The sequence below is a fragment of the Odontesthes bonariensis genome, chromosome 14 (genome assembly GCF_027942865.1).
Source record: "Odontesthes bonariensis isolate fOdoBon6 chromosome 14, fOdoBon6.hap1, whole genome shotgun sequence".
In the NCBI taxonomy this organism is placed as follows: domain Eukaryota; kingdom Metazoa; phylum Chordata; class Actinopteri; order Atheriniformes; family Atherinopsidae; genus Odontesthes; species Odontesthes bonariensis.
In genome coordinates this window covers 29,258,157-29,402,335 of record NC_134519.1, presented here as the reverse complement: position 1 = coordinate 29,402,335, position 144,179 = coordinate 29,258,157, and the positions used below count along the sequence as shown (strand labels likewise).

At 41.9% G+C, this 144,179-nt stretch overlaps 4 protein-coding genes across 5 annotated transcripts; 3 read left to right on the top strand and 1 right to left on the bottom strand.

The window, feature by feature from the left end:
* The first annotated feature begins 33,267 nt into the window (after window positions 1–33,267).
* LOC142399541 (uncharacterized) lies at window positions 33,268–93,215 on the top strand. The gene is made up of 28 exons (XM_075484265.1): window positions 33,268–33,712; window positions 52,300–52,905; window positions 63,504–63,643; window positions 67,667–67,765; window positions 69,558–69,689; window positions 70,872–70,991; window positions 71,436–71,474; window positions 72,975–73,040; window positions 74,557–74,616; window positions 76,522–76,575; window positions 76,759–76,867; window positions 79,574–80,203; window positions 80,479–80,597; window positions 80,990–81,073; window positions 81,299–81,403; window positions 82,819–82,865; window positions 84,443–84,529; window positions 84,825–84,960; window positions 86,372–86,519; window positions 89,948–90,089; window positions 90,218–90,350; window positions 90,731–90,928; window positions 91,119–91,359; window positions 91,596–91,724; window positions 91,825–91,988; window positions 92,459–92,612; window positions 92,876–92,947; window positions 93,061–93,215. Exons 2-28 carry the CDS (start codon window positions 52,836–52,838, stop codon window positions 93,213–93,215), a joined length of 3,633 nt encoding a protein of 1,210 aa, XP_075340380.1. The 5' UTR covers window positions 33,268–33,712; window positions 52,300–52,835.
* A 1,078-nt stretch (window positions 93,216–94,293) lies between these two features.
* On the bottom strand, window positions 94,294–102,357 carry c8a (complement component 8, alpha polypeptide). Its single transcript, XM_075484264.1, has 11 exons — window positions 102,248–102,357; window positions 101,999–102,092; window positions 99,875–100,022; window positions 99,602–99,749; window positions 99,279–99,468; window positions 99,007–99,189; window positions 97,868–98,108; window positions 97,635–97,766; window positions 97,362–97,519; window positions 96,289–96,514; window positions 94,294–94,455 (listed from the first exon to the last, which is right to left on the bottom strand). The coding sequence occupies exons 1-11, from the start codon at window positions 102,355–102,357 to the stop codon at window positions 94,304–94,306; spliced, it is 1,782 nt and encodes a 593-aa protein (XP_075340379.1). The 3' UTR covers window positions 94,294–94,303.
* A 2,973-nt stretch (window positions 102,358–105,330) lies between these two features.
* On the top strand, window positions 105,331–114,092 carry LOC142399318 (uncharacterized). The gene is made up of 19 exons (XM_075483923.1): window positions 105,331–105,413; window positions 105,870–106,803; window positions 106,900–107,091; window positions 107,240–107,783; window positions 107,879–107,994; window positions 108,079–108,104; window positions 108,261–108,297; window positions 108,422–108,463; window positions 108,595–108,743; window positions 108,888–109,047; window positions 109,121–109,244; window positions 109,342–109,373; window positions 109,631–109,696; window positions 109,885–109,920; window positions 110,131–110,194; window positions 113,011–113,109; window positions 113,208–113,221; window positions 113,505–113,538; window positions 113,729–114,092. Exons 1-19 carry the CDS (start codon window positions 105,405–105,407, stop codon window positions 113,796–113,798), a joined length of 2,748 nt encoding a protein of 915 aa, XP_075340038.1. The 5' UTR covers window positions 105,331–105,404; the 3' UTR covers window positions 113,799–114,092.
* Window positions 114,093–114,377: 285 nt separating this feature from the next.
* On the top strand, window positions 114,378–128,833 carry LOC142399319 (phospholipid phosphatase 3-like). 2 transcript variants are annotated; one of them, XM_075483924.1, is made up of 6 exons: window positions 114,378–114,774; window positions 121,151–121,308; window positions 124,458–124,738; window positions 124,854–124,911; window positions 125,013–125,189; window positions 127,023–128,833. In XM_075483924.1, exons 1-6 carry the CDS (start codon window positions 114,627–114,629, stop codon window positions 127,149–127,151), a joined length of 951 nt encoding a protein of 316 aa, XP_075340039.1. In that variant the 5' UTR covers window positions 114,378–114,626; the 3' UTR covers window positions 127,152–128,833. The 2 variants fall into 2 exon arrangements, with proteins under 2 accessions (XP_075340039.1, XP_075340040.1); XM_075483925.1 differs by lacking the exon at window positions 121,151–121,308 and adding an exon at window positions 119,384–119,538 and having other exon boundaries at window positions 114,379–114,774.
* Window positions 128,834–144,179: the final 15,346 nt, after the last annotated feature.

Here is a 144,179-nt window from a genome sequence, read left to right as displayed (position 1 = left end):
AATTGCACGTGGGAGAGAAGCAGGAAGGTGGAAAACATTGTGCAGCATGAGTGTTAAACTAGTAATCTTTGAACAAAGGTGCATGGATTAGAACTCTTTCCTCTGCATAAGCATCTGCAACCAAGTGAACGCTAGAAGCGTTCAAAGGGATCACCATCAAGTTTAAACACGCTTGGAAACGTGGAACGCCGTCACGAATCAAAACTAACTATAGTTGCATCTGTGTGGGAAGTAAAGAAAACATGGTTACAGTGCAGATTTTTCAGACTTTAATCGACCAACATAGTTATTTAATGTTCCGTCATGACCTCAGCTTAAAGCAAGTCCTAAAATTCTCAGGACGGGAGATTGGACCGAAAACAAAGTTTCAGTGCAATCTGTTGGTTTCCTTAGCTAGGAAATTGTTTTTGAATTGGCTCTATATGAACGAATTGGATTATTTTATGAATAATTATGATTACAATTAATTGAATTCCAATTGGCTTGAATTGGACTTTATTATTTAAGTGCCTTGAGATGACATTTGTTGTATTTGGCGCTATATAAATAAAAATTAATTGAATTTAATTGAATTAAAATTGAAGGACCACAGTTGTGTCAGTGAGACCATAAGGGAAGGTGCCTGTAATTTTGCTCTGGACCTGCTGTTTACTGCTTGTTTTGCTGCTTCCCAAAAAAGGCATTTATGCAGGTTTAGCAAAGATTCCTGCAACTCAAATTCCAGCTCCAATTTGATTTTATTTTCTGTCATGTCAAAATCGAAAGGATTTTTCTTTTTTGAATGCGTATTTCTGGTTTGTTTATATTCCTCCTGTAATTATTGTGGAGCTATTGTGCTAGAAAACTTGGCCTTGAAGGAAAAAACGGAGCTCTCAGGCAACTTGAGTTTTCTATTGTTTGTTTCCCTCATATTATTACCTCAAGTGGGGAAAGGTTTTGAGTGTAGACTGAAATGCATCAAGATAAAGTGCATAATAAAGTGCCGGAACTACTTGATCCAGTCAAAGTAGAAACAAACAAACAAAACAAAACAAAAAAAGTTGGAGTGTGAGGGAGCGGTCAGTGGAGTAGTACGTGGGTGGTGGTAGCTCCTGCCAATTTCGGCTTAAAGTTATTATTGAACTGTGCTTATCCTTGTAAACCAAGTTTTAGTTATCTATTTGCTTGCTGTCCGATCCTGTGTATATATTTTTACACCTCCTGGCAATGTCAGGAAGGGGAAGATCTCGTACTATTCAGACGCAGCTAAAGTCATGCTCACAGACCGCGGCCTCTTCGTCTCCAGAACCATGTGTCGTAACTGCCCCGACTCAGATGAACCCGGACGCCGACACCCTAAAGCTCGAACTACTGTCGACTTTGAAGGAAGATATCGCCGGCATTATTAAGAAGGAGCTTCAAGAGGTTCAAGGAGATGCGTTGTCATCCATTAAAACTGAGATACAAGCCGTGAAGACGCAGCTAGCAAGTGACTATGCTGCTACCGATGCTAAGTTAACGGCTACGGTGGGGGATGTGGAGGAGGCGCTCACGGGGTGCACTGATGACATCGCCGGTATGAAAACTACTGTGGAGCGGCTTGAGGCTAAGGTCACCATGTTGGAAGACAAGTGTGAGGACTAAAGCCCGATTTATGCCCTACGGAACCGGACGAAATTCGTCTGTCCGGTCCATACGTTGCTCCCGGAGCTTCTGTTTATGCCTCCGTCCGTATTGCGCATGTCCGTAAGAAATCCTCTAGAGGGCGGTATTATATATTGAGTCATTGTCGGCCGCGGGTTTGAGAAACATGGCGTCAATTGAGGAAGTTGCAGTCATACAAATGTATATACCCCCTGACCATCTCACAAATCCTCTCCTCCATTACCTGGCATTTTTAAATCTTAAAATGTTTTAATCTTCTACTCTTCGTTCTTCTTCTTCCTCCATAACTTCCGGAGCCAACACGCTCCTGACTCTCTACTGCCCCCACGAATTCCTCTGGTATTGCTCCGTTTCGCCCGGAGCTCACCGGATTGCTAAACTCTTGACCTACGGACAAACTGACGGATGAAACGACCCCCGGAACCGGGTGAAAGCGTCCGTTTCCGTAGTTAACGTAGGGCATAAATGGGCCTTTAGAGTCAAGATCGCGCCGCAACAATATCAGGATCATCGGCGTGGAGGAGGGTGCTGGCTCCTGCTCACCTACTGCTGTGGCTGCGTTACTGAGGGAAGCGTTCGGGCTGGAAAAGGAACCGCTGGTGGACCGGTCTCATCGTTCTCCTCAACCCAAACCAGGCGAACGACCTCGAGTGATTGTGTGCAGGCTTCATTACTACAATGACTGTCTGGACATTTTACGTCATGCGAGGGAACGCCAGCGGATTAAAATCGGAGCCGGCCCGGGACTATATCAATCTTCCCGGATCACACTGCTAAGGTTGCCCGGGCTCGTGCAGCCTTCAATGAGGTAAAGCGGCTACTTCGTGGTATCGAAGCTAGGGATCAGGTATGGACTTTTCTACCCAGCGCAGCTGCGCATTACTTACAATGTTGTAAAAGAGTTTACGGCAGCCGAGGATGCAAAGCAATATGTTCAGACTTTGATCTCTGAGTGAACCCTGTGCTTGGGTGAATATAGCATTCTTAATATTCATCCAGACTTGATGTCTACTTACATCACGTAGATATTAAAGATATGTTTACATGCCGCTCAGTTTAGAAATTGGTAATGCTCCTGAGCATCTATACCTATTGATATTTATCGTTGTATAGTTTTTTTTTTCTCCATTACATGGGGACTTTGCGGTTCTCAATCTTGTTGCAATATAATAAAAATAATCTTAAAGTAGCATAATAATGCACATACTATTATTCTGATTTGGAGGTGGGGGGGGTTATTAGCCGTTTTTTTTAAATACACTTCTGTATCTGTTCGCTCTGCTTTATCTCCGAGTTCACATTTTATTGTGAATAACGGCTGTGTATAGCTCTGCTGTCTCCATTGTTTTGTTTGTATGGAGACTTTGGGTGTTGTTTCGTTATGGGTTTACTTTTGGGTATGGGTTGGGGGGAGGTCAATCTCGGCTCTTTATGGTTGTTCTTATTTTTATTTTCTTAAATGGTTAATACCACTGTAGACCCCACTATGACAGGTCCAGGCACCTCTCTTCGTTTCATTAGCTGGAATATCAGGGGCATGGGCCACCCTGTTAAAAGATCAAAAGTTTTTTCCCACCTCAAGCGGTTAAAACCCTCGGTGGCGTTTTTACAAGAGACTCATCTTCGCATCAACGATCACGATAGGTTACGTTGCTCTTGGATGAATCAAGTTTTCCATTCAGATTTTAATTCTAAATCAAGAGGGGTAGCTATTTTGATTAATAAAACAGTACAATTCACGCCCACTGATGTCATAGCTGATAAATATGGCAGATATGTAATAGTTGCTGGAATATTAATGCAGAAAAAGGTTCTTCTGGTGAATATATACGCTCCAAACTTTGATGATGCTGAGTCCGTAAATAGGTTATTGAGCAGCCTCCCATTCTTGGATTCTCATTTGCTAATTTTAGGGGGTGACTTAAATTGTGTCATAGATCCAGAGTTAGACCGATCGAATCCCTGGAATTCAACTAAATCTTTAATGGCCCAAGCATTATCTGACTTCATGAGGCAGAGTGGTCTTATTGATCCATGGAGATCCCGAAACCCAACCAGCAAAAAATTTTCTTTTTTTTTTAATGTGCATCACTCTTATTCCAGAATTGATTATTTTTTTATCGACCAGGCTCTCAATCCATGTGTAGTTCTCTCTGATTATTTGACTATAATGATATCAGACCATGCTCCGTTGTTGTTAGATATTCAGTTAACTTCTTACAAACGTAGCCGACCTTTGTGGCGGTTTAATTCTCTCTTACTGGCAGATGAGGAATTTTGTGACTTTATTTCTGATGCCATTGATGAGTTTCTGGTGTTTAATAAGAATGACTCCACTTCTCATTCGTTGTTATGGGAGACACTTAAGGCCTATCTCAGAGGACAAATAATTGACTATACATCTCGTTCTAATAAAATACATAACTCAAGGCTTACTGAATTGGCAACAACCTTTGCTAAGCTTGATCAAAAATATGCCATAAGTCCCTCACCAGAATTATTTAAAGAGCGTATAGGTATTCAATCAGAGATTGATTTAATTTCTACCAAAGAAGCTGAACGCTTACTTTTACATAGTAAAGGTTCATGTTATGAATACGGCGACAAAGCTGGTCGTTTATTGGCACATCAGTTACGGCGTCAGGTCAACTCCCGTATAATACCTTGTATTCAAAATACCCAACGGGTAGTTACGACGGACCCCACCGAAATTAATGACACTTTTAAATTATTTTATTCTTCTTTATATTCATCAGAATTTCCTACAGACAATGATAAAATGGAAGAATTTCATCAAAGTCTTTTCATTCCTATTATTGATATGGATACGATCAGAAGCATGGATTCTTCACTCAGTCTTGTGGAAGTGATAAATTCAATAAAAGCGCTGCAGTCTAACAAAGCTCCTGGCCCTGATGGGTTTCCCATCGAATTCTATAAAAAGTTTATAGTAAAATTGGCACCACTATTAATGGCCATGTTTAACGAATCTTTAGAATGTAAGACTTTACCTCCAACATTGACACAGGCTACTATAGTTTTACTTCACAAAAAGGACAAGGACCCGACTTCATGTGGTTCTTACAGACCGCTGTCCTTGTTAAATGCAGATGCAAAGGTGCTAGCCAAGTTGGTTGCTATTCGTTTGGAGAAAGCCCTCCCCTTGGTTATATCTGAGGAGCAAAATGGCTTTGTCAAGGGACGTCAGTTATTCTTTAATACGCGCACCCTCTTTAATATAATCTATTCAAACCATTCTTCTGATATACCCGAAATGGTCATTTCCCTTGACGCTGAAAAAGCATTTGATAGGGTGGAGTGGGATTACCTGTTTACCTCATTTACAGGGATTTCTCGGGAGTGGGACAGAGTATAAATTGTCCTTATATGCGGACGACCTGTTGTTATATGTATCCAAGCCCACTACTTCTGTCCCCACTGTCTTGCATATCTTAAACAACTTCAGCTCCTTTTCAGGCTACAAATTGAATTTGGAAAAGAGTGAATGCTTTCCTATAAACACTACTGCTTGCGGTCTTCAACATTCAGACTTTCCATTCAAACTCAGTCTCACAGGATTTAAATACCTTGGTATAAATGTGACGCGTTCTTTATCTGGCCTTGCTTCTGCTAACTTTTCGCCTCTTGTTACAAAAATTACATCTGATTTCCAGAGTTGGCGTAATCTTCCTCTCTCCCTTTTGGGTCGGATCAATGTTGTCAAGATGAATATCTTACCTAAATTCCTTTTTTTATTTCAGTCTATTCCTCTTTTTATGCCAAAAGTCTTTTTTGATTCCTTGGATAGGTTGATCAGTGGCTTTATTTGGAGAGGGAAACCTCCTCGGGTCCGCAAAACATTATTGCAAAGATGTAGACTCAGTGGTGGACTTGCTTTGCTTGATTTTCAAGCCTATTATTGGGCTGCTCACATACAAAAAATTAGTTATTGGTTTAAATCGTCCACTCCACCTTGGTGCAAGTTGGAGTTATCTTCGTGTACTGGGTCTTCATTATCTGCTCTAATTTTTTCTTCACTACCTGTAAGACCCTCTTTATATACCAAGAATCAAGTTCTTCTTAACACACTGAAAATCTGGTTTCAATTTAGAAGGCGCTTTGAGTTTTTTGATGCCTCATCTTCAAGCCCCTTGACGAATAATCATTTATTTCCTCCGTCTCTTTCTGACCCTACATTTTCAGTTTGGTATGATAGGGGTTTAAAACAAATAAAAAACCTATATACATCAGGAGTATTTGATAGCTTTGCAAGTTTATCTTCCAAATACAGTCTACCTAGTACGGATTTGTTTCGTTACTTACAAATTCGGAATTTTGCCTCTAAATGTTTTCCAAATTTTCCTTCTGTACCCCCTGAACAGCCCTGGGAAAAGATGATTGCATGTAATCCACCTCAGAAAGGTATGATTTCAAAGATTTATAGTCTTATTTTAGATCTAAGGGTCGATTCTAATGTCAAAATTAGAGATGCATGGGACAATGAGTTGGGAATCCAGCTGACCGAAGATCTTTGGGATGACGCTATGGACAGAATTCGATCTTCCTCGTCTTGTGCTCGTCTTAGTTTGATTCAATTCAAAGTTGTACATAGGATTCATTTCTCTAAATCTAGACTCTCTCAGATTTACCCTGATGTTTTGGATATATGTGATAAATGCAAAGGCTCCCCTTTTAATCTTGGCCACATGTTCTTTCTTTGTCCCAAATTATATAATTTTTGGTCTGACTACTTCTCAATTACATCTTCTGTTCTGAAAGTAAATTTGCAACCTTGTCCTCTTGTTGCTATATTTGGTATCCTCAGCCCTACTTTGGTGCTAAGTTTTGATCAAAGGGAAATTGTTGCTTTTACATCTTTATTGGCTAGGCGTATTTTACTGTTACACTGGAAGTCCGATAAATGTCCCTCGATATCCCTTTGGGTTAAAGACATGTTGTTCTTTTTGAAGCTTGAGAAAATCAAGTACACTCTCCGAGGGTCTACACAGAAGTTTTACCAAAAATGGCAATGTTTTCTTTCCTATTTTGCAAACTTGGAGGTTCTGCCCAACTGAAGGTGCCTGTTGCTGTATCTGGATTTGAGTATCAATATGGGTAGTCATATTTGAAGAATTATATATTTATGTATTTTCTTGTTCAACAGGTCGACTTTGAGCTGGGACGGGAGGGGGGTGGGGGGGTTATTTTGTATAGTTATATTGTTTAATTTTCCTTTTCTGTTGGGGGAAAATATAAAAAGAGGGCTGAAACTGTTGGATTGTAATTTTCATTTTTTGGGCAATGTTTTGTCACTATTGTACTCACTGTGTTGACTGAAATATGTCCATAGTGGGATGTGTCGTATATATGTATACATATTGGTTTTTCCTGTTCCCTTCTTCAGCTCTAATAAAAACAATTAAAAAAAAAATAAATAAAAAAAAGTTGAAATCTCCATTATGTTATGTAAATACTGCAAGACATCCATCTCTGTGCTGAAAAAAACGAGTTGACAATCAAGAACAAGCACCAAGTTGACTGTGATGATCAAGGTTTTTTAGCAGAAGAAGGTGAAGGCTGCATTTATGGGTCTTGGTGAGGTCTGCAGCCAATCTATTCTGCCTGCGATCCTTGATAAAGATTCATGGTGGCCATGGCTGCCGCGCGTCTGCCATGGATCTCGGAACGATATTTATGTTGACAGCGCTCCTTCTAGCTCCAAGCCCAGGAGGAGGATCACACAAGCTGTCATTCAGATTGATGTCTCCCCTGGCGGGGCAAGTTAAAAGAAAAAGGAGGAGAAGGTAATGAAGAGGGGATAGAGGATGGAGGATGCTCCCAGGGTTAGAGACGCATGGAGATGATCTCTTGCTTCTGCATCATCGGTATTCAATTCATGGCATTGACATTCACACAAACGCAAAACCATTCTGTATGTCCTGGGAGTTGTACCCAGAGCAAAGCTGCTCTATTTCACTGAGGATTTGTTGAACATGTCTTTGATGTGTTGTCTGCACACAAGAGGAGGGAGAAAAAAAGAAGAAAGAAAAGGATGCATAAGGAAGAGCTTGATACGAGATCAAATGAAAATAAAACAAAAAGATGAAATGAGAGGTTGTGAGTGGGACCTTATTGTGTACTGCTGCAACATTTATTATTTGATATATGATGAGATGGGCAGCTACATGAAATGGTATGACTATTATCTAGTTGCATCAACTTCAAAATGGGATTTTGTGTGTTTTTCTCAAGTGTGTTGTTGCAAGTGTGTGTGTTCATCCACAATCAAGAATGACTTTTCAGTGCCTGCGTGCTTTGACATCAGAGATTACTTGTTTTTCATATTGTAGCCCTGCTGTGTGTAACTGAGAATGTTCTTTTGCACGCAGTTTCTCACACACAATGATGAGTGGAAACGTAATCTAGTTTCTGCTTTCATTTACAGGACGGATTGTTCAAACAGGGTAATAACTACGTCCCCTGCCCCTCGCCGCCTCTCCCCCTCCCCTCCTTTCACATCCTCGCCCTTCTCCTTTTGCTCCCTGCTCCTTTCGGCCCTATTCATTCCTCGAAGAAAGCATTTCGAACCGTGCAAATGAGAACGAGTGAACAAATGAATGTTTCATGAATGTTTTCATGATGAGAAAATGCAAATGAGGATGAGTGAATGAATGAATGTTTAATGAATGCTTGTTTAATGAAAAGGACTTATTAAGTAGAGCGCTGACTTAGCACTGCAGCACAGCCCCGCCCGGTCATGCATGAAAGGATCGCATTATATGTTGGCAAAAGGTTTATACAGTACATGTAGAAGAATAGGTGCTGCTAATAGCTTGGACCTGACTGACAGAACAAACATACTGAATTAGCATGAACTTCATTTCAACCGCCCATTTGTTTTGGATTGCCCTGCACAAACTGAACAAGCGGAACTGGACGGGCAGAGCCAGCCACGTCACACTTTTGGCTTCTGTGGATGAGCTGGGGATAGATGCCCGCACCAGAGGGAGATACAGTAAATCATTCACCTGATTAGCTGTTCTTGTCATATTTCTCCACATCGCACGCAGAGAAGTAGAGAAAACCATTATTTAATTTCACCCTCATGTCCTCCAAAAGATGCTGGTGAGAGTGAGAAGTTGGGCTTGTATGTGCGTTTAAGTGTTTTTATGCCTCAGTGGTCTAGGCCAGTCTGTCTGTGTGAGTTTGTGCTCAGGCTGCTGACTTCTGCATGTGTGTTTGAGCTTGATTACAGCGTGCGCATGTCTTCAAATACGTACAACCATGTTAAGTGTGTTTGATTTGGGCGGCCGTGGCTCAGTGGTTAGAGTGGGTCGTCCAATAACCAGAAGGTCAGTGGTTCAATTTCCACTCTTGCCGTTCAAAAAAGATTGATTGACTGACAGCTGGAGGGGTGGCAGTCCACCTCCTTGCCACGGCTGAGATGCCCTTGAGCAAGGCACCCTTACCCCCATGCTCCCCCAGGGCGCTGTTATTGGCTGCCCACTGCTCCAGTGTATGGCATCCGACTCAGTGAGTGTGTGACTGCGTGCATGTGTGTTCAACAGGTGCCAACCTGGATGGGTCAAATGCGGAGGAGTAATTTCGTGTTAACATTCGTGTGTACATGACAATAAAGTAATCTTAATTCTGCTTAAAAGTGCATTGAATTGTCATTTCTAAAGCCAGTCTGTGTCAATGTACCTCTTTCTATCTTCATTCTGACTTCTTTATCTCTGCCTACAAGCAGCCCAGATCCTGATTGAGTGACACGTTGAAGTTAATAATATCAGTTATTGGATGAAGACTGTATAAATCATGGAGATAGCCACGAGGCATTAAAAAACTTCAAGCATCAACGTCTGTCATTAAAATAGTAGTAGTAAATGTATAAAGTAATTATAATATGACTAAACTGACTGCGCTAATCAGTGTGCTGCTAGGTTCATTAGCATCAGTGTAATTAGTCTGGTCTCAATTCTGAAGTTATCTTTTGAAAAGCTGTGAAAAAAAATAAAAAAGGGAATCAGACATGATTCCACTTACTGTTATTTTGCGAATAAACAAGACTGCATAGTGTTGCCAGAAGGTGGCAGGACAGACTGAGTTGGTTGTGGTTATGATTCAGTAGGATTAAGGAAGAAAGGAGGAAAAAACAACAACAACAACAATTGTGTTGGACATCCACGTGAAAGACCTTTTTTTTCACATCTTAATATGAATCAAAATCAGCAGTGAAAACCCATTGGCGCCTTTTGAAAAAAGACTGTTTTATCTACGCTGACAGAGAATAACATTATTTTATGTTTTATCTTAGACCAATTATATTTAGTACAAAATAATTTGTTGGTAGCCAATGTGGAACCAGCTGCCAGTATATGTCCAGGAAGCAGACACCCTCTCTACCTTTAAGATTAAGCTGAAAACTTTCCTTTTTGATAAAGCTTATAGTTAGGGATCGTTCAGGAGATCCTGAAACATCCCATAGTTAAGCTGCAATAGGCCCTGCTGGGGGACCTCATCTGTCACACCTTTCTTCACTTTACTCTCTTTTTCCCCTGTTTAATTTCTCTAATGATATTATGTACACGTGTCATTATTGTGGTCATTAACTTGTGTTTCCCTGTTCCAACAGGTACCCTTTGAATGGTGTTACGGTGTTTGTTGTCCCCTCTTTTCTGTCCTCTCAAACCCCAGCTGGTGGAGGCGGATGGCCACCCTTCCTGGTTCTGGTTCTGCCAGAGGTTTCTTCCTGTTAAAAGGGAGTCGTTCCTCTCCACAATTGCCTCAGCCACGCTCAGGACGGGAGATTGGACTGAAGACAAGTTTCGGTGCAATCTGTTGGTTTCCTTAGCTTGGAAATTGTTTTTGAATTGGTTCTGTATGTATGAATTGGACAAATTTTTTATTTAATTAATAGAATTTGATTGGATTATGATTACAATTAATTGAATTCCAATTGGCTTGAATTGGGCTGTATCATTGAAGCGCCTTGAGATGACGTTTGTTGTAATTTGGTGCTATATGAATAAAGCTGAATTTAATTTAACTGAATTATCAAACGAACCAGTTGTACATCACTTAAGAAAATGCCAATTGTGTGCGGCTTAAAAAAAGACCTAAAGCATAAACATGAAGAGTCTGACAGCACTGGGCCACATCAGATTGTCTCTGATAGATATTAACTATCTAAAAACTTGTTTAAAGATTTATTGTACTCAATGCTGATTTAAACTGACTGCTGTATCAACATCTAATCAACTGAAAGCATTTAGTGCATCATGAAATGCAAAATTTGACAAAGGCCCAGCTAGAGTCCTGTATCGAATGAGAATGGGACAACATTTCTCTCTCAAATGTACAGCAACTGATCTCATCAGTTCCCAAATATCAAAAGATTTTTCTTAAAAGAAGAGGCGACACCACTCAGAGGTAAAAACGACCCTGTCCCAACCTTTTTGAGACATGTTCCCAACCTCAAACTCAAGAAAAGCTTATTTTTCATGAACTAATAATGTGAAATAATGTCTCACTTTCAACAGTTCTATTGGGACTAAAATATTTATGAAATTTTTTTTCCCATTTTACACAGCATCCTAACTATTCTTGAATTAGAGTTGTATTAACACTGAGCAAGTGATTAGATCACTGGGAGTTCCATTGACAACGTGAATACTTTCCAGGAAGTTAGTGTCAGTTAAATTGAGTCATTGTGAAAATAACACACAGTGGCCCGCACCTCTCTGATGTCGAAGTAAGGGATGTCTTCTGGCAGCTTTTGTAACTTCTCAAACACTTTGGCCTCAAGACATACTGAGGTTCTAATCATTCTTCGACATTAACCAAACCTAATTAGTTTGTTTTTTTAGCTGGATCAGCCAAAGGATCCATGGTTACTTAAATATCTGCAGAAAGGAGTAGTAAGAGATGCTGCACCTCCAGAAGCTAAACATCTTGTCCTGTTCTGCAATGAAAAAAATGGGAGAATGTTGTTGTTTTTTTGTGCTGACTGGTTAGTATATCAGCCTGTCGGCCTGGTTTCCTATTTAAAAAAAAAAAAAAATGCAGATTGCTTAGCAGTGATGGTTGCGAAAATTGAACGTAAATCCAACCTCCAAAACATCACCTAGATCTGTATTTTTCCACATTCTCTTAAAGGTTTGACAGTACAGCAGTGCATCACATCCTTCAGGTCAGCCAGTGGATCTAGAAAAAGCTCATCATCTAGTGGCAGGGTGGCACTCTTATAATCCCTGAATAAATGTAAACCCTTTAGCTCTAAACGGAACCATATTATTCCAATAACTGTCATTATCCCTTAGATTAGCTTAGCGAAGAGAACACGCCAAATGGCAAGGGCCACTCTGTCTCCTATTTGACCTTCCGCACCCACTCTAACACTCACTGCATATGCTGTCTCTCTTTCTCCCTACCCACAGCCCTCTCCTCTATCTCAAAGCTCCTCTCTCTTCCTCGTTGCTACAGTGGCATTAGGGGGAAATGGGTCTTAACAAAAATATTGTCAAACTGCCTAGAAAGCCAAGGGGAGGAAGCTGGGCCAGAATTTCCCAATCACTGATATTTGAATTGCTAATTTGAGCTCCAAAATAGATTTAAAATGTCTTATTTTAAAGTGTTGACAGAGCTTAGAGTAGAGCATAGGAGAGTAGGTCCTTAATAAAACTACAGCGTTAACTCTTGGGTGAGTGTCTTCAGAGGGAGATCAAAGCATTTTAAAACAGGCCAGACATAAGCTTCTCCAGGGGACCTTTCTCACCCATACACACCTCAGCTTCTCTGTTTCCCCCCAGTTCTGTCCCCTCAGCTGCTGGCCTCTTTTTTTCACAGCCTAGGCTTTTGGATTAAAACCACCACTTCTTCAAAGAGCATGCAAATGTGTGAATGTATGTGCAACAGAGAGCGAGGCGTAGAGGAACGGGAGGAAGAGGGCAAGCTTTGTTAGAGATGTCTAAATTGGGCTGCCTCTGTGCAAATCCACTGCTCTCTTTCAAATGAGAGGAAAACACACACTCTTGTCCCTCTAATAGGCCGTCGAGGTACCATGAAAATGGATGCATCGTCTCTGCATGTACACGTCTGTGTGTTTTACACATGTGTTTACAACGTGCAGATCCCTTCTGTTCTAGTATGTAGATGCATGTAAGCCATGTAGGAGTGACCCACACATCAAAACTACTCATGTGGAATAGGTATCAGTCACCAGTGGCTATACACAAATCCATCTGGTGGGAGAGACATAGACTCCTACATATTTACAGGTATGCTCACATGTTCTCACTTTCATGCACAAACCATTAATACAGTCATTCAAAGAGCTGTTAAGTATAGGCAATAAAAACGTCTTAAGTGGAATAATGGACATAGCAGAGAGGATGACATTTCACCCACCTGGTCCATTCTTTAGGATTCTAGAATGCCGCAGAGTGTTTATGTGATTATACAGGGCCCATGTGATATAAACAAATAGAGGGGCTCTATTTGCACATTGTGCTTTTTTCATGTTAATTTCTTGTCAGTGTTTCAGTCTGTTTTGCCTGTAAGAGACAACTATTAACATGTAGTTATCTGTTGTGTACCTGTTACCGATCCTGTGTAACAGAACTCGCATCCTTTGTTAGCACAACTGTCAGCTGGATGTAACACCTGTGTTCAGTCAGTAACATCTGATATATCGGCCATTCCCCCTAGTGTTCAACGTAAGAAATGTTTTTCTTTTTAGACGAGTAAAAACTTCACTGCTGCAATGAGGAAAGGCTAAGTTTAGCCATTTACCATCAGTTTTATGGAATATCTCAAATGGAGGTTACATTACAGTGAATGAAATAAAAAATACAAAGAAAGCGGTATGTTAAAAGAGGATGGTCTGCCCAGTAGTTATTTACTGAAAACATAACCTATCATACCTAAAAACGACTGATGTTTTTCATTTAAATGTGTTTTAGTTGCCAGTTGGACTGTTGGGCTAGAAGTTTGTTAGCCCTTTGGCTACTTTGTTTATGGAGCTTCCTGGCACGCCTGGTCTCTCTGCTAAATCCACCTCAAAAGTTCACATGTTTCAATGTACTCGAGGCAAATTCTGAGGAGAAAATGAAAGAAACAAAACCAGAGCACTCGTACACTTGCCAGAGATTACAGCTGCTCAATGTACCTAAAGTGGTACAATAGTGAAAAGACTTTCACCTGACCTATATACGAACACATGTAGGTGGAAATGAGGCGTAAAGGCCTTTGAGCTCCCAAGTCTATATTTTTCATATGCTGCTTGCTTAAATCCCTCATATGACAAAAAATATTGCACTCAAAAAGCTGTCACTAAGTTTGATGCTTTTTAAATCCATCCATCTCTTTTTTGTTTTTAAGAGTCTCTGTGTATGTTACTGTTTACTCCTCCATATGCCACTCCTCTCCCTTAAAGAGTCCCATTTTACAGCTAAATTAAACATGTCCGCTGTGCGGTCAAACAGAAGATTGTGCTCAACTACAACATGACTTGAAACTGATCATTGCTTTATGAATAAACCAGTGCTCACGTCATTCTGTAGTAGCGCCAAATTCATCGCATTCAATCACACCTGTTATGAGAATGAGAATACTTTACATTTGCAGAGGAAATTAAAAAGAGGAAAGCTGCATCTGACGAATTTCATTTAAAAAAGATGATTTTCTTAACTCTAATCATATCAATAACCGTAGATAGTTACAGTTTGACAACCATTGGCCAGTGGCGAGGAGGGCAAAATTTAAAATTACATTGTTCGCAACATTCTTTTTCGACTTGTTGCAAACTCTGCAAGTTTCTACCCCCAAAAGGAGGTAAACTGAAGTAAATGAGATGTTAATTTTTTTGTGTGTGTTAAAAAAAAAAGAAAAAAAGAACCACATTAATTGCTAAACAGCAAACACTGGCAATATTACCTTCCTAAATCACAAAGAAATGACTTTGTGTTAAACATAGTTCATCAACGATGTCATCATCAGTGCTGCAGCTTATTGGATGTGCTTTTTAAAACTCCATTTGCAGACTTGGAGCGCAGATCATACAGGCAACATGGAGTGTAATGTAGGTCAGATGTGTGAGCTTCAGAGCCGCTTCACAGTGCTGACCCAGTAATGAGCCCTCTGCACTGCTTGCTGTCAGCTCACCTCACCTGGCACAGGAGGTTAGGTCAGTCCCTCTGTTGTTGTCACTCAGCAGCCAGGAGGAGCGACGAGGCAGGAACGTCCAGCTGTCAGATCATCCACAGGATCGTCAGATGAAGGCATGCAGGATGTCATTCTGTTGACAGTTGGAGCTCAGTGTTTGGTCCAGAGCCAACCAGCGGCCACAGAGGATTTTAATGAGTTTATCATTCATTAAAGACTTTAAAGATCTCTGTTTTAGGAATGAGGCGATAGCTGTGGTGATATTTTTTCCGTCAAACCATGGGAAATCTTCTTGCCAAGCTTTTAAACAGGCCTCTGTTCTGTACTGCAGTATGTTAACTCTTAATTCTTAAAATAAAACAGTAAAATGAATAACATTCATAGTGAGAATTAAAAGACAAACTTTTCTGTCTGACTAATTCTTGACACTGGAGTAGCCAGAATATTTACATAAAGCATCACATTGGTCTATTTTAGCGGAGGGAAGTGACTGCCTTATCATTTTTACTTCTTTTTACAAAACACCAGGATGCCACACCACTGTGTTTCAGTATAGATCTTCGAAAGAAAAAGAAAAGAGAAATGGTTGAGTTTGCTCTCTTCAAACTTATGCTACAGTAGTAAGATTACTGCTCAGTCAAGGTATTTAATGCCAACACTGGATGAATTCAAGCCACTCTATGGCAGATTCTAAAAGCTCCAAAGAGAAGGAACTAAATAGTTTTTTTTAAACACGTCTGCTTTTAACTGATTCTGTTGATTGCTCTGTGAATCTGTAATCAGACACATTGACGCTGTGCGTATTCGGACAGTGAGTGTATCACAAGACTAATACAAGAATAAGTTTTAGGATTTAGTACAACAGAAAAGGTCTAGAAATAAGTTGGCACAGGGGCAGTTTAGGGCTAGACATTCTAGTATAACCGGAAATCATGTTACATGTGTATTTGAATACTTTTCAGAAATGTAGCCATTTCACAATAGTGACAGATGGTAAAGTAGCCCGGGGCTATTGTTTTTTGTCGGGCAGCTTTCACATAAAATGACAGGAATGACAAAGCATGATAAATGTGCAAAAAAAATAACCATGTACACTTGTCTCCCCCTGTAGACTTAACTATGTGCCTGTAGTGCCTAAGCCTAAGCAACTGCAGATGGGAGCACAGTAGAAGAGCGCTGTTCAGACAGCACTGTTCCTTGTGCGGCACAAAACAGTACAAGAATCACATTTCTGGAGCAACACGTACTGTGCTCGGGCAGGTAGATAGTCCAGCAGCCAGGAAACAAGCTCTGACTTCATCTTCATCCTCTTCATCTTTTCACCCTGAAGCTCTGGCTTCTCAATAAGTCGAAGGACATTATCCATAGCACTGCATTAGAAGTGTTGAATAGACCCTCTGGAGCAGGTGGATGAAGGCATCATCCACATCGATGTGAGATCAAACATATGCTGCCTTTAAGACGAAGTCTGTTCCAGGGTCATCTATTGGTTTTCCAGCAAGGTAATGGAATTGTGCCGTATTGGCAAGACATCCTTATTTACCCACCATTGTTTCCCTTGTATGCCAGAGAGAGGGTGCCAAAAATCAGTGTGTGCAAAAACAAGAAAAATCTTGTTTGCTTGATTTTTAATATACACATTATTTTTCCATACCATCCGGACCTTTTCTGATTTAGAGCTGTATGTTTACCACTAACACTAAACTAAGCATATTAGTGTCACAACAGAAATAAATGTTATTCTTTTACACTGCACCCTGGGGCTTTTGTGATTTTATAGCATGAGATTAGGATTATAAAAACTTTCTCACTTTTTATTAAAAACACTGCCTCTGTCATGTGGAAAATAACTGAACAATTGGTCTCTATTGTACAGGATATGGAAATGACTGCAGATATGAGCAGAAGTGAAAGTCAAAGTGTTGGAAAAGGTCAGCCTCACCAAACATCACAATGGTCAAAGAAAAAAAGGTAGACATGAGGGTTTGTGTGTCCTTTTCAGCATACTTGTGTTTTCTCCTGAGAAAAATGGATTTAGCAGGTGGCACATTAAGCAGCTTACGTTCAATTTATGATGATCATCCCTCTTTTTTTAAAAATGTATCTCTGCTCCTCGCTCCTCCATTTTTTTGGCAAATGTTGAATCTCTCCCTGTGGTGCTCCACCTTACCCCTGTACCTGCCTGCGAGACTGCGCAGCGCCTCTGTGTGTTTGTCGACTTAATGCTAAAGCGAGGCTGTAATCTGCCATTAAGACTGGGGCAGAGAGAGGCTTACTGGTGTTTCTCTTACAAATCCACTTCGAGAAAACCCCGTCAGAAATGCTGCACTGCATCTCGATGGATTAGTGGTGGGGCTACCACTGAGGAGAGGAGAGGAGGGGAGACGGCGGCAAAGGTCAACCAGAAATGATGTGATGGAGGGAAAGGTGAGGTTAAAACAGGGTGGACAGATAGAGCACTACAAAGACTGCCAAAGAGAGACAGAGAACCCTGAAAATAGTTGAAAAATGAATGTGTTTGTGTGTTTATTTGTCTCCAGACACTGTATTTGGATATAGATACGTGGGAATACACAAGAGAGTATAGAAATGACACAGGTGTGTAAGAACAAAGAAAGCAGCAAAAAAAGGCAGAGCAGAGACAGATGATTATTCTGTGTGGGTGTGGAATGTGGAGTTGTGGGTTGTAACATTTCAGGTCTGTTATCCACACAGCTTTTCTTTAATGTCTTTTGCAAATATCAGTCCCTGACAGATCCCTGCACTCTGCCTTAACCCCTTTCAACCTGTTCAAACACACAGCAGATTTCCCCGTTCATTCTGACTCCATCCTCCCCTCTCTTTGGTTATACCCAGACTACACGATCCTTGCAGTGTCAGTGGCAACGTAAAGCTGACCAGGCATAACTAACACCTTTCTGAAGGCTGTCCATCTGTGGTGGGAACACCAGAGAGCCAGAGCAGGGGTCTGAAATGAAGCAGCCCTGACAGGCATATGGCTCAGGTCCTCTGTGCCAGGACTGTGCTCAGTCCCCTCTGCCCCAATAACTACCCCCCTCCTGACTAAGCCCATCTGTGGACTGGCCTTGAGGGAAATGAAAGTGACCCACCTTGGCTTACTGGAATACCCCTCACCTCCCCTTTCTCCACCAACAAGTCTGAAGAGGTCTGTCACATCTTAAATCACATTTAGCTAATGCAAAACCACCCACACTCTTCCCAGGAGCTGCCCCTCTAAAGGTAACTGTAAGGTCTTTTTTTCTTCTTCAGCTCTAACAAACACTCATGGCTTTCCGTGGGCAGTTGCCATGGCTACAGTAAAGGAAGCGACCACCTGTGGGCTCACTTCTGATGTAAAAGAAAAAAAAGCGACAAATCACCAGACTGCAAACCGACTGACCGAGAGTACCCTGGAATAAATCCAACATTTCAGCTCCTCTGATGTTATGAGACATTCCTGTTGGCAGACGAAAACATCTTGATTCAGCAAAGACAGCAAAGTCCTTGGATCAGTCAGAGAGGAGCTCAGACACAGCGAGCACGAGCAGCATTTTTTAGACTGGGTCAGAGGAGCTCGAACCCCCGAATAAAACTCTCCTCACAGATTCCTCTCCTGCTGGACATCAATCTTCAGAGCTGCTGTCTTGGCAAAGAGCAGATTTGATTTCTCCACTGAACAGTACTCAACCCTTGACCTTCCTCCCCTCAAAGCCCTGGTAGTCCCAAGTAGTTGCTATGGTTACTGTAAATCGGGTGGCTGTAGTGGTCACAGCCCTGCAGGATGCAGAGATGCTGTGAACATTATAGGAAGGGGTATAAATTTCTACAAGCCTCTCGCAAAGTGTAATTGAAAGTAGTCAGAGAACCCACCCATGTCAATAAATTACATATTTATTTCTGGCCTTGAACAAGGTGACTGCACACTATACGTGCCTGCCTGCTGTGCGGCAGGATGCTGTGAGGTTGTGCAGAGGTGGATTCTGTTTTAAAACAGACGTGCCTGAACTCTCTTCAGCCCCCTGCAGACGTCGCAGTGTTTGTGTGCTCACAAGCCTGTTAAGCGTGTGTATGTGCGCGTGAGTGGGCTTTGACTTGGTGCCAGTGGGTTCCCCGTGCCAGCGCCGCAGTCTGGTGAGGCAGAGCAGCATGGCGGCTGCACAGCTGCGTGCGGGAAGCTCCCATTGGATGAGGTTAACAAGGTAGAGCGCACATCTGCATCAGAGCAGCCCACGGATGAGTGAAGCTGCAGCAGAATCGGTTGTGCTGCCTCTCTCTTGCTGGCCTGCATGTCTTAGTGTGTGTGGGAAAAGTGCATGACTGTGGATTTATTTTTATGGTGTCAATATGTCAGCAGAGGCAAAATATAATGAATTCCATTAAAGTGTTATTTGTATTGGTATTCCTAAAACATTTATTGGAAGTGCAAACATGAATGTTTTGCAGCTGGTTTAATCTGTTATTTAACGGGTAGTGTTGATGTGACAAATATGCAATAGAAGAAATTGTGTTTGTTTAGCATGTGTGATTCCTGGACAGTAGCAAGGGCAGCACAGTTCACCAAGTTGTGTCCACCCTCAGCATTGATATCTAGTACAAAAAATCTCCTTCAAACAATAGTTAACCTGAATATTAGTAACCTTGGATACTTTTAGTCTGAAGCTTTTACTTTACAGGACATAATTAAAAAAATGATCTGGTCCTAACTGGGTCTTATGATCAGAAATATACAACCTCAGACCAAAACTAAGTGTGTCCCATGCTTCAGTTTATTGAGGGTTGTGGGCGTTTGTTCACGCACAGCTCTCTGAGGGGCCCACCACAGCATCTCAGTCAGGCTGAGGTCTGGACTCTGACTGGGTCACTGCGACACCTCGATTCTTTTCTCTTTCAGACATTCTGTTGTAGATCTGCTGCTGTGTTTGGGATCATTGTCCTGTTGATGACCCAGTTTCAGCCAAGCTTTAGCTGTCAGACAGATGGCCTCACGTTTGAATCTAGAATACTTTGGTATCCAGAGGAGTTCATGGTGGACTCCGGGTGCCCAGGTCCTGTGGCTGCAGAACAAGCCCAAATCATCAGCCCTCCACCACCGTGCTTGACAGTTGGTATGAGGTGTTTGTGCTGATATGCTGTGTTTGCTTTTCTCCAAACGAGCTGCTGTGCATTATGACCAAACATCTCCACTTTGGTCTTAACTTGTTATTGTCATAGAGAAGAGGCTTTTTCCTGTAACCCTTCCAAACAAGCCATACTTGTTCAGCCTTTTTCTAACTGTACCGTCATGAACTTTAACATTTTACATGCTAACTGAGGCTTGGAGAATCTGAGATGTAGCTCTTGTTTTTTTTTTTTTGCAGTTTCTCTGATCATTGCACAGTCTGACCTTGAGGTGAACTTCCTGGGATGTCCACTCCTGAGAAGATTGAAAACATATTGAATGTTTTCCACTTGTGAATAATCTCTCTCTCTGTGGAATAATGGACTCCAAATAGTTTGGAAATGGCCTTATAACTCTTCCCAGATTGATGGGCAGAACAATTGCTTCTCTCAGATCATTGCTGATGTCTTTCCTCCTTGGCATTGTGTTAACACACACCTGAATGCTCCAGACCAGCAAACTGACAAAACTTCTGCATTTATAAAGGTGCTCACACTGATGATGATCAATTAATCAAATACATTTGACACCAGCTGCTACCTACCCTCTTAATTGATATGGCTTTAAAAATTATGAGCTTTGGCTTAGTTTTGTAAATAAATAATGACACAGTGTAATATGTCAAGCTGTTGTTCATATGAGGTTGCAGTGTCCTCATTCTAAAACCTGGTAAGGAGCAGATTAACTATTTTATTGCATGTACTTTCTTTTTCACTTGTAAACAATGTAAATAAACACACCATGTCAGTTACAGTTCTCCAAAAAAAAAAGGAGAGAAAAAAACCTTTGAATAAATTTGACACCTTGTCGATAAGCTTGAAAGGCATCTGAAAATCCCCTTGCTGTTGGAATTTTTGACACAGTATGAACCAGCAAACACGGAGTCTCTCCTGGAGATGCAGGTGCATTGAATAGAAAAGCAAAAATCAGTAGATTTATCACAGCAAGGGGTGCAGTCATGCAAAGGCAATAAATTCTGTGAATAAACATGCCCAAACTACGATACGATTCCTTTCACTGCTCATTAAATCTGAGGGGTTTCATGAAGGATTTACTCCTGCATTTACTCCTGCAGCAGTTTTGCCAAGTTCCGGAAAACTTTTTTTTTTTTTCCTTTATTGGCCTGAAGTGCACTGCAAAGATAGTTTGTGATCACTTTTGTGACAAAAATGGTGTAAACTATAAAATGAGAGCCCTTGCTTATGCAAGCATGTGCCATCCCCACAACGCTCTGCTGCTGTTCGAACTATGAAAGTGAGTGTATTCAGTCGTGCATGAATATGTCTTTGTGCTTAATGGTGTTGCTCTGCACGGTAGTATCTATCTGGGACAGTAGCATGTAGTGATTGTTGTTTGCTCAGCCTATTTACATTAGAAAGCCCTGCAACAATAGTCAGCCTCACCATGTAGATCCGATAGCCAGGGGTTTTAACGTTGAAGCCCATCGTCCTTATTGTCTGTCTCACCCAGGGAATGTAGAATTAACAGATTAACTAAGTGGAGGGGGGAGCAACAGAAAGCTCAGGCATCTGCTGTTTGATTTAGAAAAGGAAAGACGGTGGTGATTGTTTGAGCAAGCTTGTATGAATTCGTATGTCTATTTGAGGATAATGACAGAAATCGTATGCACACAGGACCTGATGAATGTAAGGCGGCCTTGGTAATGTCCTTTCTCTCTTTTTTATTCTTCTATGTGTCTGTGTGCAGAGATTGACTGAGTATACTGACATGTGTGGAGAGCAAGTCAGACATAGAGAGATGAGATGGAGAGGAGAAGGAGAGAGGACAAACATATTCTTCTTTACCTTGGATTCATTGGCTGAGTCACTGCAGACAGAGGGTATTTTTCATGCTGCATTGCTACACACAGTTCTCTTCACTGCGATATTTTTATGACACTCCTCCCCAAGGATGTTGGAGTCTTGAGGAGGCCCCTGAGAGTGATTAATATAACAGGCTGCCGTTACCGGCCTGACATTTGAGTTCTTCTTCCTATATCATCGCACATCTGCCTCGTTCTTCATGGGGCGGGTTATGGCGACAGCCTGGTCTCACGCTGAGGAGCGTGGCGGGGATGGCAGTTAGTAGAACAGTCAAACCTTCACCTGGCTCTCTCATTTTCCCCTCACTGTCGTCTACCTTTGCCTCTCCTTCTGTCACTCACTGCCTCACTCAGAGTTCCTTCCTCCTCCAAATTTTCCTCATTGGCCAGCCTAAATATAAATTCAGCTATCAATCATCAAATGCAACTTGTTTGCCCTGGGAAAGTTTCTGGTGTAATTATCCAGTGGATTGACTGCTTGTCAGGGTTTGGAGTTGTGCTCTGAAGAAATGCATCGCGGTAACACCCCCTGTAGAACAAATCAAAACTGGGTCAGAGCTTCAAAATGTCAGAATAGGAGCCTTACGATCATGCTTGTGTATTGTCAAGCTTCACATTCTGCCAAACAGAAGCTCTCTAAACTATAGGTTGGCATATTTAGGAAGGGCATGAGGCTGCAGTGGGAGGAGAGGGATACCCAGACTCCACATGTCCGAGAAGATGTGCTGTGTGTTTGTCCAAAGCAGCCTCTAGCTTTTAAATAACCCATAGTCATCCCCCCACACACACCTCAAGGCTGCCCTGCACAGGTGGAATTGTGTGGAGAAAACCTGGCTGTGTCAGTGTGCCTTGATTTGCAACCTGTCTGTGTGTGTGTGTTTGTGTCTTGTTGAGCACATGTGAGTGGATAAGTATGTGTCAGTTAGATGCAGAGAGGTGTGCGGCAGCTGAACCCCTCTGACTGCATGGGAGTGTGATGGTGCGAACATGTAGGTGTGCCTATCACTGCTGTGAGGGGGAGGTCTGAAGGCATTTGGATGCTCTTGATGAAAAATCAAATGGTCACAGCCCCCACTGGCTTCAGTGCAGAGCTCCATTTCTCGATGCGTTCCTAAAAGACACGCTCCCTCTGGGTGCCACGCTGCAAAATGTGCTCATCTAAGCTCATTTCAGCTTTTACACATCTTTTTTTTGTCCTCTCAAAAAAGCAATTGAACACACATGACCAAAAAAAAAAAGAGAAAATTGACTCGTTCACAGGACTGTTTTAAAGATATGTTAACATACGCAGGAGAATTCTGCCGTGTGTTGTCATACGTAAAGCAGGTAGATTTGCATTTAAACAAGTGAAGTAATCTCCCCACAACTGACAGTTTGTTTCCACTTGTTTTGACAGAAGTCGTATTTAAAGTCATATTTTTCAAAAAGAAAAATGTAATAGGTGAATACTTTGAAGCCTTCTATGTTTTCTTTCATCTCCAATCAGTCAGTCGATGTCAGAGTTTTAATCAAAAAACCAAAGCTTCTGCTGCGCATCGACTTGTGATAATCCACATTACTTGAACTGGATCTGTCTGTTCGTTTGTATTAACCGATGAAATGAAACATACAAAAAAGTCAGCTAAAGCTAAACTAAAATGGATGTCACCCATCAGAGTTCTTTACCCTTTCTGTCGGTCCGTTTTTGGGGCTCTGTAGGTTAAAGTATCAGGGTGAAACAATTTGACATCAAGTGGTCAAGATGGAGATAGCAACCATCTTAAGTGGATTTTACCCCGAATTTAATAATAATTGCATTTATTTCAGTCGGTTAAATGACCTGCTGATGAGAAAACAGACAACTTCAGTGTCACCCCAAGACCTCTGCTCTTTATCAGCCATTTCCATCTTGGAAAATTCACAACAATGTGACCTCGACTCTTAATTTTCTCGCTTCATTGATGAGGTCTATTGAATTACTTTGGATGTTCTTGCGTAATATAACAAGGATACGCCTCCATTTCTAAAAGGTGTACCATCAAACTTCTCATAAAACAGCAGCTACAACCACCAATTCCTCTTCTTTTCCACTGCCCTCTAAACAGTCCTATTCTTCTATGTGACTTTTATGGTAATAATGTGGCTATTCTCTTTGTAGAAGGACCTGCTGCACAAATAGATATAAAAAGTTCATTTTCAGTTAATTAAAGCATATAATTAATTTAGCAAAGCAGTTAGACAATAATAGAAACCCAGTTTTTAATTACAAGAACAGCTTTTTTTCTTCATAGAGCTCAGTTGTTGTTACACACTTCGACTTTAAAGTTCTTGTCAAAGCGTGTGGGGTCACGAGAGACAAAGTGGGGGGTTTATTTTTAAAAGTAGAAAGGCATAACTTGAAGCCGTGGTTCCCTCCTGTCTTGTATTTCCTGTCTGCAGTTTGTCCTTCTCTGATACACTGCTTTAAAAAGCATCAGGGAAACCCGTTTTTCACTCTCTCTCTCTCTCTCTAGCTCTCTGTGTTTGATTCATTTGACACTTGAGTGTGTGCGTGTCTTGGGATTTTGCAAAGCACACCCACACAGACACTCTGAAAAACATAGTCACACATGCAGAGACGCACGGCATGAAGCACACAACCATGCACCAGCACACCCCCTCTATGCAGTGAAGTAAATACAATGATTGTATTTTGGCTCCATTTTCTCCAGGGTGGTGACAAGTCTTTCTTCCTCTCACATGGTTGAAATGAAATCCAATTATATTTGGAATGGTTCTTCTTCTGCTTTGAAGGAGTCAGCTTGCTTGAGTCACCACTGTTGGGCCGAGAACGAGCTCAGTAAATCAGTGATGCGCAATGGCACAAATGTGCAACAGAGACAGACGTAATATGTGTGTGTATATGTGTGTTCTCGAATGCCTCTATTTTAGGCAGCTAACAATCAGAATAACTCCGATCAAACTTTGCTACTCTGTTAAGTGTCACATGTTAAGAGAACAGCTTTCTATTTGCATATTTTAATTAAATAGTGAGAATTTAGAATTAATAAGTTCCTAAATTTATGGGGTAATTATATGGTGTGTGTCCTTGACTTGGCAGCATCACCCACCCATGAATAAATTCATCACAGTTCTATAATGGCAGACAAAGTTATGCTGACACCTGCAAACTTTGTTCCCTCTACTTACCCCTCAATTACCCTCTTTTGTCTTCTTCTCTGACACAATAAATGGCATCCTGTCACACCGTCTCTGTCATTGGGCCTATGTGATGAGTTGATCACAGATGTATGGGTGAAAAATTTATGAGTGTGTGTGTGTGTGTGTGTGTGCGCACGTGCAAATGTGCATGTGTGGAGGGATTTCTAAATACCCAGTGCGCTTGTTGAAATAAGAAGCCTCTTTGATAATCCGGACATGAACGAGGTCTTGTGTGTTTCCATGGCACCCTGAAGAAGCTGCTGTTTGATTCGAGTTGCTGAGTGAGCAAAAACAATGTCATCTCAGTTCTTCTCTTGAGTTCAGGCTTGCGTCATTGAGATCGAGTAGTTTGTCTAACAGATGCTGTACTTGTGTGGATGAGATTATGGATCATTTAACTAAAATTAATGGCCCACACTTACAGGTTCTACAAGTTGCTTTACAATCTGTATTTATCCATTCACACACCACAGCGCTTCTTATTGTGTATATATGCACTTTATAAATGGAGCACTTTTCTCTACAATCGCATGTGGGCGTGATGTGGCGGTACAGTGTCTTGCCCAAGGAAACTTTGACACACAAAGGCGCTGGGAATCACACTGGTGACCTTCCAGTTAGAGGGCGACCACTCTCCACACGGACGGCAACAACATCTCAAACTTCTGTGTTTAATTTAAATCACAAATTTATAAAATAACTATTGAAAGGGGAAATAATGAGAAAATAACTTTATCTGTGCTTGCCACCTCAAAAACTACAACAGGAACACGTCTCTGGCACTTTATTTTGGCCCTCCCTAGGTTTGAAGAAATCTAATTCAGCGGTTCATACTGTACAGGAATTCTTTGTCACACTCTGAGCTCAAAGTGGAATTATCCAGCCTCCCCATCTTTAGCTCCACCCAACTTCAAGTGCAAATCCTGCCTCTGTTGCTGCATCTCAAAATCGGGAAGTCAAACTGTTTTACTCTTAGTTTTTATTTTGTAGTTAACAGCAAATTTTCACCAGCAGTTATATAATTTATTTGTTTAAGAAAATAATTGGAGAATCACTCTCTACTGGAACTTTGTCTGTTTTAAATCTCAAATACTAAATCCAACTCCTTATATCCATTCTAATTTGTAATCTTTAATGATCTTTCATTTATTCTGAGCTGGAAGGTAAAAAAAATCTCATTGTGCTACTTGTCATTGAAGGCACCATAAGATAAAATTGTGGTAAACTCTGGTGAAAAGTAGCCCATATAATAAAAAGTTCACAAGGTTATCCTCATTACTAAACTGTACTAAACTGGTTCAAAACATACTTAGAGAACAGGAAGTACTTTGTGTCAATAGGTAACTTTACATCTGAGCAGACAAGAATCAAATGTGGAGTTCCCCAAGGTTCCATCCTGGAACCTCTTCTGTTTAACATCTACATGCTCCCATTGGCACAGATTATAAAAAACAACAAAATAAACTACCATAGCTATGCAGATGACACGCAGATATACATTACAATGTCACCAGGAGACCGAGGCCCTGTACAGGCTCTTGGTAAATGCATTGAGAAGATTAATGACCTGATGTGCCACAACTTTCTCCAGCTATACAAAAACAAAACTGAGGTAATTGTCTTTGGAGCCAAAGAGAAACAATTGCAGGTCACCACAGAACTTCCATCTATACACCTAAAAACTACCAACCAGGCCAGAAATCTGGGTGTAGTGATGGACTCAGACCTTAATTTGGAAAAACACATTAAGGCAATAACAAATTCAGCCTACAATCACCTTAAGAATATATCAAGGTTAAAAGATCTGATGTGACAGCAGGACCTGGAAAAACTAGTCCATGCATTCATCTTTAGTAGGCTTGATTACTGTAACAGCATCTTTACAGGTCTACCTAAAAAGTCAGTTAGACAACTGCAGCTCATTCAGAACTCTGCTGCTCGAGTCCTCACTAAGACCAAAAAAGTGGACCACATCAGTCCAGCTCTGAGGTCTTTACACTGGCTGCCTGTCCATCAGAGGATAGACTTTAAAGTTCTGATGCTGGTCTATAAAGCTCTGAATGGTCTAGGACCAAAATACATCAGTGACCTCCTGACCCAGTATGAACCTTCGAGACCCCTCAGGTCATCTGGATCCGGTCTTTTATCAGTTCCCAGAGTCAGAACCAGACATGGAAAAGCTGCATTCAGCTTCGATGCTCCACATGTCTGGAATAAACTCCCAGAAAGCCGCAGATCAGCTGAAACACTATGTATTTAAAGGTGTATTTAAGTCCAGGTTGAAGACACACCTATTTTCAGCTGCATTTGAATAAAGCTCCAAATCTGAATAAACTGGCCTTGCCTCATTCAAACAAAAAAGAGGAATGAACTGAAACCCAAGGTTTATGCAGCTGATATGTGATTAAATTATTACTGAATTTTGACTGGAATACAAACCTGTCAGTACATTCTACTGTGCGTTTTTGTTTTAAAACTTGCACCAGTTCAATGCATGACTCACAGGCAGACTGCCTAAAAGAGGGATAAGTCCCAAATGGCAATATCTGAGCATCAGATGAGGGAAATGTAAGTATTGGAGAATGATATTGTCAGGCAAATGTTTCTCTAAAAGTTTGATGGTTGGTTGTCTGAACTGGGTTTGCGGTGCGTGCTCGTTAGTTCTTAGGCTATCTACTGTGCGCTTTGTCATACAATAAGAATGTGCTTCAAGGGTTATTGACGACTACCTGCCTCAAAAGAGACAGAGCCACGGGAGAATAGGAGTGAAAGGGCCCCTCCACACCGTGAAATGGGCCAATGTGAACAGAGGTATAAGCTCATGGTGGGAAAAGAAGCTGTTGTACTATCTCTCTGTTATATTCTGACAAAAGCTTGTCACATGCATTTCATTAAGACCTCAGGAAATTGTGTCAGCTTGTGACAAATTGGCATAATATTTCTCCTTTGATGCATGTCCGATCATATTATGTCTTGATACAATAATTATATGGTAGGATGCATAAATATGGAAGACTGCTTAATTTAAACTATAATCACAATGTTCACCACAAACGAGCAATCTATTGGTAAGATATCTGTGAACCATTCTGTATCCAAGCAGTGCAGAAAAAGCAATGTATCCACATTTTATAATACCTTTAATTAAGAACGCAAACTCACCAGATGGATATAAAATCCCCTTTCCCCTCCCAAAATACAAACTGGCACCTGTCATGGTCCATCTGCTTTATTTCCTGTTCTTGTCATTTAATATCAGCTGCTAATAACCCCCCACCTTGAGCTTAAGTTCTGGCCATGCGTGTTTTTCATGCCGTAGCTCCGAGTGCCTCCATGCTGCACTTTGGGAAATGTCGTTCTGTTCGAAGAAACATTTGTGTGGCTTCGCCAGAGTCAAGTATTTACACTTGGCATATGTCCGACCCAGCATGATCAGATGTTGCTCACATGATCGGTAAAGCCAAAAAGCACAACACATACTTTTTTTAGATATCCCCTAAATTTATTGTTGATGGTTTACAAGTTAAAATCTAACATTCTTGCACACAAGATCTGTGTTAGTTGGAAAAATAGTTACTGAATAACTTACTGAAATAAAACCTCGGTACGTGGATCTTCTTTCTGGCTGATGAGAATGAAACAGTCGCTGCATTTCCCAAATGCATGCATGTGCATGATTTCCATGGCCTGATTTTAACAGGATTAATGAGCTTGATTTTCTCCAAACCTCTGTGACTTTGACATGTGGCTACATGTGGCTGCTGTTGGGGTTTTCACACTGAGACATGCTGCAAAAATGGCACAGAGAAAGCCAATGAGCCGGAAGGTCTGACACAATGCTGAGACAGTCAAAAAACCCAGCTGAGCATCAGCACTGCATCTGATCTGTGGTATTATTTTTTTGTGTTTATTTGCCAATTTTGTTTTGCTCAATTTTTGACTGCTGTGTAAAAGGTACTTTGGTTTTGTTACATTTTTTTTGGTGCAGCTGGAGGAAGTGGCTGTAGAGACGGAGGTTTGGGAATCTCTGCCCCGATAGTTGCCACAGCGACCCGGTTTCTGGATAAGATGCAGAAAATTCAAAATGAATGTTTGTTTTGGTTTTGGATATTCAGGGGATGTATGAATGAAGCAAGCTTTAAACATATGTCATGGACTGACATATGCTTGCATGACAGACTTTTTCAAAGCAAATACAGCAATTTTAAAAAGAAAATCACTTAAGTTTTTCTTTTATTTAGAAATGTCCCCAAATTTAGTGGAAAGGAGGTTTGTACTTATATGTTGCTCATTATTAGAACGATCCAAATTTGAAAGCACCAATGTTCCCAAGACAAAAGGTCACGCCTCATTATCTATGTATTTATGTGCAGTTCATAAAGCTGTGTAGTGACCATTTAATGGCACATCTGGCTGATTGATTGAAAGGATAGTTATGGTAGGCTGTAGCACACGTGGTGGAGCAGATTGTCCACCAATCGAAGGGCTGGCAGTTTGATCCCTGGTTTTCCTGATGCTGCAGTGTTCTTGGACACTGTGCCTAAATTTGTTCCTGATGGCAGGTCAGCCATCACGGCAGCTTTGCCTCCATTGGTGTATAAGAGAGTGTGTGTGAATAGGTGCATTACAAGCACACTGTAAAGCGCTTTGTAGAAACGTTTAGGTCAAAAAGGCACTTTGTAAAAGCGGGCCGTTTACCATTAAAAATAAATGCGTGTTCTACTTTACCACGGGTGCTCCTGGCTTCGTACAATGCCCTCCAGACCTGCTGCTGTGAGAGTACATTCTGATTAGCCGTACTACAGGAAATGAAGAGGCCCGGGGTGAGAGCGCTAAAAGGAGATGAACTTTTCAGCAGCTGGAGTACTCAGGGTCAGGGGGTCACATGTCATTTATCGACGACAGGCTTTTCCCTGCGTTCCTTCCCGAATGCTAATCACTCACACACTGTTTGGACAATACGATTAGACTCGATTAAAGCAGTCCATTAGCATAGAAATCAGTGTGAGCTAAGCACAACAGCCCTCTCTCCTCAATAACATGCTCATTCCGTGACTGCTTCCTTGTGTCAAAAGCTGAATGGATGGGGTATTAGTGGTCAAGTCTTTAGCGAACTTCACGCCCTGTTGAATAGCAGGAAACACTGCTGGATCAGCATTGTTTGTGTAAAAAAAATATGTTCTTTGCCCTTGAAATGCAAGTTGTGTCATGATCCCAAAGCTGCTAGTCTGTCTTGGGAATCAGGAGGTAGTTATTGATCAGTTCTGATTCCAAGGTTTTACAAGGTGGCGACCAGTTAACATCTCCCCAAAGGGAGATGACTGATCATTTGCTGGGGTGCAGCGATGAGAATTTGACTTCGCTAATCTCTGGATTGAATGGAGATTAACCGCCATGTGGGGTGATGACTCTCCTCTTTGAGCTTTTTTGTGTGTGTGTGTGTGTGGACGTGGATCTGCTCGCCTTATCTTATCGCTCTGTCTCATTTCTCCAGGGCATTTCCCTTCTGTTATCAACACAGCTCCATCTACATGGAAATCAAAGCTTTTGCAGAAGGGGAATACGATTAGGGAAGGAGGAGAAAAAGTCTAATCTTTGCTCTCTTGATTCGTGCTAATAAAACACCAAAGCAAACTCCAAAGAGCTGAGATGGAGCAGAAAACCATCCTTATTGTTGTGGAGGTAGATGGTTGAATGAACAAGGCAGAAAAAGTGTGATGCGTTCGTTTGCAACTTGTGAAACATTTCATCTGCAAGGCTTCTTTTTGTCTCTGGGCCTTGAAAATGGGGATTAACTCCCGCCTCACAGGACCCTGCTGCCTGATTCTGCTGCTGACACTGACCTCCTTTGTTTTTCTAATGGCCAAAGCATAGATGTCTGTGTGCACTTGTGCGTGTTTGTGTGTGTTTGTGTGTGTTTACGGGAGCTGGGGTGGCCGCTAAAGAGAGGGAGGGCTACAGAAGGGATTAGAACCCACACAGCAGCCTCCATCCCCTGTAAACAAATGTACATGGTGCTGTACAGTGTGTGTGTGTGTGTGTGTGTGTGTGTGTGTGTGTGTGTGTGTGTGTGTTTGTGTTTGTGTTTGCCTTTGCTGGTGACACCCAGACAGAAAGAGGAAGACTGAGTCCATCTGCGAAAGTAGTAGGATTAAGCTGTGCTGGAGCCAAGAGCTACATGTCAATCAACGGCTAAGTGTCGGTGCGCGTTCTTCTGGATGTGTGTGTATGTGTGTGTTAAAACTGTTTCCATTGGACGACGAGCACCCCGACACTGTTGTTTTAATTCGTAATCTATGGGATGTAGAGAAGCCATCCACAGTCATCTGAAAAAGAAAGTAAACCCTCTTTCCATTCTAGAAGTCAAGACATAATGATAAACCATCTGGTCCTTAACTGGTCTTAAAATGAGGAAAATACATCCTCAGATCATCACCATATGACATATTATACTGTGTCATCATTTATTTAACAAAAACTAAGCCAAATGAAGAAGCAGTTTCTAGAAAACTATGTACACCCTGTGATTTAGTAGTTTGTTGAACCACCTTTTTCTGTAATGTTATCAGTCTCTCACTGTATTGTGGAGGAATTTGTTTCTCTCTTCTTTACAATGTTGCATTGATTCATTGAGGTTTGGCGGTAGTAGGCACTATTCTTTAAGGTTCCATCACAGCATTTCAATCAGGGTAGAGGTCTGGACTTTGACAGGACCATTGTAACAACTTGATTATTTTCTTTTTCAACCCTTCTGTTATAGATTTGCCGCTGTGTTTGGGATCATTGTCCTGTTGCATTGACAAATTTCAACCCAATTTTTGGAGTTTATAGTTAAGATGTCCAGGTCTGCAAAGCAAGCCCAAATCATCAGCTCTCCTCTCCTCTTGGTTTTCACCAAGCTTGGTGCTGTGGATCATGACCAGAAATCTCCATTTGGGTCTTGTCGGTTCAAAGGACATTGTTCCAAGTTCCAAGTCTTGCCATGTTCTTTTTTGAGAGAAGAGGCTTTCTTCTGCAGAACAATTGCTTCTCTAAGATCATTGCTCTTGATATTCTGTTAACACACACCTGAATGCTCCAGACCAGCAACCTGGCAAAACTTTTTTCTAATACAGAGGTGCTCACACTTGCTGATGATCAATTTATTAAGTGTATCTGATAAGCAGCACATGGCAGCTACTTCCTGTCTTAATTCCTACGGAAGCGGTACGTTTCTTATTCACTGGTAAGGACCATGTGATTCTCTGTTATGTCTTGATATATCAAAAAGAAAAGAAACAAGTCAGAAAAGAGAGAAGAAAACTTTATTTCTTTTCATCGCGTGATTCATTTGTGCCTAAACATGAGTCATATGACTGAAACCATCTTATCATTGGAACGTAGACTATAGGAAATGCTTTAAAGAGTTAATTTAACAATAATACCCAAGAGGTTATAGAAAGTTTTTGTGTTAGTTTATCTGCTGGAATGTCCCTCACCATGAGTGTCTGATACCAACGCACAGATCACCCAAGCCACCTTGCTGCTATTGCTATAAGAAGCTTGTTGTTTTATTGTCTGGACCCCCAACTGTTATCTCATAATGCACCAGCCCTTCTGTGTGGCACCTTGTAGGGTCAGTCTGCAGCCAGCAGTGGAGCGGAAAGTCACAGACCTTCACAAATTGTTAGGTGTGTGTTGGAGGGCTTGACCTGGATGTTGAAGCCCCCTCCCTCAGAGGGCAGATCATGAAGGTGGGCGGTCATTAAGCTCCCACGTGCTGTGTAGTAGTGATTGAACCTGGCGTGCTCCCCTACACCTTTCACCCCATCTGAGAGGGGTGGGACTGAAATCAATACAGCATATGATGAGGTGACTGGAGTGGGACAGGGGCAAGGAAAGGGGTGTGTGTGTGTGTGTGTGTGGTAATAGTGATGGGAGGGGGTGCTTCTACGGGATGGATGGCGGGTTAAAAAGGGATGATCAATTATCTTGATGTATTGCTTTTTCAAGAAGGATTTCAGGAATGAGATGGATGTCTGCTCTTTACAGACAGATTGTCCAACTGAAGGAGTGGCTGTCCCACTGCAGTTTGCATAACAGCCTGTAAAGCTGCAATATTATTCACTTACTTCTTTGTTGTTGTGATAAGTGGCAACTGGTCCCTCCTCCCCTCCAGAATCCTTTATTTTTTTCGAAAATGTTTAATCCCCTACGTCCCCTCCCCCCTCAACACATTCTCCCTCCAACGGATCCCCCTCTTTCTCTCTACATTATTCTCTGTGCATTTTAATTTTTTTTTTTTCTGTCACCGGGGGCCCAATTTTCCCCGCCTACTCCCTCATTTTAGCCTGAAACGAGAATAGTGGAGCCAAGAAATAGTTAATCTCTTGGGCTGCCGCTATGATTGGCCGCTGTACGCTGCGCTTCAGCCTCCTTGAATGAGAAACAGGGGTAACCAGGCAACTTCAGTGCTGGAGAGAAGAAGATAAAAAAAAAAAGAGTGAAGAAGAAGAAGATAGAGCTCTGCGGGATTTTAGAAATATGGAAGAATTATGAACGTGTAAAAAGGCAAAGACAATGTGATTTCACCTTGTGTGTCCGGCAAATGGAATTAACAAATGGATTTTCTTAGACACGCGTTCCCCCTCTGTCTCTCTGTCACGTTGAGGGAAGAAAAAAATAGAGCGCACAAATGAAGGGGACACAGATGTGGATTAAAACGAATAAATGGGACACTTCGGAAAAGCATCTGCTCAGAAAAGGTAAGTGTGATCTCAGTTGTGAGCTTCTCTATGAAAATGAGTCTTTTTTTTAACTGAGAAACTAAAGAGCTGTTTAAGGATGCGAGGCAGCTGAGCGACATGTAAAGATTTATGGATAGGATCGGCCGCTGAATGGAAATGGCTTGCGGAACCGGTCCGTTGTGGATGACCGAGACAGGGACAGCATGTAGAGTAATATCAAACAAATATGAGGAGAAATGAAGCACGGATCCCGATCGTCGGTGGTGCTTGGGGGTGGATTGAATGTGGAGTCCCGTAAAGCGCAAACGCCGGTCGCCTGTCAAATAACCTGCTGTCCCATATTGAATGGCGCACGACTAAGATGCTGACATTTGATGTAATGATAAGATTTCGATGCTTGAGCTTAACATCAATCCTGTGTCGCTTCAGGCCACTCGATGTCACCTAAAGATACATTTTATAGAACAGGGGAAACGCTCTTTCCACCTCGCCAGTGAGCTACCCCCTCCCTCGCCAAATATTTAAATGAAGAGGTGTTCTGCTGCAACAGCAGTAAGTCATCTTCAAAGGACTGCGTGTTAACCCTCTCCAGTGCTAGTTGAATGGGTGAATGATGACGCATATGTTGCTAAATGTATTGATCGGAGGGTTAGAGGACGCTCAGCGGGCTGCACCGGGCGCAGAGTACCTGTGGATGGATGCCTGGATGGGAGCGCAGAGCGCAGCGCATCAGCGTAGAGCTGAAAATCTGCCTCAAACCAACGAGTAAGTCTTTTTGTGAGTCCACTGGTCAATACCCAAAGTTCGCAGGTCATTGTTTGGGCGGATGCAATCCAGTTATCTGCGGAAACCCTTTTGCGTGAGGGGGGGTGTGGGGGTGTGTGTGTTTGTGTGTGTGTGTGTGGGGGGGGGGGGGGGGGGGGCGTCTAAAATGCGTCATTTCTGACACTTGCGCCAATTTCTGGATTTTCCAGATGAGAGGTCCTTGGATGGCAAGAGCATTCAATCTCTTTTTGATTTATTTTTTGATTAAACTGGAAAAAACAAAGGTAAAGATTTAATAGACTGTCATCTTTATTTGATTCCTTGTTAACAACTCGATGTTCTTCTCTCAGTAATCTCCAGGATAGCATTATAGATAGTGTTTAAGAGGCTGGTTGTTCTTCTGTGCTTTTTCCAAGATATTTCACAAAAACCCAACCCCCCACTTGTGTAAAGCTGAATATGAGCCAATATTACCAGTTCAAATGCAAAGTTCATTACTGGGCCATATGTCTCCCATGATGCCTTGTGTTTTCTGCTCGAGTGCTCATCCAAGAGCAGGCCTACAAAAGAGACGGTGGGGCTGCTGCATTGGGAAAAGTGTAACAAAACAGCTGTAAAACAGGATGCTGATGAAATCATGTGGCTCACTTACTGTACTCTACATCTTGTTGGTTCCAATTAACTCAATCTCAGACTGTTGATTGGCGGAGCAAAGAGACAGTGTTAGCATAATCACTTTGGTGCCAAAGTTCATGGGCAACTTCAGATAGTTGGCCAAACTGCCTCTCGTAATCTCCTTACTGAGGATGTTCTTGCAACAGATCCTAAGCTGTGCTCGCTGGCTCGGTTGTAGGACATGCACACACACACACACACACACACACACACACACACACACACACACACACACACATACACATACACATCACCAAACACACATACTGTACAGAGTAATTTCCAGTTGTCATCCCAAGACAGTTCTTTACAGCCCAGTGTGAGAAGTGGGACTTAAGATGGAGCTGAACAAAACACTGGAGAGAATTAACTTCTTCTGTGAGGGCCTCTTTGTTGGGACTCCCAGTGGAATCAAGACACTTAATTTAGCCTGTGACAGCAAATGCAACACATGAAAGTTATGTCTTATCCAATTAAGACTAAATTGCTTTCCCCCTTTAGGAATACTCGTAAACTGCTGAAAATTGTTGGAAATTTTCTTTTCGTGTAATCTGAGCACAGTTGGAGCTATTCTAGATCAAACCTTTCGGGTTTTTCTCTTAGCTAACCTACCAAAGTCTAAATTTACACGAACATGGCCTCATTTCTTTTGTTTTGCCAGAAGCCTGGTGTACCGTCACATTTGTTGTTGCTCCTGATATTGCAGTACCGTTACCTCAGCTTGACCTAAGATATGCATCTAACGAACAGGAGTCGCAGTGACATGAACGTAGCTTTTCAGCATGAGGCACACAATTGCTGGAGTGGCCTAAATCTTTCATAAAAGCAGTTTTAATAAGCTTGCAAGATCTTGTCTTACTTGTCATTTTGCTAGAGGCCTTATCACATTTAGTCCATTCATTAATGAAGATGTGGCCCCCGGCAGAGGCAGGTCAGAGGTGATCCCAGCTGCCTCAGCTGAACAAAAGAGGGAGATTGCTCAGATAGCGGTGCATTGTCGGAAGCTGAATGATGCACATGCTCCACCAGGAGTGTAATCAGCATAACAGGTGCACCTAAAGTTTTGAAAAGGGAGAAGTTGTGGCAACCAAATGTGTCGGAAATGAGGATTCAAACTGTGACCTTTGACACAATAAAAGTGAAATCCATTGTTAAAAAAAGTTAGTTGCATGTGCCGGACTAGTTTTTAGCTCGGAGGAGTGACTTAAACACCACCAAAAACCCCAAGCCTTAAAATGGTATCTGAATAACCCAGCTTAAATAATAATATGTTGATATGGTAAAGGGTAAAATTATTAAATGGTGAGCTTTAAATGAATTGTATATTCACAATCAGTGCTCTGGAGACTGATGTTTCATCCAGTAAGTACCACGGTGGCATTACACTGTATAATGCAGGTTATGGTTATTATTAAGTCAGCCAGTCAGTTATGGTTGGTAAACACATGTTTCTGTAAGAAAAATGAACAAAAGCTCATTTTGCCCAGTGTTGTAGCCCCCTTTGCAAAAATTAATATGTGCAAACAGGTGTTGCGTTCTTATCAATGCTGATCAGAGCCAAGTCGATGAATACCCATGACTAGCCCACTGGCAGAGTCATTTGACATGAAACTGAATGCTGATTAAATCACTGGACATAAAGGCCAGATATTAGAAATTGCACAAGTTTTCAGTCTTTACACTAAGTTGAAATAACAAACTGCTCTGATTCAGATTCCTTCATTATCATTCCGACATTACATTAGAGCACGCACTGCAGAACTATAATTAAAAACAGGTAGATAAAACCACCTTAAAAAACAAATAAAATAGAATAACCAGGTTAGGAAAGAATCAGTAGAAAGATATAGAAATATTGCATTATTTCATACATGTAAAAGATATGTGGCAGTAAATCCGTAGTGTTTATGTCCACTAAGTCCATTATTAGTACTGTGTGCTTTAGCAGCAGGCTGTGACAATCATAAGTCTTTCTTTCCTTGCTACTCTGGTGAGGAATGACATGTTTATTGGTGTGTTTTTGTCGTGAGCTCATGCAGACGACATGGGCACCGCCCATGCTCCTGCTTTGTTATGGTATTCGCTTGGATAAACCTCTGGCATAGTAGTTACAGGGAAGCAAGATTAACTCATCTAACCTTTAATGTCCTGCTCTACTATTTGAGAGAGCACATTTTTCAGTGAATATACTGTATCTCATTCAAGATTTGCAGAAGTAAGCCTGAGAGAAGAGAACCCACTCGCACAGGGGGAAAACTCTGAAGTAGTGGTGCTCACTAGCCCAATACAATGCACCCCTCATAATTTTTTCAAATTTTGATCATTTTAAAATGGTCATCTCAACCAATTGGTAAAAAACATTGATTGTTATGATTCTTACAGGGAGGAAATGAAGAAATACAAAGAAACATTTTTCCAATGCTTTTTTTCTCAGTGACAACATTAGAGGGTAAACAGTCTCTCGGTGGCAACAGCAGGTAGTCATACAAAATATAAAACCTGAAAATGGAAAATGTTTAAATGAACCCCCCTGAAACATATTTGGACTGTATCTGTTTTAGAAATAAAATTGGGCAAAGGTCTGCACTTAGCATCCCCAACAGAACAGAGGATATTACCCTGGTTGTTTTTCTGTCTTTGTAATGAGGCCGCAAATTGCAGCTCTGTTTCTGCTCATGTCTTATTAAATATGAATTCATTCAATTTTCTCCAATATCCACTTATGAAAGTAATGCGGGCCCATTCTGTTTACAAGCATCAAACCTAATCATATTGCTCAATTGTTTTTACTGTTATTGTACAACACATCTAAATGAGAAAAACACAATGACAAAGTATAAGTTATTTGACTAATGAAACAAATATGGCAGTAATTGTTGCTAATCAAGGCTTATTCGTTCAGCTCTAATTTAGTCAGTATAGATATATGTTTAAATTATGCAAAAGCAGCACTCAAGCACCATTGAACTCGAGTGTTTCACACAGCCTATTGCAGTGACCCTGTTGAGCTGGCAATAATGAGGCGACCCCAACTGGAGTCAAATGGGGCAATGAATTGCCAGCCCATCACACAATTATTTCCATTGGGCAGAGCTGGGTGGTTGGTAATCCTTGTGTCTAGTTTTGTAACATCTGATGAGTGAGTGAAGTGTTCAGTGTGAAGCCAACAGTGTAAGCCTGCCTCCCATGTTCAACCAGAGTAGCTATCACTGCCCTCTTCACTTCCAGAGGACTGGGCATCTTCAATGCATCAATGACACCAGCCATCACAAGGGACATGTAGCATGCCAAACCAATGATTCATTAGGACTCAATGAGCTGGGAGGCATGTGGCGCCCTGCCATATGCCTCGAGGTTCGACAACAATCTGCACCCACTCCCCTACAACTGTACCCTCAACTGTCTTTGGTGCTCTGTATGTGTCTGTTGCATCGGTGCTTTACCAACACCAGGCTGCAGTCTGCTCCTTTTCACAAAGGTGTCTCTTTTGTACAAGACAAGTCGGTAGTAGAGATTTAGCAGCTTCTTTTTTCCAGCCACCCAGTTTCGGAGCTGGAAATGAGTCACAATGACCTTCAGCTCAACTCATGTTGCGCCAGTTGGCACCGTATGAAATACTCATTCATCTACTGAAGTATGAGACTGTGGAGCTGCAGATACTGTAAATCTTAAGAAGTGAGGCCCCGCTCAGTATCGACTTCTCTTCCCTTGCCAAGAGGTGGCGTGTGCTGCCGACAAGATCTATCCACCCTCAAATCTAGTTTGCCTTCTTATCTGTGCCAAGGTAAAGGACCCCTCCCCTCACCTAATTGTGCATGCGCCTACCATCAACTGAAGCATCCACATGCAGATATGAATGAAATTAGATCGGAGTGGAAAGCAGTCCCGAAGCCGACAGACACGCCAAGCTCCGACCAAGATATGTGATGTGATATGAGGTGATGTGGCATGTGCACATGCTGTCCTCACATTAATGTCTATAGACATGAGCTGGCATATGATATGAATATGTTGAGGATTAACAGTTTCAAGCTAACAGTGCTGCTTTGCTACATGTTTAAGATATATTTACTTCAGCTACCTTGAAAGGGAAAGCTCATGGTGTGTTTTTAACCTCAATCATTTTGAGCGAAAATATAAAGCACAGTAGCACAGTAGAGTTGCACAAGGCTGTTCATCTACTCCCCCCCCCACTCACACTGTTAAATGAGTTCAAGCATGAGGGTAATTAATAAATTAGACCACAGCCATGAACCACCCAGCCTAGTTTCCACCAGGTAGTGAAGTTTTATGTTGAATGAATGGATGGCAGAGCATGTCGTTTAGCCCTGTCTCACCAGAAAAAAAGGTAATAGGTACGGTTTTTTCCACATTTCCAAATTGCAGTAGTGTGGTTAGTGATTGTGAGATTGCGACGCAGGCAGTCGTTTTGTTTAGACTGTGTCTACCTGACGTGAGAGGATCCATGACCCACGAGTTGTAAAATGCGTACCCCCTAATCACATATATTTTTATACCCATAACTGTTACATCCACCTCTGGTAGGGATACAACATATTTACATAAATACAGGCATATGTGAAGATAGGTTCAGAGCAGTTATCCTTTTTTTTTTTTAAAGCACAAAGTCACAAAATCAAGCCATGCAAAAGAAGAACTTGTACAGGAGGTGGTAAAATGTAGAGAAGCACTAAAGGAACTAAAGGCTGGCCAAGCACGGTGCCGGTGGCTTTTTAAGTTACATAAAGCGTTATTATCTAGTTAGTCTGGGGCTCAAAGTTACAAATGGCCAACATAAGTTACATTACATTACATTACATTACATTACATTACGGTCATTTTGTAGACGCTTTTATCCAAAGCGACTTACGATAAGTGTGTTCCACGTCGGTACATTTCATATCGGTAAGTTCAAACCATAATGACAGGCAGAACCAAAGGATAATGAGAGTAAGCTGCTATTTCATCGCAGAAGATTCTGACCACCCCTTCTTCCATCTTCCAAGGATTTGAGGGAAAAAATGTTGAGGATGAACATCATCACAAAGCGAGACGTTGAACAATGACATCATGATGGATGAAGCTTGATTTCTACTTTGAGCGTCATTACGTAGCGAGCTATGAGCTGCGTATGTGTCGGGAAAATAGAAAGAAAAACAGCTCAGTGTAATTCTGAGCCTTTATTGTGAATTTGCAACATTTTGTGCTGTGAATCAGCATAGCTTTTACATGTTCTGTTGGGGGTCCGGGTTAAGTCATCCCAAATTTGACTGGTTAAAATTATGACAAGAACCTGATGGCAAGATGAATAATCAAAAATACAGATTTTGATTTAAAAGTCTTTTTTTGTCACATACATTTTATATCAAAATGGACCAAATTAAGACAGTGAACTTGGGTGAACTTAAATTAAACTAAAGCAACTAAAGATCAAATATGATGCAAATGTAAAACATAAAGAAATGGTATGCCCGAAAGTTATCTTTTTCATATTACATGTACAACTTGTGGTCAATTGTCAATTTTCAATGCAGATGAGCACCCCCGTTCAAAACTAACAATGACTAAGTTTAACAGGTAAAACCCACTCTTATTTTGAAACCCGAGTTTCAAAGTGGCATTTAATGAGGACGGGACTTCAGCGGGTGGAAAAAAAATCGTAATGCATGAAAAAAATGCGTAACTTTTCAATAACGGCAGGAGCTCCAGGACAGTCAGAAAAAAACGGATTCAAGTCAATTTAGAGCCACTCTGCCCCAGTTGTAGGCACGTGCAACCACCCAACTGCACTCCTCCAGCATTTTCACCGTATAACCCAGAAATGTTACGTTTGTGTGACCCAGTTTACGAGCCTCTCCTCCCCATTCATCTGCTCTCACAGATGCACTACAGGAGCCGTAAGCAGCAAAGCATCCATCACCTCTGAGTAGTGAGGTCCTTCATGTTCATCCTTTTGGCCTGTTCTACAAGCTTATTCCCCACAGAAGGACAGGAGCTCCAAATGTGGCTGAGGATTATAATAGTGAGGCAGGCTGGCAGCGGCAGTTGCTCAGATGCATTTGTGCCCCCATTTCGGGTTGCGTTTTATAGAAAATGCAATCAAATATAGGCTTAGCCGCATTTTCCTTCCACTGAAAGTCAATTTAAATATTGTTTCTGCTACATCTCCTTGTTGCAGTAGTTCTTTAGCCGGCTGAAGGTAATTGAGATGTTCAGTTCAGCCTGTGTAGCTATCAGACTCAATTCTCAGGGGGTTTCATATCCTCCTGATTCATGGTTTTCTAACTCAGCGCAATGCTTTTTCCTTGTTTTGATATTCACAGGTCTGAGTAGTCAGAATGAATAAATGACAGCAAAAGTTTATTTTACTTTTACCTCATAAAGAAACATTTCAAGCAATTGTCTGTGGTGAAATAATTTCAAGATTGAGGGAACAGGACTGATCACATTATTTGTTTTCTGATTGCTTGAATGGAAACAGAGCAAAGTAAATTAAAGAGTAAAGTATGCATCTGTTTCACACCACTTCCTTGCACAGATCATTAATCGAAATTGAAGAAAGACTAATCCCACTCATGAAGGAAAGTCAGTGTTAGAAAAGGGGCTTTTAGCAATTGCAGTTTGATTCCACATTTACGTTCTATGTGCAGGGCACCTGTGTTGGGTTTTGAGGTCAGGGCCGGTGAGGTTATTCCAGTCTGAAATCCATTTCTTGGGGATGTTCCAGTTGATATTTCATGCTGGAAGTTTGGAAATTCTGACTTCCAAGTTCAAACGGAATGTACCATAAGCTACAGAGTCAAATAACATGCAGCGTGTCACTCTGACGCCATTTTGCACAATTCACTTAAGTCCTGAGATGTTCTGGAGATGCGTGGCATGTGCAAATCTAAATTTCCACCGCATTCGCTTTAGACTGCTTGCAGAGATTTGATACCTTGCCCCCTCATAGAATATCCAAAAATCAGCAATTGAGACAATGTGCGAGCATAGCAGCATATCTCCCAGAACATTTACAGCCAGTGCGTTAACAAGTGGGTCTGCATAATGACACTTAATATGCCTGAATGTCAGCAGTTGTTCCGAATTGGAACTTTGGGAAATGTTTAATTAAACAGACAACTGTCGTGTTGCAGCATCGGCAGGGAAGAGCCTCTGTATTTTTGATGTGGTATACTGGAAACAGAAAGCAACTGGCGCAGCGGTCAGCATGACGTCTTCTGACGAGACCCTTTAGATCACTTCTCATCAGAGCATCGCAGCTGGAGACCTCGCTTATGCTTTGCTTCAATCAGCTATCAAGTGTCATGTGCAGAAAGCTTCACACAGGGTCTTATCCAGCCTCCGCTTTTGGTTTACACAAAACAACACTAAACAAAGAGGAGGCCGCTCCTCGGTGAGATGTACTGCTGTGGTGCTGCTGTCACGATCTGTGTGAGATTTTGACCTTGCGATGCCATTGTAATGAGAGCCAGGCAGATATATCACTTATCATTAGCAGCATGATTAGCTGCCAATGGGGTGTGCCTGCCGTAGTTTAATCCCCCCATTCTCCACAGTGTGGTAACATATGAGATGACAACAGTTTCACACCCAGTTTCACACCTCCCGTGGTTCCATACGTCAGAGCAGCCTAATCACTCATGTGAGATTAATGAGAGAACTTAAGGTGTGGTGGGAGAGTCACTAATTACAAGCATGCATTCTGTATTGTCATCAGGGGACGAGACAGTTTGTGTGTGTCCTTTTGCATGTGTCTGTGTGTGTGTGTTTTTTTAGCTTCTTAGTACAGTTTACCATGATGTCTGATACTTTGCAGTGGGAGAAAATAAGCAACATATTGCTTATTGCCCTAAAAAGAAAAAACACAGGAGGTGGTTAAAAGTCTTTTGTGGGAAAGGTGGTACTTGTATTGCAGCTGTAAAAACAATATCACATCACGGCATAATGCCTCTGAATGAAAAGTTAATGGGAGCTGAGGTTTCAATTGTTCAATTAACAAAGGAAAACAGAGTCATGAAAGAAAATAATAACTCCACAGGAAAATTTGTTGGAAAACTCACTTTTGCATGTCATGTTACTCAATCTACCAAATACTTTCAGGCGTGTTTGTGGCAGGCGCTGTGGAGGACACCCAAACTCAATGAGGAGTTTTTTGGACAGAAAGAAGCACTTTCTTCGAAACCAAATTCCACCAGCTTGCAGTTTGGCTGAAGCCGTGAATGATGAGAAATTTTAGAAGTACCTCCTTGATAATAAAGATGCGCATTGAAACAGGATTATCACTTTTGATCTGTGAATGATTTACAAAGCAAAAGCCTCTGAAACTATTTTAAATTCCATACACATTGAGAATGTACTAAATAACAAAGGTAAAAAAAAAAACTACAGACAATTTCATCAAAAGCTTTCCTTGGCTTTTTGCTCTTTTTAATATTAAGCTTTATTATTTGGGTTCCAGGCTCTTTTCTGCACCATGACCAGAAGACAGAATACCAAAAACTAAGCAAACACAGAGTAGACTAGACTCCAGTTCCTCGTGGCCATAAACAAAACACAAATAACAAGCAGCTGTGTGCTATTAAGTTCGTATATCAACATTGCACTCACAGCTGGATTCCACTGGCTCCAGGTTGCCAAATAAATCATTGAAATGAAAGTCTATCACACCATTTGGGTTAATGTAAAGAGCCTCAATCAAAGCCAAGTGTTCGAAAGAATTCATAATTCTGTAGAAACCTACTGTTCAAACATCAGTGCCCTTTTCTGCTAGGAGTGGACAATCTGATAATCTTGTATCCTGATCTGCTTTTCACAGAAATCCTACAAACTGTGTCATTAAATCAAAAATAACAGCGATTCTCTAACTTCACTGCCTCCATGATCGAAGCAAAAGCGTCTCTGGTTCTGTAACAGTGACGGCGATGCTCACTTGAGTCATTATTCATCTTGGAGCCTGCTCCCAGCTGGCTGATCCAAGATAGACTGACTCCGGTTACGCTTATCTGGTCTCTTTGGTTCTCAAATGTACTTAATAATTCGATTAGAATTGCTGGATTCCAAGATGATCAAACCATTATCCAAGACGATCGTGCCCTCCCATGGACATCGACAAGGGTATACATATCAAAGCTGGAAACCATGACCATTAACTTAATCAACGATTTCACAGCCATAATTGCCTTAATTTCTTAGAACTTCTGTTGGGAGCTCTGAGGAATGAATAAAGGCAAAAAGAGGTGATAACAGTTAATAGAAACTAATGGTTTTATGATGCACTGCAGCAAATAGTTAAAACAAGAAAGATAATTAAGGCCGTATTACAACCGCATTTAGGTAACATGGTATCCAAAGACCTGAAGAGACTCTCTGAGAATGAGAATCAGTTTAAGAAAACAGAGTAGAATTTAAATAAAATAGCAGGAAGCGATTAAATGTGTGTGTCCTTTGTAAGTCTATAGAGTAAATGATCCTATAATTTATTCAGTCCTATCCTTTACTCCTTAATATTAAGAGCATCACACCGAGGAGCTGGAAAAAGGAATACATTTTTTTTTAAATATGGATAAGAATACAACTGGGCAACTCTCAACCCCAGCTGGAGAACATGCTGTCCACCAAAGTAATCGCTGCCTGGTTCACAGAAAGCAAGACCTCTTCCTGTTAACCAGCAGTTGAACCACCTGAAAATAGGGAAGTTTTCCCTTATGTGGTTTTTCCACAAGACCTGGCTGTCGATTTACGTGCAGAGAGAGGGAATTGTAACTTCTTGAAAATAGCACAGCGGAAGTAAAGCACCGACAGAAACATCCGGAAGCTACGAAGCCGCAGAGATACAAACCAATTCTGATCAAAACTTTCATAATTTAAGCAAAAACAGGCTGTGAAAGATTTGTGGGTTTACTGTTTAGCTCTGATCATTTGTATTGGGTCCAAGCTAATTAGAAGCACCTCAAAAGGAAAGTGGGGGGTATGATTGATTGATAGATAAAAAAGAACTAATCATTAACTATTGATTCACCCATCTCTTTGTGGTACTTACTTTTGAGTTATTATGGAAATGTTTGCATTAACTGTCAGGTTGTTCAGTCTTTGTTCCTCGCACAAATAAGCACAAATACTGAATATTTAGTTCCATACTGTAGTATAAAGCATTGTAGTATTAAATATTATAGTATTATTGATATTTTGGCCTGGTCGGCCGCCCCATGTTTAAGTTATTAGTTCAGAAATTTGACAAGGATAAGGGCTAATCCAGGTTTCTCAAAATCTCTCAAAATGTTTGAGTGCGAAAACACTGAGATTTTATGCTTAAAAAAACCTTAGCAGTCCATGTTGACGTCCTCATTTCGCGAATCTCCTCTCAGACACTTTGTGTTTGGTGTGTGCAGTGTGATGGCAAGAAGATAAACACAAGGTTTCCATTTTAAGAAGGCTGTTCCGTGTGCTTCCCCTCAGCTTCATTAACGCGGCCTTGCCTTGACTTCAGGTAATGTTTTTGTGCTCAGCAGTTTTGATCATGGCGACTTTTATCTCAACCACACAGGGTCTCTGCGTGAGATAGTCGTATTCCCTGTTCGCAATGCTTCCAAATCAAATCTGTCTTTTATGCCATGAATAGTCAAAACAATACAAGATGAAACAGTTGTTCACCGTAGAGTTTTATGAGGAAGTGGCTTGTGTAACTTAATTACATCCATGACCCTCGTGTGATTAAAGAGGACACCTTTTGGCTATTTATTTAGTTCGAAGAGAGCACATAGGGAAGGAAAAACCTCTAATTGTCTCATTAATTATTCTCTGCATGAAATAATGACCAAACCTTCGTGTTCATAGTTCTTTGTTACTCACAAAAGAAGGCAGAGGTGGGATGGCAGCAAAGAAAACAGGCTTCAACCTTTTTTTTTAACAAACAGGCATTATGTTAGAAGAGAGGGAGATGAAGAAAAAGAGGGCAGATGAGAACAATTAAGGGTCGGAGGGGGAGGGAAAACACAGGTTAAAAAATGAAGTTGAAAAAATGAAAAAGGCTGCAGTGCTTGGAATGATTCATATGAAGCAAATCAAACAGAGAAAAAAAAAAGAGGAAGAGGAAGAAAAGATTGGCCGTGAAGTGTTTACCAGGCCTTCTGGAGCCCACCCCGTCCTCTCTCCCACCGTCCAAACGTGGTGAATAGCCTGCTTAACACACAGGTTAGACACTGACACAAAGCACAACAACAAACCAAATCAACAGTGAATTAAAGACTCCTCAGGGATCCACAGACTCTCATCAGAGGAGGTGCTTTGGAAAGCCAAGCTCGCCAATTAGCTGCTCTGAAAGAAGTCCAGGAGTCTGGCTTCCAGACCTGCTGTATGCAGCGGGTGTGATTAGATGAATAACAGAGGGAATGTACCCTATTTTATTTTCATGCTGTTGTTTACTGTTACCACAAGGAGCTACTGACACTTTATTAGCCTGAATGTGTCTTTTATAGCAGTATGAAATGCAAACTTCCAAAGTAAATCCTTATGCTATTTTTGTCTTGAGACCTCTACTGTGAGCGTATCTCTTCATTTCTGTCATGCATCTCACAAGCACATGCACTCAGGCCGTCTTTCCACTTCCTCAGTTTGAACTGGGCCTCGTTATCCTGCAGCTGTGCTGATAAAAAGGGTAACGGAGGAGCACTTCAGAGGGCAGCTCCTCGCTGCCCTCTTGCCTGCTGTGCCCTCACATGCTGCAGACACGCTTAACACACAGCTAAGAGGCCTTTTTAATCTGGCCATAAATCTGCACAGCAAAGCAACTGTGTTGCAATGCTTATTTTGGTTTACCAGCTGTGACCATCGAACCTGAAGCAATGAGGCCTTCCTTTGACTTTAAATTAGTGTGCGTCAAATGCCGGAAGTGACTTCTTTTTTTTTGCATGTATTTTCTTTTACCCACCTTCTCACTTGCACGCTTTACTGTTCCATCTTCAGAGGCCCTCCATCTTGTCAGAATGAGGTGAAGTAATGGGCCGTGGCTGAACAACCTGAGCGCAGAGGCTATCAGTTCCCCCTGGACGGCCACGGAGGCAGAGGAAAGGAGAAGAAGCCCTGCTCCTCTTTTCTACAAAATTTTAGGGCTGCAATCCATGCAGAAATCAAAGGGAATAGTTAGTGTTAACATTTAGCAGCCTCACTCACTTCCTCCCCTTTCATTTATGTTTCATGTTTTGTTCACTCTTTTTTTTTTTTTTTTTCATAATAGATTTCTTGTGATTTGCTCAACTTTGAAAAATTTTCACCAGTGTCCTCATTTTTAGTCTTGACACTCTGAACAATTTAAATGTGAGAAGCAAGATGTAGCTACTTTAAGTAATGGATTGCAACGTTACCACCACTGCCCACATGCCAGTCAGCTGTTCTCAAGTCAGGAATTTAATTAGTCCAACAAAAGCAAATTAACCTTATCGCAGATTTAATGGCTGTTAGACACTTGTAGGGTAACTCACAAATGACTTGAACTTACTGTAGATTACAAGGCCGATAAAAGCTGATGTAGAGTGGAATTAGATGTTTAAATCAAGAATTTTATGACGGCGTAGAACAAAAGCTTTAGGTGAATATAAATATAGCTCGTTCCATAGGTGACACAAGGTAACACAGTGGGGCTATTCAGAGAAGGACTGTGCTAGGCCAGGTTGTGACAGGTGTGTCCCACTCCATAAAGCTGCGAGGCATTTTGTAACAAAGATGACCAGCGCGAGGTGCCAGAACCGGTCTGTTGAACAAACGCTCCAGCTGCCCCGGGCCATGGCTGCCAGCCTGGAAGAAAGAGGGATGGTCCAAGGGACGATGCCTCCCCACTCATTCAAGCGGCATTCTGCGCCTTCCATTGGGACCAGACCGAATGGAGGTGTAATTGGCCATATCCAGTGATAGATGGCTGTTCAACCTTTGTAACTCATCAGTGGCAGGAATGCACCGAGCCTAGCTTGTTTCACAATATGAGGTTGATTGTGCCAGTCTATTAAACATCAGTCTCAGGAGGAAATCTCGCTCGTTGGAATGCTGGAGCTTCGAAGACTCTCGTGAAGGATCTGATTTAAAAATCAACACATGTTCAGTGATTGCCCATTATATCTCTGAGACAGTTAACGTGATTGAAAAACTGATCACACTTAATGAATCATTTTCATCCTCAGAGAAAGCCAGAAAGTAAGACTCAGTTTAATTGTGACGAATTATAACCTTTTGTGTCCTTGCAACATAAAAAAGATAGATGTCATAGTTTTTATTTAATTACAAGCAAATGATCATCTCAAGTAAATTCCTTTTGAAATGGTACATTCATTTATTCCATAATCACGGCATCACCTCGTGTTAATGCACCAATGTGACTTGACAAGATACGTACCTGCATGTCCCCCCAATTGTGTCTTCATGCTCGGAATGATTGATGTGCTCATTGTTAGGCAAAACAGAGCAGCCATACATCAGCTTTAAGTAACAGCTTGCCTGTTTTAGTTCAGCAAACAGTTTACTACAGGGTAAGGAACTCTTGACACGAGCAGCAGCCGAACAACTCCAAAGAAGGCTAGTTAAATTCAGGTAGCACGAGCAAGAGAGGGGAAGAAGGCTGACGGGAGAAAAGAAGGGATGCAAGCAGAAATGAATCGGCTTTGCTCAAGGAGCTTTTGCTTTGCATTTCAGAGAGCTAGTACTAAAATGAGCAAATTAATAAATAAATGGTGGCTTTTGTTGAGAGCTTTTGACATCGCCTAACAGTTGAGAGTCACTGAAAAAATGAGTGATGCTCGTTAACTCTGACCTAAATCCTAAGAGACACAGGGAGCTGTTAAAACACCGAGCAGATTGGGGAGTCTGGGTGACCTAGATAGCATCGGTTTTGAAAAGCAGCCATACATCACATTAAATCGCTCTTCCGTCTAATACAATGAGGCATATCTCTCTCGTTGCTAATGAAAATTACATTCTGATAAGGTTCTTTGTGACATGGAAAATACCTCTCGCACCACTGACACTCCGATGCCCTGTCTAGTAGTTACTCTTGGGTACAGTCTTCTTTCGCTGCTGGACTTGGGTGACAATATCTGGTTAAAAAGCACACATGAATGTGACACAGGGTCTAACATCCAAAGTAGAACTAGTGATGAAGAGACAGCCGCAATGACCAACTGTTGACTAACCAAATGAAATGTATCTTACCATTACAGCCCATTTTGGTGTAAAAGCAGGGCAAAATAACTGGTCTACAAGCAGAGTTATGCTTCATTAGTTAGTGCTTTGGGTTGTTTCGGTTAGTCATGCACCTCTCGATTTTTTGTAAATTGGTTGCACACCCAACAAGGGGCACATTTAAAAAATAGGAAGAGCTACAGGTAAGTGTGCCAACAGGTCCGTCTTTTCGGACATCCATACAAGCCATGAAAACCCAAGAAGGTAAAACTATTGTAAATGTTACAAAAACTTCATGACGGCTTAAAAGTGAAACAGACACGTTTGAAACTGTGCAGTTGCGTTTGTTTATGCACATTGTAGGCCTACTTGCTGTGAGACTTCTTCTGAAGGTATTCCTCTGGTGTCAATGTGTTCTCAGTTGCGAACACTACTGTTTTTAAAGACTGCAGTGAGCCCAGCGTGCTTAAACTGCTTGCATAAACTGCACTATGCAGCAGGCATAATTCTTACAGACAAACATGAAGTAGTATCAAAGACCTCATTTCTTGCGATGAGAAGCCCCGTGTTGCACGTACCAAATTGTGTCTGACCTGGCAGAGACTAAAATGCTAACAGCTGTTTCTGGTCTAAACCAGCAAATAATAAACTCAAGTGACAGATATGATGTAATATCCCAGATATTACTAGAGATTAAAGGAATTTCTGAAGCAGAGCCCTCTCCACTTTCTTCTTGTGGATGTCTACCACAGTTGTTTTTTCATCTTTGAGGTTTTTCATTCGGTTAGGACAACTAATACTTACAACCACTGGCAACTTAGCCTAGACTGTCACCCTCTCGCAACACTACCCAGCCTAGTCATTATTATTATCATCATTATTTTTGCTTTTAATCAGAGAGTGGAAATGTGTGTGACTCAGCTTTCTGTTTTTGTGGCCTTTCAAAAGATTGCTTTACAATTGCTTCAATAGTGAACTGGAACCGCGTTACTGTGTCCTTTCCTTTTCAGTCTTGTTTCATTGCGTAGAACTGCAATAAAATAGAGACTGAATGTGCTGTTTAACTATTTAAAAACTCTGGTCACTTAGACATCCCTTAGAGCTTTTTTATGTGTGTAGCCTCTTTTCCACAGGGGTCGTCCCACAATGATGTTAAGGCCCTTTGCTAGCCCACTGTCACTTACCTTTACGTGTTTACACTGATATAATAGACGTGACACATCTCTCACCATTGTGTTTTCATATAGCACTCTAGTGTTGCAGAAATAGAAACATGACATGACAATGCAACAGTGCTGAGGGTCCACTGCGGTATGGTCTGGCCTTCTTTCTCTCCCTTACAAACAAACTCATTGACTGTTGTCTCAAAAGTACAACAAGTTTGCTCCCCATTCTGTGTTCATATCATGCAAACAGAATGGCAAGGTACACGGAAGCTGTAAGAGTTCAACCTTTTGAACTTCTGACATTTCTGTTGTTACTTCAATACAGTTTAAGCACTGTAAGAAATTGAATTTCATCTGCCTAAATACATGTTGGGTTGAATGTCCGTGGAAGGAAGCAAATGGGCATAAAGTCTTTATCTGAGGTTCAAACTGAGGCTACAGCTGGACTTTTTACACTTCAATTCTCTCAGGGGGCCAATGATTATTCGGACCTTTCCAGTAAAACATCCCAGTTAAAATTTTCATACATGAAGATCCATGCCAGGTTTTTATGTTTTTGTTAAATCACATACATATAACATACATAAGTTAGGTTTGGCTTCACACCGCAGTTATGCAAGTAGACCAAAGAACATTACATGTCAATGTCCTTTTGATGCATTCTGTCAGTGACAATGAAAAGAACTATGTAATAATTAAGATCATTTATGTATTCTCCTAATGTTCCTCCAGCAACCGTAAAATAATTTATGAAAGAAAAAGAAAAAGCACAACTAATGTGGTGTCGGCAGGTGATAAGTTGAAATTATATTGGTATTTCTTATATTGAAAAAGGAACAACAGCAAGTCAATTAGCAGATTTGTCACAGTCGGCGCTTAGATCCCCTAGTCCAACTGAGGAAGTGTTAAGACCCAAAAAAAATCCACATTTTAGGGATTGAGGCAGCAGTGTGGAAGGAATTGCAATTTAGTGATGTGCCTGTTCCTGTTGATTTGGTTCCACTAACTGTTTGGTTTGGGTTAGCGGCGTTATGTAAGTTTATAAAGCCAATCAGAAAACACGAAGTCATGCCTGTGTTTCTCTGTGGTATCACGTTCAACTACACCCCCTCCCTGCACATCAAAGATAACACTTAAACTTGTATTGTTACTTACTCACCACACTCACAATGTCATACAATGTCACACAGATAATGTATCCCTGGTGCTCGTTGTGCGGCAGCTCTTTTCAGGCCAGTGCAGGCTGAAGGCCTCTTTCTCCAACAATGGCAGATCACCCTGCCAACAGAATCTGTGCCAGCCACGGTGCCAGCTTGGCATGGCCCCTGTGTTAGCAGTGAATGATTCAAGGGCATTGAAGCACAGTGTGGGGGGTTCCAGTTTACAGACGGCTGTGCCAGGGTTCCCATCGCAGTTTACTTTCAAACAGCCCGTCATTCATCGCTCTCTGCGACTTCTCCTCCTCTCATGCTGCTGGCCTGAGCTGGAAGCACTGACAATCTATCTTCTGAAAATTTGCTTTGCACAGAAGAAATTGTCAAGCTTTACTGATCTGTATTTACTCACAGGCAGTACATAAAACAAGAGAGTTAAATGTGTCACCAAAGGTCTTCTTCAAGGGTGGGCGCTGAACAGCGAGCCTTTGCTGCACTCTCATTAAGGATTGATGATGCAGAAGAGATAATAACATCTTTGTTGATTCATTAAATCGTTGCCTGCCATTTCATTCTTTAAATTAATGATGTAATGAGTGAATAAGAGACATGCATCTATTTTTTTTCTTTTAACCACCTCCAGGTTAACATTTATCATCCCTGTCTTTTTGCCTTGCAGTGCTCAGAGCAACAGAATGTGATGGGCTGTCAAACAGAATCTGAAGTACTCTACCAAAGAACAATATCCACTCCTGACCTACTCTGAAGAACAATATTTGATTTAATCAGTGTCCCAAGCCTCCCCCGCGGGGAATTGCTGCTGAGCAATAGGTGAACCTTCAGAAAAGAGCAACAGTGGACCATGTGATACTTGACCTTCACAGAGAGAACTCAGGTACACTCCAGAGGATGTCAAATCTGATCTGAAGCTGCTCTCGGGAGGATCGCGCAATTCATAATTCAATCACCTTTTCATGTTTTGTTTAGCGTTGCTCAAGCACCATGGGCCACCAGTGAAAGAAACATAGTTATCAATGCTGGGTCTTCATTTATTGAGGAGTACCGGACATCTCACCATGGAACTGAAAGAGCAACTGTGAAAAAACAGGAAAGTGGGGAGGTGAATTGGACACTGGGAGCTGGGAGGATTAGCTTGTGTGCTGCTAACCCATGGTGGATCTGCTGTGAGCAGGACAAGGGACTCAGCAGTGGAGGATGTCAGCAGAGGCCGAGCTCCAGCCGGGTGTCAAAACCAGCCAGCGAAAGGAGTCCAGGAGGATCAAAGGTATGTCAGATTCTAACCGATCCTGTTGTTGAACCAGCGATACATCAGAATCACTGTATTTCTATTTATTCCGTCATGTATAGCAAATGCATGTAATATATTAGGCTCAAGTGGTGTTTATAAGTTTGTGGGCTGAGTCTGATATACAATGTTTTTGGGGAGCATATACTCAAAAGACAATCAGAATCATGTCAGCAATAAACTGTCAGATTTCATACGTTAGGCATGAAGCGAACAGAATTTTGAGCCTTGTTCAGATAGAGCAAAATAACACAAGGCAACATGGAGAGAAGCTTCACTCAAGTTAAGCCTGCTGAGAGGCACCCTGTCTCATCTCAGGGATCCAGATGTAGTAGCAGCTATTCCATGTAGCCCCAGGGTTTGGTAGCACCATGATTTAGGTGTCATGGACAGGGTAATTCACACCCTGTCGCTTTGATGAACAGCATAAGGGATGTAAGAGGACGAGGCATTCTCTGGGAGATTGAATTGGGACTGAATTGGCTTGGAGTGGGAAAGAAGAGGACATAGAGGGGTGGAAAGAGAAGAATTCACTGGGAGGCTGACAAAATTGAGCAAGAGGTGGAAGCTTTCTTGTTTGTACTCCACCTCTTCATCTTGTCTTTTCTTTCTCCTCTCATCTTTCCATCTTTGAAAAAAGCCACTCCAGCTAGTCCAGTAAATCTGGCTTCTGCAAGCTCATTGTAACGAGGCCGTGGGGCCAGGTCCTCCGTGGCTGTTTCACTGGGCCTGTTGGATTGCTCTGATAAATGGCCCTGCTTGAAGAGGGCCCATCGATTTGAGTTAAGTGGGGGGGGGGGGGAGCAGGGTGAGGGGCAGTTACTGTGCCGCCAGACGTCTCATCAGAAAAGGGCAAACAGCACATACTCTCAGCCTCAGACTTTAACATGTTAATCAGGTGCTACAGGGATCATTGTCACAAACAGTGAAGATGTTATGTAGATCCATATAAATGGAAATTGGCCAACATAAATGCATGCAGACTGTCTTGTGCGATAGCAAGTGGTTTCAGCTATTTGGACTCTTTCAAGGATCAGGCCGATGACATATTCAGAAAAGCACTATTATAGTATAGTCTATTTCCATATTGGTTGGAAGCAGCATTAGAATGTGGTATGATTGAAATGTTAAGGACACTATTCTTAATATCTTCAACTAGTAACATGAAGAAAACCAGTGCCAACCAAAGGTAAATGCTTCTTAATACTGTCTGACTTCCTTAGAACATACACGTACAGGGCCGTTCATTCCCAATGAAGCCAGCAATCTTTTAAAGATTGTAAGTCGTTTTTTTTTAGGGGTAAAAGTCTATCCATTAAAGCAACAAAAGAAGCATGTGAACTTTAAAACTGTGTGCCTCTGACCCTTTTTTTTAAAAATACATAGATTTTTGTTATGTACATTCCCAGACCTGAAACTGTCCTGGGCTAAGATACTACAGTTCACAACCTTAGTTTCCAGCCCTGCACCACATCGCTTTACTTTGTGGACTCAGTACTTCAACATGGCAACAAATTCCTATGTATGGCTGTGCATGTGCAGGGCTCCCACAAAGATTTATTTTAACAACAGTGGTGTTACATCCCACAACTGTAGGGGGAGCCAAATAGCAAACAATTCGCCAATTTCTTTAGTGTTACTCTAAACAGCTAGCCTGGGAATTCCTGGGAATGCTGCTTTGCGCGCGTTAGGGAACCAATCACAGAACGGGGGGGGGGGGAGGGGGGGGGCAGCAAGACGATGACGACGTCTATGCGCGACACCGAAGCTTGTAGAGTGTTAATCCAACATGGCAGCGGACACAACGTTACCGTTCGATGCAGCCTTAGAAAGTGTTTTAAGTAGCTTAGAACGCAAGTTTACTTTTAAAAAAGAGTAACGTTTGGCGTTGAAAGATTTCATTGCCTTCTTCCTCGTCGAATTTCTGTCGCTCTACATACGTCATCTGGTATAACTGATACAATTGGCTATGAATCGCGCGCAAAGCAGCATGGGAAGAACCAGACGCCATTTGATAGACATTCGTAGCGCCCAATAAACGGCTAGGCATTCGTAAACCACACCTCAAATACGAGAAAATGCACACCTAGTTCCCAGACCACCATCTCATCGAGATGTGGACGCGTCAGCCAGGCTACTAAACAGCAGACCTGTTTAGCAAACATCCTATGGACTACTAACTTATTGAGAAATGGTTGCAAGTGATTTCATTGCAACATGAAACCAGCATCTTTGTTTTTACATATTATAGCACGGTTAGTCTGCAAGCCCACATAGGTTGCATTTGACTTTAATGTCATTCACAGAGGATGTTATCAGTGGACAAAAGCACAAAAGTCAACTTGTCGCGACCACGCTGTGTTGTCCGTGGGTTTCAGTTGTGTGACACACTGTGGCTCTTTCTGTAAGTGTTAGTTCACTGGGACAAAGCCATGTGAGTACAAAAATGGCAAAGATTAGCAAATAAAGATACCCCAAGTAAGCACTTCCACTAGGATAAAGTACAAATATATTATTAAGCCTGGCATCCTGAGTGTCAGTCCCAAAGCTTTAAGTTTCCCAGTAAACCACCTCCAGCTAAGATTTTAGTGCCGTTTTCTGGTTGACAGCTTGTCGCATCAGTCCTTTCTGCCCTTCAATGATTAATAATACTGCGCTGTGTAGATGCTTTGTAAATTGACTTTTTATCTCAAGAAGATACAGTGCAGAAAATATTTGATCACATGTACTGTACCCGTCTATTTTTTCCAGTACCCCTCATAGAAATACAGAAATAATCTTAAAGGGATAGTTCGCCTCTTTTGACATGAAGCTGTATGACATCCCATACAAGTAATATTGTTTATGAACATTGACTTACCCCCTGCTGCGTCCTGTGAGCGAGTTCCGACCTCGTTTTGGTGTTGACGAAAGTAGTCTGGCTAGTTGGCTGGGGTTTAAAAAATAAAGCGTTTTGCTTCTCAAAACAATATGCGTTCAATAGAGTAATACATTTGCATCACAAAATCGTTCTCCAGGAAACAGTCAAACCTCACAATCGCTTGGCGCTATTTTCTCTCCCTCGTATCACTGCGTGCTGTGTAAACCGTGCAGACCGAAGTGCAGACCGAGCAGTCCCCTGCTTCCGTGCAGTAAACACCGTAACAAGCGCGGCTGTCGACAGGTGGCAGCACGCAGTCAAAGGAGACGATATTTCTGCTGTTGTCGCCGCCGTCAGAAAGAAACAAACAACACGATGGGGAATGCGCCGTTGTGCATCGCGTTTGTGCGATAAGCATGCTCATCACAAACGAAATGTAGAGGGAAGTAGCTTCATCTTGCTCTTTGTTCGTCATCTTTCTCGAATGCCCGAGTTTGTTGTTGTTGGTGGTGGTGAAGCGCTCAACCGGAAGTGGCTCTATTAAGTCAATAGTTGAGACGGGTACAGCGCCACCTATCGTACCGGGGTGTGAAATGCTTTGTGCCTATGATTCATTCATTCACCGCCATATATCCAAGGATAATTATCCTTGCTTCAGATAAGGAGCATAACCCAACTATTGCTATAATCGAATTAATCTCATCATGTGGACCCACTGACTGACTCCAGACCCTTTTATTCAGATTCTAGCAGGGATGGCATTTTGTTGTCCTGCTCTGTCATTGTTCAGTGGAAGTTGTTTCTCAGATATTTGACACTTAACATTATTTTATTTATTTCATTTTATTTTAATTAATTTATTAAGTATGGTGTGTATTTTATAGGCCTCTAATTAGAAGTGTGCTACTGTTTATAATATACAAATATACTTTAAAGGTTTGCTTTTTAAGTGATATATAAATATTAGGCATCATGTTGATTATTTTAGAATATTGTGGCAGTGGATCATTTTTCTTAGTTTTATTACTTTAACTAGTACAATGTGTAAATCAATGCAAACTTCTTAAAAGTGACAGCTCTGTAATTGGGTACAAGCTTTAAAGTGACGCTGTGCATTACAATGTTTAATATTTTTTAAAAACACTCAACATTTTATTTAGTGATTGTTGTTTTCTTTGTATTATATATATATTTATCAGTTTACCTTGCCTGAGTGGTTCAACTTAAGATGTTTAATTTTAACTGCATCCTGTTTTGCTCATAAAGTGTAGTGTACCACCTAAAGGGTTAGGAATCTCTTCATTGTAGTTTGACAAACTATGGGCCCCCAAACAGCATCATGCTTAGGGCCCCCACAAAGCTAGAAACAGCCCTGATGGAAGGGGAATTTGTTTAATCTATATAATGCCCAATTCAGCTACTATAGGTGGCAGTATGCCCCTTTTCAGCTTGTTAGTAACCCATTTGGCTTTTTCCAGTTAACCTATGACAACATGGACCAAAACAATTTATAAACTATCTAACTGGCAGCTAATTTAGTGTCATGTTAAGCAGTGAATTGGAATGTTCTATGGCTCTGTCCCTTTTATGTGCTGTACACTTTAAAAAGATGCACGTATCAGTTGTGGTTATTCTCTGTTGTTACTGGCTTCTTCTTCTGTCTTACTTGCTTTTACTATTATCTCCTGGTTGAGGTTGATGCCCATGTCAGAATCTGTGAAGCATGTGCAGAGCGCCTCGGCCAGTTTGGGTTCATTTGATTTAGAGGAGTCCTTTGACACCCAACTTCATTACTTGGGTCTGACTTGAAAGACCTGAAGCACAGTTTTAGTCAGACTAACAGTTTCACATGTATTTTGGATATTGTAAAAGTCTGGTTTTAATCAAACAAATAGAATATTTGGATTGTTTTCAAACATCACGTACACACACTGAGTGTTATTGAGCTGTTAAACCAACAGGAAAGAGCTTTTTCATTTCTTTTTAGTGAACAGCAGCTGCCAGCAGCTCCTACTCCACAATTTGGGTTGAGATAAGCCAACATGTGCAATAGTTGAGACCATCTTGAAGCTGATGATGTACAGTACTCTATTTTTTGGACAAAGTTATCAGCACATGAGAACTGCAGCACTCAAGCCAATTTGTCATACACATACTGAAGACCCTAAAGTCAACAAGAATGGATGAAAACAAAGTATATGGCTGGATTGTATTGTGCCAATGTGCAGGTTTGGAATGTTTCAGTATTGCAAAACCTGTTATGGGGACTCCTGAACAGTGTTTATACTCTGTGTCTTTAATAGTATTTAATCTACCACTGAATTTAAGGCTACCCCTTGTATCGCTGAATCCAACCTTCTGAACAACAATAGTTTGATTAATTTGAACAATAGTTTAATTTGAACAATAGTTTTAGACAATACCCTGACCACTTAAGGCCTTTATGAATGCACCTGTTTGTATAATTGAGTTAAATCTATGTGTGTTATTAAAGCTGTTAGCATTTGATATATCAGGGACAGTGAGAGGAAAACTATACACTGTGTGATCAAGGCAGGATAGAGAACTGTGTATTTCTGGAGGTGTCCACTGATCACTCCTTTTCCAGCCACAGGCCTGTTTTCACATGTTGAAATGCACATTTTTTTTCTTTCCGTCATGGCTAAAAGATTCCAGCCTTATCCTTTAATGCATCATCCATCCATTTTCTATATCTTTATCCAATTCAGGGCTGTGGGGGGCTGGGTGCCCATCCCATCTGACATCGACTGAAAGGCAAGAAAAACACCCTTGTCTATCACAGGGCCAACACAAAAAAACAAAAAAACATGCATACACACTCTCACTCCAAGAGTCAATTAACCTAATATGCATGTTTTTGGATGGTGGGAGGAAGCCGGAGTACCTGGACCCACATATACACGGGGAGAACATGCAAACTCCACACAGAGAGGCCCCAGCTGAGAATCGAACCAGGAACAGTGCTAACCACTATACCCTAATTGTAGCTCCTTGTGCTGCTTGTTTTTTCCATACTCATTATTCTCAACAAGTTCTCATGTGCATGACATGAATACTGACTATTTAATGTGACTGTGTGGACACGCTCTCTTGAATATTCTTTCAGGGATGTCACAGCACTCTCTGCGTTTAGAAGTATGTGGAAAAGTCCAACCTCACTGCAGCATAGTCTGCCACGTAAAGCTAAAGCTCCCCTCTACCCATCCACAGAATTGCATTACTCTATCTCCATAGCAACTGTTGCTCTCCCACTGTAATCGGTGAACAAGAAATGAATCATTTAAAAAAGACAGACATGCAATGGAAGGCAGGGATGAGGCAGCATTTAAACTTTAGCTCTCATCACACTTCCTGTTCGAGGCGGGACTGTTACACCTGCGTTTCCATCTCGCACCTCTTTTGAGTCACAGAGGCAGAAGGTGATCATGAAGCTGAAATCAACACATGCTAACCCAACGCTGTTTTCAGATGTCTGATCCTGCAAGGCCGGGTTGCTATTTGAAAGTACTCTGATACGAAACCTCAATGAACAAGCAAAGGCAAGCAGCTTCTCGGAACCTGTGGAATCTTTTAAAGGAAATATAGCACTGACCTTGTATGAAAAGAGTGATAAAATAAAATAGAGATAATTCATTTATCATTTATCTCTCATACGGTAATACTGTGATTTTATTGGGTTTGAACTAACCTCCCAATATTAGAGTTTCACAACAGTTACTGCGGCCAAAAGCGTTCATGAAAACGATATGATAAAGAATACATTAGAAAACTTGGCAAAAAAAGACAATATTGCTGTCTACTATTTCAACTGTGTTGATTTTTTTGTTGATTTACACCCTAAATAGGAGATAAGTAGCTGTAAGAATTGTACAAAAAACTCGATTTGCATCAGCTCTGATCAAATCACAATATAAGTGTATTATCAACATCATATCAGTATTGCCTTCATATGATATGGATATCACGACAGCCCTAAATCAAACACATTTGACCAAATAAGCTGCTGCTGAAGTGTTTCTACACTGCTTCGCCGTCAGTTTATTATTTGTGTTGTGGAGCCCCTACCCTAACTCTGATATTACCAAACACAAAGCGGCACACCGCATTTATTTCCGATGGGAGTCACTGATTTTTCAAATGAATTGATCATATACACGATGACCTTCATTCAAGAAAAAACTGTGTTCACAATCTGACATTTAACCAAAGCCTTGATAGTTTGTTTCGTGGCAAAGTTTGGGTTAGGGTTAGGGTTACACACTGCGAGCTGTGTAGACCGTGCAGACCGAAGTGCAGACCGAGCGGTAAACACTGTAACAGGCGCGGCTGTCGGCAGGTGGCAGCACGCAGTCATACGAAGGGAGAGAAAATAGTGCTGAGCGATTGTGAGATCTGACTTGTTCCTGGAGAACGATTTTGTAATGCAAATGTATTACTCTTTTGAAGGCATATTGTTTTGAGACGCAAACCGCTTTATTTTTTAAACCCCAGCCAACTAGCCGGACTACTTTTGTCAACGCCAAAACAAGGCTGGAACTCACAACACGCAGCAGGGGGTAAGAAAATATTCATAAATGATATTACTCGTTTGGGATGTCATACAGCTTCATGTCAAAAGAGGCGAACTATCCCTTTAACATCATTGCGGTTTTATGCGCAAACATCAGCTGCTATTAATATTTGTAAATGTGTATCTGTGTGTTTGCCGAGGCTTATGAGAGTTATTTTGTGCACATGGGGGAGGCAGATGGTGGGGACAGATTTGCATTCCTCAGACGTCTTTCCCGCTTCTTTAAGTCTTCGCCCCTCCGCAGAACATACCATACGGAACATACCTAGTGTTTTTTCTTTTTTAGGGATGCGCTGTGTCGATATACAGAAAAATAATGGTTTCCATTCCATATTTCACGTATATAAAACAGGATGGTGAGTGTGTTGCGTACTGGTAGACGGGGGCTGGTGAAAGAAAGAGAAAGGCAGACACAGATATATTCACAGAAAGGTTCAAAGGTTAAGCTGCCTCGATGCCGGATCCCCAACAAAAAGTTTCTCGTTGCCAAGTCTTTATATCTGGAGGGGCACTTCTGACTCTCCATCTGTTGCCATCTGTGCCTTCTCTGTCCCCATTCTAGTGAGGCATGAGGATGGATTCACCACTTTGTATCAGAGACAAGCCCTGGAACAGTATGGAGCAAGACAAACAGTAATTGTTCTCTCCATGGTCCTGGTGCGTAGCCTGTGAGTCAGGTGGGAGGTTACGGTGTTTGACTTGAATCCCTCTGACATCCTGCCCCTTTTGTCAGTTCTTGAAGATGAATGGATTTTCTATTTTGTGAGACTCTGTGAGTTTAATGGTTTTTATTCTGGATATACCAAAAAATTTGGATGTACCTGATGTGCACATCAGACCAAGAAGACTCCCTAATGGCTGGCATGTTCTGTCATGAGTTGCATACACAGCAAACAATACTTTAGGCGACCCGCTGTCAGACAAATTCTTTTTGAGGCATATGGGCTAAAATCATTTGAGAGCAATTCAACATTGAGCAATTGCAGATCCACAAAGCCTGAAGAATATATGTCACATCCCTTTACAAACACACTCGCACGTGCACAAACGTGCACCTTTCCTTTCTTGCTTCTTCTATCCTGCAGTGTGTAACAACATGAAACAGCATGCCCCACAGCTCTTAAGTTTTCAAATACAGCACACTTGCTCATCTTGATCCGAACCCAGAGCACATAGCGTATGAGTTATGCCACCGAGTCACGGCTCTCATTCCGTATGCAAGGCCTACTTTTTTTTTTTTTTTTTTTTTAAAGATCCATGCATAAACCTCTAAATCTCTCCTGAAGTGTTATTTGAGATAAATGGCACGCTGTATGTAAAGAAACAAATGGCACAGAACATCTGGTTAGAGCTCATCTGAGAGAGTTACACTGAATCGGACCGATTGTGTTTAAAATGCAACTGGAGCAGCATGCATTTTACATTAGTGTATGAGTCAGTAAGATCAGGGTGGAATACATAATACTGTATGAATAGACTGTCGATGCTTCGTGAGGGTTGGATTAGACAATGATGATTAACAGTCCACGCTTTCTGCCCTACTTGGTTTTGGGAAACAGCACCCATGTGCCTACTGCTCATCTTTTTTGGGAGGTTTTCATTTCATTCTGAATGTCTGTGTCTCTACATGGCTGCTGTGTGCACACCAGCTTGCTTAATGTTTAGAAGTGCGCAGCGACTCTATAGAAGACTCATTATCCACTGGCAGAGAAACAAGTCTGAATAAGACCCAGATTTGATATGCACTTGCTTAGAGACTTTAATGATTTGAGCATCGTCAAGCCCTCCCCCCTTTAGAGAATTGTGCCCTCATGAATAAGTGAGAGGGTTGCATAGCTAAGACAAGCACTTTAATTTTTTTCCCCTCCATCTGTAGAAGCTTTTTAATTTGCTCTTTTCTAATTTTCTTATTTTTCTTTTTGATTTTCCCTTGGAAATTGCATGAAGGGAAGAAGAAATTCCATTTGGTTAGATGTAGCACGGCTATACTGCGCGCTTCTGTGTGGAATAAGCTCATTAGGATGTAATATGGTCTTGGAATAAAGCCTGACAGTGTCTGTTGGAGCTGGTATACATTCTCGTCTTCTTGTGCACAGCTTAGCCAGTCTCCTAAGTGTGTCACTAACTGATGTACTGGCTGGTCTCGTGACCTAGATTTGAGAGAGGAAGGGGCCTGAAAACTGTTAAAATTCTCCAAGGTGCCGGTAACCTTGATTTGTGTAAATGCCGTGGGAGCCTGTGATTCTTCGACAGACAAACCCCAAACAGATTTGAAGACACGCTATGCATTTTAGACATATGAGATGGCGCTTCAGGGTTGGCATCCACATAATCAAAACGGTACGTCGTCAGACAGCGCAGAGACAAAATGAGAAAGGTGTCAGTGTCAAGGAGATGTCAGGGCGACTGCACAGACAGAATTATCAGCAACAGGGAGGGGAGGGAGAGGGGAGAGGATGACAGCATAAAGCCTGAGGCCATCCAGACACACACTTGTGACACCCCTCCCTTCCCACCATCCTCCCCCACCTCCCTGCCACCACCCAGGATCCATCACGCAGGGAGGGCTCTGGTGGATTGTAGGTGAGCGCTGGACCGAGAGGATTCCTCTCAATAGTGGTTATTCAAGCTGGTTTGACACCACCAACAGCACCCATGGGAACTACAGGCATGGGTGCAGCAGAGGAGTAATCACCCCCCGTTCAGCCGCCCTGAAACCTTCAATCCCTTCTTTGTTTCCGAATGGCCCACATTGCTTTATAATAGGGACGGTGGCGCTCTCAATGTTCCAGTTGTTTTCTCATTTAGTCCACCAGCTTTTCCCAACTTCATTTCCAATTTCAAGTTCAATTTTCTTTCGGTCTGTCTTTGCTCGCTGCTGCTAATTTCCCATTCAATCAGCATTTCCCATTCTATAAATATTTATGCAGGCGTGCACAGACACAGTCGCTGGGACACACGCTCTCATCACACACTCAGAAGCCTCAAAACGTCAAGTAGGGGTTGACGGTAAAGTTTCAGTATCGTGTTGAGCTGGCACATCCTCATTACATGTAAGCCCTCTCTTTTCATTTTAATGTTCTTGTGTCTTGTCCTCACACTTTTTCTTTTACTCTTTCACTGCAGGTCAGGACCGCAGTGAGGCGGGGCTTATTAAGCGTTTCCGCGGAGATGGCGTACGCTACAAGGCCAAGCTGATCGGGATTGATGAGGTGACAGCCGCGCGCGGGGACAAGCTGTGCCAGGACTCCATGATGAAGCTGAAGGTGCAGACTTCCTCTGTGTGTGCGTGTGTGTGTGTGTGTGTGTGTGTGTGTGTGTGTGTGTGTGTGTGTGTGTGTGTGTGTCTGTGGGGACATCATTGAGCTCCCTCTCATCAGCTCAGTCTGATTTAGAAAAGGCATGCTCGGCCATGACTGCATTGTCTTTTGAGTGAATCATGGGAGCTGTCCTCTCCTGTGTGTGACTCACTGAGGCTCCATTTAAACTGACCAGATGGAACAAACGAAAGTCCAGACATATTATGCCATAGCTCTTCGTTATGTAAAAGCTACAGTCAGGTTAGTTTTACATGTTGTGCTAAATGGCGAGGCCTCATTATTCCAATTCTTCTCTAATTGGCTGCTTTATATTTAGCATGGTGTTACGCTCTTTGCATTTATTCATACAGATTTTTAACCTCTGAGGCAAACTGGCTCCCTGTTCCAAAGACTAAGCTTTATCTCACTTAAGTTGAAAATCACCCCCCCCCCCCCCCCCCCCCCCCCCCAACTTTGCCTCAATTAGTGTCTGTCTCCTTTCTGTTTTCTTGTGTCACTCACAGCGCTCTATTTTTACAAAAGTTCATGATGTTACACCTGTGGCACATATGCCAAACTGCGATAACACGACCCAGAAAAAATAACAGCCAGTGTTCTTTAAAAGAAAATTAGGTCAAATTCTGCCCCACAGTAAAGCACACAGTCAAAAATAGTCTGGATATGGGTGATTGTGGATGAAAGGTTTGAGTAGTCTTGAAAGTACACTAAGTGTGCCTTCTTTGATGGAGATAATTCACCTTTCTTCAAGCTCTCTCCTAAATCACTCAGGCTACATATAAGAATAGAAGTAGAGAAAATGTTTGCACTATTACAAATTATCCTTGAGATAAAGATAAACTAAGGATTTTAGTATGTAGATCAAACATAATTTCTCAGATTAATATTGTGTTACTTTCTTATCTACATGATATATAACAACGACCTTATTTCTGGTTTGGCTGCCACATTTATCACTCACAAATTTGGCATGATGGACAAAAAGGTGTAACTGTGTTTTCCATATGTGTACGCACGGTCGTTAAAGGAACTGGGGGAAAGAAAACGCTAAAAGCCATGGGAAAATGCCTGGCGCTTTATGTCCCAGCTAAAAAGTGGTGGATGTTTTTAATGTTTTAATTATTCTATTGACAATGGATCAAGTCTGTTTAACAGCTTTGTTTGAATCACTTTAATAGTGAAAGGAAAACTCCAATAATAAACAGGGCAGATCCATTGCTAGTTGAAAGCAAAGAATATTAGCACCAGGGATGCTAGCCATACAGCTGTACAGGGGCACAGGCCCCCAGCCAGAACACCACCACCAACACTGCCGCACTGTATACAGAAAATGTGCCTGTAGCCTACTGGATGCATAAGAACATTTATTCAAATTTGCATGAACCTCAACAGGTTTAACAGAGCTATAGGCTATCTAAGCAGACAGAAGCACTTTTGAGTTCAGCCATTTAGCTTTTCAATTCCTCTTTCAGTAGCACATCAAACATAATCAAGTAAGCCTTTTACAAGAGGTAACATTACTCAAAAACACAGTATGCACAGTATTACAATTTTCAACAGATACAAAATAATGAACAATATTTCATTCCAGGTACTGAACATTTTTTTAATCTTACTGCAGCACAGTCAATAAATACTTCTACAAGAGGGAATATTGCAAAATAAGAATTAAATTAAGAGTACCTGATATGGTATGATAAGTTATTCCACTGATTGAGTAGCCTTTTAAACTAGCCTACCCACTTTTTACCCATTTATAATGCTTAATATAGTTTAGTAAATAGGCTATAATAGGCAGAATAGGATATTGTCTGGCGTTAATTCATGGAACCAGACACTTTGGCATGAGAAATTACATTGGCCTAACAGGTAGGCATGAGCGACACAACAGAGAAAACAAATCTCTCACCTCCCTCCACTTCTTGCTCAGCTCTCCTTGTTGCTTCTCTGTCCCTGACTCCCCTCTGTAAGAATTTCCTTATGTCCATGACCACGGTGACAGCAATCCATCAATGTGTAGTGGTTCATATAGCCTACTACGCTTCGATTGGCAAAATGTGTGGGCTACTATTCGCTGATAAATATGACAAGTGGGCCGCAGTATCTTGCCTTCCAACTCTGATTTTGCATGCTACGCGTCACACATGGTCCATTCGCTGAACATGCACAGATGCACCCAATGCCTACGAATACAACCTCTTCACTTCACTCTTTGGTAGATCTATGCAGCATTGGCTAAAGTAGGTTACGTGGTTGAAATAGGGAAAATCGGGTCTGTGTTATTCTTCCTTGGCATATCAGTCGTAGCGTAGTCTGAAGGATGTATGTGGGAATTTTTACAGGGGCACAACGCATGTTTACCGGGGCACGTGCCACGGTAAACAGTGTCTGGTGACGTGCCTGATTAGCACCCAGGACCAGCGGCTATATATAAATAGTGAATACAGAAGTCAGAAATGGAGTTTTCTAGAACGCAATTCTCAGAGACGAGGTTGAAATAATGTAAAACGCTGGGTGCAAGGTAAACCTGTATGATTGTTACATTATCAGGGAGCCTGCAGCGTCTTTATTTTCAACAAGAATAAGGAAAAGCTGCCCGTGAGCGTCTTTGTAGGTGGCAGGTGGATAAATCCCACTCGAAAAGAAGACACATATGGAAGGCTTCTTAAGTATCTTCCCACAGACTTTGCTAGAGATTAAATGTGTGGGAAGCCCCACTGGAGGAGCGGTATAGCCAGAAGGCAAACCTTCTCATCACCCATATCCATTCCAAGTGATATGTCCTATAAAAAAACTTTTTCACTGCCTTGATCTGACATTTCATCAGTGTCCTCCATATGACTCCCAGCAGTAACAAGACACCAGCCAGTTGCAGTCAATGGAGCAGTCGATACAGTCCTGCTATTATCTGGACAGTGGCTAGAAGAAGGGATGGGTCTCTATTCAGCTTCCTCTTGCTGCTATCAGAACTAATCCACCAAATGGAGAAGCCAATGGCTGATCGACTCTTATGCCCACCTGCCTCTTTCTCACTTACTTCATCTCTTTCTTATTCCTTGTTCTTTTTTTATGTTTCCCCTGGAGATTTATACTCTCAGGTTCCCTATTTCCTGCAAGAAAATGCTCTATATTCATGTATGTAAAGTGTCATTTTTTTTCTTTACATAAACTCCAGCTTGATGATATTTAATGCAATCCACAATGGCCAGGTTCAAAAAATTAGAAAAGCTTTAAAGCAGAAATTCTAAGGAGACAGCATTCTGGTGCACAGAGGAGGTCAGCCACTTGTTATCAAAAACCAACCTGCAGTTTTGATTGGCAAATTCAGCAAAGAAGGCGAGACTTTCTTCTCTTATCTTCGCTCCTCTTTTCCTTTCTTCTTTCTTCTTTTTTTCTCCCAGGCGTTGTTCCATGAAAGACATGTCAAGCACACAGGTCGCATCAAATGGAACACGGTGGAAATTTTAATTGTTTTCTTTATCAGAGCCGAGCGAATAAGAAAAAGGAGCTGCTGAGAACCATGGGAAAGGAATACTTCAAAGGCTCGAATGGTTGTTCAGTCAGCACTATGTCAAGTTGCCGGAGCAAGCCGGTCAGTCAGCAAGTCTAACATCATTGTAGTGAGCTTGCACTTGTGTTATGTCACGTTGAAGCACAGTAGATCTTCTCAAAGAAAAAAATAAAAGTGCTTGGGAAAAAAGTCGTTAATACCAAAAAGGCTCACTGCACAAGTCGATGTGTGAATCCCTCTGAGGTCGAAGCTTTACGAAAAAATGGGAAATAACAGTCTGTCCTTTGAAACTTCATGTAACCTACCCCCAATCTTCCCCTTGAATCCTGTCCCAAAAATCCCCTCCCAACCCTCTCCTACTGTAACAATCACCTAAGCCGGAGGAGAACCAGACAAACTCTCTCTAATGCCGTGCTCATGCTCTTTCATCTGCTCATGTCGTCTCCTTTAATCTCCTGCAGGGAATGGCTTCCTCGGCGCGTTCCAAAGGGGAGCACAAGCAGAGAGTCTTCTTGACGGTGTCTTTTGGGGGGATCAAGATTTACTGTGAAAGATCAGGGGTGAGTAGCATGTCAGTGAGCAGGCCAGTGCCAGCTGTGAACCTACCGTATAGGACATCCAGAGGGCACGCGCTTGCACGGCTCACTTCACAACAGCTGCTGGGGCCGCCATCTTAGGAGCCTGACCGGCACACTTCACATAATAGTGTGGCTGCAACACCGAGACGTTTCCATCACTCTATTTACCAAAAGTTGGAATTTTTTCTTGCAATATTGATTTGAATCAAGCCATCATAGTTTCTCCTCAAAGCAGTTTGGCCTTCAGCTCATAAAAAATTAAATTAAACCTGATAGCATCAAATTAAGAGTCTTTAATTTAATAAATGACTGCGAGTAACATACATCCTAGTGTGCTTGGGTTATGCCGCAATACCTACTTTAGATCACTCAGACCTGTCTGTCTGCTAATGTGAGCAATGTAACGGTGATGTTATGAGAGTTGTGCCGTTTCTGCCTCCGTCCAGGCCTCTACGCCTCTGGCGGGCTCGGGGGCTTGCTGTTCTATTAAAGTATGATCGAGGGGCCCGGTTCTCCCCTGTCCTGCGGCGTAGCGTTGACTAGATAGGCCCACTCTGCTCATCAGCACTAACCACTAATTAGCTCTCAGTTCCACCCTTTAATGATCATTGCTGCTAATGCTAATTACACCGTGGCTCCACCTCAGCTGCCGTTAGTGCTAAAACGATAATTACACAACAGCGTTTGTCCAACAGCTGCCAACTCCCGTCCGACCACCAGCAGTCTACACTCCCTCACCGCCCAACTCAATCCCTACCTCTCCAAAAAAAAATGACACCCACCTTTGATAAATTCTCTTTTCAGCACAACTGTTATAGAGTGCTGTATCTTTCCCTGTAATGATAAAGCGGACTGAGCCTCCTGCCATGACCTACCAGCTCACAGACTTTTGACAAGCTCATTTGTTGTTTCAGAAATCATGCCCCCTAATGCTCTTCGTTCTTATTTACTGATTACAAGCACTAAATAACACCCCGTACTTAATATCTCTCTTGAGTTATTTCGGCGGAAATGGGGATCACTCCAGCACGGGCTTCGTCAGCAAGCATTTAGATGGAAATACTTTATGTAAAGCTGACATGATTTGCTGCTGAATCGAGTAGACTGGTCGCATTAGTTTTGTATTTTACATTAATCTGAAGCATTACCAGCGACAGTCCCCACTAAAAATCAGTAAATACTCAAAGAAAAGCTCCTCCCCGGTGCTTAAGCTTATCTCTGCTAATAGCAGGTGGGGGTGCCTAAATGGCAAGTGAATTATTCTCTTTTGTATGGATGGATGTATTTTCCATCAACAACACTTTGAACACAACATCAAGTGTATTTTGGAGACAGGAGCACATCATGCTCACTAATTCAGTCATTCTCCTTCTTATGCCATCACAAGCAAGCATTGTGCAACTGGATTACATCCTCAGTGACAGGCTCTGTGATCCTGTAGCAGCTATAGTATCAGTGACATATATTGCGTAATCAATATTAGAACACACTCAAATCCTCTCTTTCAGGCTCACTCTGTGTTAGCTGCTTGCATTTGGCTCAACAATATGCAAAGATGTTTAAAGTGGCTTTGACCTACTTTGTCTGCCAACACAGAGCACAGCGCTGTGTCTTATTTTAAAGTCGCGGAATATCAGATCAAACAAGATCAGGATTTGCATTTTGCATCTTAAAGAGGAAAAAGACACAGAGCAGATGTGACATCGCTCCATGTCACCTACCGGAGCCCACAGAGCCTTTGTTGATTCAGTACCTCTCATTTTCTGTGATGTAGGTGCTTCTCCATCATCACTCGGTCCATGAGATCAGCTACATCGCCAAGGACACCAGGGACCACCGGGCTTTCGGCTATGTTTGCGGGAAGGAGGGCCACCACAGGTTTGTGGCCATCAAGACTTCACAGTCTGTAAGTACTTCCTAACACGGCTGTTTAGGGACCGTTCCTAACTGCCGAAATTACAGTGCTTTGGATTAGATTTCCAAAAAATATTAATCAAGTCTTTCTGTTTACATATATTTGGCATGTGATTAAAAGTATGGATTTGAACTTCTTTGATACAATCATTCACACTTCATTTGGAAGTGGTGAGGGATGCATGTGGGCCCAGCAGAGTAAAAGCAAATGTTTCCTTGGTCCCACTGAAGAAGTACCGTGCCTCCACAGAAGTGGTTTGAGTTTCCACAAGGATTTCATCCTTGTTGATTAGTATCTGGAAAAACTAATCTTCCAAATAAATTGGCCTGATACATTGAATTTACATTATTTTGACTAGGAGCCATCCTGTAGGTCCTGTGAGTTGCTCTTTAATTCTTGCCACAAATTTTGTGACCCAAGACCAGCATTTCTTACCCTTAAAACTGTTGTTTAACTGTAACATCACAGAACTCAGCATGCATCAGAAAGACAGAAGAGTTGTTTCCACATAACCGGATGCACTCAACCCATGGATGTGTTACAGGCTGTAAAGTTACTTTCACTATGATCAAAGCAGTTTCCACTGTTTCAGACTTTTCTTCACAATCCTGCTCAGAATCTGCATATACAGAAAAGCATGCATTTTATTTGCCAGGACTACTCAAAGTTTCCCATTTGTGATCTGATCACAAAGGGTCAACAAGTGCGTGTTTATTTAAGCATTAACAGGCCTGAAATGATTCAGTGCATGGCCATAACAATTACATATCACATATTTTATACAAATACAAATTGAAAGGCTATCCAGGGCTGAAAAAAAGATCTACATTGCCTCTCGTTATTTTTATGAATGAATTCCCACATTTTCACAAGTAAAAAATGGAAAAAACCTTTGAAAGGCTTTTTTGTGTTAATTTAAAACATTTACTGTACAATGTGCCTAAGAACTGTAGAACCAACTGGGCTTAACTGTTGATGATGCATACTGTAGCTCACCAGACATTAAGTTATTTAAGATCTCCTTCATTTAACATCTTTCATTCAAATCCAGAGGAATACAGATAGCAAAAGTAGCAATCACTTGAATCTATCACTTTGTATCTGCTGCTCACTTCTTTCCCTATTTCATTGTTAGCTTATTTTCTCTCCTCTCTTTCCAATCCTCGCACCCAGGCGGAGCCTCTCATCCTTGACTTACGTGACCTCTTCACACTCATCTACGACATTAAACAGCGGGAGGAGATGGAGAAGAAAGCCCAAAAGGATAAACAGTGTGAGCAGGCAGTCTACCAGGTAGGACTCTGAGCCAATTTTTCTTTTTTTTCATTTTTCATTCGAAGGGTGAGATCACACGTTGTAACTCCGCCAGCAATTCATTCACACGTCGGTTATATTAACATTTTCAAACTTCCTCAAAAGGACTTGTCATGTTATGTCTGTTTGCACCACTGATTTGTGCACTGAACATCTATATATAAAGGAATTGAAATAGACTACACTTTTTTTTTTCACAACAGTCCAATACATGTGCCAGGAAATACAGTATGTGTTGGTATGCCTGCGATATACTAAACACAATTCATGAAAAGGGAACACACTATCTGTCTGTATTGTGTTTCATTAAACAAAAATGTAGAGATTAAAGTATTATTCTGTTTTTCATCCTCTTACCATTTTTTTTTTCTAATGAGACTGAAAACCAAAATGTGTCATCTGCCCTCTGTTCCACAAACACAGACCATCCTTGAAGATGAAGTGGATGACCCAGTCTACCAGGTAGGTTGTTTGTCACTCAGAGCAGGAACGAAACACAACTCACTTTGATACTTTGCTAGCTTCAGTGGTTTTCACACTTAAAGCTATGAATTTCTAAATAAGGGGGGGGGGGGGGGGGAGACCATTTAATCCCTAATCTATGTTTCTTTTCCAGCCACTGATCTGCTTGAATTAATGATTCATAATATTGCACCATTCCAGTAATACAAAGTAGACCATCCTAGTGGGCAGTTTTGTTCAACCATTCAACCCCCATTTTGCCAGTGCAGTGTTGTAAAACCATATTTTTGAGTGAGTCTGTGTCTGTTCTGATTTGACTGGATGCTATCCACCCCACGCACCTTTTTGCCCGGCATTTATTTGGCTGAACATTTTTTTCTGTGTTGCTCACACTGAATACAGACAACACTAACTCTTACTCTGAATGCTATGTTCAGTGATACGTCCAACTGCCTCCCAGATCACCTGTTCTTTGCTCTTGTAGTGTGTTTTACATAAAGTCATTCCATCTGCAGCTTTCGATTTATGTTGGTGTTGGTTGACAAAACTCCAGACTGGGGCCAGAAATTTAAATGGACAGTTTGACTTTTTGGGAAAAAAAAAGTTCATTCTTGATAAGTTTGATGAGAGGATCAACACCACCCTTGTGTGTGTTTGTTAAAGCTACAGCTGGAGCCAGGAACCAGAGTTTAGCTTAGCATAGCTTAGCTTAGTTTAGCTTAGCAGAAAGAACCAGCCTAGCTCTCCCTTAGTATCTGCTGTAGTTGACCAGTAACTTTCTAAACTCATTCACAGAAACGAAAATTTTCAACTCATCTCGAAAAATCAGGAATTGTCACTTTTTTTCACAGCAGAATTTCTACAGATAAGACAAAAACAAGAATAATAATATTCCTGGCTAGCTTTATTCTCCTGATTGTTTCTGGTCTGAGCAAATATTTCTTGTCAGCTAAACAGCTGCTATCTAAATATTTATTATGCAGATATGACAAAGGTAGCTTCACATCCACCAGCTTAACGTCTCCCGAAATGTCAAACTTATTTATTCTGTTTTATTTGAGATGCATAAATTACTCTTTTTACATCAACGTAAAAGGAAATAATGACATTTTTGAAATCTCAAGCAAATTCTGACCTTTCTGTGGAGTAGCATATAGTGAGGTTGATGGGTAACCTCTAGCTAAAACCTCCACGTTGCCTTGAACTATTGCCTGACCTGTTATACTTGTGCTCTTTCCTCTTCCCACCTCACTCTTTTTTTCTTTCTCTTTTCATCTCCCCATTTCTCTTTCCCATGACCTCCTTTTTTTTACACCCTCCTTTTTCCTGATCTCATTTCACTTCCCACTCGACGCCCCGCTCACTCCCTCGTGCTTTCATTTATTCCCGTCATGTCTCACCACCTCTATCTCTCTGTTTTTTATGCCATCCTCCCTCTCTGTCCTTCCATCTCATTATTTTCTGCACCTCTATGCCTTGCCCACGACTCCTGTTCTGTAGTACATAGTGTTTGAGGCTGGACACGAACCCCTCCGTGGCCCCCAGTCAGAGGAGAGCGTTTATCAGGTACAAAGACAAGCATTGCCCCCTTTTTGTCCCTCTTCCTACCCTGTAATAGATGATGATAGCATCAATACTAACAGTATTTATAATATGAAGTTACAATGTGCAGATTACTTTTGGAGTTTGAGAAGGTGTAGCTCAAAATAATCAGAAAACAATAGTGAAATAATTAAATTAAACAGTCAGCTGGTTTTAAAATTGAACTTTTAGATTTAACTTTATTTATTTAGCAACACCAGTGGTTACCCTGGTGAGGGCAAGAAAATGTTAATGCAACCGTAAACATCTACTTTGTCAGAAAAGTATCAACTTGTTTTCAAACTCATAGTTTTAAATTCTTGATTTCAAACCTCCTTTAAGTGTCTACAATATTTTCAATAATTCATTGTCAAAATATGAAAAATGTACACATTTCTGCATGTGGTTAGTGCTTACTCTTGTAAAATATACACTGCATTTGCTCTCGCTGCCTCACAATAAAAGCCACCCCGTGTTTTGGCTGTTGAATGCTTTTAAAACCGCAGCATTTCCTTTGAGCGTTAGCAGTGAGTTATTACTGATCTAATACCGTGTAAGAGAGTGACCGGTAAGCAATGAAAATGAGGGGAAAAGGATGCTGAATTACATGCATATGTCTTTCTTTGTGGATACCTAGTGTATAATCTAGGACAGGACTGGAGGACTCAGACTGCAGTTTGCAAAATACAATTATTAGTCTGCTAAAAATCTAACTTCATAAAACTCTTGATCATTTAAATGAAAGCTTTATATATATTTCATGCTTTAACTGATGTCAGACAGTGTCTTAACCAGTGTTATAGTTGTGAAACCAAGTTCCTTTTATACATTCAACACTATGACCTTTTGGCTTTAGACCATTTGAAGGATCATCGAGAACTCTAGGGACCTATCGTATGCTTTAATCCTAACATCCCCCCTTTTTTGCCTTTCTATATCTTGCCTCCCTCTGAAGATGAAAGATGTAGAGAGGGAGAGAGAGAGATTAATCACTTGCCATGCCATTTGATCTCAGAGCAAAACAAGATCAATAGACTTGGGGCAGAACAGAACCGAAAGTTAACCAGTTGAGGGAGCAGTTGGAGAGGTGAGCAGCAGGGTTAAGAGCAACAAATTGCTCTGATGGCTGTGAGGGAAATAAACGAAAAAAAAAAGCCAGAGCTGAGGCGTTTTGATATAATTATGAACCAGAATAGACTGCTGTAGAATAACAATAGTTTTTTTTAGCACAAACATAACCTTCTTCAAGCATTGTTTTCAATCAATATCGATTTAAGCAGGATTGATTCAGCAGGACAACTGTAGACTATGCATAATCACATTGAGCTAAGAGATAAATGTAAATTTTGAAAAAATGTTTAAATAGATTTTTATCTGCTTTCTCTATTTTAAAAGACGTGCTTCAGGTTTTTTTTATAAGTTCCTGTTTTTAAATATCTAGCTGGTAAAGAAAACATTAAAGGTTGATTTGTGACTTACATCAACGTCCAATCTAATGCAGGTCCCAACCAGTCAGCAGAAGGAAGGGATCTATGATGTCCCAAAACGTCATTTCATGACTGTAGGTGTTTTCATTTTTATTAATTTTCTTCTCTTTCTTTTTTTTACTCCACTCCTTGCAAACCTCTCTTTAAAATCCTCTTGAAGGAAGTGCCTTAAGCCACCTCTGACAGCCTCCATATTACAATATTTTGCTTTGCTGTATCAGTGGTTGTCATCTATCGCTGCCAAGAGACACTCAAAAAGACATTTCTCAAGTCTCGGACAAGTCGGGCAATGTTCTAAGTGTCCATTCGCTTGCCGTGATGATTATGAGGCAATTGGTCATGCCAAACCTTGGAGAGTTAAAACCAATGAATTGGTTCACCAATGTAACACATTAGCAATTTCACAGAAAATGAGTTTGGCAGGCTTTGTATCTTCAATCCAGACTTGTACAGAGCTGAATCCATGTCGTGACCAGATGGTCAAGAAAAAAAATCTGTTTGCTTGTCCCGTCTGACGAGAACTGTGGACTGGCTACATGCTGTTTATAAAGGAGTGGCTGTTTCGTCTTCCTCAGAGGATGAGCATGAGAAGTTTGTAGGTGGGTGTTGGGTTGAGCTGCATGCAGTGTAGTCACAGCTACATACAATCAAGGCCAACAAACACTCACACACCTTGTAGCATCTTGAAATAAAGCATTTTCTACAGTGAACTACAGATTTTGATTCACCTCTTTTTTTTCCTCATCAGACTGAAAGTAGATTTCATCTCATCTTCATAGGTTTTATGAGTTTTTCACCACCCTGCAGTGACCACGCTATTACATCTCTAAATCGCTAATAGAAAGAGAAACATTTCTTTGAGCCCATTTTGCTAAACATTCACCCAGAGAGAATTCCCGCCCAACTTCCAGAAACAACGGCAGCAGAGTGCTTCCCTGCTCTCCGCTGTTTGTGTGCTTGTAGCTCAGCATATCAAACAGATAAACTGTCTTGGCCCTGTTGCTATCTCACCCAAACAGCCCATGCCAGTTAAAGTAGCAGCGCTTCCATATCTCTTAAGTGTTACTGCTTGTCTGTTCATTCAGTTGGAGCTTTGTGAGAGCCTCGAGCTACCCTGATGTGTGTCAATGCCTGCAGGGACAGACCTCTGTAAAATGTTTACTTTTTTTGCCCCTCACTGGTTTCAAAGTGCCGTGCAAACTGTATAATTTGTCATGTCCAAGCCTATACGAGGAGGACATAAACACCGTGTCAGCAGCAATGGCCATTGCTGCAGTTCCCTTCTCTTTCTTTTTTTTGCAGTATCGTGTTTGTTCGTGTTTACCTATAGCATGCAAATCTTGTGTGTTTTGTGTGAATTTCTGTGCATACACAGTGATTCATTGTCTGCTTGTGCATGGTCCCAGCATTCCATGCAACTTTTCCATCCCATAGCCTCTTGCATAAGCCATGTCCCCTCTCCTTTAAGTAGGGTGAGAGGGGGGTGGAGTAGGGGGTCACATCTGCCTGTAGGGAGAGGCGGCCTCATGGTCTCGGTTGGATGGTTTCAGGAGCTCCTTCATTCATTAGATGAAATAAACACCCCACTCTGTGTATATATCTACTCATAGAATACAATCAGCATGATAAAGCCACCCAGGCTCTCATGGGGGCCTCTCATGATTGGCAGACATAAGAATATCTAATCAGAGTCTGTTTCATAGTACCCAATAGCCTTTTACCCACTCAATTATAGCAAGCCATGAAAGATTCATTTTAGATCCATTATCTGATAATGAAATGAGGGGATATTTGTTGCTTGCCATCCGCAGCACAAACTGCCTTTATGAAAAGATTTCACTTGCCACACCGATCCACCCGTGCGACCACCATACCCTACATTGAGATAAATTCAGGTTTGAATGATTGTGAAGTCCCACAGCGTGATGTATCACTGGACTCTTTTCTTTCTCTCTCCCTCATCCCATGGTTCTACTCAGAACATCAACCACTTTGATCTTTTCGGCGACATGTCCACTCCTCCCTCGGTGAGTGCCTCACACAAAACCAATCCCTCTCTCGCGCGTTTGTGAAAATCGATGCAGGTTCTCATCGGGGCATTTGTGGAGATCTAAATTACTCAAACAAATGACAGATACTGGACATCAGACGTGATGTGCGACATGGTGACTTTTAGCTGACTTTGATAGCGGTGACATTCGTGTGTTTCCTCCCAGATGCCTCCATCACCTGCCAACACACTGGACCCGAGTAGGAGCAGCCGCCAGCAGCAACACACGCCGGCTGAGCTGTACGCCCCCTTCAGCCCCACCTCCGTACCATCAGGTAGCTATCCACACTCAATCCTCTTGCATATTTTCCACGATAAGTTACATCACCCTGTTTGCAACAGGTTAGGACAATTTATCAATGTACCATTAATAGCATTATCAGCTGTATGTCCATAAGATAATCATATATTACTTCCTGTCCCAATTCCACAAGAAGAAACTCTTGTCACCTCCACTAAAAAGGGATGGCATTTGGGTTTCCATAGCTGTTTTTTTATTTATATTAGAAGATGAGAATGTGCGCATTTCAATGGGATTAGTAATACTTTCGCTATTGTGTTTCGGGTGTTTTCTGATCATTTCTAAGGGTCTGCATTAGGGACAACAAAAACAACTTCTGACCTGACAAAGATTAAAATGATGCGACTGCACAGTCAGTAAGAATTTGGAATCAGTTTAGGAGCTCATTTGCTCTCCTCAATCTCTCCCTCTCCGCTCCAATAGTTAAAAAACATATGTTTACCCCTTCAATACTAGACGGAGCCTTTGGTATCTGGCTTAAGAGTGGGATCCTAGCATTGCAGGACCTCTATGTAGACAATAATTTTGCATCTTTTTAGATATCTACAATTGCGAAACTTTATAGCCTCACACTCCAAATACATCTCTGTTAGATTCTATTTTCAAGTTCAGGACAGATTTAAGACAGATTATAGGTAGGATATATAACCTTCTCAATCTATATTATCTGAAAACTCAGATCACCTCAAAAACAAATGGGAAGAGGATTTAAATGTGCAGATCCCAGACGTAATCTGGCAGAAAATTATCCAAAGGATTCACTCATCATCCATTTGTCAACGGCATGCTGTTGTGCAATTCAAGATAGTACACCGACTTCACTGGTCGAAGGTTAGGTTGTCTAGAATTAGACCGGAGTTGGACCCTACATGCGATAGATGCAAGCAAACTCCTGCAAGTCTATTACATATGTTCTGGACATGTCCAAGACTCTATCATTTCTGGAAATCTATTTTCAAACTTTCTCTAAAGTGCTAGAAGAGCCATTGGATCCTTCCCCCTTTATTTCCCTATTTGTGTACGTCTCAGTAATTATAAGTGCAACATGTTGGCCTTTTGCACCTTGTTGGCCAGGAGACTTATACTGTTCAGGTGGAAAGACCCTCTCCCCCCTACGCATTCTCATTGGGTCAAAGAGATTATCCAATATCTTAAACTAGAGAAGATCAGATACTCTCTGCAGGGTCTGCTCAGAGATTCTATGCAGTTTGGCAGCCTTTCTTGACATTTGTAGAAAAAATGGAAGCAGAGAATGTAACCCCATAGACTTGTTTTGTGCTGTGTCTGTTTTTTTGTTGTTGTTGTCTTTTTGTGGGCTTTTTTTTCGTTTGCGTGTCTCTCTGGTGGGTCTGACTGGTGGGGTGGGTAGGATGGGTGGATACTGGGGATTAGACTAGATACAGTATACTGTTTGTATTATGTATATTGTGAAAATCTTCAATAAAAAGACGTGATCAAAAGAAAATGATGCGACTCGGCTGTTTCCAGTCTGGGCTGGCAGAAAATAAACTCAAAGGACTGATAGGCATCTCCTCGGATATGATATGTTACCTAGATAATCCCAGAGATTACAGTCATTCCTGAGGAATAGCTCTGTCCATCCTTGTGGATGTCCTCCGCACTGTTATTTTCCAGTTAGAACAACCATTTCTTCTACTAAATTACAGCAAAACGGAGTAGTAACACAAAGGATTTCTTGCTGCCATGCTGCATTAAAAATGGATTGAAATAATAAATCAGACAGGCTATGTTTTCTCTTCTGGTGTTTTTCTTTATTTAAAAAGTTCCATAATACAGGCAGTTTTGACACAAACAAGAAAAGGTGCCTCGCCTCTCTGCTACATCTGACACCCTATGCCCCTGTTAGTGGTATAATTCTCTCCTTGATTGCATCAGCACAAGTTCAACATTGGATAACTCTCAGTGTGACTCAAACATTGCAAGCATTTGATAGAGTAAACCAAAAACGCAGCAGAGCCGGAAAAACCAATAACTAAATGGATAAAATAATAACTAAATACAAAAACAAACCAGATGGCAATTGACTAATTTAAAACAGACTACAGAGAATGACCTTCAGGACAGTTACGGCGAGGACCTGACAAAGAGCTTAACAAAGGAGGATATACACCGAGGAGAACTAAGGAGGAAGTGACTGCAGTTGTGGTGGATTGAGTGGAGACAGGTGTGGAAGTGGAGAACCAAACAAGGAAACTGAGGGAACTATGCGTCATGACAACATCTAACCACAGGACTGAATGCAGGGGAAAAGTAAGCTTAACCAAGAACACTGAGCCAAAAGAGTAAAAAAAAAAGATCACAGCGAAAAGACGAGGAAGTCAAAGGACGAAAGAATGAAAACACACGAAAAAACCAAGAGAGTAAAAGACCAATCATGACTAGACAGATGAATGATTTGAACCAATGGCTCAAGAAGACAAACAAGAAAACAGAATAGTAACAAAACACAGAAAAACCAAGACAAAAGAAATCCAAAGTCCAATAATTCACAATTCCTAACAGTATTAGTAGAGGAGCTTTTTGTAATATTGAATGTAGACGTATTTAACTTACGTATTCTGTTTTCATATTACAATGATTTTTGCTTTCTTCTTCTTCTTTAGTATCCTTTTATAATTGCCTATCTCCCATCTGCCTCCATGTCTTGTTTTCCTCTCAGGTTATATGACCATGGGACCAGTGCAGGCAGCCCAGTGGGCTCAGCAGCCGTTTTCTGCCCAAGCTCAGACTCTGGCCTTCCCCGTGCAGGGGCCCCTCCAGGTAGCTCAGGTTCTCCCTGGTGGTCAGCCAGTCATCTGGAGTCAGGCCAACATTTTCCCTGCCACCCAGCAGCAGTGGGCAGCCATGGCGGCCTACATGCCGACCCAGACGATGGGCGTGGGGGGCCACGCCATCCCAGCTGCCATGCTCCAAGGCTTGGTACCCATCACCACCGTGTGCCCCCAAGCCTGCGACCTGTCAGCCCCGTCCTCAGCCATCACCAGCCCCCAACACACGGCTGACCCCACCCTGCTCCAGAGGCAGCTTAGCCTGGGGAAAGAAGGGCTCGGTGCGGACTCAGATGCAGGGGAAGGCCCTTCGACATCGGGAGCAGCAGGTCCTGCGTCAGCAGCAGTGAGCAGGTGTGGAACCCCGGGCCTCATAAGTGTACTGGACACACTGGCCTGCAGTCAGCTGCTGCCAGCACAAACCGCTGCCACCCAGGAAGAAGAAGGTAGCTGTAGCGATCTGGATCTCTCTAGGATGACTCTGAGCCCAGGTACCTCCACATCACCGTCTACTGAGTCACGTAAGTCTTTGTGTTTCTTTTATTTTAAAAGCTTAAAACTTGCCTTGCATGTTTAAAAAAACCTCAAATCTCAGTCCCAGACATTCATGGTCGCCAGATGCTTTGTTGTCTTCAGTGAAATATCTATTGAATGGGTTGTCTTGAAATTCACTCACTAAACTGAGGCGATGAACATTAGATACATCCAGCAAAGCAGATGACAAGAAATAAAGGTCAAGATGTAGATTTATTTTTCGCAACACATTCACTCGACATTTATCTTCCTTTCCTCGCAGCGTCCACTCCAGCCCCTCAGCAGAGCTCATCTTCAGACTGCCCCCCCTCCCAGGCTAGTGACCCCCCCACAGATCACTCCCCAGTTGAGCCAGAGGATAACGCCAAGGAGGAACAGTCCGTGAGTGCCGGCCCGCCTGGACCACATATCAGTCAATGAGATTCATGGATTAGATGTAGCAACTGACTGGCATGATTGTCATTGATTACTGTCACATGGATGATCTGTTCTCAGCTGTGCTACATGTAGTTACGCAGTGCGGGATGTTATGCGATTATGGCAAACAGGATTGAGTTCCCTCTTTTTCTATTTGAGGAAAATGCCAAATCAATTAAAACATTAAAGGTCAAATGTGATTTAAACGTGTGTTGATTAGATCATATATAATATGGTGAAATCATATTTCAGACTCATCATAGTTGGTGCCATTTTCCTAAATATTCAGGCTGTAAATGTGGGGGTCCTAACAAGTTGATAAACGTGAGATTGAATTGGATTTTTTCTTCTCTCAGGAGTGTGTTGATGCAAGATCGGAGTCTCAGGCTCCCGGCGGAGCTGCTGAGCCTGTGGATCAGACCTGTCCACAGGAAGACAGCTAGACAACAACAGACAGTGTGAAAGTGAGCATTTCTTCTATTACTTCCCAGAGTTATTAATCAGCTGTCTTCGCATTGTGACACTCGCGTCTTTATTTGTCATCCTGGTGCCTAAGCTGCTTCCCTTGTCTCATTTGTTTTCATAAACCTCTCTTTCTCTTCATCTGTCTGTTATTAGCTTCATATTTTCATCTGTCAGTAAATCTCTTTTTTCCCGTGAATTAGTGCTTTGCTGCCAACTGCAAAAAGGCCTTGGCTCAGTACAGCTTATCCGTCTTCATGTCTCTCATGTCATTGGGAGATGGCAAGGCACTACGTCGCCACCTGCTGGTGAGATGTATAACAGCAAAGTGATTTTCCCTTTTTCTGTCTTTCAGGAGACTGAAACTCTCAAGGCCAACACTGAAGCTTGTGAAAGAAAGAAGAGAGAGAGATGAGTGACTGCGAGCAGCAGCTTCTCTCACAGCAGGATTACACAGGCTTGCCCTGTTTTTTTTTTTGTTGTTTTTTTTGTTGTTTTTCAAACTTAAAAGGATATATTTGGCGGTTCTGGCTATCCGAGGAACTGCTTCTCCTCCAGAGGCCGTACACTGCACTGTACTGTCCTCAGCATGAAGAGCAGACTATGGCTTTATTGTCCAATCAATTAACCTTTCAACCAGGAAGTGACCTTTTGATCTCTGACTGAACCTTACAACAGGAGGGGATTTCATCCTTCTGTAATGAAGTAGGGAGGTTATATCTGTGAGGATATGTGGGGGGGGGGGGACACAACAAGTTTGATGATGCAAATTATTTTTGGAAACTTTCAAGAGGAGCAGCATCAAACTGTACATGGCTGACTTTCAGTTTGTCAACTGCCACCAGCAAAGACTGCGCACAGCAGGTGGATTTGCCAAATGTTCCCATAGCGTTGCTCCGCCGATTCACTCATTTGCATGAACAGACTCCATGTGGATCCAGCGGATTCAGCTGTGAGCAGAGCTGCGCTCCGCGGCTTCCTTCAAGGCCTGAAACAAATCAGAGACGATGTTTTTTCTTTTTTTTTTCTTATTTTATAAGCTGTGAATTTCGAAGTTGATGACATCGAGTCGTTGCAGATATCGGAATGGCTCTGAGGCATCAATATTGACATCTAAGTTTGCCAAACGTCTATTTTGTAAATAAGAATATCTCCGATCCCCATAACCTGAGCCTCTGTGCCATAAGATAGCTCTCTTGCCTCTTGGATGCCAACTACCTGTGTTTCTCTCAAGCAACACCCTACCAGCACCTCCATTTTCGACATCTGGACATTCGTTTCACTTCTGCTGCCGTTTTTTTCTTCGTTTGTTTGTTTCAGTCAGGGTTTTTTTTTTATATATATATATGTCTGAAATGCCCTCCTTTTGGTTGGTGAGAAATGAACTGTGAATATGTGTTATATGATCATTCAGAGTAAAGCCTAATGTACCTGTCTCTTTCATTTTACAAATTTACAAATGAAAGGAATTAAGGGGTTGGAACAAGAGCTACTTCTACTTCGCAAATACATGTAGTGGCAGATTTTCCTGCATCTCTTAGCTTTTAGATATTCTACATTACCAATTGAGATCACGTTGTTTACAATTTGAGAGTCATATCTCTGTTTAGTATCTTGAATAAGTGAAGAGCAGAATCATGCCATTATGATAACAGACTGTAGAGCGCATTTTGTTACCTTATTGGGTTCATTTTTATTGTCTAGTCTCTGTTCTTCTTGTCAGGTCATTGTATACAGTAAACAAGTCATTGTTGTAACAAAGCACTTACTGTAGGTCTGCTTCACTGAATTAAAATGGCCAGAAAGACGGGCCACTTTACATAATATGATCAATAGAACTCACTATAAACTGCTAGACTTACAATAATGATGGTAACTGTGCCCCTGCTTGTGTAAGACAAAAGAGAAATTGTCCAAAACATTTTGTAAAGTTTATTTATGGAATTAAGAATTGTCATGAAAAAGGGAATTTTGTACGTCTTTGACTTCCCCCATACACTGTATTCATGCCGCTGTTCAGTCACAATTAAAATACCATGTGATTCCCACAGTTATCAGTGGTTTTATTTCTGTTTGCAAAACCCATACAAGCCCGAAAGGGGTTGCCCTTCACCCAGAAATGCTACAAGTTTGAATTAGAATTTTTTTTCACCCGAAGCTGGTCGAGCTCCAGTCAGTCACGTAGCAGCTTTTGCTCTCAGGGGTCGTACATTCTCAAACGGGTTACCAGGGTTTATCAATCTGAGGGGTTGTGAGACAATGAGAGGGGTAGGAAGGAAAAGCAATGTTCTGCTACATACATTTACATTTGTATTAGTTATGCAATGTTTGAAAATGGATCTTTTATCAAAGCTATCTTTATTGGGGAAATTCGTAGTTGAAAGTGTGAATAGCTCATACACAGGTTGGGAAAAAGATAGTGAGCAGTATGTTGTATTTTAGAGCTTTATCACTAATGTAATGTCTGAGAAGTATAGATATATACCATTCTATTAAAATGTAGAAATATAAAAACTTAAGCAGAACTGATAAAAATATGTATTAGCAATACAGGTAGAAGCAAATCAGGGCTTAGCAGCATTGCACTTAAACTACAGCCGAGTCATGTGATTGTCATTCTGGTAAATCCGAGATCAATTAAGTTCAACAAAGTTTAAAGATCAGAGCTAAATAAACATGGTTCAATTTTTTGGACCCAGTCTGTACCGGGAATTTGCCTAACCCCTGATCTCCACCACTGCCATGTTGTGAAAAGCAGTGTTTCACAACTCTGGTCCTCAAGGCACACACCACTCTGCATGTTTTCCATGTTTCCCTGCTCCAGGACACCTGATTCAAATGAATGCGTCGTCCTCAGCCCTCTGCAGAGCTTAAAGACCTGACCCAATTATTTGAACCAGCTGGAAAACACGGACAACATGAGTTGCTGTGTGCCTTGAGGACCAGGGTTGGGAAACACTGGTATAAAGCATGTTTCGTAGCCATTTCAGATGCATGACATTAGTACAGATTATGCACAATCCATTTTTTTGACAATTCAAAAGAGAGCCTTGGCTTCCCACTAAAAATCTGTGAATCCAACAGATTTTGAATCAGTCTGCAAACCTAACCATCTTTATTCAAGCTTGAGGCCTGTGTCAGACCTGTTGAAAATGCATTCAGACATGGGATCTAACGCCCCAGCAATTGGCTTTGTGGCTCAGACAGCCTGCAGCATTGTGTATTCAGCTCCACCTTTGAGCCTAATGGCAGCAGTGAGTTCATATCAAGGCCAGTATTGATCAGAGCGTGTTTACACGGGAAGCTGAGCAGTGCCTTCTCCTCTGTCACAGCCGGTCATAACACAGAATCATGCTTTCTGAAATGATACAGGCGAGAGCACTCAATTCTCACAGCTGCCTACTCATCATAACTCTGAGCTTGTTGCTGCTAAGGTAGGAGATTTATAAGTCTGTGTTGTACTATGAATCAACATCTTTGCATATTTTCGTTCCTCTGCCACTGAAGATGCACAAGCATGGCTTTTCAATTGGTTCCACATTTAACTCTGTAGTAATCAGCAGTTCGTTGGACTCATCTTTTGAAGCGTCTTGAGATGACGTTTGTTGTGATTTTGGCACCAAAAAAAACTGAATTGAATTCTTATCGTACTTTAAGGGGTCAGACGTTTGCCTTCAAAGTATCACAGTCCCTACGTGCTCTGAGGTGATTCTCGTTTAAACTTTGCAGTGAAGTAGCAACAGCCAGCAGTGAGGACCCCAGTGTTCGCGAGGCTCGATCGGTGGATAATCAGGTTCAACCAGTGGACTGTGCTTTTTCAGAATGGAGCGCTTGGTCCCGCTGTGACACCTGCCAAAAGAAGAGAGTGAGTATGAGCAGACGTAACAGAGACGTAACGACTGTACAATAATACACCTCAGGACCTTATTCGTGGGCTCATCAATGTGCTCTCTAAGATTATTTCATAATTCATGAAGAATAATGAATAAAAGTGACTGCGACTGACAGTTTAGGCTTAAGTTTAACAGTTTTGAACGATGAGTCCAGACAGACTCTCAATATGAGCAATTGCAGCAAACTGCTCTGAACATGATTTCAGTGGCTTCCGTGAACAAATGCAGATAACAGTCAAATCAGGAAGAATTTTCAAGGCTAATACGCAGAAAGAGAAATCTGTGTGCTTGAACGTTACCGGTCCAGTGGTCGCAGAAAGTAATAATTTTGAAGCAAACTGATACCAAGTGGCTAATGCTGGTACAACAGCTCAGTCTGACTTGATGAAGAAAAAATTGCTGTTTCCCCAAAAAGATGGAACACCCACTGACTGCATGTAAACTGAACCGACGTGATGTATTTCCTCTATTGAGTGGCAGCAGGAGAAATAGGCTAATTTGTAAGGATGAACAAAATTTTTTTTTTTAAATTTGTGAAAAATAAATATTTTTTTTGTAGTTGAAAGATTGTAGCGGTTACCTTCCCAAAGTCCAAAAACTTAGCTCACTGACTGGTTAGGAGAATTAGTACACCTGATTCTGTCTGAATTTCACATTATAGATACAGAAGTAAAAATAAAAATTATAAAATAGGCCCACCTAAAAGCACCTCAAAAGCAGGGTTTTTAACGTTTAAACGGAACAAAAGAGCTAAGCCGGTTTCTGTTTCTTTAAGATAGCAGTCTTTCTGCTAGATGAGTTAGTTAGTATGGAGCTAGAATGAGCTACAGGCCCAAAAGCAAATAAACGCATTTCCAAAAATTCTAAACTTTCTTTCCCCCAAGACATGTCAACCTTCATTTAACAACCAAGCAAACAACTGCACAAATCGCTGCTTTTACACAAAGTAAATACTGTATGTAGCTTAGAATCAACTAAACATGTAGTCAAATAAATGACCTAACCGAGCTCTGGTTATTTCAAATTCCATCTGGATGTAGTCAGATTCGAACATTCAGGAAATCCTGCAAAGTAATGTTTGAGGTATAGTCCTGGGGTATTCAGCGTTTTGACATTTAAGAGCTGTATTTCTCTGTGGACTGTAAAGTGCTCCACTGCTGGCAGAGGTCTGAGCTGATGGACTCCAGCCCTCTATCCTCATCCACTTTACAAGAGGGAGGATTAATAAACTTGACATGACAAAGTGAAAACAGCCCACTAATGTGATTTCATCTCTTATAGCTCCCCAGAGCGGTTTTCAAGCCACCTTAACTGGGTAGCGGCCAATCCTCCTCTGTGTTTCTGTAACCTCTTATGTGTTTATCTCTCTCTCCAACCATGCAGTTTCGCTATGCAAAGCTGGACCAGCCATCTCAATTTGGAGGGGAACAGTGCAATTTTCATGGCAGCGAAGAGGAGGCCTGTGAAGTTTCAGCCCGCTACACTTGTGACAATATACCCTCATGTGAGGGATTCCTCTGCACCCAAACAGGTATCTCCTACCGCCACCCCCACACTCCACTTTCCATTCCAGTTGAAGGGGAGCAAACTGATGTAAAATCAGTAGTCTGAGTATATTTTGCAGCAGCTCGCTGACAGTTCAGCTACACTGATGCTGTCATAGTGATTCAGTTCATTACCTTTAGCTTTTAGCATTGCAATCGACTGAAACTACAAGGAATGTTGGGTCATTAAGAGAAAAGAGGATGATTTATTATTTCACCTCCCACCTCTCCACTGTAACCAAACTCCCAGGCGATGCATAAAGGCGTCAACACCACACACACACACACACACACACAGAGACACACACACACGATGTCATGTTGGCTAAAGGCCAAATTTAGAGGATTAGATGCAGGAGGGACTCAAATGTTGGTTGTGAGGTTTTACAGGATGCTTAGTCAGACAGCCATGGGTTGATCCCGCTCACTAACTCACACCAGGATGTGCTAGGGCACGGTTAGGGTTGTTTATACTGTTTATCAAGAAATTAAGTGAAAGATTGTTTGATTTGTTACAATTAGACAAGTTAGAGGTTACCAAAAATGATGCTCGATAAGTCATTTTGTAATAACAAGTGCATTTTCATTTGATCAAGGGCTCTAATTCAGCATCTCAGATGTTATTCCCATTAATTGACACTTCCATATTGGATTTGATCAATCTGTCTTTGTTGACAGGATATGTACCTCAGACTTTTAAGGTTGCTGTAATTAAACCTTTACTTAAAAAACCTACTCTTGATTCAGAAGTGTTGGCTCATTATAGACCTATATCCAATCTCCCTTTTATGTCTAAAGTTCTTGAAAAAATAGTGGCAGCTCAGCTTTGTGATCATTTACACAGAAATAATTTGTTTGAAGAGTTTCAGTCAGGATTCAGAGTGCATCATAGCACTGAAACAGCACTGCTGAAAGTTACCAATGATCTCCTCTTAGCCTCTGATAGCGGACTTGTGTCTGTGCTTGTCCTGTTGGATCTCAGTGCTGCATTTGATACGGTCGATCACAGTATCTTATTACACAGACTTGAACATGTTATTGGGATTAAAGGAACTGCATTAGGCTGGTTTAAATCATATTTATCTGATAGATTTCAGTTTGTTCTTGTAAATGAAGAATCTTCCTCACACACCAGAGTAAGTCATGGAGTTCCCCAGGGTTCTGTGCTTGGACCGATTCTTTTTACTTTATACATGCTTCCATTAGGTAACATTATTAGGCAGCATGGCATAAATTTCCATTGCTATGCTGATGATACTCAGCTGTACTTATCTATAAAACCAGATGAACCCAATAGGTTGGTCAGACTACAAGCATGTCTTAAAGACATAAAGACCTGGATGACTCAGAACTGTCTGCTGCTAAATTCAGACAAAACTGAAGTCGTTATCTTTGGACCTGAGCGTTTCAGGGAGAAATTGTCTAGCTATATAGTTACTCTAGATGGTATTTCCTTGGCTTCTAGTTCTACAGTGAGGAACCTTGGAGTTATTTTTGACCAGAACTTATCATTTGACTCGCATATAAAACAGGTTTCTAGGACTGCCTTCTTTCACCTTCGTAATATTGTTAAAATCAGGAACATCTTGTCTCAGAGTGATGCAGAAAAACTAATTCATGCATTTGTTACTTCAAGATTGGACTACTGTAATTCTTTATTATTGGGCTGTCCTACATATTCTCTGAAAAGCCTTCAGTTGATCCAAAATGCTGCAGCCAGAGTTCTGATGAGAACTAACAGGAGAGATCATATTTCTCCAGTTTTAGCTTCTCTTCATTGGCTCCCTGTTAAATTCAGAATAGAATTTAAGATTCTTCTCCTTACATATAAAACTCTTAATGACCGAGCTCCATCATATCTTAAAGATCTCATTGTAAGATATTTTCCTAACAGAGCACTTCGTTCCCAAACTGCAGGTTTACTTGAGGTTCCCAGAGTTTCTAAAAGTAGAATGGGAGGCAGAGCCTTCAGTTATCAGGCCCCTCAATTGTGGAATAAGCTGCCAGTAAATGTCCGGGAAGCAGACACCCTTTCCACTTTTAAGACCAGGCTTAAAACTTTCCTTTTTTATAAAGCTTATAGTTAGGTCTGTTGAATCTGATAGTGTGTCTGCTAGTGTGTCTTGTTCTGCCTCCACCTCTGGCACCCTCTATACTTTCATTACCCCCTACCCGAACCAGGGTTTGAATCCCATTCCCGCTTCTCTTACCTCTTTTATTTCTCCCCCTACCCGAACCAGGGTTTGCATCCCCACCCCGCTGTGACTGGTGTGCAGTTGGTGAGAGGCTGAGGTAGCTTGTGGCTGTAAAAAGATGGTTGTTGTGGTGTGAGGAGCAGATCTATATAGGGAGTATAGGGAATTACTCACTGTCTGGTCCTTTACTTTATTTTATTATTTATTTTTTCGTTAGCACAAGTTTCTTGTGTTTACCTTGAATAGGGATGGCTCATGTGATCCTGAAACATCCCATAGTTAAGCTGCTATAGGCCTAGACTGCTGGGGGGCCTCATCTGACACACCTTTCCTCACTTTACTCTCTTTATGTATATGTGATATTATTGTGGTCATTAACTCGTGTTTCCCTGTTCCAACAGATATCCTTTGAATGGTGTTACAGTGCCGCCGTCGCGGTGGCCCCCTGCCCCCCTCCCCATCCCCCCCCCCCTTTCCCCCCCCCCCTTTTTCTGTCTTCTCAAACCCCAGCTGGTCGAGGCGGATGGCCACCCTTCCTGAGTCTGGTTCTGCCAGAGGTTTCTTCCTGTTAAAAGGGAGTCATTTCTCTCCACAGTCGCCTCAGGCACGCCGCTCAGGCCGGGAGATTGGACCGAAAAACAAAAAGTTTTCAGTGCAATCTGTTGGTTTTCTTAGCTAGGAAATTGTTTTTGAATTGGCTCTATATGAACGAATTGGATTATTTTATGAATTATGATTATTATTAATTAATTGAATTCCAATTGGCTTGAATTGGACTTACTATCTAAGTGCCTTGAGATGACATTTGTTGTATTTGGCGCTATATAAATAAAAATGAATTGAATTGAATTGAATTATGCGATTTGTAATAAGCTGTTCAGCATGTTGTCATTTCAGAGTGACACATGACGATCGTTTTGTTTTTCAATATCAGGTTAGTGATTTAAGTTAGATGAGAAGATCGACACCTCTTTCATATTTGGTTTGTCAAGATGTAAAACTAAGGCCAGTAAGAGATTCAATTGGTTGGCAACGTGGAAAACAGCTTGCCTGATTTGGCACAAAAGAAACTAAAGTACCAGTATGGGCCAACACCTCTAAAAACCTGCTACCATGAATTATTATTCTATATTCAAACTGCTGAAGATGATATATTATAGAAACCGAGGCGTGACAGCATGCTCTACTGCACGATTCATGAGATTCAAATGGTCTTTCAGGCCGTTGTGTCCACAGAACTCTGCAGTGTAATGGGGAGGATGACTGTGGGGACATGTCGGATGAAGCTGGCTGCAAGACGGTTTCTAAGCCCTGCAGGGAGGAGGCTGAGGAGTATTGGGGAATAGAAAACCTTGCCAAGGGGTGAGTCACGTGCCCATTGTTGTGTCACCAAAATATATATATTTTAGGGGGTCATTTATAAAAACTGTGTAGCTTTTGTCAAACCATTCTTTGCACCATTAATCCTGTTGCGGCTGCTCTTCTCTCAGAATAAACGTCTTGAACAGTAACCTGGAAGGAGTGGTACTTGACAACAGATACTATGCGGGCAGCTGCCTGCCTCAGTATATCCAGGATGTCCCGTTCAGGAAGCCCTTCAACTTACAGCAATACACGTTGCAGGTGGAAATGGCTGGCTTCAGTCACACTGGAAACAAACTGGAATACAAACTTACTACGCACACTTTCTAGATAGTATGGCTTTATTAAGTGTTGATAATCTATTACCAAAAACATTTCAACTTTTGCATGAGCTATCTAATTGGCTGCAGATGAACAGGGCCAACAATCACGAATGAACAACTTCATTAATGGCTTACTGATATTGATCATTGTATTATTTCTACATTATTGTCTCATTTCTTTGTAGCCTGCCACTGGCTCCTAACAATAAACCATTTTCCACTCAGTTTAGTAAAATAAATGCAGTCTAACAGCAGCATGTGTGTGTTCAAAGCACAGACTGCTCCTATGCTGAGTTGATGTGCTTCTGTTGTTCACAGACAAAAGGCTCATATGATTTCACCATGCAGTCTTTTGAGTCGTACTCCGACTACATGGAGTTCACCTCAAAGGAACGCACCTCCAAAACCTCTTTCTCGATCGGCATCGCCGTTCCAGGTGTTTTTCATTTTGGGTTCAGTTACAGTGACTCCAAATACAGCAAGTCAGTTAAAAAGCTGCGTCGTGCCTCTGGAAAAGTGAGATGCCTTTTCTTTTTTTATACATATATATTAACCTCTACACAAACAGCTAATGCATGCAATACATTTCAAGTAATACAAGAAGTCACTCTCAACTCACTAGGATTTCTATGATGAAATAATATTGAAGAATTTCCACAATCTATAAGCCGTCAGGAGACTTTTACCCCTGTCTTCTGATCCCCAGACCAACAGTTTTATTCGGGCTAAAGCAGAGCTGGAGTTGGCCCAATACATGCTGAAGTCGGATGATTTGGTGCTTCACCCTGAGTTTCTGGATCGTCTTCGCTCCCTACCACAGTCTTATGTTTATGGGGAGTATAGACAGATCTACAGAGACTATGGCACCCACTACATCACTGAGGCTGCCCTCGGAGGAGACTTTGAGCACACCATCATCTTGAACAAAGAGAAGCTTGAGAAGTCAGGTAGGAGCGACCACCGTGCTCGGAGTTGGGAATGCTCAAAGTTCTTTATTTTCTAGACGAGTGATGAACGCTTGGATAATCAGTTTGAGCAGGCACTCATAGGATTGTTCTGAACTCTGAATAGGAAGGAAGCATTTCTTTTAAGCCGAGCTGACCAGGGGCTTTGAATAGCCTCTGAGCGGGTTTGTACAGTGACATAGATATTAACCATTACTCTCTGCATTTGTCATTTCTAGATTATTCTTTGGAAGACTACAAGAACTGTGTGCAGGCAGGCATTAAGGCAGGGGCAAACATATATGGTGTGTATGTGTCAGTGTCGGCTGAAGGTGGATCCTGTGATGGCCTTCTGAATGAGATGGGAGGTAAGGTTCCCCCGGTGGATCAAAATGTCTCAAAGTCTGCAGAATCTTCCCTGCCTTGCACCTGACAAATGACTTGAACTTTCATTCTGTCCCTTTCAAGAGGACACAAAAGAGGGTAGCATGATGGAGGACTTTGTTGCTGTCGTAAAGGGCGGAAGTAGTGAAACCATCACTGCTCTGTTGTCTAAGAAGCTTCCCACCCCAGACCTGATGCGGCTTTGGGGCGAAGGTGTCCGTTTCAACCCTGACTTCATTCGCACAACAGTGAGGAACCCTGTCTAGATGTATATTTCATGTGTGGGTTTTTTTTCTTTTCCTTAAACACACTATTTATATTGTCAGCTTCTGTTTTAATCATGCTATGGCCCCTTGCATCCCATCTCTCTCTCCCATAATCTCCTGCGACATGAACGGTATTAAAACCCTTTTTTTTTTTGTTTGTTTCTATCAATTTATATTTCTCCATTTCAAATCAAACTACGCACAAGCAACCTGACCAGACACTTCGATGCATGGCCAGCACTGGCACACTCACAGAGTCGGAGTACAACTGACCCAATCAATGGCAATTTGGAGAGCAAATGGCAAATGATTCCAAAGAGCAAGTGTGCCAGAGACAAACAGGCTGCCTCTCTGCAGCACAGTTAGGCTTCACTTCCCACGAGCCTTTCCAGTTGGCTCAATGTTTTGAACTGTGAAAGGATCCTGCTTATATGTAACGTGTGTATCATTAGACCAGGCCGCTGTATGAGCTGGTGATATCCAGAGACTTCTCCCATCATTCTGTCCTGAAAAGAAACCTGAGACGAGCGCTGTCAGAGTACCTGACAGAGTCGAGTTCATGCCGCTGCTCTCCCTGTCACAACAACGGAGTGGCTGTTTTGAAAGGTACCACAGTTTGTGTTGTTCTAACTAAAATGCCTCTCATTCTACATCTATCATTTACCGACGGAAATTTCAGTGTCTTACTATTACTTTCGTATCTGAGCCGTAGATGTTAAGTGTCCTTTATCACTCTTAAGTGATGAGAGCCATTAACACCAACATGTCTTTGTCGTTTTTGAAGTTTTGGTCTCAAAAATAGGGCAACAGTTTAAATGTGAGGCCCGATGGAAAAGTGATAACAATAAAATTGCTGTCATCCTCAACAGGCACCAGGTGTGAATGTGTGTGTCCTGTTGGCTACAGTGGAAGGAGCTGTGAGATCACTAATAGGAAAAAAGGTAAGCAAACAGATGCAGAAAGTGCAACATTCATAGTGTAACTTTTATTCAACTTGTATTTACAAGTCCCATTGTGACACTGGCATGATATTTGGCCTGACTCTTTCCTTTAGAAATAGCTATTGATGGCAGCTTCAGCTGCTGGGGAGCGTGGTCGCCCTGCGGCGGAGGAACAATGACGAGGAGCCGACAGTGTAACAACCCGGCGCCCAGCAGAGGAGGCATGGCGTGCTTGGGACTGCAGCAAGAGTCTGCCGAATGCTTTTAAAATCTCTGATGTTTAAGATGTCACAAAGATTTATAAAGCACTATTCAACAACAAAACATCATTGTGTTGTGTGCCTTCTGACAATCTGCGATGCCGTGCCTTGAGATGCCCCTTGTTGTGATGCATATTTTGCAAGGAGCCAGTTTTTCTTTTTTAACCCTTTTTAACCCTTTTTCAGCCCAGTCCTAGAACCTGACCAGGAGAATGGCTTTGTTGTTGCCGTTGCAGTTTGTTTTTAAAGCTACTTAACAACCACCTATGAATCATTCCAGCATTAAATACTAACCAACTCAAGGGAGCCAGCGTTGTCTACACATAACAGACAACTTAGCACAGAACCAGCTTTAAATCGCATCTTTAGGCACTTTGTTACTAGCGGCCTGTTGCAATGTCTCTGAATTTGTTCCCATCCATTTAGTTGCATCTAAGTGAGATGCCAAAGATAACCGATATGAAATAGTATTATTGCAACAACAAGGTGATTCCTAAAGAGCTATGATCCAAAAACGTCCCATCTCAGCAAGGTGTGCAGTGTGTTCTTAAAGAAAATAACTAGATGAAAAGAGGAAAAGGGACAAGTGGCAGCCAAAACAGAACTGTCAGGCCTTTAAAAAAAAAACATTTACAGCAGATGAACAGTTGAGCTTTGGAATGTCCTTCAGGAAGCCTTTAGAACCATTCCTGCTTGAGGAAATTACATGAAATGCCAAGCATCTGAATGAAAATATATCCAAGAAGATACTTTCTATTATGATTTCATAATGAATGTTAAACCATGTGTGTTATTTCTTGAGATGTTCTCTCTTCTTTGCAGCATTCGACTAAATCTGCCTCAGGCACTGACCTGGATTTAGCTGCTGTTACCCAGATTTCCCTTTCGCATATAAGGCAGTATAAAAGTATGTCACAAACATAGTATTGATGATGCTCTTGAAATAAAGACAACACATACTCAGATTCTTCAGAACACACATTTATTACTACTATCTATCCGGTGTGACCTGTGAAAGATTGATCTTAATGTTGATGCTCTTCCAGAAGAGTTTTTTTGTGCTCACTCTGCACTAAAGACCAGGAAAAAATTATTTTTAGCAGCGCTGATTTTGAGTTGGGGAGCCCAGGCAGGTCATTCCGCCCCCATCGGGTGCAGGATTATTACAGGATCTTGTCCGAGTCTTCCTCCCTGAGATACAGGATGACCACGAGCCCCAGCAGGACCACGCGCCATCTGTCTTGGCATCTGTGGAGAAAAATTAACCTGGCTGATTTTGACCAAAGATAAATGTGCCGAGTCCTTTTACTCAGTCCTGAGCTACAGCCATCCTAGAACCGAATGGCTCCAAAACTAAGGAAATCTAGTGTGGATTCTGGTAGAGAGTTTGAGCCGTTAAAGGTATCCTGGTGTGCATGTTCTTGATGACCCGGCTTGGATCAATGACACCTTAATTGGTCCAAAAAGCAAGGCTGGCCTGTATGACCTCAAGGAATTCAAGGTACCCTCTGCTGTACTCAAAGGTTTCCTTAATCCCACTGTAGAGTTTGTGCTAGCTGGTTGCTTGCTGCTTGATTTGACAGCTGAAATTCTGAGGAGCAGGAAATCTAAACCTAATGGTGCAGGCTGAGGGCAAAATGGATCAAGAGCATTTCGTCAAAAGCCATTGACTTTTTCAGTGGCTGCATTTAGAAGGGTCTAGTTATTGGTTTGGGATAATCCACAGCCCATTAACCAATGGAAATCAATTAAAGTGGAGGCAATGACAGACTGAAGCTGGAAACTGAGCGTAGTGGGTTGACAGTTCTGTCAGATATCATGTTAGAATCTAGCACTGGAGAGTATTAATACAAAAAGATACAGACGTGCTTTAATCTTTCACTTAAATATCGAAGAAGTTTGCTTTTTTTTTTTTTAAATTAATGTTTACTGTGGATTACACGACTACTCGATTAGGTTGTTTTAAGGGAACAATCACAGAGGGTTCTCTATTCTCCCGACTCAGTATCATTGCTCTAAGTGGCTAGAGAGCATAGAATTGTCTTATCATAGACATCGCTGTTGCATTTGACTGAGCTGCTTCGTTTCTGTGCACTGAAGAGCAGGAAACTGTCATGAGATCACCAGTCAGTCCTGTGAAAATAGTTGCATGCACACTGAACCACTTGGTTTAAACTGTGTTCATATAGACATGAGTTTACTTTAGAAGGAAGTTTTAAAGTTCTTAAAAATACCCATGTCTGTGTGAACTAAGCTTAAGCTTAAAGGGATAGTTCGCCTCTTTTGACATGAAGCTGTATGACATCCCATACTAGCAATATCGTTTATGAGCATTGACTTACCCCCTACTGTGTCCTGTGAGCCGAGTTCCGGCCTCATTTTGCCGTTGACAAAAGTAGTCCGACTAGTTGGCTGGGGTTTAAAAAATAAAGGCACTATTTTCTCTCCCTTCGTATCACTGCGTGCTGTGTAGACCGTGTAGACCAAAGTGCAGACCGAGCAGTAAACACCGTAACAGGCACGGCTGTCGGCAGGTGGCAGCACGCAGTGATACGAAGGGAGAGAAAATAGCGCCAAGCGATTGTGAGGTCTGACTTTTTCCTGGAGAATGATTTTCTGATGCAAATGTATGACTCTTTTGAACGCATATTGTTTTGAGAAGCAAAACGCTTTATTTTTTAAACCCCAGCAAACTAGCCGGACTACCTTCGTCAACGGAAAAACGAGGCTGGAACTCGGCTCACAGGACGCAGAAGGGGGTAAGAAAATGTTCAGAAACGATATTGCTTGTATGGGATGTTATACAGCTTCATGTCAAAAGGGGCGAACTATTCCTTTAAGTGTGTTTCTCTCATGAGTTGGTGGAGAACAAAACACAACCAAAAGGAGAGTCAAAGCTCGCTTTTATCAGTAGGACACAAGCGCAATGCTGGTGCTTGTTTAGGTTGTAATATCTCTGTAGAATGTCAAAAAACATTGCTAAATTCTTAGCTTTGTTTAGAATATATTTCTGTACTGCTTCTCTGTTATTGGAAGTTGAACAGCTTGTTTATATACATTGTTTTAAAGACTTTGTCTCACCTCTCCTGAGAGTCCTCTCACAGGCCTTTCCCTCAAAGCCTGACTTACAGATGCAGCTGCAGGAAGTGCCTGAAAGAACAGGGATGCCATTGTGCCTGCAGGGGGCGCAGCGACACGCGTCAAACTGCTGCAGATACTCATCAAAAGCGCTCCTCAAGTTGGCCACTCTCACCCCTGCTTCGTCAGCGGCTGTGCTGAGGCGCACAAGCTCATAAATCGGCATGGTCTAGATATAATGAGTTAGGAAGGACAGAGGGAGGATGAGGGGAGCAATCGCAGGGGAAAATTTGAACAGCAACTTGCTTTTTGTTTTCCCTCTGTCAAATGTGCAGGGTGTCCTCTTAAAGGGATAGTTCGCCTCTTTTGACATGAAGCTGTATGACATCCCAAATTAGCATTATCATTTATTATCATTTATCATTTTCTTACCCCCTGCTGCGTCCTGTGAGCCGAGTTCCAGCCTCGTTTTGGCGTTGACGAAGGTAGTCCGGCTAGTTGGCTGGGGTCGTAAAAATAAAGCGATTTGCTGCTCAAAACAATATGCGTTCAAAAGAGTAATACATTTGCATCACAAAATCGTTATCCAGAAAAAGTCAGACCTCACAATCGCTTGGCGCTATTTCTCTCTCCCTTCGTATCACTGCGTGCTGTGTAAACTGTGCAGACCAAAGTGCAGACCGAGCAGTTCCCTGCTTCCGAGCAGTAAACACTTAACAGGCGCGGCTGTCGGCAGGTAGCTGTACGCATTGATATGAAGGGAGGCAAAAATAGCACCAAGCGATTGTGAGGTCTGACTTTTTCTGGATGAACGATTTTGTGATGCAAATGTATTACTCTTTTGAACGCATATTGTTTTGAGAAGCAAAACGCTTTATTTTTTACACCCCAGAAAACTAGCCAGACTACCTTCGTCAACGCCAAAACGAGGCTGGAACTCGGCTCACAGGACGCAGCAGGGGGTAAGTCAGTGTTAACAAATGATATTGCAAATATGGGATGTCATACAGCTTCATGTCAAAAGAGGCGAACTATCCCTTAAGTTAGAAATCACGGAAAGTGACTGTTTTCTTTACCTCATATTCAATTAACGCCGGGTGGTATTTGAGAGATGCACCCCACTTTCTGTACGTGTCAGCGTCCCTGATCACCAACAAGCCAGCACTAGTCTCTGTGATTCCCCCCTTCACTAGAGTGACGACGTCCTGAACCAAAGATGAACCGGTGACGTTGCCTATATATATATGTAAAAAAAGTTGTATCAAATATCTTGGTACAAAATAGGAATCCTATATATCAATAGTGAGTTGAATACAAATTTAAAAACCAACATAATTTGGATTTCTCACCTTTTGTCATATGCGTATCAGCCCCGCATCCTTTCCCTTTCACCTTAAAGCCTAATGTGGAACTGTCGCTGACTGGATAACTTATACCGAGAGAAACTCCAATGCAGGTTTTAGTTCTTTCTGAATCAACATCTGGAGGAGTTGGGAGAGAGAATTTTTCAAATAAAACTTTACTTTGAATGGGTACTTCTTCCTAGATCTCAGTGTTTATCGAACTGAAAAGGTCACAGTACTTGATTTTTCCATTTCTGTTTTGTTGACAACGAAAACATATTCCAGTTTTCCCCCCATGGTTCCCTCCGTGACATAGTGGGTGCCAAATGTGTTCAAGAAGCGCGAGTACATCCCAAAGTCATATCTCTCAGGAAGGTCCATGAGTGAGACGTAGAGATCTTCATGAAGCATCAGCTGATTTGTTCTCATCTTGAAGTGGGCTGTTTGCACTTTGGACCAAAGCCTGATGAACCCCAGGTCCTGGTAAAACAAAAAGAGCAAGATTTGAACGTTTTACTAAAGTAGAAGAAAGTTTTACAGTCATTTTCAGGAAAAGCAATGGAATTCTTTACTCCAGATTATAAGCTACCTTAGTCACCCACATTTAACACTTATTATTGAAGGGTTTTGAAATATTTGGTCATGCAATTGAGGGTGATATGACAGCAGCTGCTGTGAACTGACATTTTACACACTAAACATACAACATGTGCACTTAAGATTATAAGCACATTTCTACCTTGCAAAGAAAACATGCTCCATTTTTGCCACATTGTCGTTTGTTTGTAGCGCAGTTAAGCCAAAAGACACAGTTCCCAAGATGCGAAACCATCGCACTCGAATAAGAATGAGCACTGTTTTATGATGATATGGAGCTAGAGATGTGAGTTTTGTAACTTGTATGACCATATTTGAATGTGTGAAAACAAGTATAAGACTACGTGTATGCAAGTACCGATCAAAGTTACAAGTACAAATCTTTCCTCAAATCTAAAAGTACAAGTCAATTCTGCAAGTACAAAGCTTTTGTCCTGCTTTTCACATGCCGAAATGATTACTGACTGCAGACATTCGGTTTGACTCACTTAAGTCAGATTAACCTGAGTGTTAACCAATCACAAAGGGAGAGCGGCGAGCCCATGCGTCCACAACCAAACCTTAGACTGCGTGTGGCGCTACACACAAGTGCAAATCAAATCTTCAAGCACAGATCAATTCTGCAAGTCTGTTGGATTTGGCCATCTGGTGAATGTTTTTCTATCTCCTCTTCCTGACACTGTCCTTACAACCGAGACCAAACCATTCAATGGGCTTGTATCTCTAAATATCTGTTGGTCTTGTTATCATGTAAAGCACACTCTGGGTTAATACACTGTACCTGGCTATTAAACTTTGTGACATTCTTGAGAAACTCTGATTCTTTGCTGCCACTGGCTCCAGCTTCCACATAATAAACCCCAGCTGAGATGCCGAGATTGAAGGATGAAAACGTCTTCCTGGCATTGAGCAAGCTTTGCATATCGTCATAATATTCGTGGGTGCCCTCAGACGTAGCTTCAGCCTGTAAAACAGGTTCAACGTTTGTTTAAAAGGCCCTTTGTTCAAACCATCCATTCTGTAAGTTGCACAAAACAATAAATAGGTGGGTACCACAAAACGGTAGCTGTGGTAATTGTAAGGTTTCCGGTAATTTTTCAGTTCGTCATTGTAGTGCAGGCTCTCACAGAATGCATCATACTGGAATTTCCTCCATTCACCATTGTAGACATATTCACACTTTCCTCCAAAGTATTTCCAGTCAAGCACTTGATCCACAGAGTCCCCAGTCAGAATGTTGTACCTTTACGAATATAGAAGAATTTAAAATTAAATTCAGATATAAATGCGTCCAGTTAAAGTATTTCCTAAGCAAACAATGGACATGAGTGGACATTCCTAAAAATCATCATAGTGACACATGAGACCGTCTTTACCCTTGTGTGCCGCGTTCAGCACCAGGAATTGTCATGAGCGTGGGACACTTATCTTCTCTTCGGTTGAAGCTTTCACAATCATCTTCATCCGAGAAATCGTCGCAGTCCGGTTCTCCGTTACAGCGAAGGGACTGACTGATGCAGCGCCCTGGAGGACAAACCAATATTTGGATCCTCGCATTACACAAGCATATTCTACATTTCAAGATAAACAGATAAATCCCGCTCAGCTTTAGAGAATGTGTCGTCTGAGTGGTTGTGGATGGGGCCCACCTGTTTCTTTGCAGGTGAAGCTCTCTCCGCAGTAATCGGGTACCATACACTGTGTGGTTGCTTTTGGGCAAAACAGCCTGTCCCACAGTGTGTCAACACACTGCGTCCCATCGAACTGTGAGGGTTTCTCTAGGTACCGGAAACGGAACTAATACAGAGTTTAAAATGTGTTAAAATCACATTCCCTTTTATAATGAAGAAAATACACAGTGCATAATGCAAGAAACTCACTAAAACTAAAGCCTGATTTATGCTTCAGACGCAAAGCCTCTGACGCTCGGACGCATAGCCTCTGCGAGTGTCAAAATCTTGACCACTCCCCCACGCAGAGGCTCTGCGCGCGTTCTCGTGCACCTCAAAAAAATCCTGACTACGCGACAGACGCACGCAGACCACCAACGGAAGTGCGCAGACAAAAGCGGCTGTGATTGGTCCTCGGTGTGCTTTTCCGGGTTTAACAAGTGTAGCAAACTCCCCAGTCTCTTCCCTGGTCTGGTTCAAGGGGCGTACAGACCACCTACGCTTCCTCCTTCGTCTTTTCGCCAACTCCAATAGCAGAATCCTTTCTTCTTCAAGGTCGAGCAACTCCATATCCATCTCCATAGTATCTTGCAGACGCGCCCTTGTTGTTTTGACCAGGATCAGCGTGTCAGCGGAATATATACACTCCCCCCACCGGAGTTCTCGCGACTCGCAAGAGTCATGTTATGGTTGCAGAACCATAACATGAAAAGTGGTTCGCGACCAGAGCAAAGCAACACGTCAAGACGATAGACGCAGAACTATAATCTGCCCTTAAGCCTCACATTACAGCTTTATTGGGCAGGAGTGTTGGGACACCCCTAGTTTCTTCATATTTTGCCTCGAAGCTACCAGAACCTTTTTGTAATCTTTTAAAGTGGTTTCAAGCAATAGTTCTAGAATTTTTTTGCTCCATCTAGGTGATTTCCAAAGAGCTATAAGCCAAAACGTTGGTACACACTGGCATTGTATGCGGCATGTCCATTAAAAATTGAGGAAACGGTAAAAATGAAGCACAAAAAGAGAAGCGCCAGGACAAAAAGGGGCTAACCTCAGTAGGTTAGGCTACCGGATCTCAAAGGGATGTCCTCGAGGTGCGGAAGAAATATTTCCAACGAAGACGCAAGGCTCAAGAGATTCATCCGGCCATTCAGGTGATCAATCTACTGTTCACTGACGCCTCAGCAGAAATGGTCTCCAAGGGAGGGTGGTCGTCAAGAAGCCATTCTCAAGGACGACAAAAAGGTGTGCCAAAATAAAAAAGCACCGGACTGAAAATCAGTGGCAGCAGGTCTTATGGAGCAATGAGTCCACCCCAGAGCCCGGACCTCAACATTATGGAAGCAGTGAACAAAAAGCAGCCAACATCCAAATAAGAGCTTTGGGATGTCCTTCAAGAAGCCTGGAGAACTGTTCCTGAAGACTACTTAAAGAAATGACGAGAAAGCTTGTCTAAGAGGGTTCAGGCTGTGTTGGAGAATAAAGGAGCTCAGACCAGATATTGTCTTTCACGCTCATTATAATCATACAAACTCCGCTGTTCCTCGTAGACTGTATTTCCATTTTTGTTTACATATGTGTCGATAAATCACTGCACCTGTTTCTCACTATCCTGGCAGTATATGAAGAAATGAGGAGTGGCTCAGGACTTTCACACAAAACTGTATATTACTCCTAAAGTTCATGGTGGTGAAAGCATTCAACTGAAATCATTTCAAAGCGCATAATTTCAGCTAATTCTATTAGAAGCTGTGCAGCATAGGATCTGTCTATAGGTGTCATCAGAACATCCTGACTGAGTTGTGTATTTAGGGAAGAGCTGCCGGGAACATCCAGCAGAATGGCACAGTCAGGGTCCACATTTATTGATCCTCCTGTGGTGCTAATTTCGCGCTCTTATCAGAAGTACTGATAATCTTCAGCATGATGCATTCATAGAAGGTACTTAAAAAATACCGTTCCATTCCAAGTGCTTTTGAAAATGTTGTGGTTTATCAATGCCAGGCGTTTACACACACTTGGTGATCTTCATTTTAATCAACACCCTGGTTAACTGTAAAACTGAGAGAAAGAGAGGGAAAAAAGAAAAGAAAGCATAATCACCGCTTTGTCTGTGCAGGAGTTACATGGTGTCCAAGGTGACCAGTTCCCCAGTTTACAGTTGATGGGCAGAGGTTTGCTCACAGATCTGGTCCTCCTAAGTGCAGGCAAAGCAACCCACATAATATTCATCTATATATCGATATCATCCAATTACTCCGATGACATTATTGTCTCAGTTCCTCCTTAAATGCCCTGCATGGGACATATCAAACTGAATGTATAAGATGATAAATTGAAAAAATACTGAACCTGTTATTAGCAGTTGTCCACGGTCTCCTAGATGCATCCACAGTTTTGCTGACATTAACAAAGAGATGCAGTATGCATAAACCCAGGAGTACATTAATAAACGTCCCCATCCTGAAAGAGAATCAGGTGCCACATAAAAATATGGCTCTTGTGGTCCTGAGAGGACCTCGTGCACTGCAGTCTTGACCAACCACAGTGATTGATTAATCCAGAGTAAACAAATGCTCTTACGACATTTGGGATCATTAAACGATCTTTAAACATCATGTCTTATCTTCGCCCCTGCAAAATAATCTAACACAAACAAAACATGCTGTCCCCACTACTTTGGGTTGAGGAAATTAGATATCATTGTCAGCAAAGTAGCAGCAGTGCGAATCGCAGTGGTGATAGTAGTAGAAATGATTATCATTAACATTTGTGTGGACAGTCGGACGTAAACACGCACATAGGCTACGACATTGAAGTTTTTTTGCATGCTTATCACATTTAGGTCCTGTTGTATGAAAACTACAATAGTTAGACTGCTCAAATCGGATTATGATTATTCTAAAGAGGCTGTAGATTAATTCATGCCTTATATCTGATTTGTGAAAATGCAGAAAAGGGCCATTTCACTGCTTTTCTCTGCATGCTGATCATCTTAGACTAGGTCCTGTATGAAAATCATAATAGTAAGTCTGCTTAAATCTGAACTGAATTATTTTACACAGGGTACAGAGTCTTTAAACATGCTTTATGCTTTGTGAAAACTTCCTTTGTCCCAAAATTCACAGAAGTCCTAGCCTCTCCATGTTCATCTTTATTTCCACAAGGATCCCCTACCTCTCGCTACATAGGAAAAAGAAAAAGTTCATGCATTGTACTTTTATCTAGAAACAATGACTGCTGTTCTCTCACCTTTCTTCCATCTGCCCATGGTCAACCTCTGCCACCGCTTCAATCCGTGTTATTTTTCTAACTACTTCCAGAGCCTTTATTGTTGCCTGCATTAGACATGATTCAACCATTAATATGGCCTATTCTACATTGGATGTGAAATAGAGCATTCAAATGGTCTCCATTGTTGAGAAATGTATTGCTCTCATCTCATTAATCTTTCCACTAACATGTGCCATCATTTCAGACCCTGCTTGTCTTCTCCTGCTCCCATCATAGTCATCTTACCGCCCATGTGAGTGCAGACAGGATCCTTCTTCATCCTTTTATTAACACTTTCTTATGTACAGATGTCTGTAAAAAAAGTTCATCATTGTCTTAGCCTTGCAGCCCTTTAAACTGTTCCATCTAACTAGTAATGAGATGGAAAAAACAGTCCTTTTTGGCTCAGGTTTGTTTCCAGGTGCCATTTTACCTCTTAAGTCAAGAAAATAAATAGATCCCCTCTGGTTGCATTGGTCAGATAACTTAAAGGTCCTCTGAGAAACCAACAATGCTTCAAGAAAATAAATATCTGGTTGCATCGGACAGGTAAGTAATTACAAGGAAAGGCTGAGCCATATTGGAAATTATGTTTTGGAAAAAGATCATATCGCCTGGAGTTAGGTTTCAGGAAACTAGATGGTTGTCAAATATGAAAAATAGTTTTAGATCATTACACTTTGCTTTGGATTATTTAAACTTTTAGTTATAAAATCCAGGATTGCAGGGCTCAGTAGAATATCTTCAAAGTCAATAATAACTAAAGAGAACATAACTTTATATGAAAATATAAAGCTATATGAAAATATAAGAAAAGGTCACTTAAAGGGACAGAGACATAATTTGTTGTCAACACAGTTACTCTGCAGTACTCTACACGGGCAAAAAAAAACAAGTATAAAATAATATATAATATAAGCAGCATCAAATGGCTATCCACAGCATGTTCAAGACCCAAGACTGCAATGCCATGTCACAATGTTCTGAAATAATTCCTACTAAGCATGCGCCAGACAGATGTGCAGGACCCAAAATGAATTTCGATTCTTACTTCAACAAAATCTTCAACAGAGAAAGAGAAACCAAAAGGGAGTGGGGTTCAAAAAGGTCTAAAAAGATAAGAGGATTTAAGAGAATCCACCTCTGTGTTGCGCAGGCTGCGAGTGACACTTTTCAGGTCAAATTTAAGATTTTTGCAGCAATCAAAACAATTTGATCCTGACATTCTTAAAAGAGGGCGCGAGTGAAGAACAAACCTCAGAGATCCCATGTTAAGAAGCGCTGTGAATAACAGTCCAACTGGAGCCGTCCATCTTTCCCCACCTGGGAGGAGAGCATGTGACCGTGGTTGTATTTTCACTGGGTTCAATTTTCTAGATATTTTTAAAAAAAATTTGTTCATCATTGATAAGAAAGTGACGCCAACAAAATATTTTTGGTGAGAGAACATATGTAGTTGTAGTAACGAAGTAAAATGCATGAACGTTTTCTTTTTCCTATGTAGGGAGAGGTAGGAGATCCCAGTGGAAATAAAGATGAACATGGAGAGACGAGGACTTCCTTTTGGGACAAAGGGAGTTTTAACAAATCATAAAGTGTGTTTGAAAGAATCTATATCACGTTCTGAATAATTTAGCATTTCTTTTTTTTTTTTTTTTTTTTTGCATTATCACATATCAAATAAGTGTTTCCACAAAGCATAAAGCATGTTTAAAGACTCTGTACCCTGTGTAGAATAATTCAGCTCAGATTTGAGCAGACTAACTATTATGATTTTCATACAGGACCTAGTCTAGATCAGCATGCAAAGAAAAGCAGTAAAAGGGCTCTTTTCTGCATTTTCACAAGTTTTCACAGTTCCCAAATAAGGTGTTAATTAATCTACAGCCTTTTTGGAATAATCATAATCCGATTTGAACAGTCTAACTATTGTAGTTTTCATACAGGGCCTTGTTTGAGGTGATCAGCATGCAAAAAAAAAAAAAAAAAAAAAAAAAGCTGTGAAATGGCCCTTTATGCCCGTCCCTTTAATTCACCAATCGGAAGCAAACGTCAGCGTCGTACGTAGGCCGCAGGTAGCACGCGGGTGCGTCAGCGGAGGCGCTTTCAAATTGTTTGTATGAGCTTCTGTGATTAGCGTGATAAGTTAAGATCACAGAGGAGCCGACAGTGTCGCGTCAACAAAGCTTAAATCTCTTCCAAGATGTGCAGTCTGTGACAAATAACACGTTCAACAATGGAAGAGGTAAAGTTAAGTCTTTTCTGAGTTATTTTAATTAGCCCAAGGCCTGTTAAATCGGAGCTTCAATTGCCCATATTTCTGTGCCGGATGCTAACTAAGGCGCCCTGTGATTTAACTGGTTCTGTACAATGAACGTGTGTGGCTTAATAGCTCGTGTTGATGGTACTGTAGCATATTAAGGGTTTTCATCACCCACGCAGGTAGCTGAATTTGCCAAAAATTAAAACCCATCAAACCCTTTTAACTTATCTTGACTGTTGCTTGTTTTTAAATTCATTTAATTGATTTTATTTGTTTCTCTTATATTCTTTTATGTATTTTAATGCTTCTTCCACTCCCTGCTGCAATGCTTTTATTTTATGTAAAGCACTTTGAATTGTTTGTACATGAAATGTGCTATATAAATAAATTTGATTTGATTTGATCAACCTGTCTTTGTGTCTCTGCCTGCCTGCCCAGGATGGACCAGTAAACTTCAAAGCACTGAGGGCTAAGTTTCAGGAAGAGGCCCTCATGGCTCAATCTAAGACCAGTCGACCAACTGTTGCTGAAAAACCCAAACACCTTCCACCTCCCGGAGGTAACTGCAGCTCTATGGTGAGCGCTATTAACATTGTCGTGGAAAACAAGATGCCAGTGGTTACCCGTGCCATCTTCAGAGACGGGCTTTGGGCATCTGGAGGCAAGCGACCAATATCCTTTCCGCCACAACCTCGGCAGATTTCACCCTCGTTTCATCTTGCGAACGGAGGCAGTACACCAAGGCATTTCCTCAAAGACAGGCACATGCCTTTGGTGCTCCCTGTCCTGCCTGTAAAAGATCAGAAGATGGCGTCACCCACTGAAAAGGAGCACAAAGCGGAAGCCGAGCCAGTGAAAGAAGTCTCGACACAAGCGAGGATGAGGAAGAAGAGTTTGCTGCTTCCTTTCAAGTCGGTCAAACCGACAAAGGTCAGTGGAGAAAGTGGAGAGGAGCCCACGTATGCTGACTTGACTGATAGGCCTCCCTGTGAATTGCCCTCGCTCAAAAAACACAGTACAGAAGATGGGGTCTCGCTGAAAAGTGACCAGTCGGCCACAGAGTACTCCCTCTCCAGCCCGGATCTCCCAACCACCCCTCCTTTCTCAGAGACCAACGCTGATTCTGAAAGTAGAATTTTTAGCACTTTGGAGAGGGCCAAGCAGAAGTTCTCACGACAACAGATGTTGATCACATCAAAACCCAAGAGCGTGCCTTCCCCTGACTACACCTGCAGAGACAAGGCGTTCCTTTTGCTACCACTGAACCCCGACAGCGTTGGTGCCCACCCGCCTGCGCCCCCACCAATGTGTCTTCCGCACCTGGCCTGCATTTCTGCTCGGCCTTTCTTCAAACTCAACACCTCGGCACGCAGTAAGTCCCCTCTCTTTTTGTTTTCCACACCATGTGCCGTTTTTTCCCGTTATTAAATTACGGTGACCCATGTGTTTGATTTCCCCCTTCCACAAGAGACGCCATTTGATAAGCAACTCGTGAGGAATAAAGCAGAACCCTCTTCACTGAAGACTTCTGAACCTCATCCACCTTGTGTTCCACTAAAGATGCCCCTGCCTGACCTGAGGACACAGGGGCCCCTGCCAGCGAAGCCCCCCAGGCCTCCTATGGTAGATCTTAGCCGTTTCCATGCACTCAGAGTTAATGGTATGTCATCCTGTGAGCTTTCCTTTATGTCACTCTTTTTTTTCGTCTCCTCTTTTGTGGCCACAGTCACGTTGGTCGGGCATCGGTGAATGTGTGAATTGCTAATCGTCTCAGTAGTGGCGCGCCTTCTTTCGCTTTCTCTGCACAGATGCGTCGCCGGGTCGAGGCCAAACGCCGAGTGAAGAGCGCCCGTCGGTGCGGCCGCCCGTTCCCAAACCCACGCTGGATGCCCCAGAGTTTCCCGACCTTGAGAACTCAGACCTGGAAAAAGCAGAGGATGAAACCGTTGATATTGCTGCGATAGAGCTGGAAGCGTTAGACATCGTCAGCACTGAGATTAAGACACCCGCTCAGGCTGAGCTTACAAATGTCGAGGCTTCAAAACCTGACTTGACGGTTTGTGATCCCGCAGAGACGAGTAGGAGCTGCATCGTCCGAGATCTGAACCTCGGCAGTCCAAACATAATACCCCTTGATCCAGCCAGCTTCCCTGAACCAATAAACCTGTCAGAGTTTCCTGAGCCTCCTGTTGTAGAGCAGTGGTCCCACTGCGAAGAGGCAGCCGTGGATTCTCCCGCTGCCTTCCGCTTTGATGAAACTGACGTGGGGCCTGCTGAGTGTCAGTCTGTCCCGGAGGATTTGGAGCTGAGTAGCCAGGCAACATCAAACGATGACGTTCAAACGCAGTCGAGGCGAGTTTTGTGGTTACTGGGTTGATATTTTCACATCACAATGTACTGGAAAACAAACAAACAAACAAAAAAAACTGCTTTTTCCCACCCTGCAGCGTATGTCAACGAGACCGCTACTATGAACCGTGCGAGAATGTGTACGAGGACGTTGAGGACATCAAAAGATTCCTCTCGGGCCAGGTTTCGAGTAAAAGAAAAGTCGGTCTGAAGAGTAAGAATGTTCATAAAACGTGTTTTTAGTTTAAAATGACATACATTCGGTCTCACTGTTTAACTTGCCGATGGTTTCTTACAGATCCATATGCTGACAGCCACCCTTTGGTAATTATTTAAAAAAAAAAAAATTATGTCTAGAGAACGAAGAATAATCACCTCAGTGAGTTTTGTAAGAATCTGGCACCAAGAGTCATTCTTTGCTGTGAATATTGTGCTTTAAGAATCCTGTGTGGTAATTTAAAATCTGGTGCTTATTTCTAGAAGGAGGATCCATGTCTTCACAAACAGCCGCGGAATCCATGGTATGTTTATTCAAACATGCAACATGCGAGGCCTGCGTTCTGTCACTGACGGTGATATTTACCAGATGGAAGGCAGGCGCTGATGTATTATTCTCCTTTTCTTTTTTTTTTTTTTATTCTCCTGGGCCTGTGTATCAGGAGAACATGCTCATTTGGCTCATCGTGTTCACAGTTATGTTTGTCTCTGGTCTTGTAATGAAAAAAAAAATTCCCTTTAAGTTTGCATTGATTTTTTTTTTTTTTTTTTTTTTTCCTCTTTTTTTTTTTTTTTTTTTTGCGGGTACAATAAAAAGTCCAATTTGTTTTCAGCAAGGAGCACCTGAGCCCCAACGCTGCGGACCACAAAGAGCAGAGAAAGAGGGAGAAGCAGCGACTGGGGAGGGAGAGAAAGGAGCAAAAAGAGAGGGAGAAGAAGGAAAATGAAATGAAAAAGAAGTTCAAAGTAAGGCTGGTAGCTGCTGAGTCGGCTCATTTGAGAACGTGCTGCTAAATGTCACATTGCACACTTTAATGAAGAGCACAAAGTTGACTTTGGGATTCATTCCTTTGAATTGCTTTCTGCGGGACGATTGACGTCAATCTGCAGGTGACTGGCGACGAAGAGCCGATGTACCACGCCAAGGTGATGGTGGCCAGTAAAGTCCGCAAGAATGACCTCCCTGTGAAGAGCGGCGACACGGTCAGCATCATCCGAACCACCAACTGCCCCAAAGGCAAATGGCTGGCCCGGGATGCGAAGCACAAATGTGAGTTTGGTCCCGGCGTTTCTTGTTCCGCCTTCAAGGGTTCTTAACACTAACTAAGAGCTGGCGGCTGCAGATGGCTACATTTCAGTGATGAACGTGGAGCTAAATATCAAGGAGATGCTGGAGCTCGGCAAGAAGGCTCAAGTGGCGGGACGAGGAGTCAACCTGGAGGCCGATACCGTCAGCATCGGGAGCAGGTACTGGGCAGCTCAATGATGCTTCCAAATGATTTGCAGCTGCTCGATAAGATGTTTGTTGTCGATTTATTCTTTCATTATTTTCCAACCTTTCCAGATCCTCAAGCTACCCGGTTGTAACCAGCAGCTGTAAGTACCCAATGCGTTCAGCTCTCTGGTTACATTTCCATCGTGAGCTCGGGGCTCCACGTGATGTCTGGACCTGTTGACTGACGCCACGCAGTTGCAGACACCAAACTTAACTGCTTGTCATCTGCGCTGCAGCCGTGTTATTTTACGATTGCGAAGGAATTCGGCGCGAGCAGAGGCCGCCACCCTGCCAAACATCTCTCGGCAGCGTGCGTGCTGACCTTAATCATAACAAATTGTTTTTTCCCCCCCCACAGTCACGGACGACAGTGAGGAGTGGGCCTGTGAGGATGAAACCCCGTCGGCATTTAACGAAAACCCGTAAGACTGTCCTTTTACTGTGGCTCCGAGCTGCTTTTATTTATTTATTTATTTATTTTTTTACCAGAGTTAGAAAAATGATTCGGTGCATTTTTGGCAGAGAGAAGTCATTTCCTCTAAAAGCTTAAGTAGAATTTATTTGGCAGGTCAGGGCATGTAATTGTTTTCCTGCTTTTCATTTTGTACACCAGCTTTCCTCAACACACCCCCCCAGCGCCTGAGATGTGTGAGTACATTTCATACCCAGCATGTATAGCCTCTGCCTGTAGTTGTTTGGTGTTGTGCACGGACATATGGCAGACTGTTGCTGCCTTTGATGTGCATTTTTTTTTTACCACCCACCCCCGCTCCAGTCTTTCTGTCTTTACTTAACTAATCCCAATCCCTCTCTCGCCATTGTGTCTGCTTTCTGCTCTTTATGTGTTCGCTTTGTCAGCATGCGTTCATGTCGGCGCCCAGCACACACTGAGCGACGCCAGCCTGGAAGACCTGCACACGCAGTAAGTGTCAAAACGCGCAGATGTCAAAGCAGAGAGGGCTCGTTTCACTCAGCATCTCGCTGTCGGTGGCCGGCGGCTCAGGAGGGGGAGCTGTTGTCCTCCAACAGGGAAGTGGATGCTTCGGCACCAGGCTCCTCAGAATGATAAGACCCCACGGTGCCGTCGGTCTGACCGGGGGAAGAAGAGGCACCGTCTGAATTTCTGTGTTAACGGGTCATTACTGTAGCTTAGAAACGTAAAGCACTTTGAGTCGTTTACAGACCACACAAATGCGTCTATAGATGTGCACTAAGACATGGGAACATGCGGCGTGTGCATTATATTTATTTGGGTGTTTGAGACACATTTAGATGCGAGCAAGTTGTGGATTCTTGTCAAAGATTGAGGAAATGGCTGATGATGGGTGGTATTTATGAGGAACTCTTCAAAGGGAGATGAACTCCATCATTGCAAGGCTCCTGCACAGGGAGAAGTCCTTCATTTGTGAATACAACTAATACTTGGGACAATGCTTAACATGTGCCATGAGCTAGAAATGACTTTTTCTTTTCACTGGCATTCAATCCTCTGAGATGGGGAAGTTTTTGTTGAAAGTTTCGTTTTTCGGCCGATTGCTTTTATTGTTTTTATTTTTCAATTTCTAGAGAAATTGTGGGATTGCTGAGAATGCCCATCTCTTATTGCTCGCTAAATGCTCCGATGTTGCTAAACTGCTAAAAGCTGAATCTTGTAAGTGTTTGTAAACGGTGAAGAGACGATGGGAGATGTTGATTGCCAAATGTCCATCAGCTGGGAGTTCCAAGAGACAGCTGAGGTTGCCATGGTGAGGTTAAGAGTAGCAATCTAAGGTGTGTAATTCAAACTGAAAAAATCCTTTCAACCCTTCAAACTGCTGCTTTTTTTTTTTTTTTTTTTTTTTTTAAACCTAATGACATGTTTTTTCAACCTTGAGGGCTGGGCGGCATGTTAACACAGGAGTGATTTTTAAAATGGAGATAAACTTGGTTTCCTTTTGGCTTAGCGAGTTGGATTGAGAGACTAAACAAGAAAGACATTTCCGGAGGTTTTGAGGATAAAAATAAGATTTTCTATAAATTGGTTATTATTTAAGAAACAGTATAACTTGCTTCTGAGAAGGTTTTTGATGTAGAAACCGTGCTTCTATGTGTCACTTTGAAGCTTAACGAAAGAAACACGCCTTCATTTGAGTTTTTAATAATCAATAGTAGAGGGGGGAAAAAAAAAACAGCTGCCGATTTTACGTTGATTTTCCTAATTGATTAATTAGCTAAAAAATCTTTTGAAAGCTCAGAATCGCTGAAAAAACTCTGGGGTTGCCATGAACCAGATTTTACCTGACGACAAGTTATCCAATCAGGTCTCTGCATCCGATATGGCTCGAAAGTCATTGACCATAAATGGTCAGAATGTGCAGCCCTCTAGTTCTGTGTACTTCAGAATTTTGGACCTATGTTTTAAGCTCATCTGTAATGAACTGACTTCTCATTTAGTTTGGTCCATCATCAGCATCTCTGGGCTCGTTGAGTCGTCAAACTTGTCTCTCACGTGAATACAAGCTGCTCCAAATGATTTAGATTTGCTTGTTCACATAAAGGTGGCAAAAAAAATCCCACAAATTCTGCCACAGGCCTAAAATCAGTGATGCTGCTTATCGGACGATGCATTTATTTCCATATTGTGTCTCTGAGCTTCTGTTTTAAAAGCACAAGCGAAACGCAAGCTGGATACCACAGAATTGGTTTAGAAAAAGAGAAGAAAGAAAAATGAATTTGCTCTTCAGTCTGTAGCCTTTTTCACACCGCCGACACTCGTCAGGGGAGGCCTTGCTTAGTATTCCCAGTACTCCACAAAGGTGTTGAGTCACTACTCATTTCTTTATATCACACCAGAAAAAAAGGAAATGGGTGCAGCAATTTGATAAAATGTGAAAACATCAAGGGAAATGCACTGTATATAAGGCCAAAACTGAGTTTGTGCACTTCTAGCGAGCTTTAAAGTCTTGAAAGAATATTTGGTGTGAACGCCTTTATTCTTCCACACAGACTGAACCCCCTGAAGTAGTCTTCGGAAAATGGTTCTCCCGGTTTCTTGAAGCACAATTCAAAGCTCTTCTTTGGATGTCGGCTGCTTTTGTTGTCGTGTTGTTATTCATGTACAGTACTTTGTTTCAGGCACGGCTGTTTTAAAGGGCTTTATAAATAAAGTTCAGTTGAGTTAGTTCCGTTTTCTGTCCCACGCTGCTTCAGTAATGTTGAGGTCCGGGCTCTGGGAAGGATTCCTCCCTCCATAAGATCCGTTCCCACTGATTTTCAGTCCACTTCTTGTGTCATTTGGCACACCTCAGCCTCTCGTCCCCGGTTATTTATTTACAAATTGCACAGCATGGCTGGGTATGCCATGTTTTCACCTAATAGCGCAAGGTCGCTTCTTCTATGCTTGATTAGTTCATAGGTCAGTGTTGAGCTCTGCAGAGAGTAGACCTCCACCTACTTTTAAGTGGCTTAACAAACAATTATCCTCTTGAAAGTCGTCACTTAAAAGGGACTGCACTGAAACTGGTGAAAAAGCAGCCAAAGGAATTCTTTGGAAGACCTTCGGAGAGCCTGGAGAACTGATGCTAAAGGGCACTTTAAAAGATTACCGCAGAGTCGGGCTCCTTGGAAGCAAAATGTGAAGGAATGAGGGGTGGATCGAGACTTTTCCACGGTGCTGCATTACAGTGGTTGTGAAAGTGTGAGGTGTGTCTCCAAAAGTATGACCCTGTACACGACTTTAAAGTTGCCCTCGCCCTTTAGGACCAGGCATGAGGCACTGCAGAAACTCGCCTTCTTCTTTCAACACATCAAAGCTGACTTTGATGACGTCCCTGATGGTGGAGAAGCAACCCCTACAAAGTACAGTACTGCTCACACACCGAACAATGTCGCCCGTTTTTTGGTATTTCAGTCCACTGATGTTTACCCTCTTTTTCTCTGCTTTGCTCTATTTAAAGTACCAAGACGTCAAGTAAGTTGATTCATTTTTTTTTCTTTCTCTTTCCATGACTCCACTGTTGTCACTGCCTCCATCACGCTCACTGATAGTGGTGACGCCATAAGAGGGTACTTCCAAATCACCTTAAGGGCACTGGGGTCTGAACACCTGCTTTGGAGTCTTTCCTGCAGTGGAAAATAACTAGAGTGGAATGTTTTATCTGCCTAAAGTAACCTGGAGACGAGCTGGTGTTGCATACTTTGCAGACAGCAGTTCAAAGTTGACGCGCCGTTTGTATCTGCTTGTCTTTATCTAGACTTCTTGTGCGCAGTTGAGGAGCCGCCATATCCGTAAGTGTTGATGGGTTTCCTTCTCATCACCGGCAGAAGCTTTGCTCTCTAAAGTTTTTTTTTTTTTTTTTTTTAATTTGTATTGGCAGGCTGCTCATAGGGCTTTCCAAAAGCAGCCCACACGGTACTTACAGTTCTGTGGCATCCTTCCTATTAGCTGATGTTGTCCCATTGTGTTTTTATGTGGCAGCGAACAGGAGGTTGACTTCACAGAGCTGGAGCTCCTTCCTCCCCCACCTCTGTACGCTGATAACGTCTGATCTCCACGTCCTCTGGGTTTGATGGAATGCATTTAAGATGGTTTAAAATTGTTTTTGGTCCTATCCTGGTGACGAATGCCGATACAACTGGACTATAATTGCGTTTTCACCTCATACTTTATTGTCTGTATAGGTTCGTTTTGATGCTTTGTTTTTTGTTTTTTTTATATATATAGACACTTACAGATTAGACGAATCACAATCTGAATAGCAGCACTTGAGCAATTAGACGTAGTCTTTTTTTTGTTGTTGTTAGGTACAGTTCTGAATGTGTGTACGGAAATGTTCTTTGCATTTGGGTTTTTATTTTCATTTTTGTTTTCATGTTACATCAAATAAATATTTGACACTAACTTATACTTCCACTGCCTTGTTTGCATTTTCTGTTTTCATTTAACAAAAAAAAGTCTTCCTGGCTGACCCCTCCTGGTGCTGCTGAGCAGAGCATCCCTCAGCACGGAGAAAGGCAGTGTGGGAAAGGCTCTCTGTAAAACAGCCATATGGCATTAATTGGAGGAGGAGGAGCCGGAGGTGTGTCTTTTATCGGGGGCTGTCACAAGACTGGACTTACCCCAAAGGAAGAGAAGAAAGGATGGTCAGAAAGCAGCGACCTTTGTCTATTGAGAGTCGGGGAAAGTGCCCACATTATCTGCGCGGTGATTTTTCTCCGTTGGCTCGAGACTTGCACGAGTCCTCCGTAGGATTCATATTAAAAAAAAGAAGAAAAAGAAAAACCCGTTAGACACGTGCTGAGCAGACCAAGTACTGAACCGGCTCTAAGTAAGGTTGTATTCCTTTTTTTTATCAGAGGCACGTAAAACGTTTTAAATGCAACGCTGTTTAATATATGAGAAGACTATGGCAGCCGAGAGCAAGAACGGCGGGAGTTCGCTGAACAACAACAACAACAACAACTGCAAAGACCACAGCAGGAGAAAGTTGTTGGTCGGAGTGGATCTGTTCTGCTTGTTCTTAGGTAAGGGGTCCCACGAGGTACCCACACTTTGCGTCATGAGCTGCGGGCATTTATTCAGCATCTTATTTTGCATTCTAACATGCTTCTTAAGCTAGTTTTAGGAGTTTAACGGGGTTTTCCTTGTTAATTGTTTTAGTGAGTTTACATGACGTCATAAACGCATCATATTAGCCGGGGATATACTGTTGGTATTATGTTCTCTTCACCGAACAGTTATTAGTGTTTATTAGTGTTTCTCTCACAAAACGTGTTGAATAAAGGCTGCTTTGAGAAATTAGTGAGTATTTTTTTTGTTAGTTATGCTTTAACACCTAAATTAAAGCCAAAAGCTGTTCAGAAGCTGTGTTAAGGCAGCAACATCTTGGCAACCAGCTCATGTGTCTAACTTTCAGTTATTAAGCTTGGTGTTTTACAAATATTCCATTAGCTCGGCTTTTTGAACTTTGTTTTTCTTGCAGAAATGGGCTGATAAAGGTAAAACTAATTTAAAGTGCTGGTGGGGGTTAGGCTATATTTCCGGGGTACCCAACCACACCTGTGCTGTATGGACTCTGCTTTGACTTCTCATTATATTTTCCACAGTGACTCACATTCCTCATGAGCAGGAATTCTTCTGATGTGAACATCTGGCATAATATACTTGTGTGTGTGGCATAATTAAGGGAAGTGGTGAAAAGGTCAGACCTGAGTGAGTGTGTGCATGCTAATCGCTTGGGGTCCTGTGATGTTCAGCAGCTGCAGACACCGAGTTAAAGTTAGAATTGTGGGTGAAACATTTCTCACACTGATCTTTTAACCGCAGGAGGCCAGCCGCTGGAGTTCAGACTTCTGGCAATTTGCTTATGCTCCTCCGTTCTGTTCACATTTCTATTTTTTTTTCTCCTCTAACCACATATTTACAAAGTGTTGCTGTATGGAACCTTTGTATAAACTCAGGATCACAAGCAACACATCGGCATTCAACTCTAAAGTAAACCTGCTGCAACCTCATGGGGGAAATCCAGCTATTGTTAACAATTTCACGAAGGGGTTTGCAGAATAAACGATCTATTTCTAACAAGCTATATTTAGTTTTGGTCTAGTTTTCATCTCTGTTGAGGGCAAGTCCCCATCATTTGTTCTGCATACTTCCCGCGGAGAAACCTGTCAACAAACCAGCAGTGTTTTTCTGGCTAAAGATGTGTTGGAAAAGGGAACGACCACAAGGAGGAAATGGTGGGCCAGGACTAGTAATCTTCAAGTCTCCGTTCTCACACAATAAATGTAGCTCTGCCTGCATCGCGGGATGTCATTCTCCTGCTCTCACTCTCATTTGTTTTTCCATTTGATGTGCTCCCTGTAGACCGTCGGTGGCAACGATAACGCGGTAGAGAACGCCACGGTTTCAGCGTTGACCGGACCCCATCCCTCCTGGGGTGATCGGGTTCAGTTTACAGCATGTTGGTATCATGCATTCTAGTTAATCTTTTAATCGTGTTTTGTAATGAGCCAAACGTCATTGCTTCATATTCTGCTTCCAAGCTGCCAGGCTTTCTTCTAATCTTTTTAAATTGGTCTTGAGCAATAGTTCTCTGGACTTTCTGAAGGTCTTTCAAAGTTTTATCTTTGGACACTTGGCTGCTTTTTTTTTTTCCACTCATTTCTGATTCAAGTCTTTGACTCTGACCACTTTTAGAAGAATGCGTCTTTCATAGTTTATTTAGGGTTACACTGACCTATTCATTATTAGAGCATAACAAATGAACCCAACTCAAGAGATTAACTTTGTCTACACATAACGGACAACTTTCAAAGGTCATTCCAAAGAGCTTTGGAATGACCTTCAAGAAGCCCGGAGAACTATTCCTGAAGACGGCTTAAAGAAATGACAGAAAGCTCAGGCTCGTCTAAACAGGTTGAAGAATAAAGATGGTCAAACCAAACGCTCGTTAGAATGGTACAAACTCTGTTTTTGCCTTTTATGTATTCATATATCCGTTTATATTTAGTCGAATTTCAATAAACTGCCACACCTGTTTTCTGTCTTCCTGGCAATATGTAAAGAATTGATGATTGTGGATCTAAACTTTGCACGGTACCGTAATGACTCATTTATCGGTGATGGAGGAATAGCCCGAGTGTAAGCGGAAACCATCTCAAAATCTAAGTAAGTCGAAGTAAAACTGAAAGTTTCAGGTCGCTTTTGCGGTTTGGTTCATTGTTAAAAGTTGCTTTCCAGTCACGCGGTTCCCGCTTTACATATTTCCCGTGAAACCAACCCTGAAACGATTGGTCTACAGACAGTTCGGAGCGGGGATGAAGCGTTATCAAAGTACTACATCAGAGTGTATAAAGAATACTCATAAAGTGCTGTGTCGGTGGTCTCGAACCGCACAGCTGGTCAAACGAAAAGAAAAAAAGTAAAAGGGGACACTTGGGTTTGCTTATTTTCATCAGTTGTGAAAAGCTCAAAGATGGGATTTCTGTTTCAACAAAACGGGCAACTCTTACATTTTTTTTTTTCAACTATGAACTAAGTTTTGCGGCGGGCCTAACCGACATACAGACACGCATGTAGTGTGTCGGCTGCCGAGTGTTAAAAACAACTGCATCTGTGTGTGCACCCCCCCGACTGCCAGCAGACATGCACACGCAGCCCTGCAGCAGACAGTCAGAGATCCCTGCAAGTGGAAAATGTGCGTATGTTTGTTTTTACAGTCACACTTGGTGTTTTTGGCGAATGCCTCCAGAATATAGTGAGCTCTCAATTCAGCGTCGGGCTTTCGCATTCGTTCTAGTTTCCACACACTGCAGCTGCGCGGACGCGCCACACGTAATAACAAGCACTCAGTGATGTGCTAAAGAAACCGTCGCCATCGTCATACTTCTTCATTTGCAGTGTTTGCTTGTTTAAAGTCACCACTCTTTTGGTTGATTAAGCAGACTGCTTCGGGGCAAAAACGAATGGAAGACACCTGTTGTTGTGTTTCTTTTTGTCATCTTGGACGTTGAGTTGGTGAAAAAGAAAAAATCATCCCCCACACAGTGTTGTTGTTGGCATAATGGCAACAATCCCCACGCACACACTCACACACCCACCTTCGATGTTACAAGCGGGAAGAACGGAAAAGGGTAGGAGGGGAAAATCCCAAGGCGCCGCTGATGCTGCACTGTTAGACGGACGTAAGGGGTCAGGGGAATAAGATGGGAAGAAACACTCAGCCGAATGCCTGGAAGAGAGATCTTGACTCTTGTTTTTTTTTTTTTTCCCCTTTCTTTATTTCCAATCAGTTGTTTCAAACACTTGACCCCGTTCTGGCTGCCCTGAAGCCCTGGACGCTGTTTTTCATCAATCCATTTGCCACCTCTCTGTCTGTGTCAGCCTCTGCCTCTGGCCTTGTGGTTTGTTTGTGAGATTTTGAATGTGTTTCAAGGCGGTTTGCAGGGGTCAGAGCTCTGGGCCAATGTGTTTCACATTCAGCATTTTCAGCCCTCTGTGCTTTGCTCTTCCCCCCCGTCTGCTTCATATCAGCAGTCTTTGCAGCCTGTCGTGTTCTGGTTTACAGGACAGATAAGCCAAGCTGAAGGGGATCAGACGTTCAGGACCCCGAGCTCCGTAAAGTCAAGTATATTTTTACAGTTGCAGAACTGTTAAGACCGTCCCAGCCTAATATTTCTTTTTCTTCGCCCTTGCTTCTGAGCGGAATGCCGCTCCGTCCAGGTATTTGTTTGAAGAGCAAATGAAAGCAAGAAAGTTAATAATGTGGATCCTGCTGAATGCGAGGGAAGGCAGGCATTCTGGATATCCCAGAGCACCAGAACTCTCCGTCTGTAACATGAGCCGAATCCAGCTGGACCTTCAAAGTCACAGGCCAGCTGTGTGTGTGTGTATGTGTGTGTGTGTGTGTCTGGAGGGTGTTAGAGGTTGAGGGACTAAGCGACTGAAGCATGTGTTGACATTTGGTTTGAGAAATTGCCCCCCCTCTCCGCCACCACGACCATTCTGCTTGTTTTTCTTTGTATCGGCAGATCGTAGATTTATTCAAAGAGCGACTTCAAAGCTAAACGTCACTTTGAAGTGATTTTGAAAGTGTTTTTTTCCCCCAAAAAAATCCGTCTGAGACTTGAGGCCTCTCCTGGGTGCCACGTTCACCCCTCAAATATCAAAGTCCTCCACCGGGGCTTTGGAAATACGAAGAAAATGAGCTGTCATTTTTGGGCTGGCCTCTGAGTTACACCCACTCTGTTTGTTGTCGTGAGATAAGTCAGATGCTTTTTGCCACTTTAAGTGGTGAAAGACACAGAACTTGATTGGACACAAACACCCCCGAGGCATCTTAAAAAATGGCCCTTTTAAGTGCACTTGAAAGCCTCGGCCGCAAAGGAAGGAGGACTGATGGTGTGTTTTTTCATGACACTGCCCACCATGTGAACAATAACTTGAGAACTTGATGTTCTCTTTCACATACTCAACTTAGAGATTTCACTTTTGTCTGATACAGTGGTGCAAGCAGAACTGATAAGAGTAACTTTCTGTGCTATAAATGGGTTTGTGTGTGTTCCGTTTTTTCTCTTTTGTATTTCTGATCTGTTACCTCACCTGCGCTCATGTGTCTGTCAAACCATACAGTGGTGCTGGTTGGCGTGTTTTTGCACAAATCTCCCTTCCCGCCATACCAGAGAGGATTCTTCTGCAATGACAACAGCATCCGACTGCCCTATAAGAACAGCACAGTGTCCACCGCCGTGCTCACAGCTGTGGGCGTCACTGTGCCCGTGATCTCTGTAAGTTTTGGTGTGGTAGAGCAAGAAAACAGGGGAGCATATGTTGGAGCGGGCTCAGTTCATCAGTGGCTAGCCTGCGACGCCACAAAAGATTAGATGGCTTCCACGGGCTCTGATTCACAGTCAGTGGAGACTGTTTTATTGTCCGTAAATCATGTATGCTGCGCATCACTGCCAACCATTTCCCACAATATATTGTTATAAACTCTTAGATTTAGTTGTCTTCCTCCAGGCAGCCTTTGGTTTTCATTTATTTCACACTGTTAATTACTGATTAACTGTCATTTCCTCATCTAAAAATAGGCGAGAATGTTGGCTGTGCCTGCCAATAATTGAACGATAGCGTCTTTGAAGTCAAAGAAAAGCGTAAAGTAAGCACGTTCTGTGTTTCGTACGTCACAGAAAAACGTGTTGTGCACCGCTTAGCCAAACAAGAACGGAACAAAAGGAGTAGAGTTCGTTTTAACCGACCAAACTGCTTAGATGTGGTATCACAAATGCGCTCTGCCGTTATTGAATATTTCGTTTACCTTCTAAGTTATCGGCGTTGTTAAACTGAGAAGCATTTTTATTTTTATAAAACAGTCCATAACAACTGCATTACAAGATGGTTAACTTGGCCCTTCAGTCCATTGAACATTAATCTGGCTCTCTAAGCTGGTGTGTTGCCTTGGTGCTTTTATTCAGTTTTACTCTTCCCAAAACGAATCACAGTTTTTCTTCGTCTCAATATTCTTCTGCAGTTTAAGTAAACAGCCAAAGCTCTGCAAATTATGGCTTTCAGACGGGATGCGTTTCTCTGGTGAAAGGTACACAGTTAACCAGCTAAGCTAAATGGCACTGTTAGCTAGTTCGAGGCTAATGCATGTGAGAGGACCTATTTGTAACATTAAGGCCTGAATTCTGCCTTTGTGCGAGTTTAAAAATCTGCTCCGCTTGTCAGAACCTCACTGACTTTAGACCAGCCCTAAAAACCCTGAACTGGAAATCTCGGAACAAATCGTTCCACAGTTAAATTCTACAATTCAATACATCTTAGCTGTCAGGAATTAAGTGACTACCGTCTAAAACACCAAACCTACTTTGGTTCATTTTGTGGATTTCTTAGACCTTCTGAATTTCCTGCCTTAAAAACCATTGGGCTTTAGGGATTATTTGACTTTCGATTATAAATATTAGCTTATTTCTGAGCCCCACGTCGACCCCTCGCAATTTAGCATTCTTAAATTATCTTGCACTGCCATGAAATGATAATCCAAGCTGCCCTGGAGAGATAAAGATCAGTCAAAACCCAACATGATGTTCTCGAGGAGATGGCCAGCAGGAAAGCAAAGCATACATAAACTTCTGTTCCCTCGTAAATAAACTGATATGATCCAGAAAGATGCCGCGGCTGTTTCCACTGAACAAAGCTGCAGTCATTGGTCACAGATAGCAGCCGCAGAACCAACCGAGCAGGCTCCAGATGTTCCCCTGTCACTTCTTGCTTGTACCCACAACCTCTGTAATTTGCGTGTCATTAACCTAGCACCTCCATCTCTCTCCCTCACCCCCCACCCCACCCCACCTCCCCTTCCTTCTCTCTGTGCCGCTCACTGCTTCCTCACACTAGCCGGCCTGCCTTTCTTGGTCATTGAGACCAGCGCTGTTCAGCCTTACCGTAGGGGGTTTTACTGCGATGATGAATCCATCAAGTACCCGGCAAAAAGCGGAGACACCATTAGCGATGGTGTGCTCAGCGCGGCTGGCATTCTAATCACCATCCTCTCTGTAAGTCACCTCATTCTAATCACTTATGTCATCGTCACTTTTCCTGTTTCAGCAGCTTTCACATCACCAGCAGCACCTTAGACTGCAGTAGATGATGATCACACGATTTCTCATCCTGAAACTACTGTTCGTCAAGTTTTATGTGTTTAATGTATGATTCTAATGTTTTAAACTGTCAAATCCGTTTCTACTGTCCAGGTTTCCCTCAACGAATGCATAATAGCTTTTTTTGCACTCGATCACAGAACTTTATCTGACAGCTGAGGCATTGTGGGTATAAATTCAGATTATCCTAAATGATAACAACTCATCTTCATACCTGTGTTATCAGCCACTGTTGCTGCTATCAGCGTATACTAGATAAGAGCCAGTCAACAACATCCATTCAGGGCTTTCCCTCGGTGGCATAACTCAGCTGATTAAGGCACTTACAGTAAAGTGAGGGTTTTGAGTACTTTGTTAGAGTCTCCTCAGTCTCCTGGGGGAAAAACCATTAAGGAGTCATTCCAACATCCTGTAAATCAAAGTCATTTTTCTCCATTTTACCACCATAAGAGGTAAAAGCTTGCATGTAAATAATGTAAATGATGTGCATAAGTTTATGAATTCCTCTTAAGAAATGCTTGGGTGGACGGCTGGAGTGGGCCTCCAAATGTTCAGTGTTGATAACTGAAGTAATGTTTTATTTTTGGATTAATTATCATGGTTGCAGCGATATTATAAAAGTAATCTATAGGGGCCAGTAAAAAATCTGTGGGTTTGAGTTTAGATTTAGTTTCAATTGAAGGGAAGCATGTAATTGGTACTCAACACTTAGCAAGTCATTTCAATAGTTTAGCAACTGCTTAAAGTTAGCGTGAAAACCGCAGAAACTGTGACGTCCACTCCTAAATGCATTGGAGCTCACGACTAACACTGTGGCGATTGCTCAGCGCCCAACTCTTAGAAACCATTCTGAACAACTTAGGTAGCCATTTAACAGCACATTAGCCACCACAGATTAGTGACGTGTGTTCCCGATGTTCAGCAGCAGCCTCACCTAAAAACCTTCCTACCTTTTGAGGCTTAAGTGTGTGTAGTTTTCACCTGGAGGCCTGAAACTGCCAAGATCCAAAATAAACACGTAAACTAATGCCCCCATGAATAAATAAATGAATAATTCTGCTCTGATTTTATTTTCAACAGTTTTTATCCATTTATTTAGCGGTAGTTTGTCTTATTTATTTATTTATTTATTTTTCCATATCATCCCCTCTTTGCATTTTCCTCCCTGTGTTTATTTCGCCGAGCTTATTCATTTGTGTCTTCTTTTTACACCGGAAGTTAGCTTAACTTGCTGGCTTCACCAGTGGCTCAACTTGCAGTCATAGAAAAAATCATACAAAAAAAGGCCTTAAAGCAGTCGGGTGAGCAGTTCACCCCTTTGTTCTAACTCTGAAATAAACAACTGAGTTGTGTCAGAGCTGGAGGGGGGCAAAGAGGAAGAGAAAAATACAAGTATTTCATTAAACATTAAACAGTGTAGAATGAAAATTAAGAACAAAATAAAACATTTCGGGACATTTAGTAAACGGGGAAATTTAAAGAAATGGGTAATGAAAAAAAAACATACACTTAAGTGAATTCTATTGAAATTTAAGTTTTCGAAATGAATTATTCCCTACAAACTTTTCCATGTTATGTGGCATTTATTGGCATATAAATGTAATTATTGAGCAAGTTGTTTATTTTGAATGGGGACAGATTCAGTGCCCCGTGCAACCCCGTCTCGGTTCACAAGCGTTTGGCCTGTGTTGCGTCTCCACCGGAGCAGACTACTACACGGGCTATAGAAGCCACGAGGGTTTTTCATGGTGAGAAGGAGGCCCGGCTGTGTAATTATGGTTGACGCAATGGTTGTCTGGTTAAATACTGTAATTGGTGGGGTGGAATTGTGGTGAGAGCCCCAAACAAAGCAGAACTTGCCAGATATCTCATTCTGGCACAACATGACTTTTGAATCCATCTTCCCCCAGCAGAGCTAACCTTTGTGTTTCATGATCCAGAAAAAAATAAAAAACCCACAATGTTGGGTCCCTTAAAGCTTCGCTGCCCACCAAGCAGTCCTGAGAAACACAACAGGCTATGTCATTTGCAGTCTTTATGTGGGGAAAGGAAAAACTTTTGAAACACAAGACTTTTCACATAAGCCACAAATCAGCATCTTGCCCTCATTATGCTGAGGTTTTATCATAACAGCTACATTTACAACAATACAAACTAATTTATTCATTCACACAGTCTCTCACACAAGGGGATCCAGATGTGTAATTCCCCCTCTCGCTCTCTGTTTCCCATGAAAACAGCTGGGTCATAAGGAGTTGGCTCTAAAGGCCTGGATGGTGGAATCGACACACTCTATCAGCTGCTTAAATCTGCCTCAGGAGATCTCCCACCACTCAGTGTTTCCCAGAATGAGACTTATTCCTGCGCCCCTCGAAAGAATTTCCGACAAAACCGAGACACTAACACGAAAACAGCCAGACATCCCTTGTGAAATCGGAGCCCTTCTTTCAGTTCTGGCAGCCAGCGCAGAGAAAAACAAACGTGCCCCCGACATGCGCCTGGTGGAGCCTGGCCACCAAAATCCGACACGTTGCTTAGCTCAGCGTTTCTGTTGATTAGAACCAGCGCCGCCTCCCCCACTCCTCGTTCCTCCTCTCGCCTTTCTCTCGTTCGCTCCCTCCTTGTTGTCTTTTCTTTTTCACACTCTTTATTTTGCTCTCCCTTCCTGTCACTCCCCGCCTTCTGTCCTGCCACTTTTTCTCTCCCCCGTTCTGCCTCTCAGTCTTCCACAGTTTACTAAGTTTTTTGAGGTTGAACAGCCGTTTTAAGTCACGGCTACCCCCCCCCCCCCCCCCCCCCCCCTCCTCCTCCTGCTCTGATATGCGTTTTCAACCCGCCAATCATAGCCTTGCTGTTTCCTCTCAAACGTGGAACGGCGCAGGCATTCTGTTTTAGCTGTCATGATAACAGATTTTTATTTGCTCTCTCGCACTCACACCTTTTGAAACAGGAGATGAGAATTTGCCAGTAGGAGGAAAAGGGAATAGTGCGAGTGCGTGTTACCAGTCGTGCTGCTCACATCGCCTTCCTTTACTTCCCTTCAGATCATTATCGGGGAGAGCTACAGGATCCACTTTCTGAACGAGGGATCCAAGTCTTTTGTGGGGAACCCCTACATTTCTGCTCTCTACAAGCAAGTGGGAGTGTTCATCTTCGGCTGCGCCATCAGCCAGTCCTTCACCGACATCGCCAAAGTGTCGGTGGGACGCATGCGGCCTCACTTCCTTGACGTGTGCAAACCCGACTTCTCCACCATCAACTGCTCTCTGGGCTACATCACCAGCTACGAGTGTCAGGGGCTCGACAGCAAAGTTCAAGAGGCCAGGTGTGGCAATGGATGGATCTGAAAATGTTGCAAATAGATGAGACACAGTATTAGCAAAAGTGTTTGTTTTCATTAAAGATTGTGAAAACTTGCTCATTTTTTTGTCTGCTCGCAGGAAGTCGTTCTTCTCTGGACATGCATCGTTCTCCATGTACACCATGCTGTACTTAGTGGTGAGTCATTAAACTGTTCTGAACTTCTGCTTCTATTCATTCTGCTGCTCTGCGGGGGATTCGTTGCCATGTCAACCCACAACTCTGTTCCTTTTCCCCAGTTTTACCTCCAGTCCCGTTTCACTTGGCACGGAGCTCGTCTGCTGCGCCCGCTGACCCAGTTCACCCTCGTCATGATGTCTTTCTACACTGGCTTGTCTCGCGTCTCCGACCACAAGCATCACCCCACCGATGTCCTGGCCGGTTTCATACAGGGAGCCCTGGTGGCCTACTCCGTTGTGAGTGTTGACCATGTTTCATGTCAAGTTTTCTGTTCAAATGGTTTTTGTGAGAGCAAAAAAAGCAGGCTTAAAGATGACATGTTAGTAGTAAACAGTTGTAAATAAACAACTCTTCAGGCCTTTAAAGAATCTTAAAATAATGTACTTTAAAAAAAAAAAGAAGAAAATCGAGGACTTTAGAGTATGAAAAGAAAAATCATATCAAATCAAATTTATTTATATAGCACATTTCATGTACAAAACAATTCAAAGTGCTTTACATAAAATAAAAGCATTGCAGCAGGGAGTGGAAGACGCATTAAAAATACATAAAAGAATATAAAGAGAAATAAATAAAATATTTTAAATTAATTTAAAAACAAGCAAACGGTCCAGATAAATTAAAAATTAAAAGCTACCGTGCAGATTTTATGCATAGACACAAAATAAGAAATTTCTCTTCCAAATGATTTTTTTTTTAGACCATGTGCTTTCCAGAAAAGCTACAAAAGCCTTAAGTCTATCATTTGTTCATTTGTTTGAACCTTTATTTAACAGACACAAGAACAAAGGGGATGAATGTAAAATTCAATAAAAAACAGAAGAAGTTTTACAGAAACAAGTCTACAGACTTCCCAAGGACCATCCTTCTGAAAGATTGTGAAGATTGTACAATTAGCAAGTGAATTGGTGACTGGTGTCAGGATTGGGTATAAAAAAATCATCTACTAAAAGAATAGTCTTTAAAAGCAAAGATGAGTGGTGGCTCACTACTTAATATCAATCTCATCAATAACTTTAGTTCTAATCACCAAAAACCTGTAACATCTAAACAACGTGATACTGTGAAAAGATTCAGGGACCCAGGGGAAGTTGAACTGTGTTAAAAGTCAAAGACAGAAACCACTGAGATACACAGAGTGTGTGCCTGACTGGCCTGCTTCCAGTCCGGATCTGTCCAAGTATGTTTCACTGTTTGTCATGTTGTACCGTCACATGTGAATGAATAACAAACCCTGTCTGGATCCAAGTCGGCCATCTTGTAGCTGAGAAGATACTCCTTCAAAGCCCATGCAACTCAGAGTTTTAACGAAGCTCTTTGTGGCAAAGCTTTTCATTATGCCTACTTTGTGTAGCATCACAAAATATCTATTTATATTAAAATCAGGGTCGGGACTCGATTTTAAAAAAAGAATCTAATTAATTAGAGGCTTTATAATTAATTAATTGAAATTAATCACATTTTTAATCACAAATATTTGACCTAAGAACAGTGAGAACTTCTCTTTGTCACAGTCTTTCTGCATGGCAGCTCATATGTTGTGCTGAACGAAGCATCGCCCCTTGCTTACTGACAGCTTTATTGAACGGTACAAAAGGTAAACGTTACCCAGCTACCGCTTAGCTTAGCACCTGCCCTCAGAGCGCTCTCACTTCCTGTGGAGCCCATCTCCTAACAGTCTGTGAAGCAGCAATATTACATCAGAACATTTCCAGAACATTTCGATGGTTTCACACGGAGAACGTCTCAAACTTATCATTTTGTTAGCCACCGCTTACAATTGTAAAACTGCGATTATGAACATTTGACTGATTCTGCACAGCGTTAGCTTCATGGGGGATTAAAAACAAAACATTTGCTATATGCTATAGTCAGGTTACATTTTAGATGTTTCATTATATATTAGTGATAGTTATCAGGAAGAATGTTTGAGATACTCAACAATGATTTTCCCAACCAATGTTCAAAATGATCATGATTGCTTTTCTGCTATCCGGCAAGTTAGTCTGTTGTTAGTTTCACAGTTTTGCTTCAAAACTTAAAAGAGACTCTTCTCTCTCTCTCTGTAGGTTTTCTTTGTGTCCGACTTGTTCAAGCCCAAAGGACGACGTTCCTCCCCGTGTCCACCAACAGTGAAGCGAGATCTCGTTCCTGCGGCAGACATCAGAGAGCGGAGCAATCATCTCATCATGGCATAGAGAACTGACTGCACAAAACACTGACCTGTGCCTTTTTTTCTTTCCCTTTTTTTTTTTTTAAATCACAGCCACTAGTCATTACTGGATGAAGTAAACTCAAAACAATCTGGAAAATGCAGAGGAATCTCGATGATCTTAGAGGAGGAGAAGCAGCTGCGGGGGAAAGCAGTCCGGCCGAAATGTGCCTTCTCGGCGGAAATTTTCAGCTTTTTTTCCTCAGTCTCACCAGACATTTGAATGTGGAAAGGAGAGACGACCCTCTTTTTTTTCTCCCTCTCTCCTGCTTTGAAGATTACTGGAGATTCTCCATCGTTCCAGGCTTTTCCCGGGACAAGTCATAGATCAAGCAAAACGTAGTGACGGCAGCTGCGAGCGAAAGTGTGTGAGGCTTTTTGTGCGTTTTTCTCCCTCGGCTGCGTGCGGCGCGGGAGCTCCTCCCATGTTCCCATGTTCCACTCACTGTGTGACTCACGTCAACGAATCAAGACACGAAAACAAATTCCTGAATTCCGGGAAGGATGTTGTTTTAGTTAGGTTGTATTACAGACATTGTACATGCAATTTTATAGCACTATTTTAGTTCAACTCAGTGTTGTTTGTCACCACTTGAATGACCCGTCAAGGCTTTTCGAGAGCTTTGTAAGTAAGCTTTTTACGATCTGCATAATTTAGTGTTCTTTAGAAGGTGCACATAGGTTACCGTCGGTGGAAAGTACAGTTACGGGCTGTGTTTTTTGGACGCGGGCCTCTTTCTGCTGGCAAGGATGAGCCCCCACTGAGCCATTTAATGAAACAACTGTCTGCTACGTATGCCAGACAGGTGCTCACAAGTGTTATGTCAGAGTGCCAATGTGTGTGTTTGTGTTTTAATGTGCCAGGGTGTCTTAATGTTAAGTCCATGTATTTTAGTGTTTATAGCCAACAAGTGTGCCTCTGTGCAACCAGAGAAGAAGCACCTGCTCCTGCAGAACTCTAAACAGGAACACTGTGGAAATGGTAAAGAAACAGCACGCCATCCTTACTAATCACACCGATTAGTTACCTGTAAAACCAAAATGGCTGATCTATTCTACAGTGCAGTTTCACACACTCGTTAAATAAGATGCTCAGTAACTCAAAGTCTGGTGATATTACATAATTGGGCCGACTACGAAGCTGCTTTATGACGATATGACTCTGATATGTTGGTGTCGTTTTATTCGAAGTAAGGCTTTTTTTTTTTTTTTGAAAGAAACATTTTAAACCACTGCCTGAACATTTCATAACTCAGCTGTAGATAACTGAGACTTTTAAATGTTTTCTTGTTACTCGTACAGATAGAGAGAATTCAGCAAGCTGCCTTGTGTTGTGTGTGTCTGTGCCGTGTGTGTGTGTGTGTGTGTCTGTGTGTTTCTGTTACGTACGTGTTTCGCAGAATCACCCACTATGAGACCTGTGTAAATGTAAAACGTGCCTCTTGAAGAGGCAAATGTCATCCAGTGAAGTAAACAACTTGTGAATATTGACTTTTTTTTTTTAAATAACAAAGCTCTCAAAGCTCTGACTGCTTCTGTACTTTTTATAACGAAAAAGTTCCTTTCCGTGTTTTTGTAATGTGAAATTTTTGTATTATGAACCTGTAAGACGTATCAAAGATTTTTAAAAAAAAATGTCTTAAATAAAAACACAAAAGATCAAAAGTGTGAGGGTTCTGCGGCTTCTGTTTTATTCTTTGTGCTCCTAAATGATTTCAGATTTTTGTATAGGATTACAGAAGGTGGGCCAACTTTGCGTGTGATGGAGAGATTTGGGCGTGGGGCAGTGGTAGACTTCCATGCACTGTTTCCTGTGGGGAAATGGTGTACATTCCAGGCTTTAACCCCTCTCCCCAATGGCCCTCTGGAATAATATGGGCTCCACAGAAACTCTGCCAGAGTGGCAAAATAAATTCACATGTGAAAATGCTTAGCAGCTGTATAATATGCCTCTGCTACCCTGTGTTATCCTCTTATGTCGCTTTGTCTCTATTAAATGTGAACTGTCCATCCACAGGTCGTATCATGCTGCTCAAAGTGTGTTCACATGCTGTCCTAAGCTGCCTGATTCTGCTGCAGATCAGGCACGATGCCCAGAAGGAGATTAGAGCTGATTAGTTCAATAAGCTGCAAAATATGTTTTGTTTATGTGACTACGTCCAGGGCAACAATATCCCGGCTGCAGTGTGTTATGGCTCCTACTAAATTACAGTTTCCTGTATCTTAATTGGGCTCAAGGCTGCACCCCACAGAGCGTGTGCCCTCCAGTAGATCTTTTCTTCCTTTTTTTTTTTTCTTTTTTATATCCATTGTCTGGCTCCGTTGCTGGTGATGGTTGCCAGTCAGTGCAGAGCCTACACGTTGGTGATGGTGTGAATGCCGTGTAATGTGTAACTGTATTTCTTTATATTTATCATTTTTATCATTTCGTCATTTAACTGCTCCTACATGCTTTACACTATTTCAGCCATTCAAATATCACAAAATTTTTGTTCCTTCATGAGATGTGTATTTGTGTTCGCAGAACTTTTAGTTTTTGAGTTATTTATGTTTTTTGGCTTTTTTTTTTTTTTAAATTAAAGCTATGAAATGATTGGACAGTCCTTCATGTGTGGGCGGTGACTGCTTGCACCATGAGTAAGGTACCTTTGCAGCTTTAGTGCTTTCTTACCCAGGCAAAATTACTTCTGATTGACAGTTTTTAACTGGCCAAATAGAAGTGTGGCTTAGCACGCTATTGATGAGAGTCCAGTTCATATATCACAGTAACCTTAACGCCATGAGCTGTTATGGCATACGATTGCATTTAAATGCCCATTTTGCTACCCTGGTTGTGCATATCTGATTGAAATCAGTTGTTATTCACCAACCTGCTGCAGTTCTTTTTCAGTCAGGCATGTTCGCAACAAGGACACAGAATACACGTAGGGCTTAGGGCCCTGAGGACCGGGCATTGAAAACACAGTTAGAAAGAGTTTCTGTAGTGTTTTTGCACCATTGTAAAGCGGTGTCCAACAAAATTTGATGTTGAAAATAACTGTAGAGGTGCTGTTTGACCGCATTAAATTGTACAATCATTGAACTGCTTCATGTTTATCTTGTATAATGGCCATTGGGCCATTTTTAGCACAATGGCTCTTGAAGACAAAAAGGCAAATACAAACATATTCAGCACTTTGATTTATAGAGATGACTTGTTTGAAGCTTTGAAATACATCGAAGTTTTAAAACCAGAGACAAATTAACAAAAAAGTGCTGCAGGTTTAGTGCCATATAACCTTGTTACATTATCACAGTTCCTTGAGTTACAAATATCAACGCGTCCCATAATTTGTTACTTGATAGTATGAATAATCTGTTGATGTAAGCGAGTACAAATACTTCCACTTGTCTGAAGCCATTTGTTGTTGTTGTGAAGCAGTAAAGTGATTGGAGAAAGATTTCAGAATGAGTAATGCTACAAATATACTTTGTAGCTCATCTGGTTAAGAAGGTACCTTTTGTGTTGTTTTTAAGCTGTAAGCCTGTGTTAAAATCTCTACAATGACCCTGCGTTGCATGTTTAAAAAAAGCTTTTTCACAGACATAAAGCTTTTAATCTTTTTTTTTTTTTTCAAACGGAATGTTGTTGAACGATTTTTCTGCTTTCTTTAAAGCAATAAAATAATTGGATGATACTTGATTTGTGGAGATTTCTTGGAGACCTTTTGCATATTTGGGTAAATGTCCCTGCAAGTTTAGTGCCAAATAAGCCTGGCAACACTTGTTAAGCTCTTTATACTTGAGTAATTTATAGTTTACTTCTAAATATCATCCATTTTTGTTATAAGGAGCAATATCTCTTGCTGAGTCCTGAAATGTGGACATCTACAAGAGAAAATGGTGAAAGCTATTTACTCAGCAATCACTTTATACTATATCACATCTGGGAAAAACCAAACACAACGTCAGTCTATTGTTTGCCAGTTCAGGCCGGAATCACTTGGTGAGTCAATCTTTGCCAAGTCAGACATGACTTGCACAGCTGTTTCCATTCCCTCTAATGTGTTTAAATTCCTCCTCTAAACAGGAAAAAACACCCTCAAGTGAGTGTATACATTTTTTTTTTTTTTTACTTTTCATTTTTCCCATTTTCATTTAGTTTTTCTCATTCGTACTCTGAGTGTGAATCCAAAATGAGAGCGAAACCACATCCCAGGTTAGCATAAACTCAATAATGGTCCAAACCTTTTGTTCATGCAATAACGGTGCAAGCCAAGATAGCGCTGGTGCTAACCTTGCCAACAGGACTTTTTACAGTTACACAGTTGCAATCTGGTTACTGTTCAATGAGGAACACAGGCGTGAAAACATGTTACACTGCAACCTAATCCAACACTCCAACAGCACAGAACCCAACCCCAGACCTGATCTGTCCTCTAGTTGGAGGCGGTTTTCACTAAAGAGTGTGAGAGGATTTTACATCGCTGTTGCATTTGACTGAACTGCTTCATGCTATACCGAAGGGCAATGAACTGTCATGAGATAACCTGTCAGTCCTGTCAGAAGAGTTGCATTCACACCGTGCTGTTTCAGCTGTGCATTTTCATATAGACCGAGCGCAGTGTGGACGTGAATTTTAGGGGAATGGAGGGAGAAAGTTGCTTTTTTAAAAATACCTGCGTCGTGTACTTATTCTCAATCCGTTCCTTCTGTTGTTTGGTTTGTCTCTGAGCTTTCTGCCCTCCCCGTACACCTGGATTCCATTAGCCAATTACCACACCAGCTCTCAGTTCATCATTAGCTCCCGCTGTATAAATATTGTCTTGCTTGCTCAGTGCTGGATCCTTGTTATTCAGTATCACGCTTATGCCTTTAGGCGTAAGCCTTATAGGCGCTCGAACACTGTGTTGGAAACATGTATTGTGATCCAATGAAAACTGATTCATCTGACGATGAACAAATAAAGGACCTTCCAAATTGTTAACAATTTGAGCCAGGCTCTGGGATGATATGGCATTGTCTCAGTGCCCTTGGCAAAGCTCGTTTCCACTTACGTGGTGGCGGTATTCATGCAGAAAAGTACACCGAGGATTTAGAGAAACAAATGCTGCCTTCAAAATGACATTTTTTCTGCTACGCACACAGTACAAAGGTGTGGCAGCAGAAGAAGAGGGTATGGGTACTGGACAGGCCTGATTACAGTCCTACACCTGTTCCCAACAGAGAGTTTGGGGGTTAAAGACTAAATGCAATGGAGACAATCTCATTGAAGCACACTTTGAAGCGTGTATACACGCTTCATCACTTGGTGTCCTCAGTGCCAGATTGTCGTGAGTGTTTGTGAGAGAAAAAGGCAACATTACAAAGCAGTAAAAGCTTTGCTGCCACAAGTCTTCTTTGGAATATATTCCAGGGCCTGAAATTGATGGATGTTTGATAAAGGAAATTAAGTTTAGACAAAACTTACATCTTTAACATCTTTTTGTAGAGCTTTGAGGTCAACAAATCAGTTTTTGCTGGAAGTGCCCAGGTCAAAATAACACTGGGGTGACCGAGCCTTTTCTGTCGCTGCCCCCAGGCTCTGGAATAAGCTCCCCGTTGAGCTGCATCTTATTTCTGACCTGGGCCTCTTCAAATCTAGGCTAAAAACCTACTTATTTAGGATTGCTTTTAATACGCTTTTAATAGTATGAAGACACTTTTATCTTATTCGATTTTGTTGTATTTTATTGCATTCACTGTTCTTTTATTGTTTTTGCTTATTCTTCTCTTTATTTATTACCTAAAGCACTTTGGTTACATCGTAAGGATTGTCTGTAAAGGGCTGTATAAAAAAAGTACATTTACATTTACATTTAACTTAATTTTTTTTTTCAATTTTATTCCAACCTGTCCTGATTTTGGGGTTGTTTGATTGAAAGTCAGCATCACCGTTTTCATGAGCATGCTCATCTAACAGAGATCAGAGCTACATGAGTAGATTCTTTCCTCATCTTTTCATAACAAAGGTGGAGCGCTTGTTAGAAGTCATCGAAAAAGGGGAAAACAGGCGTGAAGTCTCCTCTTCTACCCGAAAATGGTAGGGCCTGTAATTTAACAGGCGTTGTGCTAAAAGTTACATAATCTCCGTGAAACAGTATTCGCGCCTCCATTAAGCCGTCATTACAGCAAGATTACAGCAAGAAGATAGCATCTGTTGTAACTGAAAACTATAAAAGAGCTATGTCGAGCGTTATTTTGGTATCCGCCAGATCAACAAATAGCAGTTTTCTGTTTCCCTTTTTTTTTCTCATTTTCAGCTGAAGTCTTTTGTCTGGATGTGATTCAAAGAGGCTTTTAACATTCGGATATTGGAATCCTTTTCATGTGGTCTGTAGGGAATAAAAAGTTTTTTCCTGCCACAGTTTACCCCTGTTGTTTGCGAAGCAATTAGCCTGTGTGATTTACAAATCCTTCTCATGGACTCTGTAGCACTGTTGTGGTTACTCTGAAGTGATATTGCTTTCTTGTTTGCCCCCCCCCCCCCCCCCCCCCCACACACACACACACACACACACACACACTTTAAGCATCATCAAGACTCCCACAGAGATTGTTAGTTGCAGCTGTCATCAGTTAAGTTACTGAAGCGACATATTTTTCTCACTGTGCAGTCACATTAGAACGCGTGCACAGTCTTTACCATGTATCCTTTGATTTAACAGTTTGTTTCTGGGCAGCTCTCTGTTAGTTTTGTCTGACTGGGAAGGAAAACCATCAATAATACACTTGAACAATGATGAACGGAGCAAGTCTTGAGCCAAAACTCGTTTCTTTTTCTTTTTTTGTCTTCACGCAGCCAGACTTTCTTGCAATCTTTTTAAAGTGGTCTTGAGCAATCGATCTTTGTGCTTCCTGAGGGATTTTTCAACACTGTAGTTTGGACATTGGCTTCGTCTAATCCTCCTAACTCAGAACATTCTAAACATTCAAGCATAAAAGCAGCAACTATGTTGGGGTGCCGGGTAGCTCAGCTGGTTGAGAGGGTGCCCCATGTACAGAGGCTGAAGGTTCTTCATTCAGTTAGGACAGGTTTGACTCACAGCCCGTGGTCCTTGAATGTCACTCCACTCTCTCTGCCTGATTTCCTGTCCAGTAACTTAAAAAAACAGAAAAGAAAGGCCGCTAGTGCCTGAAAAACTTCAGAAAAAAAAGGTCACCTAACTCAAAGGATGAGCCAGTGTTGCTTCAAGTTCAAATTGTATGTTTAGGCCTTTTGTTACTGGTAGCCTTTCACCAGGTTACATGATTTGTTCCCATTTTTTTAGTTGCAGTACATCTCCAAAAGGTTCCAGAGACATACATGAGAGTATTTAAGATGATTCATAAAGAGGTATGTGACAAAAAACTTGATATGTCTCACCATGGTGAGCAACAGAAGAACTGTCAGAACAGGGAAATGGGGAGAAGAGGCCGAGGTGTGCCAAATGACACAAGATGTGGACTGAAAATCAGTGGCAACAGGTCTGATGGAGGGATGAATCCTCCCCAGAGCCCGGAGCTCAACATTATTGAAGCAGTGTGGGATCATGTTGACAGAGAATGGAACAAAAGGCAGCCGACATCCAAAGAAGAGCTCCAAAGCTTCAAAGTCCTTCAAGAAGCCTGGAGAACTGTTCCTGAAGACCACTTGAATAAATTACTTGAAAGCTTGTCCGAGAGGGTTCAGGCTGTGTTGAAGAGTAAAGGTGCTCATACCAAATACTTATAGTCAAGCTCGTTTGAATGGTTGAAACTCTGCGTGTGCCTTTCAGTAAAGTGCGTCTCCTATTTCACATTTTCCTGGAAATGTGTCAAGAAATGAGGGGTGGCTCAAGGCTTTTGTGCAGTTCTGTAGTTTCTCAGTTAAAGCTTTTGAGAAGAAATGGAGATATTCTGACCTGGTTCATTTTCCCAGAAAGCCTTTGCATCTGAAAGCTATGACCGCCTCCTCCTTCGGTCAACTTGCAGCCTGTCTCAGAGTCTGACGCCACATGACATTATTGGCGGTAGCTGCAGAGGACATTCCTCTGCTCTCTGACAGATGGAGGGATACTGAGAGGAAGCGTGGCACACCCTCCCAATGCCCTGGCTGATAAGTGACCTCATTACAGCTCCGCTGGGCATGTTTTTCTTATTCGAGGAATGGCATTGATGATGGCTGGCTCCCCAGGAGACTCCTCGGCCGTGCCAAGTTTTGAGAGTTTTTCTTTTCTTGGCTCATGGCACACAATCAGTTTCCTGGAATTTCAGCAGCAGGCTTAAAACAGTCATACGTAAACGCACCACATCTTTAATCCCTCTACACTAGCTGTTTACAAGAAGGCTGCACGCATGGGAAATGTTTTGTATGAGTGGACTGAAAAAAGCAGTGTGAAGCTAGAGATGTAGCAAGGCTGACATATGTTACGCAAGTGTCTCTTATCTGCCCCTCTGTCATCCTTACACAATTCATGGAAAAGCCCCCGCTAAATAACAGTCTTGGCCTTAAAGTTATTCATAAGATGCTGCGCCTGTGCCCAAAAAGTCTCCCTCTTTGAGTACTTTTGCTTTCTCTGCTCCAGCTGTAAGTAATAGTGTCACCCTGTCTCTATTTCCTGCTCTCTCTGTTTCGTCCTCCCCTCTGCCTGGAGAATGTAAACACCTCGATGGAGGCCAAACTTCTGCCATCACAACTTTTCTTGCACCGGACATGAAGACGGGGCTACGCTGAGCAACAATCTCCGTCTGAACCAGTTTAATGTACAAGAGTGATCAGGGTTTGCATTGTAAAGGCACAAAAAATAAACTCTTTCCTTAAGGTTTTCCAGCTCAGCGTCAGCAATCCAAAGCATTTCTTCGATTTAATGCTTTTCACATGACTTTTCATGATGGCCAGTCAACAAGCACCACATCGCATCACAACAACTTCTTCTTTTCACCATCTGTTTTTCTCTCGAATAAGTTATTTCATGACAAGGAGGGGCACATGGAACACTTTGAGTCTGTGTAAATCAGGGGATCAATATGTGTTTTGTAGTTGGTCACAGCAGTTGGTAAGAGGAAAAGTCAAAATGGCACCGAAGGAAAGAGTCATGTCACCCTTGGAGAACGTCCTCTCACAAACAACCCCATGAGTCATTCATTCCAGCAGACAATTATGTCTCTATAATGACCTACTACATGATATGTTGAAATAATAGTTCAAGGAAGATTTGATTTCTCGATGTTGTGATAAACAGCTACATCTGATGTGTCAAAATGACATCCCTTAAGATGATAATAGCAAGGTACAAAGAAGTATTTCAGTCCTAACTGCGATGTTTTTCAACACAAACCAAGTAGTTATTATTTCTAAGTCGTTGCAAGTTATTTTATTGCCTAAACCCAACCAGGAAGTGTCAGAGAGGCATTCTAATGTGTTGGATTACAATCAATTGCAGTTTTTTTTTAAAGTGCCTTTTCTTTACCTTTGTTTTGAATTGGAACTATGTAAATAAACTGAATTACATGACACCGAGCATCCACAGCCTCAGCAATTTAATCGGTTTGTAACTCGATCCAGTGGGCCAATTAGATGGCCACGTTGAGTTGTAACCGTGTCTTATACAGAGCAGGGGATTTTTCTTGTGTTATTTTCTTCTCAGTCAAAATTTAGCTAGTTCCATAAAATCTTCTAAAAGCACACTAACATTGAATTGTTACTTGAAAATTCTTTAAAATCCTTTCCTCACAGAAATCCTGATTCCCGGTGCGCCAGCAAGCTTTACTCCCCCAACAAATCCCAACCTCTCAGATTGATTTCCAACTCTAAATTCCCAAGGCCCGTCTTTTTTTCTTTTTTTTTTCTAGCTTAAGAATTTGAACAAATTACATCCATATGCCTCCTGAGGAGCCCCAAGGGAAAAGGGCCAAGAAGAATATATGCTGCTGACAGAACCCAAACAATGACTTCACCAACCATCGAAAGCGTGTTCTGATGCTCAGCACCTGCTCACCTGGTGCCGGCAGCGATGTGCTGACAGCACAGCGGCATCTCGTCAGGGAGATGTTGTTCAGTGTCTGAGAGGAGGAGGAGGAGGAGGAGGAGGAGGAGGCTGGTCATGGTGGTTACTGACACCGGTGAGGAAACACATCACTGGATACGGGAGGATTTGTGTTTCCTCAGGCCTTCAGACCAGAAGTTTGGGTGTTTCAGTCGAAAGTCTTTTTTTTTTATGTACAGTATGATAGAGATAATATCCCTGTGACCCTCTGTGGGGCCTCGTGTGTTTTCAGCCAGTAACTTGTGTAACAGCGAAGAGGGGAGGGCATGATACAAAGCAAAGGAATTAAGATAAAGAAGGAGCGAGGAAGAGAACTTTCCCTGTGTCAATAACGTTTGACCTCAGGAGCGACACTGGTTCTCTCCGTAACCTTGGTTTCCACTGGCACCTGGCCAGAGGCTTGTGACCTTGCTCGCTTTCTTTCGTCACTCGGCGAGTTGATCGGGGCTGACCTTTCGGGCAGTGAATCCACGTCTCTGGAGAAAGATGTCTTTCACAGAGAGTCATCGTTGGCCTCTAAGGGAGGCATCTCCTAAATGAGCACGGCTACAATTAATCTGTTCATTAATGTGTGTGGAGCTCCGCTCCTCCCTTGGTGCTGACTTCAAACATTAGGACTTTGTGATTCACCAGGGGAGCGAAAGGGTGGATTGTTACTATCTAGTGAGCTCCAAGCTGCACTATACCTGACCCATCCATGTCAGGGGGTTCTGCCTCCTCCCAAGGCACCACAATATGTAAAGGGAGAGTAAGGGGGAGATGTTGTCAAGATTTAGCAATAAGTTGAGTGCGTGTAGAGCTATTGCATTGCAGACAGTTCTGTGGTGTAACATTTAATCATGCTGTTGGACGGGTCAGCAGCAAAAGTCAAAAACACTGAGAGATTTTTTTATCTTCAGTTTTGCTGTTCTGCAGGACGATGGCATTTGCAGATTGTCACAACAGAAAAAGCGACCTTGAAGGCAAACATTACTTGGCTGGAATTTTGACTGATTGCCTCATCACATCTTCATCGTTCTTCTTGTTGACCTAATGACGAAATCACTCAATAATCAAACACAATTTCACAGGTCAGAGACCCGATGGGGACTTGCGGAAGATGTAAGCTGGCAATTGTAAGGATTCACCTTGGTTTTTCAACATTGGTTATGTTTGACTATATCAGAATATTTCGGAATATTTTCTGTAAGTTTAAGTTCATCGTGCGGCGATATACAGTGAAAAATGTTAGTGAGTATTAAATTTGCTTGGTAAACATGATCTGCTCTCACGTATCTGTGGAGGAGAGCGTTATTAATGCATTAAAGTTCGTGATAGCATTCAATGTTGCTCAGAGATTAGAGCAGGAATGTCACAACATTTTTAAAAACATATTACTCTCATTGTTATTGTGAAATGATTGTGCGCACATGTTCTGTGCAGTTGTAAGAAACCCACAGGGAGCAAAATGCAAAGTCTCTGCATATGTATAAAGTAGATATAAGTCATAGATTTTTTGCATCGCTGGTCAAATCATTTAGATAATGTGTTATGATAGCAAACACTGACATGGAGAGGAAAAACAAGGCAGTGCCAAAATAAGCAGACATCTTTCAAACATTTCAACGTGCATCAGTTTCCAGAGATTGAAGTGTTTTCTAAGGAGGGATAGGAAGTAAGGGCTTTAAAAATCTCCTCTTTCTGGCACTGGGTCCTCGAGCTCCTCCTACCACAGGGCAAAAGAGATTCCGGAGTGATGCCTGGCCTTTCTCCTGAGCTCTGCGAGGAAAATCCTGTTTAACGTCTCCACAATAACATTCCCCGGGGTTATTTATTCAGGAATGTTAATGTGCTTAGAATCAACTGGCCCCTGTGGCCTCTGACACAGGCTCCTCTGGGTTTTCCTATCAAGTATTCGATCAGGCACAGCACAAGCCCTTTGGTGCCGCTGCCATCTGTTTAAACAACAAAGATTGATGCAGCAGGAATCTATTGATGACCCCGCAGTCAGACAGCGTGGGCAGTCTGTTGGTGCAAAAACCTGCTGGACTGCGTTCACCGACTCTGCTTATGTTTGGCTTCAATTAGACTCTGCGAATGCTGGATTTTTTTTTTTGCTTTATGTCACAGTTTGAATAAACACAACACAATTATAGGTTGTAAATGGGCCTCTCCATACGTAGGAGGCCCATCATTTTTTTTTCACATGCATTTAATCTCCCTGTAGGTCCCTAAATGGAAACAGATGCACAGAGCAGCGTGATCACTTAACTAAAGATTCACGAGCAGCACAAGTTATTAACCGACCATTCTTTATCTTAAACCATTCTCGTTGTCAGAGGTCCAGCCTTTTTGAAAATATGACTAGCAGCTTTCTTGGTACACTGCATAGACTGAAAACAGGATGAAACAGCAAGCCTGGCTTTTTTTAGAAGAAGAAGATAAGTAGATTAATTCCACCAACCAACAGAAAGTTAACGCACGTATGACGGCATTTTTCCTGCTCTACTATCAACTTCCTGAGTTATTTTCATGGAACCTTGATGGTGGGAAAGAAAAGGTTTGCCCTGTCACGGCATCCGGCCTCAGAGGCGCTACAGTTCTGTGGTTTCTTAACACAATGCACTGTAATGCTGTAAAGTTCCTGTCCCTGGGTTCCACCTTCCGTCCTGACTTATCTTCCCAGTCTTTTTTTTTTTTTTTTTATCCTTTTCGTTGCATTTGATTTTGCTTTCAGGCATGACGTCAGACACTGTGCTGTTTAACAACTGCTTTTGCCACAGAGGCCCCAGCCATTCACGCTCCAACAGTTTGCTCTATTTGGGAGTCAGAAATGTCACACATTTTTACATATACTGATGCACAGAAAGAAAAAAAAAAAAAGAACTGGCTGTTCAATCAAGTGCACGATGTCTGTGTTGAATATATGTAGGCTTTATGCACCACTGCGATTCTTATTGATGTCCAAACATTGGTGGAAATTTTAGGTTGAAACATTTTGGTTCAAAATGTTTACTTTTTTCTTATCAATCCTTCTCTGTTGTTAGGCTGAAGTACTTCTATTCATTTTGTCAATTTCCATACCATATGTATGGATGCTTCCATCCATCCATCCAGCAGAAATCCCTGGACCTCCCTCTCTCCCAGCCACCTCCTCAAGCTCTTATGGATGGACACCAACATGTTCCTAAGTGAAACTAGAGAATTAGTCTCACCAGCGGGTCCTGGATCTGCCCCAAGGCCTCCTCCCGGGTCCTCCTCTATTAATGGTCACCTTATCATGGTGGATTGGTTTAATTGCCCCTGCAATCTCAGGAGCTATGAGTCAGAGACAGGTTGCGGCTTGCCCCTGGTAGCGTCTCCCAAAGCAAATTGGTCCTGGCCAGACAAAGTGCGAATCAAAAACCCTTATGATGTCAAATTCATGGAGCCCAGTTTCCTGACTTGGATCAGTGAGACTCGGACTGCTTAAACCGTGGATCCACAAGTACACACAGTTGGAGAAATTACCTTAAATGGTTATTGTATCCTATGCAATTGTCTAATGACTGCAGCCTAAAGTGATTAACTTCAGATTATGGTGTGCATAATTACTGGATAGCTTCATTACCACAGGTGAAATGGGGCATAAAAAAGAGATTAGACTGACAATGAGTTGTAAAAAAATAACAAAATGCCTATTAGATGGATGAACAGCTCCTATGTACAACTATTGAGGCATAACCACTGGACAATGCAATGTTTTCTTGCAAATTCGACATGATAACACAAGGTGAAATGTGTGTAAAAGCTAAAGATGAAGCAACCAGGAACATTTTCATTCTGCACCGCCACCATTTTCCAAATACAGTGGAAACCGCTTATAGTGGTCACGGATATAGTAATCAACCGCTTATATAGATCAAAAGGCTTGGGACGGAATCTTTTCTATACAAATGCTGTTTAAATAATTCGTTTATAGTGATCAAGAAATCCGCTTATAATGTTCATTTTTGGCCATTTTATGAATGTAAACATGTGCAAAAATAATTTTAAAACTATGTGTAGCTATTTTATTTTTTACTCCCTTGATTCCTTTCTGGACGTCTGCTTCTGCCTCGCTAGCTAACGTAACGAGTTGACACCGGGCAGCAAGCGCGCGAATCATGGCTGGAAAAAGGAAGTCATGGAGGAGCATGTGTCCGAGGATGGGTGCTGGAGAGCGGATTAAATGCGCGTGTGACCGCTGGAAGCTCCAGGCTGGTTCTTGTAAGATGGGAGGCTGGTGTTCATTCGATTTCTCCTACTTGTCGAGAATTGCTACTTTGTGGTTTTGCGCATGCGCCAAGCCGATTTTCTAAGTTTCGTTTTCACGCCAAGTAGCACAAATCGACAGAACACCGGCACGGAGGAGCATAGATCCGAGCAGGGGTGCTGAAAGGCGGATTGAATTCAAACTTTATTTTCTGACTTGTAAGAAAAAAAATGCACCGGCGGAACAGCAGAGAATAAGTAACGTAGCCTACTGTATTTGAGTTAGCCTACAGTATGTCTGCGCACTGCGCAGTACTGTAATTAAATTTGCATGATAATAAAATTCAGTAAATGCTGAAGCTATCCGTTTCATTTAATTTTTCTCATTGAAAAACGATACAAATGGCATTTAGATGATATTCTCCATAAAAAAAATAAGTGAAATACCTGTACTGTAATACAACTTCGGTTTTAGTAATCAACCGCTTATAGTGTTCAAATTGGCTCTGGACCAACGTGATCACTATAAGCGGTTTCCACTGTATTAGAATACGGTGTGGAAGAAATGGCTAGTGTTAACAAGGCTGAACATGAACATCGCCGAATAGGATTCACAAGTGTTAAGATTGGGCCAAGAAATATTTAAAAACAGATTTGTTAAAGGTCTTACAGTCAGATTAACCCAGAGTGGAACATATTCCCATGCCCGCTTCTTCAGTGGTATTTACACCTGTCTTCTTCTAGTCTTCTCAAATCCCTTCTGCACTGTATTTTTTTTTTTTTCATGTGACCGTTTCTACACCTGGGAGCTTGTTTTTCTTGGGAAACTTGAACAAATGTACGAGTGATTTCTGGCCTAATTGTGCAATAAAAAAATCCAGGGGTCCCTACCCTGCGTGATTGACTTTGTGTGCAAGTGAGCGCCTTCAAGAGGCCATGTGAACTGACAGGATTTCCTGACCCAGTGGCCTCATTTATAATGCTGTTTTTCTGACCCTCAACTCAAACACACTCGCACGCATCGGGCTTACTCACAGGGGAACTGACCTGCATCATGAGGATGTCAAACATCTAGTCATTTTCAGTAAGTCGTGTGATGTCTCCTCAGCAGTCCACGTCAGTGAATGTGGGGTTTTTTTTTTTACGTCCAATCGTCATGTTTCAGGTGGTTTGATGAGGATAAGAAACCAAAAAAAAGGAGCTCCGGTAATAAACTCTACATTCTTTTTATGATCCGTTGTAAATCCCATTTAATTGCGCTGACAAATGCAGTAAAATCATATCTGCTCATACTGGTGGCCTTTCAATGACATCCACATTTTGACCATTTTTTTATGTTTGCGTAAGTTTTATGGTTTCCCTAAAACTGGAAGTCAGAGGCCCTGACTCATAAAAAACATAATTCTTTCTCTGTGTAGCAATTTTATGATTGCCCTTTACCTCATGTAAAGCTGACTTCATGGTCAGCCCCACATTGCCCAAAACGGGGGTAATATTTAACATGCCACCCCACCCTGTGTGTAACCTGATTTTCATCCACTCTCAACACTCCCTGTTGCTTTTTCGTCCCCAAGAAATTACAAGAATGCCGTGTCAGATATGACAAATTCGGCTGATGAAATCACGGAAACTGTTAACGGCAGTTGATCGTGTTTTTGTTGAGAGCACCTAATATCTGAGAGGCACCTATAAAATGACAAAAAAAACCTATTCCTCAGGTTCTTGGATTCATGAGATGACCTCAGCGTGTTGACTTAGGCTCCGTTTTCAGGATCGCTCGGGGTATGACGGCCGTGTTGGTGCAACTTGATCTGAACTCCGGAGAAAACAGACCTAATGAATCCAATCCCAGAGGAGCAAGATTTAGAGGGGACTGTTGAGGCACAGATGACAGCCGCTGCTGGAGTGCGTTCAGACGGTGGGTGCCTGTCTCCACCTACAGGCCTGTTTTGAAAATGCAAACATTCGTGGCTGAGGTGAAATAATGTTTAACAAACAAAATTTAACAAATCATTTGGTGTGATTTCAGAGGTGTTAGTTTGCCTGTTAGCAAGAGAACCTCATGAAACTTATTATAAAAGGTACTGGCTTTCTGTCATAAGGTGTTTCAGGGTTTCAAATTCCAAGTAACCTTCGAGTGATTTCTTTTGGAAGGAAATAAAAATCACCTCAAAGTATGTAGAATACTTTATTATATGTAACAAGCGAGAAAGTAATCAGTTTAGAGGGTAACAAGGCCTGCTTAATCGTGACAGACTACAAGATATTTCATGGCTAAGATGCTCAAAGACACATTCTTAGATATACATTTCTTCAGCGTTGTCATTATGTCACTCATGTCTGAGACCAGAGGTTATTCTTTTGTTGGCGTACTGTATGTAAGATAGCAAATATCTTTAAGCCAACATGGATGATGCACACTCAAAAAGATGGAATTTGAGTCCGCGTCTCCAGAGAAAGACTGTGTGGTGCAGTCAGAAGCACCAAAACAGCTACCGAAATTGTTCTTGTCGAAGGCAGATGAAATCGTTGGAAACCCTCAACGATTCCTTACCGGATTTAAATGAACTGGATAAAATCCACACATTATTGTATAGCAGATTGGTTCTTGTCCAATTTCTAAAGTTCCTTATATCCAACTCTGAAAGTAATGCAATTGCCAGAAAGGAGACAAAAAAACCTCAAAAGAGGATTTAGTCTGATAGCAATATGTTCATGTTCATAGGTATTGATATCTTGATAATGTTGCTATTGAGAACACACAGATGTCATGGCAG

Excerpts from the sequence above, each read along its gene's own strand:
- LOC142399541 (XM_075484265.1), top strand. The coding sequence starts at position 52,836 with ATGTCAGCAGAGGCCGAGCTCCAGCCGGGTGTCAAAACCAGCCAGCGA. Across the intron at positions 70,992-71,435 it reads GTGAGCAGGCAGTCTACCAG|ACCATCCTTGAAGATGAAGT; the intron begins GTAGGACTCTGA and ends CCACAAACACAG. Across the intron at positions 81,404-82,818 it reads CACTACGTCGCCACCTGCTG|GTCATTGTATACAGTAAACA; the intron begins GTGAGATGTATA and ends TCTTCTTGTCAG.
- c8a (XM_075484264.1), bottom strand. The coding sequence starts at position 102,357 with ATGGGGACGTTTATTAATGTACTCCTGGGTTTATGCATACTGCATCTC. Across the intron at positions 98,109-99,006 it reads TCACAAAGTTTAATAGCCAG|GACCTGGGGTTCATCAGGCT; the intron begins GTACAGTGTATT and ends TTGTTTTACCAG. Across the intron at positions 96,515-97,361 it reads CGGCGTTAATTGAATATGAG|ACCATGCCGATTTATGAGCT; the intron begins GTAAAGAAAACA and ends CATTATATCTAG.
- LOC142399319 (XM_075483924.1), top strand. The coding sequence starts at position 114,627 with ATGCAACGCTGTTTAATATATGAGAAGACTATGGCAGCCGAGAGCAAG. Across the intron at positions 121,309-124,457 it reads TTCTAATCACCATCCTCTCT|ATCATTATCGGGGAGAGCTA; the intron begins GTAAGTCACCTC and ends ACTTCCCTTCAG. Across the intron at positions 124,912-125,012 it reads ACACCATGCTGTACTTAGTG|TTTTACCTCCAGTCCCGTTT; the intron begins GTGAGTCATTAA and ends CCTTTTCCCCAG.
- LOC142399318 (XM_075483923.1), top strand. Across the intron at positions 108,105-108,260 it reads ATGCTGACAGCCACCCTTTG|AAGGAGGATCCATGTCTTCA; the intron begins GTAATTATTTAA and ends GCTTATTTCTAG. Across the intron at positions 108,464-108,594 it reads ACATGCTCATTTGGCTCATC|TCCAATTTGTTTTCAGCAAG; the intron begins GTGTTCACAGTT and ends TACAATAAAAAG.